This window comes from Elgaria multicarinata, chromosome 3, assembly GCF_023053635.1.
Source record: "Elgaria multicarinata webbii isolate HBS135686 ecotype San Diego chromosome 3, rElgMul1.1.pri, whole genome shotgun sequence".
NCBI classification, from domain to species: domain Eukaryota; kingdom Metazoa; phylum Chordata; class Lepidosauria; order Squamata; family Anguidae; genus Elgaria; species Elgaria multicarinata.
The window spans coordinates 6,255,959-6,382,866 of record NC_086173.1 but is presented as its reverse complement, the minus strand read 5'-3'; the positions used below and the strand labels follow the sequence as shown (position 1 = coordinate 6,382,866).

Genomic DNA, 126,908 nt, shown 5'->3' with positions numbered 1-126,908 from the left:
CCTGCTTCCTATGAGTTCTCAATGCACTGGGTGGAAAGGATCTAAGGATTCTATTGGAAGACCCTTCCTGAGAGTTAGAGCAGGTTCAGGCCACTGCTGCCGTGTGAATGGGGTACAAATTGCATGACTGTAGATTGAGCACTGCAGAGGGGCCTGCATTTTGCCACTGAAGGAAGAACAGCAAGAATCATAGGGGGACAGTTGGGTGGGTACCGTTGTGATAGGTGGAGGACACTAGATCCTAGCTCTCTATAAGAAGGCACCGGGGCACACAGACCAGTTTCATGCTTCCAAGCTGTGTTGGTGTCTCACAGTTAAATGTGGATGGTTGATACGGGATGAACTGCTTCATAGGTTGTTTGCCTTTCACATAACGCTCATCAAGGCTCCTCCCAGACATTTCTTTTCTAGCTGAGCTTTTAGACAGAGTAGGAACTGAGGATCCAGAAATAAAGAAAGAAGAAAATGTAGAGGCAACTGAAGAGACAGTACAAAACCCATCTCTTCGGGATCAGCACAGTCCCTTTGGAAAAACATAATAGCTGGGTTCAGACAACACGATAATCAGTGGTGGTTTAAATAACCAGTGCTGTGCAGAGTCAGCTGTTTGAACCACCATTGGTTATCGTGTTGAGTGGAAGGCACCGTTGGTTATTTCCTCGGCCGCCATTCGTTATTTCATCAGCCACAGAGTCTCAAGGCAAGAGTGGCCAAAGCAGTGGCTGCCACTCTAGTCCACCTGGCAGGATAGATTTTCGGCAGCAATGGCCAATGGGATACTAGTGGGAGGACGGGGGGGGGGAGGGGAGAGGGCAGGGGATGAGTAAGTCAACTCAGCATGAACTAATAGTCAACTCAGTGCTGATCCTAATTTACACCACGGTTGATTATTATCACAGGTGTGGGGAGTACCCCCTAGATAAACTCCTGTCGAGTTGATTATTACCCCACCGTTGACTCTCGTGTTATCTGAACGCAGCCAATGAGATTGTTCAGCCTGCCGCAGGGTGCAGTATGGATCGGAATGCGCCAAATCAGAACAGAACTGCACAGTAGGTACCTAACTTTCCATTGCCATCCAGTGTGAGGAGACATACATCATGGGATGTACAAAAGCTGCTATTCAGATAGGATGGGCCCAAATTAGGCTGAACCTAAGTTTGAGGTAGAACCTGTTGTAATATTCTGTGTTCAAAGGCTGGTTCAGCCAAATCATATTTGTTTAGTTTATAATGCCTAACAAATGTGTGATATGAGGACCAAGTAGCTGCCCTGCAGATCTCCAGCAGAGGAACCATAGCAGAGGAAAAACCATGGAGGCAGCTGCAGCCTTGGTGTAGTGTGCTGTGGTGTGTGTGTGGGTTTAGGGAGATTTATTCTGTTTTTGTTTGTGTACACAGAACAGAAAAACTGGAAAAGGAGAGATAAAGAATAGGAAAAGATAAAAAGATAATAAGAGCCTGAGGAGAGTGTTTGTTGAAAGAAAAACTTGAAGGAGCTCTGTCCTAGGTGGAGGCAAGGAGCAAAATGGCTGGAAGGAGCCAGGACCAAGGCAAAAAAGCCTGATCACATGTTCCTTGCCTATCCTGGGCAGTGGGAGGAGTTAACTCAGGGTGGATGTCTCCTCAGACTGACAATGCATCTTTCACAACTTGGTTGTAAAATTGACCCCGTGCAGTTTACAAGTACGGTTTGCCTGTGCAAGAGAGAACTGATCACAACTCCTGTTACCATATATGTAGAATCATGACTGTACACCTTGTGGACAAAGCAACATGCACACACTTCCTCCTGTTGCTGCTCTTGTGATACTTTGTCATGTTTTGGGATAAGTGGTGGTGACTCCAGATTGCCGACTGCCTCTTAGGCATCTTTTCTATTAGCACACGGAAGAGTATAAACGGTGGATGAAGTGGGAAAGTTCCTCAGTTATATGGGACAGAGTTAAGGTGATATGTAGGTGATGGATTTTGTTTTAGCAACTTCTTAAAGTTTCCTGGCTATTAGGCAGTTGATGGGATTTGTGTTGAATGGTGTGGTAGGGGACTAAATATAAATCATTCTGCCTTAACTTGTGCGAAAAATAAACTTTCCCTTTTTGTTTTCCAATAATTATGGGTTGATCCAGACTTAGTCAAACGTAGAGTAGACCCATTGCAACCAGTTAGTGATGAGTAATAAGTCACATTGATTTCAATGGACCCACCCTAAGCATGCCTAAGTCAGGATCCATCGTATTATTGGGTGCAGTCTTGAGAAAAGTGTGCTTTGGTCCCACTGAGATGAATGGGGAATACTCAGCAGGGTTTCAGACAGTCCAGTTGATTTCATATTAAGAGACAAATGAACACTAGAAGTTGCCAGATTCCATGTCCAACTGCTTCTAGTCTGACACCATTCCCTGCTGAGGAGGACTTCCGTAGCCCTGAAACTGGAGATCCTTCTAAAGCAATAATGCCATGGCTTTAGTTTTCTTTGGGCTCATTGCATTTGCCCTAATGGGATCTAATTCATTCATGGCACCCTTTGCCATTCACTTTATTGGGGGGGGGGGGGGTCAGTTCCACTGTCACATGCTTCCCCCCCTTGCATGCAGAGCTGTCACTGCCATGGAAGTGAAGGGGCGCATCGACATACGCATGATGCAATCAGAGCTCTCGCAGGGTTTGGGGATTGGATTGGAACTTTTGTGTTTTACCACTATAGGATGGTAATTATAAGGGGTGAAACCAGCAATTCTTTGTTAATCTTGTAAACTACTAAAACAGTTGTACAGGTGACCAACATGTGTCCTTTGTTTCATTGTTTTTCTTTGTAATTGAATGTTAAGTTCAAATATTTATTGAAAATATTTTTTTCAAAGAATTTGAATTTTTTTTTGGGGGGGGGGAAGTATTTTATTGTAAAAATCACAGAAGGATACATGTTAGATGTTTAATCCCTTTACAAGAACACTAAGTTGCAAGGTCATTGGGTCTTCTATTATTCTAGTCTCAGCACTGGGCTCTGACAAACCTCTGCTAATAATCAGAATTTACTGCAAAGATTTAAAAATTGAGTTTTATTTCAGAAACCTCATGTCAACACTTAGAAGTCATATGCCAGCTTTTCCAACTTCATAGTCTTCAGATATTTTGGACTGGAGGGCATTATCCCCCCCCCCTCCTCCTCCTCCCTCCCAATCCCCTTTCCTTTTGTGTCATGTCTTTTAGATTGTAAGCCTGTGGGCAGGGACTGTCAAGAAATACTTTTGTAAGCCGCCGTGAGAGCCTTTTTTGGCTGAATGGCGGCATAAAAATCCTTAAATAAAATAAATAAATAAATAAATAAATTATCTCCATCATCTTTAACCATTTGACTATGCTATCTGGGGCTGATGGGAGTTGTAGTTCAAAACATCTGGAGGGTGTCAGGTTTCACCTTCTGCATAAGAACATAAAAACGTAAGAAGTCCCATGCTGGATCAGACAAAGGGTTCATCTAATCCAAGTTTGGGAAGGCTGCTGTACACTGTTGCTCAGTTCTGCCAGTTGGAGCATGCTTGGCTAACAAGAGGGACCAGTGGACCTACTTAGGGTAAGGTAGGGTCATGTTTTCTTATGTGCCCTCTTTTAGATAGCAATACCTTCCTTTGTTTGATGGCATTAAAGTATGGTGGCCTTTGTCTTTATGAGATGGCTACCTAAGTTCTAATACTGTAAACTCCTTTAGTGTATGTAAAAACAAAAAGATGGATACCAGGCTCCTAAATAGCCTTGTTGCCTCTGGCAAGTAAGAATCACCTCTGGGAAACCAAGCAGGAATGCTTTTCTAAAGTTGTTTTATTTTAATTTTATAAATATCTTAACAACACAAGCCTAATGTCTGCTCAGAAGTAAGCTCCATTGAGTTCAATGGGACTTACTCTGAAATAGATTGGTATAGGATTGCAGCCTGAATGTGTGATATATGGCTAGGAAAAAAAATATGTGGGCTTCTAACTTTGGGGACTTATTTTGTAAGACTGTGACACATAGATCTTGTGCAGTGCAATCCTACATGCCTATTTAAAAAGAACAATGCAGACAAAATAGTGCACAAGGCACACAACTACTATAGTATAGTTAAAGTAAAAAACGGGGAGAACAGTTATAACGAAACAAAAGTTTTATAATAAGAATAAAAATTCAACATTAATGTACCAAAAACCATCTTTAGTGGATAACATAAAAGTTATAAACAATTGCAATGTTGTACAACAGCAGTAATAATCAATAGTATTGAGACACGTATAGGTCTCTTCATTATTCCAAAACCTAACAAACAACACAATACAATGAGGTTACAGTAGGAATTTACAGTGTAAAGTCACAAATAAATAAGTTTCTTCAGTGTATATGGGCTTTTTTAACAGGCTATCGGTATATAATTCCTGTTTTCGTGTGTTGCTTCCTCAGAAACACTGAAAAGAAGCAATAATAGATTAAAGTCTTATTATCCCCCATAAACAAATTGAAAATCCAATCATAATATTGTTGGTAGAGAAGTATTCAGTTTGGTGTAAGAAGTGTTTAGCTCACCACCATCTAGCTTAGGGCTAATGCCATGGGGGGGGGGGGAAATGGGGAGCGTTCAAACCTCCATTCCATGTGGAATCTCTGTAAAGAAGTATATATGAATATATATTTAGGAAGAAACCTTTAAACAATGGTATTTTTATCAATAGAGGAATAGAGAAATTCTAACCTTTAAAGCCCAGAGTTTCTTTATTGATTCTGTTTGTATCAACTATTGCCATACACGCTATTTAGAAAGAAGATCCACTGTGTTAAATGGGACATACACTAAGTTTGGTGTATAGGTTTGCAACCTTCAATAAGTTAGGGCACAATCCATTCAAAATAAAGCACTTTTCGATATCAATGCTTTAAATGATAGATTTTAAGTACGTATGTGCTTAAAATGTCTCGCATTGGAATCAATGGACCTTAAAATGCTTCACTTGGGATGGATTGTGCCTTTATTTTCTTAAGAGTTAGTTCCAGATCTGTTGTTCTGCCAACGGAAGCTAACCACTCATGGGCTTTGGTGTCCCCTTCTCAAACCTGCAACTCCCTGCTTGCCTTCCAAATCTGCTCCTTAACCCTCATAGTTGATTTGGAGGGTTCACAGGGGGCCACGGGCCACAGAGGAGATGCAGATGCGCCATTGCACAAGCGGTGCCCTTTTGCTGGTGGAACAAAGGGTTTGGATCCAACCCCCACTATTTACAAATATAATGACACAACTATGCACGACCATGTGTTTACTAAGTCCACATGTCCAGCTGTGGAAACAGATATTAATTGCTTTGTTGCTCCCAGAAATAAAAAGTAGATTGCACCTTACCTTTTATTAGACCAACAGAGTTCTGTGTAACTCAAAAGCTTACTTATGCTTACGATCTGCCAAAGCTGGCCTATTGAAAGGTCCTGATTTGTTTGTTGTTGTTTAAAACTTGTACTGGCAAACTTCAGGCATGCTTATGAAGAAACTTTGGCTGTCAACCCAGTCTAACTCTCAGGCAAGGAAACGGAAAACAGGAGAAATGTCTTAGCACCATTGTGTCTATGGGAGTGGGAGGGTGGTAGTGTTCCCCCAACCTGCACCTCAGCTCTTCCGTGAGTCTGGCAATGTAGTTGCATACAAGAGCGAACCGTGTGGTTCTTTTTGCCTTTGTTTTTTTAGTGTGAGGTAGCTTTAAACCAGGGAAGTTTGAGATTTGACACCATGACTTCCTCCATTTTGTAGAGTGGAAGAAAATGGCTGGGGGAGGGGAGAAGGAAATAGAAGAGAAAAAGAGAAGACGGGGCAGGGCTTGGAAGAGAAAAAGAGAAGATGGGGCAGAGAATTCAGAACGGTGGACAGAAGCAAAATAACAACAAACAACGAAGATTTCAAAAGACAGGAGATAGTACTTCCCCTGCCAGTAGCTTCGCCAGCCAGTACCTTTGACAGCTTCGCCTGCTGGCAAGAAAAGCTGATGGCATGGGAAGCTGATGGCTGGAGAACCTGCTGGCAAGAAGCTTTTCAGTAGCTTTTCCGGCTTCACCTGCTGGCAAGAGAAGCTGCTGGCAGGTGAAACTGCTTCACCGGCTTCACCTGCCAGTTCTTCCCCCGCCAGTAGCTTTGCCAGCCAGTAGCTTTGCCAGTTTCCCCTATAAAACCCGAGCTATCTTGAGTATTATTCTTAATGGAAGGGAAGGTATAAATAAATAACTGCAAAGGGATTTGGAGTATTATTGCTTGCTTTGTACATTTTAAAGCTTCTCAGGGAACTATGACGTAATCACGTAAGGCTCATGTCTGTGGACCTCTGAGCTATGCACCTGGCCTGTACTACGAGGCAGAATGTTACCTGCAATGATATGATTTGTTTAAAGCAGGGGGTGGGCAATGTGACTCTCCAGATGTTTAGGCAATTGTGAGGGATGATGGGAGTTTTAGGTCAAAATACAAACTGCCTGCCCATGACTTAAAGTCATAATGGCATTTTAAAAATGGGCAGTCAATAGTTCTGAAATCAATAAAATGTGACCCAAAACCTATTTGTTACCACTCATCCATTTTTCAATTCTTATTTACTGGATTTGTAAACATTTCAATGACACACCAATCTTAGTTGTTTGGCTTGGCTTGGTTAGGGTGACCCTATGAAAAGGAGGACAGGGCTCCTGCATCTTTAACAGTTGCATAGAAAAGGGAATTTCAGCAGGTGTCATTTATATGCATGTCGCACCTGGTGAAATTTCCTCTTCATCACAACAGTTAAAGCTGCAGGAGCTATACTGCAGCTATACTGTGACTGGACTTAAAAGAGGGCAGGGCACCTGCAGCTTTAACTGTTGTGATGAAGAGGAAATTTCACCAGGTTCTCCATATATACAAATGACACCTGCTGAAATTCCCTTTTCAATACAACTGTTAAAGATACAGGAGCCCTGTCCTCCTTTTCATATGGTCACCCTAGGCTTGGTGCCACACGCTTAGGGTGACCATATGGAAAAGAGGACAGGGCTCCTGTATCTTAACAGTTGCATAGAAAAGGAAATTTCAGCAGATGTCATTTGCAGCACCTAGTGAAATTCCTTCTTCATCACAAGAGTTAAAGCTGCAGGAGCCCTGCCCCCTTTTGGATCTGGTCATGCTAGGCAGGGCTCCTGCAGCTTTCACCAGGTGCTGCATGCATACAAATGACACCTGCTGAAATTCCCTTTTTAAATGCAACTGTTAAAGATTCAGGAGCCCTGTCCTGTTTTCTATATGGTCATCATACATATGCTTCCCTGAATCTGGGTGACCTGAAAATGCATTTTTATAACCCAGGGTTACTTGCGATATTCATCCCTCTAGCATCCAGGAAGCTTCTGCTTCTCTGTAGGAAACCAGCTGTATGTATGTAGAGTAGCCAGATGTGAAAGAGGCTTGGGGTTCTGCATCTTTCATAGCTGTGTAGAAGAGGACATTTCAATACGTGTAGCTTGCCATGCATCTGCTGAAATCCCCTCTATACAACAGTTAAAGAGCCCTGTCCTCTTTTGCATCTGGTCATCCTGTATGTATGATATTTATTTGCATTGTAGTTACTGGGTGCTATAAAAGACCCATCCCTCTTAAGTCGGCAAATATTTACTCGTCACAGGAAGTGGATCAAAGGCAAAAGTACAAAGACATACAGGAATTGCAGCCCCAACCATTTTTCCCTGGCAGATGCTCTGCGGCCAAAACAGCTGTGTGACAGCAAACAGTCATTCAACAGGTGTCAGCCAAGAAATTGAACCTGAACATGAGTCATATACAAGGGATATGTAAGTTAAAACAGAGGTGTCAAAGTTATACTGTCTTAAATTTCTGTACAACATAAGAAAGATGTAGTGCTATCCTATACATGTCTACACAGAAGTAAGTCCCACTGAGTACAATGGGCCTTTTTTTCCATATAGGTGAGTATAAGACTACTTACTTCCGTGGGAGGAGGCCCCATTGTACAAAACAGAATTTCTGAGGAGGCACTGATACAGTTGCACTGTAAGATTATTATTCAATGCCAACTGAAGAAGCAGAGATTGTTGTGATGTACCAGACTTTTGAGGGAAAGAAGTTGGAAAATTTCATTAAAAGATGTTTCAAACCAGGTCTAGAGCGGGAGAGAATAACAGCATCGTCTGTGTAAAGTAAAATAGGAATTTTCCTTGTGCCAAGTTTGGGCAAGTGTCCTTCTTGGTCAGACAGGGCCTCCTCAATATCGTTTATGTATAAGTTAAATAGCGTAGGTGCAAGTCTGATTTGGATTCAGCCAACAAGTCTTCTGTTTTGTTTGGTTTGGTGGGTTTTTTTATTTATTTTTTATTGTCTATTGCCATGGCTAGAGTGACCATATGGAAAGGAGGACAGGGCTCCCGTATCTTTAACAGCTGTATAGAAAAGGGGATTTCAGCAGGTGTCATTTGTATGCGTGCAGCACCTGGTGAAATTCCCTCTTTACCACTGCAGGAGCCCTGCCCTCTTTTGTATCTGGTCACAAGGCAATAAAAATTAAAAATTTTATTAGATTGTAAGCCTGAGGGCAGGGACTGTCTTTTTTGCTAAGTGTAAGCCGCTCCGAGAGCCTTTTTTGGCTGAGGAGCGGGGTATAAGTATGATAAATAAATAAATAAATAAATAAATAAATAAATAAATAAATAAAAATGTAATTGTCTCCTTCCTTTTCCAGACTGGCCATCAACTCTTAACATATATATTTTAATGTCTTTATTGAGCAATTTTCACAATTATGTAACAAAACACAATAAAATTGCTTAACTTTTATGTGAGTGGGGAAAAGCGTGGTAAACCACGTAACTGATGTTATGGCAGCATTGGAACAAAGGATGCTTCCAGATGAGGCTTTTAGCCTGCCACTGGTTTGCCTCAGCCATTGATTATTGGCGGGGTGTGTAGAGGTGGTCCAGACATCCTTGACTTCCCCTCATGACCCTCTGAATTTTTCCTTATGACAGAAAAACACCTTAAGAGAATGTTAAGGGAAGAAAAGAGGGCACAGCAGCGCAATGCCATATAATCACTGTCAGAAAGGCACTGGGCAGCTGTTCTGGTTTTTCTTCCTTAATGGATTTTCTGCCTTAAGGAAAATGAAAGAAGAAGCAACGTTTTTACTTTATTGTTTTAAATTAAAATGTCATACACCACCTTGATGACTTTTTAGCAGATAAGGTGGCATAGAAACGTTAACAAATAAATGAGAAAATACAGGAGGGGCATGATTTGCATAAAACCCATTAAGGAAGAAGTCAGAATAGCTGCCCAGTGCCTCCTGTTAGTGCTACAGCCGCGCTGTCTGTAAGCACCCACCATTGTCCAGACCCCTGGAACTTCCATGAATGAGGCAGGGCCAGAAAGCACCCAAATAAGGCATGAAATAAGGCAAATGACCAGAGCAAATGAGATCGGTTGAAAATGATTTTGTACAGTGGAAAGGACGGTTGAACTGAGGATTCTGATTCTTGGTTGATAAATAAAATGAACGGGGTGGTCCATCATCACCGTTGAGGGGAAATCACACTGCACATGATCGGAGGAACTCTTTCTTCATTTGTATAGGGATGAGCCTTGGCACCGAAATAGCCTATACAATTGAGCCCCCTCTCCCGGCCAGGCCTAACTCCATTGATCACGCCAGGCTCCCATTCTGGCTTTCCTCCCAGTGTCCCTTTCGGAGAGGCTTAAAGCTGGGCCAGGCATTATGTCCCCCAGATGTCACCGGGTTATCTCTAAGCATGACAAAAACCCCAAAAGCAGCCCCTCCCTGGTCAGCATTTTTCAGGTCTGTTTGCATCTATTCCTATCAGGAGAGAGTTTGCAATCTGCCAGCTGATGGGCGCGTCCAGGGGCCGGCCCTCGTAATGTAGGCTGGAGGCACGGCCGCTCCTTAACTTCCCTGAAGAGGCTTTGTGGAGAAGCCGGCAGCCGACTCACCCCTGGGTGAGTTTAACATTGGCTAACTTGCAGGTGTGACCCACACAGTTTGCACTGCAGCCCTGGGGTGATGTTCTCCCAGGACCTGCATGGATTCAGAAGTGGTGCTGACTCTGGGTTGTTCTGCGCAGTGGTCCCTGATCTGAGAGGTAATATGCAATTTACAACCTTTCCTTCTGCTCCCTTGATATGTTGGAACAGTAACAATAGACAGTGGGGCCTATATTGTAAGATCAATAGTCCAGGAAGTTTTGATATGTAACTTGGGGTTTGGGAAAAGTCTACAAATAACCCTAGCTCTGCCCAAAAAAAGCAACTGAAATAAAACTGCAACCAGTGCAAATTATGCAAAGTTAGCAAATATATGGGTTTTTACTTCGCCTGCATATGTTTGATTCTTTAAAAGAATGTATCCTGCTTCTGCTCCACGTGAGGCAGGCCAAATATATCTACCCTCACCATGACCATGATCACCAGAAAATCTGCTCAGCCCTCCCCCATCTGTTCTTCTGAGATTTCAGCAAGCATCACTGGGAGCCGTATAGTTCGCAGGTACAGGAGCTGTGCTTCAGATTGGGACTGTCACGGTGGGCTGAGGGTTAAAGCCCCTCCCCAGGCCCCAGGCCAGGGTCCTGATTCAGATCAGATCCTTAGTTGCATGCGAAGTATACGCATTAAACTTAATGGGGCTTAAGTTTGTGACTAATTTAGCTCCTATTGATTTTAGTGGGTCTACCCTGAATCAAACCCCTGTCCTCTGCAGTTGGTTTAAAAATGACTAATTGCAGTACCTACTTGGCATCATGTCTAGTTTGGTCCTGACTGTCTCCAGTGGGGGCCACAATATGGACAGACCGGCTATTAGCAGGACCTGGCCAGAGCCCAGCATCTGGCTGCCTGAAAGCTGATGTCAGCTGGCGGTTTGGTGAGAGATCAGAAAGCTGATTCAAATTGTGGGCTGGGGGCAGCTTGCATTTAAAATTAAAAGGGGTCACAGTTTGTCAGATCCCATAGGGTGTTCAGGGAAGGGCCCTATGATGCATCTGTTGCCACAGAACAGCCTTCCCCAACTTGATGTCCTCCAGATGTTTTTGGATGTCAACTCACATCAACCCAGCCAGTATGGCCAGTGGTCCAGGATGGTGGGAATTGTAGTCTGAAACATTTGGAGGGCACAGGTTAGGGGAAAACTGATATAGAAAGCTCATAAGCTGCTCTGCCCCCCAACAGGATGTCAGAACTACCCTAGTCCATCTCTGAACATCCAGAAGTTCACCTTCCAAGAGGAGGTCTTGAGTGGGGATGTGTAGCTGTGGAGCAGCAGATGAGGGTTTCTGCAGGCAGGTGAGATCGATCTGTAGTGGTGAACCCACAGGGAATATTAGATTTGAAGGTCCTTGAGCTGAGCTATTATATGGTTATGGGACAAAGAGTGTATTTATGGATGCATGCATGACATTGCTTTTAAGGGCATGCTGGCTGCGGTATGCTGGGAACTGTAGGACTTTTTCCTGTCTAAACATACATAGGATTGTGTCCTAAATTTGTTTACTAGCAGCACAATCCTATGTGTTTTTTTAGCAGAAGAGCATCAATGGAGCTTTCTCCCTCATAAAAGTGTTTACGACCCGCAGCCTACATCTGGGCTACCCATCGACTCCAATTGCAACCACTAAGACGGATTGCAGTTCTTACTTCAGTCATAACCCTGCATGTGTTGGAAGACTGGAGGGAGAGAAACAGCTCTCTGTTCTCTGTTGTTCAGTCCTAGCTTCCAGTTGATCTAAGAGATGTCCCCCTTGGTTGCTATGGAAACTGGTTTGGCAACTGGTAGCTCTCAGTAGCATTTCAGTGCTTGTTGGGGGCAGGCGCTGGGAAGGGGAAACTTTGGGGTGTGTGGCTCCGACCTAGGCTGTCACTAAGCTTTCTCATTCCCCACCCACCCATGACTATAGACTGTTTTGTTCATAGAATCATAGAATAGTCGAGTTGGAAGGGGTCTATAAGGCCATCGAGTCCAACCCCCTGCTCAGTGCAGGAATCCCACCTTAAAGCTTCTCAGTTTCAGTAAAGTATGGCTTCCCCATAGGTTGTTGCTAGGTGTCCCATGAATAGGGCAAGGCGAAGTGGGGCAGAGCAGATCTGACAGTATAGGTGAGGCTTCACAAATGCTGAGATCGTCATGTTGGCTTGGCTCCCTATTTCCCTGCCATAGGACTGACCATGTTTCCTCTAAATCAGGCCCAAATCTGCCCTACCTCTATCCAGCCCTCTGGGATTTCCCAGAAGGCCATGCCCCCTTCCTTCCTTTTCCTCCAAAGACCCATTCTTTGTTGGTTTCCTGGATTTTGTGCAGTTTTCCCCATTCTAAAAGGTTGAAATGCCTCGTGTAATCAGTAACGTAATTTTATTAAGAGTCTTCTGCAAGAAGACCCTTTTACTAGAAGGTCAGTGTTCAAATTGGTATGTAACCGATAAGGACTGTTTATGGAAAGAAACCGTGTCTGTCATACACACCCAAATTGCTGAACAAGCTTTTGCCTGAGATAAGAAGTAGAGAGTAATTAGTGCACCTGTAGTAGTAACCTAGTCTTATCAACATAAGCTGTAACCGGATTTGTTAAAACCATAGAATGTCACTGATGACAGCTGCACTTTTTTCTTCTGGCATGTTGAAGGGCTCCTCTGCAGCGTGTGATCTGTCTTGCTGCTAAGAAATACAGGCCATTTGGGCAAGAAAGCAACCTGAGTCATTTCAGTGTTCTGAAATTCCACCACTGTTCTCGGTTCATTGGCCGGGAATTGGCAAGTTTGGATAGGTGAGTTGGTTAAAAGGGGGACCCTAGAGACACACCTCCATTCACACCTTATGGGGTAAGGGGGTCCCACTTTAAAATCCCAGTTGTACTTTCTCGAGTTCTCCAGTTTTCTGACCCTTTCATAAGCCCGATTCCCAGTTGCGTTCCCAGCAATACAGACCACAAGGAAAAAAGAAAGCGCGCAAAGCCGGCTAGGGAAAGTCCAGCGCAGAAGAGCGAAAAGCCGGCTAGAGAAAGTCAATCGCAGATCTGGGAAGGGAAGGCGAACACAAAATCAAGGGAGTGGGACAAAATAAAATGGTCCCAATGATGATGATGATGGAAGTGATTCTAATCCATGTCCCCTGGACCCCACCAGACCCACTAAATTTAGCCAAAAACTTTCCTGACCAAGGAAAGAGCCAAACAAGTTTCGAGAGGAGCTGCTCAGTACCTTTCATTGTTGCAAACCCAACTGGGCAGACACTAATTATCTCATGAGGTTAATCTAAATCAGTAATAAAGAGACGTCTAAAAGGTATACAAAATCCCGGGAAGGAGTCTCACTGACTCTGAAAAGCAACCAAGCAGACAGTGTTGGGTTTTTATCTATTCCATGTTGCAATTGCCTTTGACTCGAATATTTTAAAAGATTTTTTTTAAAAGGTTTGGAGAAATATCTCCTTGTGGCTCAATGTTACCGGTCAAATTGAGCAGACAGGAATCAGCTCATGCAGTTCGTAGCCCCACTTGATACAGAAAAGGCATGGTGCATAGAAAAGACTGCCAGTTTGAATGTAAATTGGTTATCCTTCCAGTTCAAATGGCTCGTCTTCAGTAAGCAGGAGAAAACTTTGCAGTGGGTCTAGGCTCAGCCTGTTTGAAGTCAATGACAGTTTTTGCTGGGCCCAGTAGAGAAATCACAACATTGACTTGCAAGCCTAAACCATTTAAAGTGAACCTATGGTCTGCAACCCCTTAACTGACCAAAGAACACTCGAGTTAACGTAACAGAGTGTATGACAGATTAGATGTTAAATGAGTAACAGAAGCCAGATGTTGTAGTCCAAGGCATCTGGAGGGCACCAGGTTGGGGGAGGCTGCTTTAGATCATTCCCTGGAATGGGAGAATTCTGAAAACACCATGTAACAGCAGAATGTGTGTGTGTGCGCATGCGTGTGTGTATACATATGTACATTGGTGCTTGGGTATATATAATGTTTATATAATTCTGGCCCACTTGCATTGGCTGCCTATACGTTTCCGAGCCCAATTCAAGGTGCTGGTTTTTATATAAAGCTCTACATGGCTTGGGACCAGAATACCTGATGGATCGCCTCTCCCGACATGAACCTACCCGTACACTGCGCTCAACATCTAAGGTCCTCCTCCGAGTGCCTACTCTGAGGGAAGCTCAGAGGACAACAACAAGGGAGAGGGCCTTTTCGGTGGTGGCCCCTCGACTGTGGAATGATCTCCCCGATGAGGCTTGCCTGGTGCCAACATTGTTATCTTTTCGGCGCCAGGTCAAGACTTTTCTCTTCTCCCAGCCATTTAACACCATTTAACAACGCTAAATTTGTTTTTTAACGGACCTCCAGAACTGTTGTTTTTAAATGGATAATGTTGTTTTTATACTGTTGTTTTTATATTTTTAAATTTTGTATACTTTTAATGTTTACTGTTTTTAACTTTTGTAAACCGTTCAGAGAGCTTCAGCTAAGGGGCAGTATATAAATGTAATAAATAAATAAATAAATAAATAAATTTCAAACAGTTTGCAAACAGCTGATCTGTTTCTATGGTGATAGGTGCAGCTACAACAGATTAACAATTTGTCGCTGGCAGTGCCAGGATAAAACCTCCAACCAAGGTCACTTGCTTTTTTTCTCCTCTCTCCCCACTACAGGCTAGGTGAAGTACACCCGCTCCTGTCTTGCAGCTCTCCACCTCTAGTGGCCAGGTAGCATGGGGTTCCTCGGCTCCAAGAGTTCCTTCTTCGCTTTCCACCTGGGCCTCATTGCTGGCTTTGTCAGCACCTTCTGCCTGGTGGGCAACCTTATGTGGGGAAAATCCTCAAGGCCCCGCACCCAGCCATCACATGGCTCCGAGGATCCTGAGTGGATTGTCAATAGATCAGCCCTCTTCAGAGTGGCACACCCACACCTGGAAGGTAGGGGCTGGAGCAGGGAGGAAGGCAAGGTTCACTCGGGCAGCCTTCCCCAACTTCGTGCCCTCTAGATGTTTTGTACTACAACTCCTAGCATTCCTGATGATTTGGCAATGGTGACTAGGGCTAATACTGGGCTAGATGGACCCAGTGTCTGACTCAGTATAAGGCAGCTTCCTATGTTCCCATGTGTGAAGCATTCGTTGCTGCACTCTACAGCAGGGGTGCAGCAACCCCAGGCCCAGGGACCAAATCTGGCCAAGCTGGGGTCCCCATCTGGCCTTCCAGGATTCCCTAGGTGGCACCAACCCCTTTCCCCTGGCCACCAATCATTTAGGAGTTTCCAGGTTTTTGTGCAGTCGCCCCCCCAATCTAAAAGGCTAAAATGGCTCCCCTGAGGGCTTTGTGATTGGCATGAAGCACGCAAAGCTACAATATGCTGGTCTTCTTCGTATTTTGGCCCCTGCCCATCTGCCTTCAGTCAAGCCCCTGGAATGCAGCCCATGAGCCCTCCTACTAAAAGAGGCCCAACAGCCCTGATCCACATCTTCAGACCGCAGCAGGTCCAGGACTGAGTGTTTGGACCCTCACATGAAAGAAAAGTGAAAACTCCTCACACATTCCAAACTATGTCAGGAGAAATTTCTGTGATACAATAGTATTGAGTAGCTAGGTTTTTCTTTCTTACTTACATTTGAACATTTAATTACCCCCTACCTGGTCTGAAGTGGTACAGTCAAGTGCTGGCTGTCCTGGAAGAGAGCCAAGTTGCACTGGCAGCTGACTTGGGAATGTACTACAGGACCACGTTGGTCCTTCTAGGTAGAAGCGAAATGGAGGCTGTCATCCACTCTAAATACTACACCGTATTTCTGGGTCTGCCAGCAGCAACTTCTCTTTCCAGCTTGTGAATCCCAAGGCTGCTGTAAATAATGTTGATGGATTGGATCCAGATTTAGTTATGCTTATAGTAGGCCGATTGAATTCAACGGGACACTTTAGTCATGACTCATGTAAATATAAGTTCTTTCAATGGGTCTACTCTAAATATGACTAAATCCGGATCAGTCCCAGAATGGTAAAGTTTCTAAGTGGAATGTTTTAGACTTGCAGGTCCATGTGCCAATGTAGTCATTTGCTGGTTTCACACAACACGACAAGCCACACTCAAGGTTGAGTATGGGTTATCATTGAACTATGAGTTGTTGTTAAAAGTTGTTGTAGCGTTGCATGAACCCAGCCATGCCAAGAAACTATGGTTAGTTAAACATGAATAACCCACAAAAAGAACCCATGGTTTGTTGTTGGGTTGTGAACTATGGCTTGTTCATGGTTAATAAATCATGGTTTGTTAGTTCAGCTGGGTTCACACAACACAACAACCTATGACAATCTACATTTGAGTGTGAGGTATTGTATGAACCCAGTCAACTGAAAACTAATTGCCATAGTAAAGAGCAAATGAAGTACATGTTCAATATTTAATAAATACGAGGCACTCGCCCATGGCTGGAGGGGCCTGTTGTGCAAAATGGTAACCCTGTGGATATACCTCTTCTCAGGCGAAGAGAGTGGCGTGGCAGACGACCTGTACAACAAGGTGCGGATCTTGTGCTGGGTGATGACTGGCCCCCAAAACTTGGAGACGAAGGCCCGCCATGTCAAGGCCACCTGGTCCCGTCACTGCAACATGGTCCTTTTCATGAGCTCGGTGCAAGACGAAAACTTCCCCACCATAGGGTTGGACACCAAGGAAGGCCGGGACCAGTTGTACTGGAAGACCATTCGGGCTTTCCATTACGTGCATCAGCACCACTTTGAGCAGGCGGATTGGTTTCTCAAGGCCGACGATGACACCTTTGTGGTTGTGGACAACCTGCGGTGGCTGCTGTCCAACTACACCCCCGACAGGCCCATCTATTTCGGCAAGCGCTTCCGGCCCTTTGCCAAGCAAGGCTACATGAGCGGGGGCGCCGGCTATGTGCTCAGCAAAGAGGCCCTGAAACGCTTTGTGGCTGGCTTTGCCTCCAAGGTGTGCAGCCACACGAGTTCCATTGAGGACCTTGCCCTGGGCCAGTGCATGGAGAAGATGGGGGTGGAGGCCGGGGACTCCCGAGACTCCGAGGGGAGAGAGACTTTCCATCCATTTGTGCCAGAATCTCACTTGACTGCGAAGTTCTCAAAAAGATCCTGGTATTGGAGCTACTGTTTATACCCCATTGTGGAGGTAGGTGACAATGTTTCTGCTGTAGTGAGGATTCTTCGGAAGAGGTGAGGGCAGTGGCTTTCATGGGTTTCAGACCGGAGTTTTTCCCAAACCTACCTGCACTGGTCAGTCTGCTACGGTTGCTGTTCTTTATGTTCCCACTGAGCTGGGGCCTGCCCTACCATTAGGCAGAGCAAAGCATCTGCCTCAGGCAACAGATGCTGGAGGATGGTGGGTGGCAGCAGGATGTTGGAGCTCCTGTGGGAATTAAGCAAAATGCTTACAGAACCCTCATATTTAAAAATAAAGTGATGAAACTTGGCACGGAGATACACCTTAAGGAGGACTTTAGCCTTGCCAAGCTTGAATTAGATTGGTTCATCCCTTATTTTTGAAGGGATTTTTAAATTACCCCCCTTAAACCATTTCCCTGATAATACAACAATGCGAAAGAATTACTTCTGAGTAAACAGAAGACCTCCAATGTAAGCATAGGCCTGCAGAGCACTTCTTCCCAGTTTGCTGTTTTAGACGTTAAAAAAAGCTTCTGAGTGAGCACACTATTAAACGTCAGTTCTATATGTGTTTACTCAGAAGTAAATATCTGTGTTCAATGGGGTTTACTCAAAGGTAAGCATGCATTGGATTTTAATATGACTTGGATGTAAATACAGTTGAAATCAGTGGGATTTACTCTTGAGTAAGGGAACCAAGGGAAATGTTACAGTCTGTATAAATCATGCAAATAGATTTTGTTTTATTTTGTACAATTTATTTTGCAGTTCCACTTTTTAAAATAATGTTGACTTCGCTGCTCTGATGGGCAGGGAGCTGTAAAACTCACGGGAATTCAAGCCCTAGAATCCTGGCACAACCATCCCCTCTGGCTCCTGAGATTTCAGCCTCGCACTTTCAAATACATCTTCATAACCATATGGGCTAGAAATTTGGCTCGTCTTTTAATTTTTTTATTGTTTCACAAGCATACATAACATAAAAACATTACATAAAATACATATGTTCAGGGGGAAAGAAAAAAGAGAGAGAAAAGCAAATAGAAGAAGAAAAAGAAGAAATGAAAAGTAAAGGGAAAAGAACACAAAGGTTAAGGTGTATTTTTGGCTTTCTACACATCATAAATTCGAATTATATTCTCTCGTTACTTATTTACATTTAAAACAATAATCAAATTCTTTTCTTTCTTCTAACTTAACTATATCTCATACACTGAATCTACAGACAAATACATCAAGAAATTTGGCTCTTCTGAAATGCTCCAGAAGCTGAATTCTGTGTCCAGGGCCATTTTCTGTGCCTCTTCCGTACTCTTGCAGAATCTTGCCGTATGCACAGTCCGGCTTTAAGGCTGTAAAAGCCAGGCTTGGAAAGTTATTATTATTACATTTGTATACCGCCCCATAGCTGAGGCTCCCTGGGTGGATTACATAGGACAAAAACACTTAAAAACAATATACAAAAAATTAAAATCACAAAACATACAATTTAAAACATATAATTTAAGTTGTGGAGAAAATACATCTGGAGCAATGTTAGAAGCTGGAGGGTTTCTCTTCTTCCTCCTGTTAATCTTTGCAGACATCCTTTCTTTCTCGTCGCAACCCCGGTTTCTGCACTACACCCCCTTTGCCTTTTGATACTGCATCTAATTACATCACAAGTTTTCAGACCGTTTCTGCAAGTGGCTCTGCCCAATGGCTGTGCAAACTTGCCTGTGGCAAATCCTCCGCTGGCCCACTCTGTAGCATTCGGCTATTGGGCGGTATAAAAATGTATTAAATAAATAAATAAATAAATAAATTCAAGCCAGAGACCATCTTTAGTTTTCTCTGCTGCTGCTTCCTTTCCCCATGGCTCTCTTTGGCTTTCTGTCTCACATTGAAAAGGGATCCATGTTTACCGAACGAAGCCCAGTGCAGGCAATTAGGTCCATGCTGTGTGGCTTCTGCCATTAACCCTGATCTTCCTGTGCTCCCTAGGGCCCTCAGTGCTGCTCTGACCTGGCCGTCTCCTTCCACTACGTGAACTCAGAGCTGATGTACACCCTGGAATATCTGACCTACCACCTCCGTGCCTATGGCTACCACTACCGTTACCGCCCCCCCTTGTCTGAGAATGCTGCTCGCCTCCAGTCCCGGCCTCGGGGGGAGCCCCTGGAGAGGACCAACAGCACCACCTCGGAGACTGAGAAGAAGATGTAGGGGCGGATGACTCTAGAACGAACCAGCCCAGCTGCGATTCGTTGAGACTTACCATTGAATGCACGTGTGCCTTGGTACCACTGGACCCTGTGGTCCTCAGAACATTTCTCAGTAGGGAGGCAGCTCCACAGATCAGCAAGAGCTGAATGGGCCATGAACGTCAACAATTTATTTTATCCCTGTGGAGTTGTGCACACACTTCCTCCTGTTGCTGCTCTTGTGATACTTTGTGTTATGTTTTGGGATAAGTGGTGGTAACTCAAGATTGCCTCTTAGGCATCTTTTCTATTAGCACATGGAAGAGTATAAACGGTGGATGAAGTGGGAAAGTTCCTCAGTTATATGGGATAGAGTTAAGGTGATATGTAGGTGATGGACTTCGGTTTAGCAACTTCTTAAAGTTTCCTGGCTATTAGGCAGTTGATGGGATTTGCGTTGAATGGTGTGGTAGGGGACTAAATATAAATCATTCTACCTTAACTTGTGTGGAAAGTAAACTTTCCCTTTTTGTCTTCCAATAATTATGGGTTGATCCAGACTTAGTCAAACTTAGAGTAGATCCATTGCAATCAGTTAGTGATGAGTAATAAGTCACATTGATTTCAATGGACCCACCCTAAGCCAGGATCCATTGTATTATTGGGTGCAATCTTGAGAAAAGTGTGCTTTGGTCCCAGTGAAATGAATGGGGAATACTCAGCAGGGTTTCAGACAGTCCTGTTGATTTGCATATTTAAAAACAAATGAACACTAGAAGTTGCCAGATTCCATGACCAACTGTTTCTAGTCTGACACCATACCCTACTGAGGACGACTTCCGTAGCCCTGAAACTGGAGATCCTTCTACAGCAAAAATGGCATGGCTTTAGTTTTCTTTGGGCACATTGCATTTGCCCTAATGTCTCGCCAGCTTGTGTGGGGATCCAATGCATTCATAGCACCCTTTGTCATTTACTTTAATGGGGGGGGGGAGTTCCACCGTCACATGCTTCCCCACCCCCCACTTGCATGCAGAGCTGTCACTGCCATGGGCATCGACATACGCATGATGCAATCAGAGCTCTCGCAGGGTTTGGGGATTGGATTGGAACTTTTGTGTTTTACCACTATAGGATGGTAAGTATAAGGGAAAACCCCCAGCAATTCTTTGTTAATCTTGTAAACTACTAAAACAGTTGTACAGGTGATCAACATGTGTCCTTGGTTTCATTGTTTTTCTTTGTAATTGAATGTTAAGTTCAAATATTTATTGAAAATATTTTTTTCAAAGAATTTTGAGTTTTTTGTGGGGGGGAAGTGTTTTATTGTAAAAATCACAGAAGGATACATGTTAGATGTTTAATCCCTTTACAAGAACACTAAGTTGCAAGGTCATTGGGTCTTCTATTATTCTAGTCTCAGCACTGGGCTCTGACAAACCTCTGCTAATGATCAAATTTTACTGCAAAGATTTAAAAATTGAGTTTTATTTCAGAAACCTCATGCCAACACTTAGAAGCCATATGCCAGCTTCATAGTCTTCAGATGTTTTGGACTGGAGGGCATTATCCCCATCATTTTTAACCATTTGACTATGCTATCTGGGGCTGATGGGAGTTGTAGTCTAAAACATCTGGAGGGTGTCAAGTTTCAGCTTCTGCTGCATAAGAACATAAACATGCAAGAAGTCCCATGCTGGATCAGACAAAGAGTTCATCTAGTCCAAGTTTGGGAAGGCTGCTGTACACTGTTGCTCAGTTCTGCCAGTTGGAGCATGCTTGGCTAACAAGAGGGACCAGTGGACCTACTTAGGGTAAGGTAGGGTCATGTTTTCTTATGTGCCCTCTTTTAGGATAGCAATACCTTCCTTTGTTTGATGGCATAAAAGTATGGTGGCCTTTGTCTTTATGAGATGGCTACCTAAGTTCTAATATTGTAAACTTTAGTGTACGCAAAAACAAAAAGATGGATACCAGGCTCCTAAATAGCCATGTTGCCTCTGGCAAGTAAGAATAGCTTCTGGGAAATGTTTTACAAAAGCTTCATTTTTCCTTTATAAATGTCAAACAACACAATCCTAATGTCTGCTCAGAAGTAAGCTCCACTGAGTTCAATAGGACTTACTCTGAAATAGGTTGCAGCCTGAATGTGTGATGTATGGCTAGAAAAAAAGAGGTGTGGGCTACTATCTTTGGAGACTTAATTTGTAAGACTGTGACATGTAGATCTTGTGCAGTACAATCCTACATGTCTACAATGAAAGATGATCCACAGAGTTAAATGGGATATACTCCTAGTTTGGTGCGCATAGGATTGCAAACTTCATTAAGTTAGGGCACAATCCATTCAAAATGAAGCACTTTTCGATATAAATGATATCAATGATAGATTGTAAGTATGGGCTTAAAATTTCTTGCAATGGAATCAATGGAACTTAAAATGCTTCACTTGGGATGGATTGTGCCTTTATTTTCTTAAGAGTTAGTTCCAGATCTGTTGTTCTGCCAACGGAAGCTAACCACTCATGGGCTTTGGTGTCCCCTTCTCAAACCTGCAACTCCCTGCTTGCCTTCCAAATCTGCTCCTTAACCCTCATAGTTGATTTGGAGGGTTCACAGGGGGCCATGGGCCACAGAGGAGATGCAGATGCGCCATTGCACAAGCGGTGCACTTTTGCTGGTGGAACAAAGAGTTTGGATCCAACCCCCACTATTTACCTATTTGAAAAACTAGATTTATTTTATTTTAGTTATTGTTGATAGAGTAAAAGAAAACTACCTCCAATGTTAAGGTGGTCTCACCTGTTTGGAAGAAGAATTCTTTTATTTCACAATCACAAAATAAGAACCACTTATTTTCCTCATTTTTTTTTTTTTTTATTTCTGATGTTTTCATTTCTTCTGTAAAATGTTATCCCAGGGAAGGTAAAACATCATTCAACACCGATTACATTACAGGGTGAAAATTAATACACACAAAGCAAATTCAACAACAGATGTTTTTTATTTGGAATAGGAAAAGCATTCTACCTTGAGTGCAAGGGTGAAGGGAGCAGGGGAAGCAAAAATAAAGAAGAAAATGGCGGATACTGGGACTGGCCAGGACAGAGTACTGAGAAAAAGGGTGTGTGATGTCATGGGATTGACTATGTTTACAAAGGTATTTTACATGTTAAAAATAAGGTATTCTTCAATTTTTAAAACAACCGCCTCACCCTGCACTTCAAAAACTACCTTCATTTCCCTCCTCTTGTTTTACAAATTTTGAAAGTAAAGAAACAGGAACAAAAGAGGGGAGGTAAGATTGTGAGAAAATATAATGACACAAATATGTATTACCATGTGTTTACTTGGTCCACATGTCCAGCTTTGGAAACAGATATTAATTGCTTTGTTGCTCCCAGAAATAAAAAGTAGATAGCACCTTACCCTTTATTAGACCAACAGAGCTCTGTGTAACTCAAAAGCTTACTTATGCTTACGATCAGCCAAAGCTGGCCTATTGAAAGGTCCTGATTTGTTTGTTGTTGTTTAAAACTTGTACTGGCAAACTTCAGGCATGCTTATGAAGAAACTTTGGCTGTCAACCCAGTCTAACTCTCAGGCAAGGAAACTGAAAACAGGAGAAATATCTTAGCACCATTGTGTCTATGGGAGTGGGAGGGTGGTAGCGTTCCCCCAACCTGCACCTCAGCTCTTCCGTGAGTCTGGCAATGTAGTCGCATACAAGAGCGAACCGTGTGGTTCTTTTTGCCTTTGTTTTTTTAGTGTGAGGTAGCTTTAAACCCGGGAAGTTTGAGAGTTGACCCTATGACTTCCTTCATTTTGTAGAGTGGAAGAAAATGGCTGGGGGAGGGGAGAAGGAAATAGAAGAGAAAAAGAGAAGACGGGGCAGGGCTTGGAAGAGAAAAAGAGAAGATGGGGCAGAGAATTCAGAACGGTGGACAGAAGCCAAATAACAACAAACAACGAAGATCAGATCAACTTGTACTTTCCAACGAAGGTTTTTATATCAATTGATGTTAAAAAACACAGACTTGTTTTACAATAATAGCACCATCTTTAGAATTATACACAGTAATCCTGCTTGCGATACACACACCCAGAGTGGGGTGGCGCTGGGAAGGGGGGAAGAATAGGCTACAACCTGTATTTGGGACATCAGCATCTTGGAGGGAAGGCCCCTTTATGCCTGCTAGTTAGCTTCCTGCCTCCACCTGACCCAAGAAAGGCCTTACAGGAAGACAATAAATAAATAATACCATTATTTGTTGTTCCTTTTTTTGCTTTTCTCCTTGGCTTGCTTTGTGGTTTGCCCAAGTGATGGCGGCCGCGGAAATTGACAGAGTCCAATATGTAAGCGTAGGGACGGGTGGGGTTTTGGGGAGGGGAGAGAGTTTGGTTCAACTGTTCAGTGCAGAAAGTCCTACAAGTGATTGGGAAGTCCTTGGGTCTTCGGGTTGTTTTTGTATGGTACTGGACTGGTTGTTGTTGTTGTTTTTTAAAAAATTAAACTTTTTACAAAAAGCAAACTGGGCCAATGTCAACACCAAATTCTTGATCGGCTCCACCAATGTCCATAGGTGCAATGTCAACAATTGGCAGGCGTGAGGTCTTCTGAGATCGGTATTCGATGACTGTCTTTCCCCATTTGCCAGTGTGTTTCTAGAACAGAGAAAAACAGAACAGAAGAAAGGCATCATTTTAAGTGCTGCAAACCTCAGCTGGGATCAAACATGAATGAAACAGATCTAGAAGGCAGGGCGGGATTCACCATGATGCTCAATATGCTAAAGAGCAGTGGGCTTTTATTGCAGTGTCATCTGCTATGAATCTTTGAAGGCTGGAACTAAGTCCACCTTTTCAGTGACGGCCACACATTTGATGACAAAAAACGGGCCACAAGCAGAATCTGAAATTGAGCATGCCACCACTTAACACAGACTGAAGTGCAAAATGTTAGCATGGGCAAGACAGCAGCCGCAGAAACACAAAAACAGCCACAGCAAGTGGGCAAGTCCTCTGCATCTGTTCTGAGATTCTAACAGCTCAGAGCTCAGTAGTGGCTTGTCTCGCTACACAGCAAGAACCCTGTCACCATTTGGGCGTGTGCATAATTTTAAAATGCTCCTAGCTGGTCTATTTTGAGAAACAGGCTCGGATGCATGCTGTACCGTGGCAGATTTTAAATGTGGGGGACAGAGAATTCCTGCATTTGTGTATTTTTGATCACTTCTATGTAACGTGAGGGGCAGAGAGGGGTGATGTAACTGAAGACCTCCCTGCGGGGCTGGATCCTGGATTTTGTGTCCTCTTGCAAACTAATGCCACTCTCGCCCAGCGGTGCTCTTCCCAGTAGTGACTCGGCAGTAGGGCCCTCAAGAGGATCTCAGGGCTACACTTTGAGAAGTTCCTACTAAGGGTGGAGATGCAGCTTTCAACTGATTTCTCAGCTGAAATGGAAGCATGTTCCAGAGTCCATTATACCACAAAGAATGTCAGTGATTTCTGTAGGCCCTTTGCAAGAGCCCAGCTTGCCTGACTTCTAGGGCCATGGTTCCGCGCCCTGTAATTGAGCTGTCATACCACAGAGGGCAGGCGTACCCAACACATACCAACAGCCATTTTGAATATTCAACACCTGGGTGGGTGGGTGGGTGGGTGAGATTTGCCATGGTTTGCTATGTCGTCTAAATCTAGGTGGCAATGCCTTGTTAGAGGAAGAAACAACCCTGCAGTAACTCTACAACAGCTCATGGATTATTGGAGGGCTGTTTCCCCCTCCAACAAGCCATGCCACCCAGGCTGTGGCTTGCATAGATAATTTGGTATCTGCAGGCACCATGGCTCATCATGGCTTAAATAAGCCACAGAGGACTGTGATGATAGGGTGAACCAGGTCAGAGTAAGGAGACCCTGCTGAATGGGGTGAGATCCTAGATCCAAGTCCCTTATACTTTCTTCCCTGGCAGTTTTACTGAAGGGCAGAAACATTTATACAAAAAGCACTAGTGAAGTCCAGAAGTGCTTTTAGAATCAAGTGTGGGAAATGTCCTAAGAGGTTACCCCACACCAGAAATACTTCTGAGATTTCTCCCCATCTTATGCACTCCAGATATAAAACTATACCATCCCAATTACTATTAGCAGCCCCGATAAAACACCATCTTTTCCTAACTACTTACCGTGCAGCCATCCTGCAAGGCACTATATGTAAACCTGCTATTGCCCTCCGCTCTAATCTCCACATCATTGGATCCCTGGATCAGGAGAGCTTTCTTTAGGTTCCCAGAAGACTCGTCCATGTAGGCAATGCTGTTCTTGCAGTGGTAGGTGAGGTTTTGTGAACCTTCAGTTGACAAGAGGCGCAGGAAAGTCATCTGGATGTTGGCAGTGTTAGGAGCCAGGTTGTCATCTCCATAGCTAAACTGGAAAGGGATATGGCAGAGAGTGAGAAATGCCGCTAGAACATGACCCAAGAAAGTGAGAAAAGCAAAAAGCAAAAAAAGTAGCCAAAAAACCCAAAGGTTCTTCTTCGTTGTCGTCTGTGCATTCACACATACTACGGGCTCTGCACCTGTGTGGAGCCTCAATCTGGAACCTTCTATAGCTGAGAATTTTGGGGCGGGAAACTCCCCCCACCATGCAGTCCACCCCGCCTTACCATCCAGTCCGCATATCCCTAAAAGGTTCCCACTTACTCCCTCAGTTCTCTTTCAGGCACTACTGTGGCAGCCCCATAAGGAACTTTCTCCATTAGCCTATTCCTGAGGGGCGTCAGAATTTGGCTAGGGTCAAAACTTTCATTTTTCTTCTTTCTCAGATCGCGAGTTGAATATTGAGGCTATGGGCTGGGTTCTTTACATAAGAGCTGCCTTCCTGGTTTACAACAAGATCTATCTAGCCCAGCATTTTATATATTTGCTTACATATTCATTACACTCATATCCTGGCTTTCCCCCAATGAACTCAAGGCAGTTTCCATGGTTCTCTTCAACATATCCTCACAACAACTCTGTGAAGAAGATTAGGCTGAGAGAGAGTGACTGGCCCAAGGCTACTCAGTGAGGGCCATGGCTAAGAGGGATTTCCTGTTCTTAGCCCAACACTATAACCTCTACCGTGACTGTGCACTGCTCTTTCTTCTGAATTGATTTCCACCCCTAGCACACCCATTATACAGTATCTTGAAGATGTTGTAGTTACTAAGCAATATGTGTGGCTAGGGGAAAACTGCAGTAAGTGGGCTGAATGGCTGGGGTCCTGAATTGGGACCCTCACACAACTAGGTGCATATTTAGTGCTCCATCCAAGGCACCCCAATCCCAAGTGTTGATTCCGACTACTTACGTGGAAGCCTCCATTGATGGTCTCTCCAAACCAGATGTGCTTCTTGTCCTTGCTCTTGCTTGTCCACCAGTTCTTCTTGGGAATGCTGCTAGGCTTGGGGTAGACACAAGTCTCACCAGTCTCCATATTACAGAAAACCTTTATGGCGTCCAAAGTGCAGCCCTGGTTGGGGTCAATCCAATAATCACCTGCAAAATGAAGAAAGCAGCAGTCAGGATCTCTCTTTCTACCCATATTTACATTCATACTCATAACCTTTCTCTAGGTTACGCAAGGCTTCCTGCATGAGGCACCCTCCTATCCTGTAGGGGGGGTGCCTGCACATCAGACGGCTAAGCCGTTATACTATCTACAGGAGAGTAAAATGCATAAGTACCAGATTGTGATTGGAAAATTACAAGAACACTTTATTAAACTGCAGTAACAAATGAAGTCCGAGAAAGTTATACATGAATCCGGCTCTGGAAATTATGAGACATGGATGTGTGATTCTGCTGAAGGCTGATAGCTGAAAAGAAGTATTCAGCCAAAATTCATTCCACATTACTGGTCTAAAAATACATGCTTAGGTTTTATTGACTATATAGGGATAAAATAATATGGATATCTCCACTGTGTGGTTATTACGGTCAGATTTGTATAATAAATGTTCATTTATATTTTGATATATAGTCTAATCTCTTCAAGCCGGGTCCAATAAAAGGTGTTGAATTTGATGCTGAGGAAAGGAGGGTCCCTTCTTCCCCCAGGGCTGTCTGGCTTCCACTGATTTATTGGAGAGGAAATATGTCTCCAGAGTCTGCGGTATGGATTGCCACTCTTGTGCATTCAGCTGTGTGGATCAACCTGAAGTGCCTTGTATGCTTAGCGGCTTGTCTGTACGGCTTGTTTACCCTGACCTAAATGTGCATATTCCGTTTCAGGACACATGACGCAGCCGTATATTCGCTGTAGCGCTGGGTTTTTAACGCGATAATGCGCATATTCACATTTGCGATTTACAGCGACTTTTGGATCACGTCAGAGTTTGCACCGCGTTACGATTATGTGTCGTTGGGGGAGTTAAATCGCATTTTGACATGTGGGCATAACTTTGAGGGCAGGACAAAGTGATTGGCTGATTTCTCGCCTTCTCACCTGTCGCGTCCTCTGGTTGCCTCGTTCCTTCCCGCTGTTTTCATGTTGAATTAAGGTGGAGCTTTTAAAATGAAAACAAAGAGGGGGGAATGGGCAGCGAGAGACAGGAGAGTTCAGTCCCCCTCTCGCATCCTAGTCTGCTGCCTCGTTCCTTTCCCCACTTGCTTTTCCTCGTCTATGAAACTGCAGAACTCCACAGATAGAATTTATAGTTGCCTCGTCTATAATCCATAGCCTCGTTTGTGCGTATGAGCACATATGCACATTAATAACTGCACTGAGGAGATAAATCGCCTGTTGCTGCTGCAGTGTGAGATGTTCTTTACCTAGATTCGAATCAACGAAAATTCGAGTTTATATTCAAGGAGGAGCAATCCTGTTGTCGTATAGACGGGGGCCTGGTGGCAGGAAGTGTGTGCCACTTTACAGGGTTTGAGTAGCAAAACAGTCCTTCCTGCTTAGTTATTATTGGTGCTAAACCCACAAAGCAGATAATGGCGAGTCCCAATGCACTCACCACTCTTCCATTCAGGGTGGCAGAGTTTCAGGTCACGGCAAGTACGTGCTGGGTTCTTCCTACTGCCCTCAGGGCTTCGGATGCTTTCAATCTGGTTGTTGAGTGACTTCAGAGTGGCATCAACCTCAACATCATGCTGCCGCAGGTTGCTGGAAGCCTGATCGGATCGCATGTAACGCATGGGGTCGGGGCCTTTTTCTGTCTGACCCAGGCCAGCGAAGGCTGACATGTCAATACCAGGTCCAGGTGGGCCAGGAGGACCAGGGGGTCCAGGGTTTCCAGGAGGACCCTGCAAGGTTATAAGAAACAAGACAGCCTTGAAATATCTGCAAACAAATGAAAACAATTCAATGCCATGCCATTCTTGCCAGGTCCCGCCCAACATCTTCTCTATGTACTGTCCCATCTGCTGACCCCAAAATGCAACTAAGTTTGCCAGGGAGGGTCTTAAAGTGAACATTCTGGATGGGTTTTGCTCTTGGCCAGGAGAGATTGGATTATAGCTAATCTTTTCATCCTTTCCAATTCTATAGTTCCCATTGGTTCTAAATTATTTTACTGGAAATGCCACATAGTATATTTGGTGACACTCATGGAACCTCAAACTATTTCCCTTAATAGAAACACACAACCCTTTCTCAACAGAGGGGCCAAAACCCATCCTCAAAAGAAAGAAAAACCTGGTCCACTCTGTGACTAATACCCAGGTGAGCTCTCTGGATATTCAAGTCATACAAGTGAAGAGGAAGTGCCTAGGCATGGGATTCAGGGTCCTGTATTTGATTTGCATCTTTCTCCCGTTACTTACAGCAGAGCCAGTTTCTCCACTACGACCACGAGGACCAGGGGGACCGATAGGGCCAGGCATTCCGTTAGAGCCATCTTTGCCAGAGGGGCCAACAGGACCTGGGGGACCCTAGAAGAAGCCAAAAAATATGAGTGAGAACAGGCCGCCCACGAACGCTCACAAGCGTGCTATGAGCTTCTTGACAGAACCAGATAGGAAATGTATAAGCAGATGAATTACAGCGCTGCCGCAAACAAATCTGACAGTTCCCAAGCCCCCTGTCACAACAATGGAGCCCACATCTCTCTAGGCTGTACTTGCCATTTGACACATCATCTAGAGAAAGCCCTCTTCGGCTATTTGCCATCCAGGAACCATGATAATTCCAACAGCATTTCAAATCCTATCAGATCCAAACTAAAAGCCACTAGGTACAAATATATACACTGGGGTTTTCCCCCACTTGCAACATGAAAAGTAGAGTTCCTTCCCTAGATGTCTAGTCACTGAAACCACAAAACATGGTTAGCCATGTTAGTCTGTTGCAGCAAGAACAAACGTCACAAATGTGTATGCCATAAGAAAATGTGTTACAAAGCAATCTACAAAACAGCTGTACCCAAGGGGTTATATTGCATGTGGCAGAGTTCCCTGTCTGCTCGCAGAGAGGAGTTCTGCTGAGAATAGGACAACCCCATCCCTGAGATGGACCAGAAGACTCTGCAGGCATAACTCTACCATGTTAGGTTGGTGTGGGCATTTGGGGAGGGAAATATAACACCAAATCACCAGAGGAAAGGAAAAAACGGTATGCTGACCCCACGACAACTGCCCATCCAACTAGTGCAAACTGGTAAGGCCTTGGGAGCAATGGAAGATCTGCCACTTCACTCTCCCCCAACCCAGACTCCATTTAGGATTATTCCATTAGGCTTCACGGTGCCACAAGCCTCTTTGCTGTTAAAATCCCTTTGAAACAGAAAATGTTGAGAGCTGTTCTCCTCTCTGTTAAAGTTGCATCCCTCTAAATCAGCGGTTCTCAACCTGTGGGTCGGGACCCCTCTGGGGGTCGAACGACCCTTTCACAGGGGTCGCCTAAGACCATCAGAAAACACATATTTCCGATGGTCTTAGGAAACTGTATTGACTGAACTATGTCATGTATCATCTTTTGTATTATTAAAGCTATTGTTATGTATTATTTTCATTAGCAAACCATCCCATGACAATGGATTGTGTAGAGAAGAACGAAAATAATTTTATGGCTGGGGGTCACCACAACATGAGGAACTGTATTAAAGGGTCGCGGCATTAGGAAGGTTGAGAACCACTGCTCTAAATACATTCCCGTTCTCTCAAAACCAACCAGCCTCAAGAATTCAGGATCTAGGAATCTAGGGTTAATAATCCCAAATTCTGCCAACTGAAAAAAAGAAAAAGAAAAATCCCACAGCTCGCTGCACACTTGATGAACAAAAGGATTCATGCAGGAGACCCAAACACTGTTATGCTGTAGCTCTCTCGGCTTTTTCATCAAGGAAATGGACTTTTCTCATTGTATCGTGGAAATTGGACTTACCCTGGGACCAGAAGGACCAGCAGGACCAGCAGCGCCTTGATCTCCAGAAGTACCCTAGAAATGAAGGCACATAATCACATCTCAGTCCTTTCAAGTCTTCTCCACAGAAGGGCCCAAAGTATCCTTATCAAATAGTATATGTGTAGTCGGTAGAGAAAGGCTTCAAGGACACACCTCATCACATTGGTTTTCTACCTTTTCTTCTTCAGGAAGCCCTTTCTGCATCAACTAGTTTGGAATGGTCCCCTCTGAGTCTGCTGTGGAATCTCATTTCATATGTGAAGCCGTCCAGGTTTATTGGGCCTCATGACTGAACTGAGAGTCCCCTCTAGAACAGATCCCTGAAGTGGCATATTCCGGGGGAAGATTGGTAGTGGCGGACAAGCTGTCTCTCAGGGAAGCTTGTCGGTCATCACTGACCTTCTCATTGAGAAACCTCTGGTAAGCTTCCAAAGAACCCAAAGGGTTCTGTGGAACAGCCTTACTGGCTGTTTATTAAAACAAAAAGAGTGGGGAACCATTTTTAGTCTGAGGGACGAAGGCAAAAGGGGTTGGGCCGAAATTACAAAAAATAAATAAAACACCAACACTGGCTTAAAGCTCCACCAGTCACGAAGCCTTAGGAGAGGCATTTCAACATTTTAGAGCAGGTAAAAAACCCTGCGTCAACTGCTAGGAAACCACCAATGATCAGTGGTTGAAGGAAAGGGGTGGGACTAGGGAAAGGGTGTGTGGCCTGATTAGAACCCTAAGCCTGAAGTTCTCCATCCCTGTATTAAGATGTTCCTGAGGTAAAAGGTGATTCTTGTTCCTGCTACAATGGGTAAGGACAAAACTGGGACTCTTCCCAACCCCACGTCAAGCCTAGAAAATAAATTCATGTGCTGTGACATACTGAAACAAAAACTTACAGGAGGCCCAGGGAGACCCTGCAGGCCAGTGAATCCTCTGTGACCCTTCAGACCTCGCTCTCCTGCCTCGCCAGCTTCACCCTTGTCACCACGAGGACCTTGTGGACCCTAGAAGGAGAGAAAAGAAGCTGCACTCAGGACAACAGAAGCCTGGGGAAAGCTTGCCAATACAGTACAAGGTGCCTACAGTACACTGTTAGGGTGCCTGCATATCTGAACACTACTTGAAGAGCCATCTGTACAACAGGACATGGTAGCACCTACACTCACTCCTGCTTGGCCAGCATCTCTTGGCACAGTTGGTTGCTATGTTCTGAGGTCACAAAGGGCTTCTGTTACCCTTGCAAGTGACTCAGCTGCCTGCCCCTAAGCAAGGCCTTCTATGACATCAGAGACTCTGATTGCCTATGACTCAATTGGCCTGACATCTTGCAAGCCTTAGGATAGAGAGTTGACCAGTTATGGGGAGATCGGCACTTTTGCAAGTACAGACTGGTTGAGCTTGGAACCTGACAGAGAGAACACTGGATGCTTATAAGGTAGAGCAGAGGTGCTCTCTCTTCCTTTAAGGGTGAGGTGCTTCATAGAGGTAGCCAAAGGCCTCCCAAAGGCTGTGTCTCTCTCTATTACCCTCTAGAAATGGCATCAAGTTGTGCTGGGGAAGAATTGCTGTTTCACTCACTAGTGGAGGCAGTAAATAGAAGAGAAGTTCTTGAGGCTTTTACCTGACTCATCTAAGATATTTAGGGCCATACCTTCACAACTAGTTACTTCAGTTTTACATACCATTTATTCCTTTCTAATGCCTGTTCTATTAGGGGGAGTTTATGTGAGCAGGAAGCACCAGTAGATAGCAATCTTTAAATAATCCTACGCCACTCCTCAGATTAATTTGTGACAGAGCGGGAGATGCCTCTTATTGTTTCTGAGTATGCCTATGCTAGGGCAACTGCTCCCCTTTCTAGAAGGGAGAAGCAAAGAGGGCACTTGGAAATCTTCACAGTACTGAACTATGATTTTTCTTCCAGAGAAGAAGAGGGCAAAGTACTCCAGATCATGACGCAGGGACAGGCAACCTAATGCTCGCCAGATGTTTCGGACTACCACACCCATAATTTCTGACTGCCAAACATGCTGGCTGGAGCCTATGGCGGTTGTAGTCTGAAACATGTGGAAGGAACCTGGTTCCTGACCACTGAGAAGCAAGTGAGAAGACAACTGTTCTTGGATGACGCCCACATCCACACCCACAGAAGTACTTATTAATGTTTGCCGCTGCTCATGCGAATGTAATATTTTTGTTGAAATGGCAGATGATTATATTTTAAGAGCCAGACCTGCCTTGGGAATGGTCTCTGATACCCAAGGCAGACCCAATGACATGCATTGAAAACAACATTTGGAAACACACTGCCTTCTCTCTCTGGGCTGTACACACCAACGCTACTGGCTCCTGTCTTGGGGATGCGAAACCACACACACACACCCTTGGCTCTCAGTGAATTAAACAGCATCTATGGAAGCTCAGGCAAGATAAAGCTGGACAAAAGAAAAGTACTCACTGGCATGCCACGTGCACCTGCAGGCCCAGCAGGCCCCATTGGACCTTGACCACCCTGGAGAGAAAGACAAAGACAGGTTATCAGCTGACCCGGCACACTTTCCATCCACACTGAGATGACGTCGGAGGCTGTGGTCCTCAGAGCTGATCAACAGGACTTGGAGGTATGTATTCAATTGCACAGAGCTCTCCCCTACAAGGCCTGAATCAAACCACAATGCAGCTTAGGGGTAAATATGTATAGCAGGAAATATTTTTTAAAAAATAAATAAAAGAAAACAAGGACGGAAAGAGTTAAGAAGGGCCTTCCCTGCTCTTCTACTACAGATTACTACTCCTTCAATGGTATTTTATTTTTTAAAAAAATGTTGAGAAGAAAGGAACTTCACGTGACTGAGCATCACATGCAGTCTGGCTGAAACTGCAAAACCTGGAGGATCTAAAACATCTGGAGGAATAAAATTCAACTAATCCAAAGAGAGAAACCCCGCTTAACAATTCAGAGGACAATTCCAGCTTTCTTCCATAGCATTTCATTTAGAATTATGTTGCTGGATCAGACTAAATTCCATCTATTCCAGCTTTCTTTTCTAGCAGTTGCCAATGCCTACAGAATATGATGTATTTCTCCATTACTTCAAGGTCAATGAAACCAAACCTTCTACTATTGTTACTGCTATTCATACAAAAACTGTGATTAACATGTGATGAAATATTGGTGCCTACACTGCTTATTATAGAAGTAGAGAAAAACTATGGCAGACTCATATTGCAGCTCCCAGTAAGAAAAGGATGGCAGAATGATGATGGGATGTCTGAATATATGTGTTGTGTTTAGCATAGCCTTCCTCACACTGGTGCCCTCCAGATGTTTCGGACTACAACTCCAGTCATCCCTGACCAGCGGCTATGCTGGCGGTGGCTGATGAGGGTTGCAGATCAAGACATCTGGAGAGATCCAAGTTGTGGGAAGCTGATTCGGAGCAACATAAATGCAATGCCTAGGGAACACCTCAGAATTTCAGTGCTCTGGGCAATGCTGGAGAAGGAGTTGAAAGAGAGCCTCATTCATGCACATGTGGTGGCCATACAGATCTCTGCAGTCATTGTGGCAGGATCTAGTGAGAATTACAAACTGGAATATCCCTATAGACACACAATTGATCCCGCTTAATGGATAATGGAGGGAGGTAGAGGTCCTTGCATAGAAAGTGCTCATAATTAACTGATTGGTAGATGTGAAAATTGTTTCGCATAAGCAAGTGCCTTGGATCCAGAAGAACTGGGCTATAGAAGTTATGCAAACATTAATAGACCAAATACAGACTGCCCAAGGATGACTGAATAAAAGCAATTTTCTTGAGCAAAGGACTCCCTTCTTTCATGGATATCATTAAAAACAGGACAGGGAAAATACAGACATACACACAAAACACACACGCACGTTGCAAACTATTACTATGAACACACAGAAAACAATTATCACAATATGTAATCAATACTTATGAATGGATAGGCGGAAACTATGAGGGGATGCTATTCTTAGTATTGAATTTGTGGTATCTGCTTAGGTTAAAAACATTTAAGTGCTGCTCTAAAGCGCTCACAACTTCTTTCTTCTCTAAGAGAGAAGATCAAACCGCTGGCTGAGGGGTGGTTCCTGGATACTTACTGCTTCGCCTCTGTCTCCTTGTTTGCCAGTTGGACCAACAGGACCAGGAGAGCCGGGTGGGCCGGGAGCACCAGGACCACCAAGTGGGCCAGTCTCACCACGATCACCCTGTCCGGGGTACAAAGTTGGAAGTCTTAAATACCACATGTGCAAAGGATGGAGTGAGGGACAACAACCCAGTAGGTCTCTCCCCCATACCCTACTCCCCCATCTGGTTCCATGCTGTTACAGCAGATGTTAGAACTGAAGGAGCCATTTGGAAAGTATCCCAGAATAGTTTTGGGAAAGAGGCAGGAGACAACTTTGGTTGCCCAGCACTATCATGAACAAGTGCAGGGGAAACTACCTTTTCCCTGGGAGCCCAGAGATGTTGCCCAGTTCTGTGACACCCCTATCCATATGCTGTGACCATAATCGTTTAAATAGGGCCATTTACCCACATCGAATGTTCACAGTTTATTCTGCAACCTTTTTGTTGCATTGTTCAGATTTAATGGAAAGGGGATGAGGGGTGGAGTGTTAGAAGGGCTGCATGAGAAAATGGGGGTCAAGAGCAGGAAGATAGGGGCACAGAATGCAGACATGGATTATGCACTGAGCTAGATGGCTTTATGATCTCCTTACAGAGGTGACCTACTTAGTGGGCAATGAGGAAGTGGCATCTACTTTAGAAAAGAAACGGACCAAGTAAAAGAGGCATTGGACGGGGCCTGGAGTCCTTGAACCAATCATCTTCAAAGACATCAATGGTTAATGCACCTCTGGGATAGACAATTTACTTACCTTCACTCCAGGGGAACCATCTCTGCCTGGGGGGCCATCTGAACCAGGATTGCCCTGAGAATGAGAAGAATGGGAGGTGGTTATTCGTTAGGATCCAAGAAAGTGCTGGAATGCACCTTTCTGAGCGGGAAATAGCAACAATTTAGGAGTGGATCACACACTGCTCCCAAACCATTCCCAACTCATACTCTTCACTTAATGGCTGCCTCTACCCATGCACTTCTCCCAATCATGTATGTGCCCTGCCAATTTCCTTCTTGATTTGTCCCATTCACCTTCTTGTTTTGCAGGAAATTCACCCTCTGCTCCTAGCCGACTCCCTTGGAGGCCAAACTCTGGGATCAGGTTTGGTAGATGCTGGTTCACTCTTGTCGCTTTTAATCCTATATCAAAGAGCTCTTCAGAAGCTCCTGCTGCGGAACCAACCCTCAGCCCAAGCCCATTTAGTACCAGCTGGCCAAGGTGAGGAGATGATGGAGCTCACAACTGGAACAACTGTTACCCAATTTGCTAAGAAACCAGCCCCAGACTCTCTCCCAGCACTCCATGGTCCATTCCCCCAAATTCACTTCTTTTAAATGTTGCTTTTAAGCTCCTGCAGCTACAGCTATCCTTCACCTTCTTGAAAAATCCCACTCGTAAAAAAGGCCTCCCCACTACTCTGGAAGTCTGCTTTTTATTTATTTATTTAATTACATTTATATACCACCCCACAGCCAAAGCTCTCTGGGCAGGTCACAAAAGCTAAAAACAGTAAACATTAAAAATATACAAAATTTAAAAACCATCAGAGACATAAAAACAACAGTATAAAAACAGCAGCATCCATTTAAAACAACAATTCTGGGATCCATTAAAAAACAAACTTAGCGTCCAATGCCTTTAAATGCATGGGAGAAGAGGAAAGTCTTGACCTGGCGCCTGAAAGTGGCATCTACTTTAGAAAAGAAACGGAAAGTCTTGACCTGGCGCCATATTGGCGCCAGGCGAGCCTCATCGGGGAGATCATTCCACAGTCGGGGGGCCACCACTGAAAAGGCCCTCTCCCTTGCTGCCATCCTCCGAGCTTCCCTCAGAGTAGGCACTCGGAGGAGGACCTTAGATGTTGAGCGCACTGTACGGGTAGGTTCATGTCGGGAGAGGCGTTCCATCAGGTATTGTGATCCCAAGCCATGGCTAGTATGTGACACCATTTCTGGAAATGTTGCCATTATAGAAACAATGGGTTCCTTTTCATTGAGTGGTGAGGTGCAATTTCCAAGAATATAACAGTGATAGTTGCTTTAAAAGCAACTAGTTTTTTTGGAAGGCCACTTGGAGAAGAGTGTATGGGGTGGGGAGTGGGGGGGGGGAAGGTGAGCCAAGGATTTAATTGCACCTGTCCCCTCCAAATGTTCTGCTGACAAATCATGTTGCCACAGATGCTATCGATCCATGACCCTCTTTTCCTTTGAGGTTGGTAATGTGGGGAGAGGGCAGATTTAATTAATTTAATTAATTTACTTGTTACATTTCGATGCTGCCCAATAGACAAAGTTCTTCACAAAAATTAAACAAGCAGCAGGGTAAAGCAGAGGTCACTTGTTGACCTCTAAATTAAACTTTATTTGTGGCTACGCCTTAATCACACTTATGTGGAAAGGATTTCCACTAAAGGTTAAGAAGTAATTGTGTTTAGGGTTTTGGTATGAGAATGATAAATTTATTATACAGAACTCAGGGAGAACTATTTAGGATACATCTCAAAATGTATTTCTAAAATATTGGGCACAGTATGTGGCTGCTGTAAGCATGATGGGCTATAACCAAACCTAGCCATCAAATGATTTGGTATAATGGGAAATGTTATAAATATACTGAAAATGCCATAATGATTTTTCTTATTTATTTCATATCATTATGGGTTTGTTTTTGTTTTTTTAAATACCCTCAGTAATTTAAGTTCATTCCATTCTGGAGCATCAGAAAACATCCCCCCACCCAGTTCTTGTTTTCAGGCCCTTGAAAAAAACATTTAGTTGCTACCAAACTTCAGGCGTATAGATCTAGGCAGCAAGAGGCAACACACTGTATAAGAGATTTCCCCCTTTGCTTTCCAAGTCATGCATCTAACGCATTGTTTGTACTCACCTCACGCCCAGGCTCGCCAGAGGGACCAGTCAGACCTGGTGGACCAACGGGGCCAGGTGGGCCTCTGTCTCCAGGACCACCAGACGCTCCTTGCTTACCAGGCTCACCCTGGGGAACAATAACAAATCAGCTTAGTTTATTTATTTATTTATTTAATTACATTTATATACCGCCCCACAGCCGAAGCTCTCTGGGCGGTTTACGACATTTAAAAATAGTAAACATTAAAAGTATACAATTAAAACACACACACACACACACACACATAAAAAACAGTATAAAAACAGTATCCATTTAAAAACAACAATTGTGGGGTCCATTAAAAACAAACTTAACGTTGTTAAATGCTGTTAAAATGCTGTTAAAAATGCCTGGGAGAAGAGAAAAGTCTTGACCTGGCGCCGAAAAGATAACAATGTTGGCGCCAGGCGAGCCTCATCGGGGAGATCATTCCACAGTCGGGGGGCCACCACTGAAAAGGCCCCTCTCCCTTGTTGCCATCCTCCGAGCTTCCCTTGGAGTAGGCACTCGGAGGAGGGCCTTAGATGTTGAGCGCAGTGTACGGGTAGGTTCATGTCGGGAGAGGCGTTCCATCAGGTATTGTGGTCCCAAGCCATGGGAGAATAAGTTATAAGTTGAGAATAAGCCCTTCTATACAAGGCTGACATGGAGTGATTTTGACAGTTACCTAGGCAAAGTGAAAATGGAAGCCTTTTTTTAAATTGTAAGCACTGAGTGAAAACTATTCTCTGGTTTGCTCCTGTGTCATGATGACTAGAAACCTGTTTATCATCTTTATCATTTTTAAAGCTGCTGTGAATTGATAATGCGTACAATTACACTAGAGAATTCCATGAGGTACCACAATATGCTAAACACCAGAACCCTACCATTTGAGACCAATAAACTATACGGGGAGCTTGTCTTATGCTACTACATTTGCCAATAACCTCCTTAGCCCAGTGCTGCCAACTCTGAACGGCAGTAGTTCTCCATGTTAGGCTTTTTCCTAGTGGGACAAGCTGAATTCTTTTAACTGGAGTTGCCAGTGACTGAACTTCCATATTTGTAAAAACAAAACAAAAAACACTCTACACTGAGCTATGGTGCCTTTAATAAACTCCAATACTGCCACATGGGCCTGTTGAGGTAGAGTTTAAGCTTCGGGCAGATTATTATTATTATTATTATTATTATTATTATTATTATTATTATTATTATTTATTTATTTATATAGCACCATCAATGTACATGGTGCTGTACAGAGTAAAACAGTAAATAGCAAGACTCTGCCGCATAGGCTTACAATCTAATAAAATCATAGTAAAACAATAAGGAGGGGAAGAGAATGCAGGCACAGGGTCGGGTAAGCAGGCACAGGGTAGGGTAAAACTAACAGATCCTCTCTCCTCTGTGGATATCCTATTAGTCAGTTATTAGTGCCGACTATTATTGGAGCTAATTACTACTCGACTGGAATTATATACAGTTTCCTCCCCATTTCTTCCGTGCTACTGACCATTCCCTCAGACAGCAGCATTCCTTTGCCTTTCTCTTCTCTGCCTTGCTTGGGCTGTATCTTCCCATTGTCTCTGGGAGGGTGAAGCATTAATATAGCCCAAATCCTGTCAGAAACAGGCAAGGGGCTGCGCCTCCTTCAGCGAGCCCTGAGTATCCTTCTCATTCCCACCATTTGGTCAGTGGGCCACATCAGACATGCATAACTCATGCATCAGTCCCCATTTGGAGACAGTGGCCTTGTTCAGAAGATGCTTTAAACCATGGCTTTAACCACGGTGGTTAAGACAGAAAGCCAGGCCGTGTTCAGAAGACACCTTAAACTATGGCTTTAACCATGCTCAATGAGGCTTTCTGGCTTAACCACCAGAGTTAAAGCCATGGTTTAAGGTGTCTTCCGAATGGGGCCAATATCATACTTCATGTGGGGGAGCTGCTCATTTGTCAACCATGTGTCAAGTATTACTTAAATCTTCACTCTGGCCTTTTCTGATTGATCTCATGCATCTATTCTCTCCCATCGCCTTCCCTTATACGTTTCACTGTAGTTAGATTGTAAGCCTGGGAACAGGGCTTGTGTCCATTTTGTTTTATCTAATGTGCCTAGTTTTCAGGCAATCTTATATATAAATAAAAATGTTAATGTTCGTTTGTTCAAAATCTTAACTCTCCGAAAGTTCTTCACCGATTGCTTTGAAATTTTGACACAACGTTGCATTCGAATACGCGCGCGTTTTTATATACCTATATTATATAGATGTCACACGTGTGACAGGTAAAAACATGCTTTTTTAAAAAAAACAGCGTCATCTGTTGGACGTAAAAGGAACACATGCTGGTCAGGCTGGAAGATACATAAGCAGCAATGAAGCTGTATGGCGAATTCTTTCATTTCCCATACATGAACGAAGTCCAGCTGTTGTTCACTTAGCAGTACATCTAGAAAATGGACAACGCATTTATTTCACAGCTGCAAATGTGCAACAAATAGCCCTGAATCCACTGGCTACAATGTTAACTGCTTTCTTCACATTATGTCAAAATGATGCGTGCTTCGTTCCATGTAGAATTGCGTCGTGAACAAAATTACAACACGGGTGATCTTTTGTCATATGTGCAATCAAATATTCCTAAGCTAACGCTTGAGCAAAATGGCATTTACGATCAAATAATGCAAACTGTCAATAACGGGGTTGGAGAAATCTTCTTCTTAGATGCGCCAGGAGGAACTGGTAAAACGTTCCTAATTACATTGATTCTGGCAGCAATTCAATCCCAAAATGACATAGCCTTAGCTCTTGCATCGTCCGGAATAGCTGCGACATTGCTACCAGGTGGAAGAACTGCTCATTCCGCTTTGAAATTGCCATTGAACATGCAATTCATTGAAACTCCCACGTGCAACATTTCCAAAGCATCCGGCATGGGAAAAGTATTGCAAAAATGCAAACTTATTGTTTGGGATGAATGCACAATGGCGCACAAAAAATCGCTCGAGGCTCTTGATCGATCATTGCAAGATTTGCGTGGAAACATCAGACCATTTTGGAACGCATTAATATTGCTTGCAGGAGATTTCAGGCAAACATTACCTGTAATTCCTCGATCGACACCAGCGGACGAAATAAATGCTTCCCTGAAATACTCTACTTTGTGGCGACACGTAAAGACGTTAAAATTAACTACAAATATGCGTGTCCAGCTGCAAAACGATCGATCAGCTGAGATATTCTCACGTCAATTGCTGGAAATTGGGAACGGAAAGGTGCCGGTTGATCTGACCTCAGGACGAATTTCATTGCCTCATAACTTCTGCAATTTAGCGACGTCAAAAGAAGAATTGGTTCAAAAAGTATTTCCCAATATTCAAACCAATTATAAGAATCATGACTGGCTGAGTGAACGAGCTATTATGGCGGCCAAGAACAAAGACGTCTACGAACTTAACAATATTATTCAGTCTAACATTCAAAGCGAGGCAGTCACATACAAGTCCGTCGACACTGTTGTGGAAGCAGATGAAGCGGTTAATTATCCAACAGAATTTTTGAATTCACTCGATCTGCCAGGGATGCCACCGCACGTACTGCAATTGAAAATCGCCGTGCCAATTATCATGTTGCGAAATATCAACCAGCCGAAGCTTTGCAACGGCACGCGGCTTGTAGTAAAAAAAATACTAAGCAACGTCGTAGAAGCAACAATCTTGACAGGACCTTTCAAAGGTGAAGATGTCCTCATTCCTCACATTCCTATGATTCCAACGGATATGCCATTTCAATTTAAGAGATTGCAATTCGATTGGCGTTTGCAATCACCATCAACAAAGCTCAGGGCCAATCTTTAGAATTGTGCGGTTTAGATCTAGACACGGATTGGTTCTCACATGGACAATTCTATGTTGCGTGTTCTAGAGTCGGCAAACCAGACAATCTCTATATCTACACAGACAATGGAACAACTAAAAATATTGTATATCCACAAGCATTGTGAAATTAAACATATTAGAAACATCCACTTTGTCTTTTCTTTCTTTTCAATTTAACCAGACTGAGCCACAGCAACACGTGGCAGGGTACAGCTAGTTTAGAATATAGCCAGATTCTGCATCTTGGCTGGGATGGAATAACCCCACAAGGCCACAAACATCTTGCAAACAAGGCCTGTGTGATGTAACGGTTTGAGTGTTAGACTATGGCCCAGCAACGCGTGGCCGGGTACAGCTAGTTATATAATAAATAATAACAGCAGCAGCAACAAGAGGAGGAGGTTAAATCAAGACTTCTCTCTGATATATACATTTTTCATGCTGGGCTCAATATTCAAATGAAAGTGCTTTGAAACAAACAATTCCCTATGTTAATGAACCTTAAGGAGCAGCAGTCACTGCATTCAGTTATGCAGATGGGAAATAGGCCTCACTCTCTGCTGGTCTAGATCTTTTTACTACTTGATGCCCAAACATGGCAGCTCTTGTCAAAACATTTCCCTTTCCATACTTAGTAAGCGAAGAAGAACCAGTCATGCCATAAACTGCTCAAATTTTCCAATTCTCCTTGCATATTCAGTGTTACAAAATGTGACACTTTTTTGATACAGAATTCACAAAAGCCTCAATATACTGAATGTGGTAAATGAAGGTCCTACAGCTTTCAGCAGACAGTGATTTAAATACAAAAAGTTTTTAAAAATTAACTTGAAAGTGCTGAGCCTCCTGCAAAGTCAGCAAACCTTTCAGCGTTTAAAACATTGGCAGAAAACTCCAGGCACCTTGCAAATGCAAATCTTTGGGCAGCAGGGTGCCCTTGAACTTGGCTATGCATCTGCATGTCAACATTTTTTTCTGACTTTAACTCCCAAAATCACTTACAGAAGGACCAGGCAGACCAGGGAAGCCTCTCTCACCACGCTGACCAGGAAGACCAACAATGCCTCTCTGTCCAGCCAAACCTTGAGGTCCAGGTGGGCCATCAGCACCCTGCAGGGGGGAAAAGCGGAAGAGACGGGAGTTAATTTACAAAAGAAATAGCAGTCAGTCACAGTTCAATTGTGTATGCAAAAAGTCAGGGGGTATACATACAGGAGGGCCATCTTCTCCAGATTCTCCCTTCTCGCCTGGGGCACCAGCAGGGCCTTGCAAACCAGGATCACCAGCACGTCCAGTTGGGCCTCCATCACCACGAGCACCCTTGGGGCCATCTTTACCTGAAGCACCTGGTGCACCTGGGGGACCAGGATTGCCCTAGGAGGAAAACACAAAGACTAGATGACGGAAAGGATGTGTGACTTGAGTCGACGCTGGTTTGAAAATGGGAACGTGAAGATCTAACAAGACCCCAAAGATGGATACTCTGCATGAAAGCTAATACTGTTGTAAGGGAACACTAATCCATCTTGTCCAGAGAAGAATTGCTAACTGCTGTTTTGTGGGACATGATCGAATTCATTTGGCTGTAAGGTGAATTGGAATTGTTTTTTAAAAAAGAAAAGATAGTTTATCTGCACCATAAGTGGGGCTAAGCAAATCATGAGCATATTGAGGTTCTTCAAGTTCCTGAAGGAACACCTCTCCCCATATGCAATCCTGTGAAATGTAATCAAGAAAAGCCCTTCTCTGAGGCACCACACCACCTGAGATTAGGCAGGTGGCTTACAAGGAACAGGGCCTTGTTAGTGGTGTCCTGCTTGTTGAACTCCTTGCCTCAGCAGGCCTGCCAGACCTTCTCACTTCATTCATTCATTCAATATAGGTATCACCCAATAGCCAAAGCTCTCTGGGCAGTTCACAAAAATTAAATCCTGAAATAAATATGATATGCTGTTTCGGATTCTATATTGGCAGGCTGACCGCTGTGCTGTTTTAGAACCACTGGATTTGTTTCGATCTGGATACAGTTTTAGATTCTATTTTATTTGTATTGTGTCACTTCAAAAATGCCTGTGCCTATATTTTCCATGACTCCAGTATAACGGTTTTAGCAAGGCAAGCCATTTGATGTTTCCCCTCAACAGAATCTTAAGTAGAAAGTTTCCCTATACTGAGTCAGACCCTTGGTCCATCTAACCCAGTATTGTTAACACTGACTGGCAGCAACTCTCCAGGATTTCAGGCAGGATTCTTTTCTAACACTCCCTGGAGAAACCAGGGATTGAACCTGGAACCTTCTGAAGGCAAAGCAGTTGCTCAACTACTGAGTTACGGCCCCTCCCAAGTCTTATATTCACAACACAATCCTATACATGTCCATTTAATGGGGCTTACTTTCAGATAAATAAGTAAAGTATTGCAGTCAGTTACTCATCTTCTACCACGTCTAGATCCCTTTCCTCTGGAATGCTATCAAGTCAGTTATCTCTTATTATTTTTATGCATTTAGGGTGTTTCCCCCCTTTCTTCTTGAAGCACTTGGAATTTTCCTTTATCACATTTAAGCTGATTGATCGCAGCATAAGTGCCTGTTCCCCCCGCCAAATAATTTTGTATTGCAATCTTATCCCCTAAAAGTGAGTCCAATTATTCCCTGTTTTTGTTTCATGTACAAATGCACTTGTTATACGCTTATATACTTCAGGCCTTTACCCCCTCCTCTTCGATACATTAAAGCCAAGAAAGAGCCCTGCCTGTTTCCCACTTAATACCTCTTACCAAGTTGCTGATACTCCTAATTTTTTTTAAAAATCTGTGCTTATTGATGAAGAACTTACGTTGGGGCCTGGTGGTCCAACTCTTCCTGCTGCACCAGGGAATCCAGTTGCACCCTAGGAAGGAAGAATAAAGAAGAGTTATGAGCAGAGCGCTGGAGAGGCTGCAGTGGGTGGGTTGAGAAAAGGCACGTCCAGCTTCTTGGTGTGTTTTCATTCTGTTTCACTGAAGGCTAAACAAGGTTTCAAGATCTTGCTGAAACTTCACCCTGCTTGGAAAGTATCAGAAAAACTCTCAGGTAGGCTGATTATGGGAGTCCTTCTATTTCTTCCACATGCCTTGTGTCAATGTCCTGCTGGCAATTGGTACATGAATAGAGGGAAAGCGCAAATATGGTTTCCAATATGGGTGGTTTGGGTATTAGGATAGGGAACCCATCACCAACCTACTGTTTGCTTGTTGATTGCTGAGTCCATCAACAGACCACGATCTTAAATCTGAATTCTTAACTCATCATGCAACTATCACTCAGGCCAATGTTGCTCTAATTTGTGGTTCACCACAGCAGCCAGGAAATCCAAGTTTGTTAAAAGCATCAAGCGAGGCACTTGGCCCATAGTTGTGCAGGAGATTAGGCTGCAGGTAGCTAATCTCTAGCAGGCAATGCAAAACTTGCTGGTTCCCAGGAGAAATCAAGTAAGAAAGAGCCTTCCCTTATTTATTTATTTATTTATTTATTTATTTATTCATTCATTTATTTGTTTAATTTCCTGCCTTTTGCTCAATGCTGGGCCTTTTAAGCCACTCCACTTCAAACTGATTTGTATCTTCTAGGCCAAGGGTGGGGAACTCTAGCTCAGGGGGCCAAATCTGGCCCTCCTGGGGTCCCCAGAGTGCCCACACCCTGGTGGTTTCCTGACTTTTGTGCAATTCCCCCCCCACACACACACTTCTAATAGGTTGAAATGCCTCTCCTAAGGCTTTACTTTCTGGCAGTAAGAACTTTAAGCTACAAACTTCTGGTATTGTTTTGTATTTTTGGCCCCCACTCCTTTTGCCTTCAGCCTCGCCTACATCTGGAATGTGGCCCCTGCAAGCTTCACTGAAATTCAATCTGGCCCTGTTCTAGGCTGGTGTTCAAGGATGATGTAGTTAAGAAAACCTTCTGAAGACAAGAACTGATTACCAGCTTGACCTAAACTGTGATCCTATTCCCTTAGGAGGAGTTATAAGATACTGCCTTACAGTGAGTTAGCAGAGTACAATCTACACAAACTGGCAGAAACTTACAGCACAAGGCAGAGATCTTTCCCAACTATTCTATCTAAGAGCTTTTTAAGTTAAGGATGGGCCTGTTGAGGGCTACATTTCCCCGGGGGTAACCTGTCAGGGGCCAAATGTTGGCAGAGAGCAGGGCCAAAGTCAGTGGTGGGGAGGGCCAAAGCCAAACATGAGGCATCACCCCCTTTTCTCACTTTTGGTCACCCCCTTTTCTCTCCCCCACTCTTTCTACCCAAGCAGTGGACTGCCAGGGAAGGAGAGGTTCTGAACTGATCACATGCAGAGGGCGCTTGAAATTAGGCCAAGGGCTGCAAGTAGTTAAAAGGCCACAGGTTGCCCACCCCTGCTTTAAGTCGAGATATCAAGGGCTGGATCTGTGATCTTGTATAGGCAAAGCATGTGGTCTGTCACTGAGCAACAGCTCTTCCTCGTGTATATGGGAGACAACAGCCAGCTGGAGTATCTACAGCGGGGTGTAGAAACTTTTTTGTCTTGCGTCCACCTTACCAGTTTTAAATTGGCCAATTGGCCAGAGTGACTCCAAAGAGGGATTATTATTATTATTATTATTATTATTATTATTATTATTATTATTTGTATCCCGCCTTTATGGGGAGCTGAAAAGCAGGTATAAACCATCCTTTTAAGCTAATGAACGCTGCCCATATCTCTCACAAAACCCCACCTGCTTGACATAACCCCCAAAACATTAGAGTGAGACCAAATGTATACAAACGATGGGGTAGTTTTAAAGTTATCAGATTAAAAAGGGTGGAGGAGCAGGCTGAGGTTCCCTGCCACTAGTCTTCAAATAGAAGTGTACAGCCAAGTGAAGTTCTTATAGACTTCCACTCTCCAAGGTGCTGAAAAGTACAAGTCACCCTGGTCGAATCTGGTGCCCTCCCGATGCACTCCCATGCTGGCTGCAAATGACAGGATTTGCAGTCCAACACATCTGGAGGACACCGGGTTGGGGAAGGCTGGTTCAAAACATCACTTAAACCAAATTATCTTTTAACCATTGTGTCCTATCACACAGTTATCAGTAAGGATAGAAAAACCTAAGACCAGAGGTGCCTGTAAGGGAAGGACATCGCCCAAGATAACACCATGTCCCTGGCTGCAAGAAGAATGCAAATTATTCACAAAATACTTACTGGGGGTCCCTGTGCACCACGTGCTCCCTTTGGACCATTCACACCAGTTGGACCCTGCAGAGAGAGAGAGACAATAAAAACGGGTTGGATGGAGGTAAGGATGAATCTTCTCAATGTGCATCTGTCAATGTAGTACAGATTTAAGAGAAGCAGCCAGAGTGCCTCCAGCCCCAGCATCCTTCCTGCTCTCTTTCAGTGTCTACTGCTTGCCATTCCTTTGCATGATGCTAACCTGGCCAATTTTGTGTGTATGGGTGCATTGTGCATAGTAAAAGGCAGTAAAAGTTGTCGTAAGGCACTTTGTACACTGAAAAGTGCGACCTCCTACCTATTCTCATGCAGTGCATGAAAAGCCCAGCAACTAGTCCTTAGAATTACACTTCCTTTGTACCCTTGCTCATAGAAGTTAAGAGATCTGCCTTCCATGACTTTGCCTAGTCCAACTTGACTAATGACTAAGGGGGAGAAAGCCAATTCCATATGAATGAGAATCTGCTCCAATATCTTCCCTCTGTAAGGTTTAGCCTCAACACAGATTCCAAGCATGGTGCCCACCCCTTGTTTCAAAGAGGCAGCATCTCCCCTCCAGCATCTACAAGAATCCTCACCTAGATGTTGCTAGTCATTGGCTTCCAGCCTAAGATGAGGAATTAAGATTTACTGACCTGTGGGCCAGGAGCACCAGATGGACCTTGTGGGCCTGGGGCCCCAGCGTCTCCTTTCTGGCCAGATTCGCCTTGCTCTCCTTTAGTACCAGGTTGGCCATCAGCACCCTGCATTGAGGAGGAAAGCAAAAGAGTCCACAATGAGAGGAATCCAGGGTTATGAGAGCATGTCACAAAGGAAAAGGGGTGTAAGGATCTGGAAATATCAGGCAGTACTCACAGGAGGGCCAGCAAATCCAGCAGGGCCTGGAGCACCAGGTTCACCACGGTCACCCTGAAACAGAAACAGCCATTAGCCACAGCAAGGAAGAGAGAACTAAAGAGATCCCACCTACCCAGTCCTCTGCCAGGAATGTCCAATTTCTGCATTGTCAGGGTCAGTTCTGTTCTCTAGACATCATTAGTTCAGGGGCTAGAACTCCCCACCACTCCCAGATATAGTTGGATCTATAATAAAGTCCTTCTGCTCAGTGTGAGGTCATTGACTGGGAACCCTAGGAATAAAGGTGCTTCCCAAGATACCCTCAAGAGAAAGACTGCTAGTGGTACTTTGCCCTTGCAGGAAGGTTCATGGGGCAGCATTGCAATAAACTGTATATTAAATATTCATGGGTATCCATTGCTTCTTTTCCTTACAAGATAACTTGAGGTAGGGGCACTATGAGAAAGACAAAGTTACTTCAGCAGCCTGATTCAGCCTGCAGACCACGAAGTGCCATTCCCTGCCCTATGTGAAAAGTGCCACAACCTTACAATGTATAGCATAGTAAGGCCCAGTCCTTCCAGTAATGAGAACTGCCTTCTCATGCCAGTTAGCAATAATAGAAGGTCAAAGATTCATAAATATCAAATAGTACTCATTTATTAGAAAGAATGAGACTCCAGCTAAACCAGATAAATCTCCAATGGCCTTTGCTAGATGCCAGTCAAAGCACTAAGGTGATCTCTACACAACCAGAGCAGCACACGTCCCCCACCAGTGTGAAAACAATCCCCAGGAAGGTGTGTGCCTGATTCCCCCTATGTTATTCACAGAAGTTCCATGATTTCCTTGTTAAGATTCCAAAGATTCTACAGGCCAAGCTGGAACTCTCCCCTCCCCTGAATTCCAAAGTACTTCTTCAGAAGAATTCATACTTATATCAAACTTACGGGGGCACCACGAGTACCAGCAGCACCAGATGGGCCGGGAAGGCCAGATTCACCCTGGAGGAAGAGAAAGGAGAAAAGTGAGGCAGTCAGGTCTCTGGTTCATAATTTGGAGCTGAGGTAAAGGGGCAGAGATTTGACTGAAATGAAGTCTCCTGGAGATGGAGGATACCCTCCGCTATTGCTAGTGGAACTAGCTTAGAATAACAGGTGGGATTAATATGTTGGTGGGATGAAGTGTTCTGGTACTACATGGAAGATGAGACTGCACAATTACTATTTTACTATTATATATAAAGCACCTAAACAGTCTAAACAGTCTAAACAGTCTAAACAGTCTAAACAGTCTAAACATTGAAAAACAAGCACTTAGCAAGGAGCTGGACTTGATGGCCTTTTAGGCCCCTTCCAACTCTACTATTCTATGATTCTAAGACAGTCCCTGCCCTCAGACTTATAGTAAAATATTTGGGGTACCAGGTTATGAAGCCCTGGGTGAAACATATATTATCTTATTCATTTTAACACTTCAAAACCCTTCCCACTGTGCTACAGCTCCTCCAGCATTCCCAAGCGTCTCCAATCTGCCCTTTTCCAATAAACATGAGCATAGGACATATCTGTACTCTAAATGTATACTGGTTTATATATACACCAGTTTAACTGACATCTTTGGAATTGAAGGTTAAAGGAAGTGCTGATAATTCTGTTAGACTCCTATTACAGAACTACAATCCCCAGGTTTACCTTGGGCAGGGGTGGCCTGAAGATAGATCAGGAGGTACTGATAGACCTCTGAGTGATTTGCAGTAGATCAGCAATGATTCCCCATTAGCTAACAACAACAATGGCTGAAAAGCCTTTCCCTCCTAAAGAATGCTTAGGGGGAAGCAGGTGTGGATTTTTGTATGAAAGGACTTGCAAGCTTCGATCTGGTATTGATCAGAAATTCCTGAGCTGAGCATGTGCTCAAGGGCACCCTGTTCCTTAGTTCTCAGCATATGTCTGCCCATCTGAGCCACTATTTTGCACCTGAAACTAGTTGGTTGATCCCAGCATTCTAGTAAGAAACAAAGTAGATCCCATCCCTGCCCTAGGGAGAAGAAGTTCCTATTAGATCAGTAAAAAAATATTCACAGGACTTACATGCTGAGTCTGCCTGTCACACGACTCAAACAAATATAACCAACATAAAACAGGCTTTCTTACCTTCTCTCCATTGGCACCACCAGGACCAGGAGGACCAATGGGACCAGTCAAACCCTGGCAAAAGGAAAGATAAGGCGTAGGTGTGCTGGTGAAAAACACGTGTTTCCCATTTGTATGCTTTGTTGGAAGTTACAGAATAAGGCATAGTGTTTCCGAAACTTTCTATACTTGGGGTACAAGTGTTTTCCCCGCCTCTAGATTAAAATTGGAAGATTTATATATGTTTTCTTGGTCAGCTGTCAGAACAATGGCCAGGCATTCTCATTGCAACTGCAAGATAGCCCAGTTAGTATTCCCCGTTGGTGTCCTAACCTGCCCTTTGCCAGTTCAGTCAGGGCTAAGGAATGCAGGGGGGGATGTTTATTCCATAGGGTGTAGAGGGAGGGGGGTTGATCCCGGACCTACCTGTTTCCAAGATCGTCCCTGGCCATCTAAAAGGAAGTGTGATGTCCTATCAGGAAAAAGGGCCGTTGCATTGTTGCGGCCATTTTTTTTTAAAAAAAAAGGCAGGAGCTGCAGCACACTTGCACTCCAATGAAAAAGTAAAAACAAAAAATAAAAAAACCCACTCCCCCCGCCCCGATGTCCGTGGACTCCTCCCAGCCCAGCTCCTTCTCTCTGCTGACCTCCACTACTCGCAGGAAGGAGGGAAGAAGCTGGGATGGGCACCACACCACCCGCGATCCTCGGGATCATCCCAGGATTGTGGGAAAAACTGGGGGGAAAGTGGTCCCAGAAATCCCAGGGAAATGGAGGGATCATCCCTCCCTGCTCCTAGGATCCCCTGTGTGTCACGTGGATGCCCAGGGACAATCCAGATATGAGGCATGGTGTAGACATGCCCAGGGTCATGCTTTCTCAGCAATGGTGATGCGTTTGGAATTCTACTGTGCTTGCCTCCTCTTGCAGAGGCAGTATTAGGGAACGCTGGTGCATCCTTACTCCCTCTCTCAGGATGATGTAACTGCCCATATACTGGCAGAGTGGGCACATCCTTGGTTTAAGGAGCACAAAGTGGTGGTTGCATCCAGCATGGTAGCTTCATTTTAAAGGCATAATTCAGCTCTTTTTACAGCATACAGTCTGGAGACCACTGAATTATCAGCACGAGAAACTTCGCCTGTAATGGCCTTTCCATTAGTTAGTTCAGAGAGGAACAAGCATTTTGAGATATAAAATGTTAAGTAAAAAAAATACTGTGGTTTGTTCCTCCACCATGAATACCAGGTATCTACATACATGCAATGCAGATGTCTGTAATTAACCATAGTTTCCCATTTCAGCCAAACTAGGAAACTATGGTCAACTGCTTCAGAACAAGCCAGGATCCTAAACCAAGTTCAAACCAAGGTTTAGGATCCTGGCCTATTTTGAAGCTGACACCCATGGAAAACTATAGATATTTCTGCATTATATTCAGGCACACCATAAAGAGAGGAATAAAGTGTGTGTGTGTGTGTGTGTGTGTGTGTGTGTAGCGGGGACGTTTCAGCCATTTCTTGGCTTATGAAGCCATCCAAACCCAGCTAATAGCCCCCTCCTACCTGTCCACTTCAGAAATCTCCCTTGTGCCCTGCAACAATGCTTTGCTGCCTGCAGCAATTTCCTGACAGCCATTTTATCACAAAGTTCATCATGCCAATAAATAACATTTGAATGAAGTTATATTTACCACTATAAACCTGGTCTTTTTCTGCCTAACAGCTGTGGGTCACTAGTAGTTATTACTTAAAGGTTTTCATTGGCATAAATCCAAGCAGAGCTATGCATGTATAAGCATATTGATTTCAATGAACTTAAACATGCCTAACTATGTAGGAATTATAACCCCTTTTTTTTCTAGCTGATTGTGCCCAGATTGACTCAAGGGCCATCTTTTTCTTTGAGGATGCGCATTTCTGCTGGCATTTCTACATCAAGAATGCTGGAAAAATCTGATCACACTCAGTTCAGAGGTGCAGTAGGATTACTTGCCTCCAGTAAAGATTGATTGGAAGGAGACAAGGCCAGAGCAGTCCATCATGTAGAGATGCAGCAGACAGACTCCTCTGTGGGTGGGTACTTCAGACTTACAGGAACCATTCATGATTTGATCAATTCATTTCTCATAGCACACTTGCAGTTCACTTATAGATCTGGCACAAAGTCTGGAATGATGAACTTAAGTGGGACCTGCAACAAAATGCTGCAGCGTTGAAGAGCAGTGCTCCAATTCAAGGCTCCATTGTGGAGTAGGAGGCATATAGTCCTGCTCAGGCCTCATGGGGTTAGGGTTAAAAGAGGTTTCAGGAGAAGGAAAGGGGAAAAGGACACCTTTTTCTTTCTTTCCTGCTTTCCTGAAGCCTTTTCTTGCTGTGCTACATAAGTGTCTGCCAACCTGGAATCCCAGCATTTTTTATCTATATAACGGGAATAGGGGAAGGAGGATTCTGGAGAATGGGAAAAGGCAAAGGTGTTCTTTTACGTTTCCATCCTCCTGTATTCCCTGAAGCTAATCCTCCCTTCCAGGATATTTAATATAAGCCAACCTTCCCTTCTAGGTTGTTGCCAGGATGTTTGGTTTTTTTTTAAAAAAAACTTTTTCATTTAATTTACAAATGTTTATACTTCTGCATATAACTCCCCTGGGTATGTAGGAACTAATTTATTTTTAGATGACCCTGTTTCACTGCAAAACAGATAAGCAAACTGATTGTTTGCTCTTAGTGGGAAGATTAATTAGCTCACTATATCATCAGTGAATATTCATATAATTATCTGATCATTTATTTGACTTTCCTCTTACATTTTAATACCCAACCACAATAATATTAATACAGGAGTTGGCATCTAACAGTCATCTATTCTCACTCAAACCATATCACTTCAGTTCATAAACTATTTGATATGCACTGGACAGGACAATCCTAAAAGACGTCCCTGCTCTTTCTGAAGCTCATACAAGATGTGACAGGATGTCTCAACTTAAGACGTGTCTCAGTAAGAGGCTGGAACATCTGGCACTTCTTTATCAGTCCCTGGAAGTTTCTCTCTTTTAATAGTTTGAGAATATTCTGTAATTAAGCCGTTTTGGCTAAATCTCTCTTAGATTAATAGGTTTCAAGGTCTGGCTCCAACCAAAGTCCTATCTTGCCTTGATCATAGTTGTCCTATACTCCAGTCATTTTCTTCTCTTTTTAAAGAGAAGAAAAAACAAAGCAGGTAGGTAGGCAAGCAGCATATTCTCCCAGTGGAGGTGTGTTTCCCATAGTCCTCTGCTTGTTTCACTAAATAGGCTGTTTGCTGCCCTATGAGAGGAACAGTAAGGCTTCACTGCTAACTTACTCTGCCGCCATCTTTGCCAGGAGCGCCTTCTGGACCCTTCTCACCAATATCACCCTGTTGAAGGATAACAAAGAAAGAGGTTGATAATAAGTAGCCAATATTAACTGGTAATTCTGAGACCCCCCACCCTCTTAATTTACGATAACTACCCCAGCGAGGAGGAAATGGCAAAAAGTAAACAACACAGTTTTCAATTGCACTTGGCTGTTTTATGCAACGCCCAACCCTTTACAAAACAACCCTATGAGATTCCGTGTAAGGGCGTCACTTACCCTGTCTCCCTTTGGTCCGGAAATACCTGCAGCTCCTCTCTCACCAGGCATTCCTTGTAGACCTGGGGGACCTTGGGCTCCAACGGCACCAGCAGGACCAGTCGCACCCTGGAAAAGAAAAACAAAGGTCACAATCACAATGTTACTGCTTGGGTGTGGCTCACACTGGATTTTCAGGACTAGAGATGGCTCCTCAGTGGATAGACTGTCACCATTATTCATTAACATGAGACTAATCATTTAGACTTCCAGACAAACATCAGAGGCTGCAGAAATTAGGGAAATATCCTCTGTATTTAGCTGCCCTTTCACAATGAATCCAATTCTTACTGCACTGACCAAGACCTCCTCATAGAAGGAGCTTCCTAACATCGCACAAACACCTCTCAGATGATTTCCCTAATAGCTTCGGCTAGTTGGTGGTATAAAAATGTAATAAATAAATAAATGTGTCTGGGAGATTGAGATGCCATGAACTCTTTGGTATATTGAAAGCAAAGAATATATGTCACATTTAGTTATATTGAAGAAGGACCGAGGGGACAGGAGCAGGCAGAAGTAACATCGGGGCCTGCTCCTGCTGGACTCTCCCCCACCCCCCAGGGCAAACTGCCATCTTGGCCCTGTGGGGAAGAAGAAGGACCGAGGGGACAGGAGCAGGCAGAAGTAACATCGGGGCCTGCTCCTGCTGGACTCTCCCCCCCCACAGGGCAAACTGCCATCTTGGCCCTGTGGGGAAGAAGAAGGACCGAGGGGACAGGAGCAGGCAGAAGTAACATCGGGGCCTGCTCCTGCTGGACTCTTCCCCCCCACAGGGCAAACTGCCATCTTGGCCCTGTGGGGAAGAAGAAGGACCGAGGGGACAGGAGCAGGCAGAAGTAACATCGGGGCCTGCTCCTGCTGGACTCTCCCCCCCCCCAGGGCAAACTGCCATCTTGGCCCTGTGGGGAAGAAGAAGGACCGAGGGGACAGGAGCAGGCAGAAGTAACATCGGGGCCTGCTCCTGCTGGACTCTTCCCCCCCACAGGGCAAACTGCCATCTTGGCCCTGTGGGGAAGAAGAAGGACCAAGGGGACAGGAGCAGGCAGAAGTAACATCGGGGCCTGCTCCTGCTGGACGCTTCCCACCCCACAGGGCAAACTGCCATCTTGGCCCTGTGGGGAAGAAGAAGGACCGAGGGGACAGGAGCAGGCAGAAGTAACATCGGGGCCTGCTCCTGCTGGACTCTTCCCCCCCCCCACAGGGCAAACTGCCATCTTGGCCCTGTGGGGAAGAAGAAGGACCGAGGGTACAGGAGCAGGCAGAAGTAACATTGGGGCCTGCTCCTGCTGGACTCTCTCTCTTTCTCTCTCTCTTTCTTTCTCTCTCCTCCCTCCCTCCCTCCTTGACTCCTTTTCCTAGTGTGTCATGTCTTTATTAGATTGTAAGCCTGAGGGCAGGGACTGTCTTTTTTGCTAAGTGTAAGCCGCTCCGAGAGCCTTTTTTGGCTGAGGAGCGGGGTATAAGTATGATAAATAAATAAATAAATAAATAAATAAATAAATATATTGCAGCAACCAGAGGGGGGAAGTGAATAGTCTGCACCCCAGGACAAGAAGTAATGCAAAGATGCAACCTACCTTGGGTCCATCAGTACCAGGAGTGCCAGGAAGCCCACGGGAACCCTGCAATCCTTGGGAACCTGGAGATCCACGTTCACCTGGGAAGCCACGTTCACCCTAAACAGGAAAGAGAGCTTATTACTGCTGGGGAGAGAGCTCAGGATGAGTGGAAAGCCAAGCTGTTTCTTAAACATGCTCCATCCAAGAGCTGTATGATTATATTGCTAGATTTTAATTGTATGCTACTTACTCTGGGACCAACAAGACCAGCAGCACCAGCCTCTCCCGGAACACCCTGAAAACAAAAAAGAATATTTAGAAGAAAGGAGAGAGGTTAGCTAATCTATAGTCCTAACAACGACAAAAGACAGAGTTAAGAAGAAGGATCCATAGATCAAAGCAAAGAATATATGTCACATTCAGATTACCCTTGGATTAAATAATTTTTAACTCTTTCATTTGTAAATATGTTTTTAAACTCATACATATTGACCCTCCATACAAATTTAGTTATCAAACATTTCTGATTAGCAAGAGCAGGCTTTTTCAGCCACCTTGTTTGGCTGATTTACTTCTCATATACAAAAATCTGTATACTGGATGTAGGTAGCTTTGCAAAGGACAGGCTTAGCTTAAAGAGTCAACACTCTGCTGAGCTCTTGTTCTGTCCAAATTATTGCGAGGAAGATCTTCACTCCTCCATCCAAATTATTGTGAGGGAGATCTTCACTCCTCATCACTCACCTCCAAATCCCTGGACTGGGAGATTCATGTATCAAACAAATATTTTAATTCCTAGCACAACATGCAAAACCTGCCACTCATTGCTGGTAGATAAAACGTATTAATATTCTACCAACCAAGTCAATAATTGCATTCTGGATTTACAGCAAAGTCTCTTTGGGCACATCTACACTATACAGTTCTACACTGCATATTTATGACAGTTTTATACCAGTTTAACTATTAACTATCATGACTTCCTCCAAATAATAGCTTGGTGGAGACCCTCAGAATTCATCGTTATAGATCCCTCCCAACCAGAATAACCATCATCATCATCGAGGCGGGGAATGAAATTAATGAAATTAATACAACAATACAATATAAATAAAATGTATAAAACTAATTAAAAGAGCATATCAAACCAATACGATATTAAAATAACAATCAATTAAACTTAAAATTCTTAAGTTTAAAATTCATCTGGGTAGGCCTACAGAAGAGACAAGTCTGAATAGCTATTTTAAACTCGGAAAGAATGTTAAGCTGACGAATCTCCTCCAGCCCGCCATTCCAGAGTCTGGGTGACAGACGAAAAAGTCCTCTGGGTAACAGTTGTCAGCCTAGTTTCACAGTTCCTAGGTTTTGCTAGGGAAAGGGGTATATGTGAGTCTGCATGTGTGTGTTGTCTGTTTATATGTTTGTACGTAAATGGTTTTTTATTCTATTTATAATGTATTTTAGTTAGGGATGTCTGGAGATTTTGTGTCTTTCATGGATTGTGCAATGTTGCTCATTATTATTATTATTTATTTATTTATATAGCACCATCAATGTACATGGTGCTGTACAGAGTAAAACAGTAAATAGCAAGGCCCTGCCGCACAGGCTTACAATCTAATAAAATCATAGTAAAACAATAAGGAGGGGAAGAGAATGCCAACAGGTACAGGGTAGGGTACAGGTACAGGGTAGGGTAAGCAGGCACAGGGTAGGGTAAAACTAACAGTATAAGGTTAGTTCATTCCAGCGTTCGTTCACAGACAAGATTGGATTTTCCCCCATTATGCAGAAAAATACGCAAATAATTCCACAAGAATTTTTGCAACAATTTATGAAATTTATGTTAGTACATAACATTTAGTGCATTATCCCCCATTCCATTTGACTTTTGCCCGCGTATATTTTCCAGCATGACATATGTCTCAGCAGAGACTTGTGTATTTTTCTATGAATGAATTTGCATAAATTTCGGAAAAGTAAAAAATAAATAAACCTGGAAGTCCTCGGACTCTGTGCGGCTTGGGGAGCCCAGTCCACAGCAGATTCCACAGGTTGGATTCTTAGAAATCCGAACTCATTTTTGTCAGCATCCCTAATTTCAATGGCTTTTAATCTTTGTAAACCATCCAAAATGCTTCAGCTATTGGACACTATAGAAATGTAATGAATGAAGGGAATGGCTTTTAAACCAGTTAACAGTACAACTCTTACCATGCCTACTCAGAAGTTAGTCCTATTTAGTTTGATGGGGTTTACTCCCAAGTAAATGAGTATAAGATTGCAGCATTAGTCTATGATATAGACATGCTCTTAGAAAGTAAGATTTCAGTCTTCAAGTTGCATGGACAGTATTGCTACAATGTAACACAGAATTAAATGTGCTAAAACCCATGAAACTCAATGGACTTAAACACACTTAATGAGGTGTTGCTTGTCCCATATGACAATAGCAGAACATGAGTTCTGCAGCACTATAGCTTTGGTAAGCTCATTTTGGGCCTGTTCAGACAACACGCTAAGCCATGGTTAGGTCACTAACTCTTTTGCAGCAAGTGGTTAATGAGCATGTATAAACTGTGGTTATGTAGCCACCATGGTTAGGAATGGTTCACACGATATGCTAAGTCATGGTTCACAGAACACGCTAAGCCATAATGTTAGCTCAAAACACTTAAGCATCATGATTTAGCATGTTGTCTGAGCAAGGCCTTTGAATAACGGATAATCCATCTTTCTCTGGCCAGTCAATGGTTTGCCCACAGTTAATTTCTCTTTCAGAAGGCTTATTTAAGATGTAAGACATTTCAGCAATGCATACAACTTCCCTCTCAATGATTAGATAGCATTTAGCTCAGAGGTGGACAATTTATGACCCTCCAGAGATTTTAGCTTACAACTCCCATCAGCCCTAACCAGCACTGCCAACAGTGAGGGATCATGGGAGCTGAAGGCCAAAACAGCTTTAGGGCTACAACACAAGTTGCCCAACCCTGCTTTAGCTGGTGTGTCGGAAAGATGTATGTGTCTCTAGAATGAAGTTCCCGCAGGTCCAGGCTACCTGCAGGATCGCCTTCTCCCATACAATCTGCCCTGCACACTCAAGTCCTCTGGGAAGAATCTACTTTAGTCTGCCAAAACTAGTCTGATGGGGATTACCCAGAGGACCTTCTATTCTGCTGCTCCCAGACTGTAGAATGGCCTGCCGGAGGAGATTCGTCAACTTGACAGTCTTTTAGCATTTAAAAAAGCAATAAAGACTGATCTATAGGCAGGCCTATCCAGTGGAATTTTAGAATTTTAGGATGTTTTAAGGATGTTTTAATCATGTATAATATGTTTTTAATCTGTTTTTATGTGTTTTATAATCGCTGTTGTTCCCTGCCTCGATCCAAGTGGAGAGGCGGGTAAGAAATATATTATTATTATTATTATTATTATTATTATTATTATTATTATTATTATTATTATAGGACACACCTCCTCATTTAGGAGCTGTTTGAGAGCCATATGCCACAGAGAATGCTCCAGTTCAGAGTGGGATTACCTATGTACCAAACGGAACAGGAAGTACTTTACTTTACTTACCTGGTCACCTGGTTTTCCACCTTCACCTGGAGCACCTGGGGGCCCTGGAAGTCCCTGAAAGCAAGAAATATCTCAACATTAGCATGGTTCAGTGGACCCCTCATAGGGAACTAGTCTCCTACAAAAGTCAAAAGTAACCAGGGCAGAAAAAAGAAAGTCTCACAGCCAAATGGAGAGTCATTAAGACTGGTACATGGCCCTGGGAAAGCAAGTTCCACTGCTCAGATAATGGAGTAACTGAAGACAAATAACTGGAAGGGATTAACCTGCCCCACAGACATTCGCAACACCTGAGCACCTCTGTTTAATACACAATGCCAGCAAACCTGTATTATCCCCACAAATTTCAGTTGAGTCATTCTCTCTCTCAGGGTATCCTACATTGAGGAATGTAACCCCTTGGATGTGTTAGGAACCTAACAGAGTATGAGGCATAAGGGCTTAGAACAGTCTCAAGAACAAACACAGTTTCCTGGATCTCTCTGCAATGCCAGTTAAGATAAGAGCATCTCGTGCGGCAGGTAGTTATCACAGAGAGATGCAACACCAGAGAACATGAATATATCCTTGTTGGGTGGTCAGAATTATGCTGATTTCATATCCTTCCAGAAGAAATGCATAGTCATTCCAGGGATTGGGGGTCTCATCCTAATGCCACTGTCCATTTTAAACTCTGCAGCGCAGACCAATTCCATTGCTAGGACTGGAGATGCTCTGTGAAGGTCTAAATACGTAAAATCATCCTTAATGGGGCATAAGAGAATTGCTTCGCTTACCTGGAATCCAGATGGTCCTGGGGAACCTTGCTCACCTCTCTCACCTACTGCCCCCTGAGAAGAAAAGAGAGGGTCAATACAGGCCCTAGCAGAGGGACGTGGTATCTGGGGACATATACCCTCTTCTAAGTAAAATCCCAAAGTGAGCCACTTTCTAACATTACCTGGATATATACTTTCTCCTGTTTTATTAGACAGCAAACAGACTATGCCCTTAAAAAGAACCCCCTTCCGTTTATCATCTCCGCCTGGGAAGGTGGTACATTCCAACATGTTCACATGATTCCATGATGGTCTCAACTAAGAAGTACTGCAGAGTAGCAAGTCAGGGCTGATTCACACATTACACTTTTAGATGCACACATATAATGTGTAAACAGGAAAACCATGTTTGTAAACGTATGTATCATGGAGGTACAGTAATCAAAGACCCAAAATTGGCTGCAGATCTCTGTCTAGTGCATATTCACTCAGACATGGTTTTCTGCCATGTAACGTGTGAAAAGGTCCTCAATGGGACCAGTCTCTCCATGGGGTGGTGGGGACTAGGAAAACTGTTGGTCTATATAAGTAGGTCAGAGTGGAGGTTTATGACAGGAATTGTTAAGACATACTAGGCCAAACACAGAGTGAAGCAGTAGTTACAGTGGGAGACAGCACCCCCATCATAAATGTATTTACTGGAAGTATATTTCACAGATATCACTTCAGGATAGGAAAAAGCATGGACATCACAAGGACATTGTCAAGTGCAAAGAAATACACACAAGTCAATCTAGCCACATGGACACACAAATTATCTCTGCACAGGAAATGTACAATGCTGAAATAGCCCTGTACATTAAAAAAAAAAGGCCACCATTATCTTATATAAGAATATAGTAGGGTAACGCTTATTACGAGATCTACCAGATCGATCTTGCTAATTTTTGTTTTAAGCTTGAGCAGTGTAGATGCGCAGAAAATTTTAGAAGCTCAAAAAGGTTCAATGCTGAAGTTTTAATAGCAATTAATTTCCTCCATGCCAAACAGGCAGGGCAGCCCCTCCACCAGCAGGAGGACGGACAGTCCTGCTTGGCCAATCAGTGTGGCCCAAGGGTGGGCCCAGGCCACAGCCGCGCAATTAGGCTGCCTCCACCAGCATGGAGGGGGAAGGGGATGGAGGAGTACAATCAGGATGTGTGAAGGAGGGGAGGGGCTGTGCCACATGCAAATTTCGGAGGAGCGGTTCACTATGCATGAGCCACATCTGTATTATTCATGCGCCCTTAGTGGTGAAAGGACTGAGAGGCAAAAAAGCAGGAAAGGGGCAGGAGTACTAGAGCCATGTTGACATGGGCTTTCACTAGTTTAAAAGGTTCTATAAAAAGCTATAGATTTCCCAGTCCTGCCGCTACACTTTACAAAAGACAGCAAAAGCATATAAAATCATCCCACCCTACAGAAAGGTGTGCTGTGCAGAATTCATGGCTATAAGGAACGATCCAATTGTGTACTACCACTAACAGAATTGACGTTGTGCTAGCGGAAACCAATGGCTGCACAATGTAAATAGCATTTGCTAGCATAACAAGTTTCCTAGAAAACCCATCACGCTATTTGTGTTGCACACGTATCGTTTTCCCCGCTAGCGGAACATCAACTGTGTTAGTGGTAGTGCACCATTGGATCCTTCCCTAGGTTGGGCAATAGAATGACAATAGTTTTTGAGATAGCTTAAGGTGGTATATCAGAAGCACGGTGACCTGTGGAATGCACACGCTCATTTCTTTTGTCCTATTGTCTTCTTGGGTCAAGCAGGTTTCGCAGGGCTTTGAAGCACTACAAAACCTGCAAAAAACTCTGAACAACTTTAAGAATGGGATGAGTGCATCCATGATGGGCTAGCGTGCCCTTTTATTATACTCATACTAACTATCTGAAAAACAACCACCACACTGTCTTCACCCTCTGCCTCATTCACTAACAGTAGAATGGGTTAACATTCTGTCCATTTTCCAGAGCTCTTCCCAACAAGATTGTGGCAAAGTATAAAAGCAAAGGTGTGGAAGATTATGGCAAGAATCACAAGGTTGGCTGGGAAAACTCACAATTCACAAGGATGAGCTAATATAACTTGATGTCCTGGTGCTGAGGATTCAACAAGGAGCCAGTGTGGTGTTGTGGTTTGAGTGTTGGACTAGAACTGGGGAGAACTGAGTTTAAATCCCCAATTAGCTACGATGCTCACTGGGTGAACTTGGAGCCTAACCTACCCCACGGAGTTTATGTGGGGATAAAAACGGGGTGGAGGGAGAGAACCAAGGAGAAAAAGTGAGCTACAACTATAATAAATGAGCTCCTTCAAGAAAATTAATGAATAAATAGATTGATCGATAAATAAGTGAACAAATACATAAATAAAATGTTGTTAGTAGAGTCTTCTCCGTGTAAGCAATGGAGAAATGAGCACAAATGAGATCCTGTTACCCAAACAACTGTCTGCACTGAGATAGAGACCTTCTATTTACAAGTAAACTCCCATTTATTGAACTTGTGGTCAACAGAACAGCCAAAAGCAAGTCCTTCTGACCCTTTTGTCACTATGCTTAGGAAAATGCAGGATTTGGGGGTACAGCCTCCTGCCTGCAATGTTTTCATCTACTCAGCCTGCAGATCTCAGTAAACCAAAAGAGACAACAAATACTCACAGCAGGTCCTGGTGGCCCAGCTGCTCCAGTCTCACCATCTTTGCCAGGAAGACCCTTAAAGAGAAAAAGAGGTGTGAACACTGGATCTGAAAGAGTTGATTAACGATGTCATCCCCACCGCCTGCAATGTCTCAAAAGCAAAGGGAGAGGGCAGGAGGAAAGGTTTCACTTTAATTCCCTGCTCTGCTGATGAGTTTGTAGTAAAAAAGCTTAACTGCTTAGACCACTGATGATGAAGGAAAATACTGAAATCTCTCAGTATTTTAACACTGAATTTTAACTTAAATTTAAATTTTACTGTTTTAATTCTGTATTTTAATTTTATATCAATTTTGCTGCGTGGTTTTTATCCTGGTTGTGCATTTTATACCGTATTTTGTATTTGTGCTTTTAACCTGTTGGTTGTTTTATTATGGTTTTAATTTTTGTGAACCGCCCAGAGAGCTTCGGCTATTGGGCGGTATAAAAATGGAATAAATAAATAAATACTGTAATGGTTATTACAATGCTGCTTTTGCCCCTGATGAGAGACTGTGCTCATACCAGTGGCCAGAGAGATCCTCTGGATTTCAGTCTGTTTATTACATCCATCTTTAGAGCTCTCTGCTTGCTGCCCTTCTGTAGCCTTCAGAAATAGCACAAAATTCCTCTTTTGAGCAGCCAATACATTGCCTAAATTGAATGGAAATTTCAGAGCTTGCTGTTCTAGGACTGCTAGCTCCGTGATTCTAGTCAGTAGGCACCTCGAGTGTGCGCTCCCTGCCCTAGTGATTACGGAAGAGCTATGGGAATGCACAGATTAATTTCAAAATCCCATGTGCAGGTATTAAATGCTCTATGCTTGTGCGAAATTTTCAAGAGAAGAACGGGGACCCAGGGGCTGCCTATAAAACGGTGGGTTGTTGCCACGATAACGTGTTGCACTTTTTCTGCTTTGGGGTGGTGGCAGCGAATTCCAACACTGCAGCAAAAGTATGGGGTTTCCGGCAGCTGGGCTCACCCCGTGCCCGGGCAGACAGCGACCAAACAGGGATCACCATCCACCCAGCCATGCTTCCACACCAAGGATGAAGTGAGATTAGATGGCCAAACGGCAGTGTACAGCTCGCTCTATCCTGAAAAGTTGGGCTAAATCCCCAACTTTGAAAAAGCAGGGCTTCTCTGGAAAGCCCCGAAATGGTTTTGAGGTGTCTGCTGCATTGTATAATCGATGCAGAGCCCCCTCAGGGCTTCCAGAACGTTCAGACAGCCCCCCAGATGATTCATGACAGTGCTGAGGCTTCCAATGTGCATGCACAAAACTATGTTTTGCCCTCTGCCATTCTGGATGGATTCCAGAAAATTGTCCTCTAAATGGTTCATGGTACTGCATCCTTCTCCAAATATTTCTAACAATCTAATTATTTTATGAGTATAATAGATTGGATGGAAATTAGGTGAGAAGTTAGGTCAGGGTTGTCTGACATGAGCATTTATTAAGAAAGGCAAATACCAGAATTTAATCTCTTTTATTTAGATTGAGCTGATAAGTGACAGTCATTTACAAGGCTCTTGTTTGGGGATAAATACCACATTGTACTTTATGGTTGTGTTGAAGAATACATCCACACTGTCATTTTTTGCATGGCTAGTTGTGAGTATTCTGTTTTCGAAAGCACCATCTCTCCCCCTATCTCACCTACGCTGCACCTGAGCTACGTAAACTATGCTCCAATAACTGGGTGGAGGGAAGGAGCGGAAGGCATCTTCTCCGAGTGGGCAGGATGGATGTGATAATGAAAGCAGGAGGAAGAAGCTATATTCAAACCCACTTACTCTTAGACCAGGAGCACCAGGAAGACCCTTCTCACCAGCTTTACCAGCTTCGCCCTAGATGGAAAGAAAAACAAGAGATGGCAACTGATGTGCTTTTGGCAAAACCTGAACTTTCCTTCTGCTAAGGAGTGCAAGTCAATGCTGCCCGTTATCCAGACTCGGCTTCTCCCACCCTGCTCTTTCGCTCTTTCTCTTATATGGTTTCACAGGACCAACTTGCCCAGGTTGGAAGAACAGTGCTTGAGCAGAGCAAACAAGGTAAGTGGCAATGAAGATCAGCAGCACACTTCAGGCTGGAAAATGTCCCGGAGACCTTTCAGCGGCGCCAATTACCAAAGGATAGCTGTTCCAAGTCATAACTATTTCCTGTTTGCCTTCTCAGTTTCTCTGGTAGCCCTGCCTGGGTCGTCCTGTCAATGGCTGTGGAGTGCAGCTATACTTACGTTAGCACCTTTCGGGCCTGGGAAACCCATGACACCGGGCTGACCACGGGCACCTTGTGGACCAGGTGGGCCAGGTCGTCCATCTTCACCAGGGGTTCCCTGTAGAGAGATACAGAAACAGGCATGTCTTGTTAAAAATGTCAGAAAGCCCAGGAAATTATCCAAGGCAGTGTGTACCTTTGCGTGCTGGAAGTGCTAGTTTGGCCCAAACAAGGTGCTCTCTAGCTTGGTTAGACTACTTTTAAAACTTATTTGCTCCTCTGTGGCAAAACCAGCACAAGCTTGGTGCATACTGAGATTTTTATTCAGCCTTTGGACCCTTCACTGTCTGGTGATGGGATCCAATTCCTAGAGATGGTTTTGAAAAGCCATAACACACTTGCCAGGCAATGCTGCTGCTCATGTAAATACCCGTTTCTAAACCTCCATTCACAATATTCCAGGTTCCCATTAGCATCACCTAAAATTCCACATCAACTACTCTTTCACAGATTCTGTATTCACACATTGCCCTCACAACCCAGCACCCACCTATTTCTGCCAGCTCCTTAATCATCTATCATTTCACATTCTGTACTTACATCAGGGGTGCAGAACTTCAGGCCACGGGGCCCAATCTGACTCTCTTGGGGTCCTAATCTGACCTCCGGGGGTCTCCACAATGCCACACACATACCCCACTTCCCCTGGCCCCACCCCATTTCCTCCAACCACTGATTGTTTGGTTCCCCGGCTTTTGTGCAGTGTTTTCTCCATTCTGAAAGGTTGAAATGCCTCTCTCAAAGCTTAAGTGACTGGTAGGAAGAGCTCTAAGCTCAAACATGCTGGTATTTTGTCCCCACCCATTTTGCCTTTGTCCCCACCCACTACTGAAATGCAGCTTCTCTGAAATGGATTTCGGCCTTCGGGCTGAAAGAGGTTCAATACCCCTGGACTTATCTATTAACCATCTCCTCAAAGCAAGCAACCTAGTTCCTTTCCTCTACGTGGTATCCATTTGCTACTCCTTTCTCCAAAATTAGTACCTCTGTAATTTTAGATGACAACTGAGGAAAATAATAGAGTTTCACTTACAGAGGGACCAAGTTTGCCTTGAGGGCCGGCATCACCAGGGCGACCAGTGAGACCCTAGATGTAAGAAAAATAAGGCAGACAGTTAAGATGTTTTCGCCAATCCTCTTTCTTTGAACTGTTGCCAATACATTTCTACAAATTTTCCCCCATGTTCCTTCTGCACGAATCTTTATTCGCAGAACCTGAAGAAATGGAAAAGGTCCCTCAGATAAAAGATGGGTTGAAAGCAAATGAACAGTGTGTGACAATATAACATCCGTAGCATTTAAAATAATGAAGTAAGTGATTTGATTGATTTAAGTTAAATAGTAATGAATGAACAAATAAATACATTTCTGAATGAAAGTTTAGAAATTATTAAAAAGAACGAGGCAGGATCGAAAATGTTTCAGACAATATCTTTTGCTGCTGGTTCAATAGTCAGCGCTGCTGTTGATTCTGTAGAAAATATTGGCCAAATACACTGTAGATCCTACCTGATTTTCTTTGGGGACAATCTTGACAATGTCTTTCACATATGATTAGAAAACCCTGATGTATGAATTAGTTCATATCACTCATTGGTTGTTTGCAACAGACAATGAAGAAGCCATACATTTGGTAGGGCCAATGGCCTGATCCTGGCCAGAATAACTAAAGAGGCTTGAAACCTGATAAAAGATCTGAATTTAACAAATCCACAACCTGCCATCTTAAACTGAACCGGAAGTGCCCATAATGGGTCCCAGCAAATGCCCTGAAGCAAATGATGCAGTACTACTGCAGAAGTTTATCTGCTCTAGTCCTGCAACCCATCTGGATGGGAAGCTAAATATAACCCTCTCTGAGCTTTCAAAGAGAGCAGGGTATAAGAAGAATACATAAAAGTTTAAAATAAGTTATCACTATATACTGCAGTATATAGTAGTACAGCCTTCCCTACCTGGTGCCCCTCAGGTGTTTTGGACTACAATTCCCAGCATTCCTGGGGTTTATGACAGTTGAAGTCTAAAACGTCTGGAGAGCAGCAGGTTGAGGGAGGCTGCTGCCTGTAGTGGTTTGGGAAACAGAGGGAACTAAAATGCTGCTACAAGTTAGCTGCCCATTCTGCTTTTCCCATCCACTGAAGAGCCCAACAAAATTCCAGTTCACTCCACAAGATGGGAATGGAGGAAATGTAGCAGGTGGAAAGTCTGCAGAAGAAGCGCCACCTGTAACGGTTCTCCCAGACTCAGAGCTGTCCAAAGAACAACACCGTTCTGGCACTGTTCTGGCACCAAAAGTGGCAGATGCAGGAAGAGAAGGGAAACCCCGTGAGGGAGTGAAAAAACAAGCCAAAGGCAGGGGCGGAACCAAGGATAATCTTGCAAAAATGTTTATGTAGAAAAGGGTTTAATGAAGGATGCCTACGCGTTTCGGACAAAAAATGTCCTTCCTCAGGGCTTATTTAACAAGGTTTTTGCAGTTCTCTGCTCAATGAAATCATAGGCAATTAAATCATAACCCTATGATTTCATTGAGCAGACAACTGCAAAAACCTTGTGGAATAAGCCCTGAGGAAGGACGTTTTTTGTCCAAAACACATAGGCATCTTGCATTAAACCATTTTCCATATAAACATTTTGCAAGATTATCCTTGGTTCCGCCCCTGCCTAAAGGTGGCAGACCTAATCAAAGGATGGATGATAGAGAGGAACCCTTCATTATTCCTTAACAAATAAAGTGCTGAAGTTTGTAAACGTGGGGAGAAGACTGTTGTTCCCCATAAAAAGATTCTCTGCTTTTGCAGATAACAGAAAAATTGGCCACATTATCTTAGAAGAAAGGAGCAAGGAATGTTAGATGCGATGCTTCCCTTCCAATCCTATGGCACAGAGGTGAGACTCGCAAAGGTACATGGGTTGTAGTTGTCACTGCCATCTGCTGCTGTGTAGGGCAAACTGCAGGCAGAATTTTTTTTGATGTGGAAGCTTTGAAAGTTAGGGCTAAATTAGATGTTACTCTAAAACCATGGCTCCTGCTAAAACTACAGCCATGTACCTAGCTCCCTCTCCCCAAAATCTAGCAGAACTTACACATGGCCCAATGCCATGGTGATCCATGTCTCCCACCCATCACTAGCAGCAATGTTGTAGGGACAAAGATGGGAAACACAGAATGTCATGATGTCACGTCACGCTAGACTTTATGGAAGGGGAGGGAAGTCGTTTTGTTGTTAGCCATGGCTATGAATTCTGGGTGACAATTACAGGCCCTCTTGTTCTTTGCAGTGCTGAGATCAACCATGAGAGATGGCCCACTTTTTTTTTTTTTTTTGGTCTAGAGGCTGCTTTTAAGGACAAACAGAAAACAAGGCTTGGAGGCAGAAAGATGCCAAACCTTCCAGAATCTGATGCCAAAACAGCCAGCTTCACAGTGAGGACAGCACTCTTCTCCAAGCTACTTCTGTTATAAGGTCCAACATGCAAGTGTAGTAGTTTGAGGGCTCTTTTGCTATCTGCACAAAGGGAGGCACTTACATTACCTGACATAGGGCTTTTCTACTTTTAACCTGCCACTTTCCCCAGGCGTTTGCTTTATTCTTTGTGGAATAAAGATTCGATCCTCTACAAATTTCTCCTACCCTGGAGTTTTCCCTTCTCTGCCTTTCTATGTGTTCCATTACATAACCTCTAGGTGGTGCTATGGTATAGCGGAATTGCTCAACTGGGTTTCATTCCACCTTTCCTGGGTATGCCAGACTTTGATATCGTATAAAGCACCAGCAAATAACCATGAGTGACAAATCACAAGCACACAATAAATGCCTCATGTTCATAGACCATGTGTCAGATGTACTGGTGCAGTATACATTTTACAACCTAGTTTGGTGCAATGATATAAAGAGTGTCAATGCATATGAAGGTAGAGCCTCTTGGGATGAGTCAGATTCCCCCACCTTGGAATGGGGACCTCTAGGTTTGCCATTGCTCCTTAAATTTCTTAGGCACTATCCATGCCACTTGCTCAGTTCCATTTTGTATCTTACCCTCGCACCAGGCAAGCCAGGTTCTCCGGGACGTCCAGGATCTCCACCTGCTCCTTTAGGACCTCCAAGGCCAGGAGGTCCACGTTCCCCAGGAGCACCCTGTTCAAGGAAAGGAAAAAATACATTCAGCAAAGATTCTTCAAGGAGTGTCAGCAAAACCAGGCCCTGCTGTGTTTGGGCCAACTGATTATCATCCAATGGGCAAATCTACACTATGCACTTGAACCACTTTCAAAGCTGTTTAACTGTCATGGCACCCTAAAGAACTTTGCTGCTATGCTTCTATGAAGGGTCCAAGGACATTTTTCAAAAAAAAATAATAACTGATTGCAAAACTAATTTAAATTTGTAGTGTGTGCTGGTGTACTAAAACTACAGAGTTAGACATTTTCATTATAGGTCAATGGATGCTAGTATTGTAACTGGCTTAAGGTGCAGTCCTATGTATGTTTAGACAGAAAAAAAAGTCCTACAATTCCCAGCATTCCACAGCCAAGCATGGCTGGCTGGGGGATGCTGGGAATTGTAGGAACTTTTTTCTGTCTAAACATGCATAGGACTGCACACTAAGATTCATTCTACTAAGAAATGTACTAACTTTGGGTGCCCTGACTATTAATGGATCATTCACATTAATTTTTGTGAGACACAGGCTATTTAGGACTCCACTCTGACTTTGGTGAAAAAGTGTCTGAGATAGGAAACCTAAAAACAGAGGAAGAAGTAGTAGTAGTATCCTCAGTATCTCAGAATTCCATTTGTTCTAGAGCACAGCTGGGCGACTCACAGCCTATATGCAGCCTACTGGAGGCCCAGTGAACCCTACCAATTTCCCCCTGCAGCCCAGCACTGGGATTAATATCTGGATCGGGAATTGGGGTGTGTGCTTTAATCTCTTCCCTCCCCCATGGTCCTGATCCAGTCAATCAGGATCACTGGGGTGGGTGGGTAGAGGCTATAACCTCACTACCCTGTCAGTGATCCCGATGTAGAGATTCCTATTAGCAGCAGCAAAACTCCACCCCTTCCTCCATGTGATCCTATCCCTTGATCTCACAAGCAAGGATGAGAGGTTTAAACCTCCACATCTCTGTGTGCTGGGATGTGGGTGGGTTAAGGTGTGTGTGTATATATATATGTATATGCACATGTGTGACCCCCCAACCCACCACCCAATACCACATGTGACCCTCGAGATCAAAAAGGCTGCCCACCCCATTCTAGAGGAAAGCAGGCAGGGAATTATAATTTCTTTAGGGCATCTGTCAAAGCAATACAGGCAACATAGAAGCAAAAGGAATTTAAATTTACTCCCCTTCAAATTTGTCCTTTCATTCAGGTGGGAGGGAAGCAGGCTCAAACACTTACCTTGGGACCAGCTAAGCCATCCTGTCCTGGGAAGCCACGATTTCCGGGAGAACCCTAAAAACAAGAACATAATGAGAACATAATCCAAAAAGTTAGGGAGTACAATAGTTCAGGGAGTTGAGAATAGGACAGCATTATCATTAGCAAGGAGTGAACCAGGAATTTTGGACATCTTCCATTAAAAGAACATGGTTCATTTAGCACAAGGAAGCAGCAAGATTAAGAACCTACCATGAGGGGCGCTACAACCACTGAGTAATACCTCCAGTAGACAGAGGACATACAGCGCTTGCTAAGCTTCTGCAAAGGTTTACCCTCCATCTAAATAACATCACCTGTTCTAGATCAAGAGCCTCGTATTACATGAAGAGCAAGACCCTAAATTGCCCAAAGGGTACTTCATATAATATGTTACTTAAATGTACATCTATGGTGTTTTAAATGTACTTCCTCTATGAATACAAAGACTGAACACAACAAACATGTGTTTGCAAATAGGAGCACCATCCAGGTACACTTGTCAAGCAGCTGCGATGGGCTGGAGGTTACTGTTGAGTGCAAATTCTGTGGCAAAATGTGTCAAATGGTCCTAAGATCTGTCAACTTGTATTGCAAAATGTGGAATCTCGAAAGATACAAAATACGTATTATGTCCTAGGCTGTGTACTGTAGTGGCTGCTATATTACAGGACTCATTGCCCTCAATAATTTTGATGCCCTAAACCATAGCACGCACACACACACTCACACCAGGTTGCTTTGCCCTTCAATCTTCTAATGCTTTCAACTACTCTCTGTCTCGTCGCAGATGTTCACCTCGCATTTCCGGATCTAGCTGTCTCTCACCCTCCTCTTCTTGGCTGTACTGTTACTGACTCGCTCACTGCCTGTCCTCTCTGACTCATGTACCTTGCCTCTATATTAAAATGACTTTCTGGCACACTTTCCAGCTCCTCTTTCAATGCCTCCTTGTTTCCTGGGTCCAGATCATTGTAGCTCTACACCCCACCACAACATCCACTTGCCTTCTTGCCCCACCACACCTGCTCAGCCTGAGCTTAGGCAGCAGTTTGTGCATGATATACCACAGAGGTGCCAGCAAAGCAATTCTCTTCCATTGGGTTCTGCCAAAAAGGCCACCCATTGTGAAGCGCTGGCTGAGGCATTCTCCAATGTGAGCCTAACAGCAAGGCTTGCTTGATACACATGAATGCCATAAGGCTCAATGGCTCCCCCACCACAACCGCATGCACAAAGATTGCTCCCCTGAATGATGACACTTACCCTCTCTCCAGGTGGTCCAATGGGCCCTGCACCTCCCGGCTCACCACGGGCGCCTCTCTTGCCTTCTTCACCAGCTGGTCCAGGACCTCCTTGTGGGCCTGCAGGACCCTGAGGAGAAAACACAATACAGGGACTTAGTTGCCTTTCACACCCCTGTATCTTTTTATTCCCTAGCAATAATCACTATTTTTGAATCACCAGGAAGTGCACGGATAGTTCAGTGAGAGCACCTATGTAGACAGGCAACAGTGGGAGTGGCAAGAGTTTGGCTTGGGAGAGGAAAAAAACAAATTCCCATCCTTGTCTTGTCTTTCCTCCGTCTTTTTTGCCTTAACGATTTAAACTGTGAGCTCTTTGCAGTGCCCAATACATTGAGATCCTAAATATATTAATGGTGGAACTGTTCAAATAGAAGAGATCCTGACATGGTTTTAAGTCCAGATAGGAATTAAATTCCATCCTTGAGGCCCTGCTGGGTCCCAAGGCAGGACAGCTAAATAATTTCACACTAAGGTATACATCATGTAGCAGTAAAATGCAGACATTCCCGTAAGCCCCAACTGGAATATCCTTGGAAGCTGATAGGCCAGATAACTGATTAACAAGTTTAACTGTTTTAATAGTTTTACTGCTTTTAAATTATATATTGTTTTAACTTGGTTTATGATTTAATTGGTTTTTAGCTGTGTATATTTACTGTTTTATACTGTATGCTTTTATCTGTACGCCACCCTGAGATCTTATTGATATAGGGCGGGATATAAATGTTTTAAATAAATAAATAATAAATAAATATAAACTGGCACAGCATTGTGGAAATCAATGGGTCTTTTGCTGGTGAAGAGCCACAAATATAAAGAACTTTCTGAAGGCCATTTACGCCAACCTGATGAACTCTGTTATCTTATATTTACGTTTGGTTAATGAAGCACTGTTTGGCACAGAGAGACATTAGTGTCCAAGCATAAGAAGAGGAGTCCAGATACAACAGGGTAGTCATTGTCTGCCATGGCACAGACTTTGCAGCCAAAAGGATTGGCAGAATGGATGGCTAAGACCTGTTTCTGTCTGAAAAAAGAGATTATTCTAGAAGAAATTACAAGGCTCGGAAACTCACAGCACAACTTTACTTTAAGGTAAAGGGGAAGAGGGGCAACGATCTCTTATTTTGTTCAAGTTTTGTTTTTCACAATACACAATTCCTGCATAGTCTCAGCCCCACTCTTTCCCCGTAATCTGCCTGTCCTTGGGATGTGTTCAGGATAAAAAATGGAGCTCCTTGATGCTCATTATGACAGGATAATTCACCTCTACGCCAACACGGGCAGTTCTTTTCAGGGGCCGGACTAAGGATAGACAGTGCAGACACCACAGTGGCTGGACCTATGGATGCAGGGCTCTCCCACATCGTATCACAACTAGAACCAAGGGAGCTAGGAATTCTGGACTTCTGCTTCCTCCTGCAGTGGTGAAGGAGAAGCAATGGAAGTCCAGACGGGCCCTTTTATGAAAGCATAATAGTCTAGTGTATGTACATACTGCTCTCTGTTGGATAATGTATGTCAACAGCCCATCTAATGGAATTAGTAGCTGTTAAGAGTCATTGAATTTTAAGCATGGTAGAGGCTGAACTTTAACAAAGGTCATCCAAAGAAGAGCTTGTGTTCCAGACTAGCATAAGGTCACATCATCAGGTACTTACAGGTTCGCCCTTGGGGCCTTGTTCACCTTTGAAACCTGCAATTCCAGGCTCTCCCTAGAGAGAAAGAAAGAGAAATGTATTAGAGTAGCAAAGTTGCTGTATCACTTCAAACTGCTTGCTGATCTGGTCAGAAGAACATCATTTGTGGGTCTGATCCAAAGGATATTTCAGCAATAGAGGAGCTGCTCATTTTCTTGAGTGACAGGGTAAACAGCAAAGGCCAGGACACATAACAGGTAAAAGGCTGAGGATTATATGAAGTATGAGAAGGAAAGCATGAAGTGGGTTGAACTGGAGGCACTGGAGAGAGGAATTACATTTAAACCCTGAAAGAGCCATCCTTTAGGCAAAGTGATCCTAGACACCTCCAGATGTACATCTGGAAGGGGTGGATGTAGCATCTGCCAGTGGTACGCTGAATCCACCATGGAGAACCCATACACCCATGGAAATTTCCACAGGTGTTAAAACTACTACAGGCAGTGTATCTGCTGGCAGTAGGCCCACAAATCGGTTGTTCCGGGATGGGGAAGTTGGCCCTGGATCCACTGGATTCAAAGCACCTCAGTACCCAGAGGAGCCTGTATTGCACTCTTCAGCTATGCTATCCTGGAGTTGACATAGATAATTTCCCCCATGTATTGCTTTCAACGAGGTTCTTTTAATTTTAAAAAGCCTGCCAGGCTGAAAACTCCAGCAAAACCATGCTCCTACACCAATTCACTAGCCAGGGCAAGCCAGCTGGGCTTTGGGATCAAAGGCGAATCCCAACTTCACTTCAATTCCACTTTCAATTGCTCTGTAAACCCTCCTACAGCTGGTAGACTGCTGCCTTTCTTAATTATATAATAGCATTATGATATTGGCCATTTTATTTCAATCCCTTCCCTAATGTGCCCTAATTTGCCTTTTATCATTGCCACTGCATATTGTTGATGGATAGCTGAATGAAAATATCATGACTTCAAAATCTCTTTCCTGGAGAGTCATAGACAGGTCAGATCCATTCAGTGTATATATGAAGATGGGAACTTTTTTGTGTCAGTTTATACTTACACTGAATCTCATTTATCATTTTGTTTCTGATTCAACCAGTTTGGAGATATGCTTTTGGAGCTCCTCAAAGTCTACCTGGATTTTGAATACTGTGAATAATTTGGTGTCATCTGCAAACCTGACTACATCACTGACTCTGGATCAGTGAACGCTAGTAAAATGTTTGAAGAACCTATTGCATACTTCCCTCTGTTGCAAAAATTCTCTACTTATTCCTCACCAATGTTTGCTATTTTTTAATTACTCACTGAAGTGTAAGACTACTAGTCCTCTTCTCCCCATAGCTACATGTTAGCTATTTAACAATTTAATAATACTTAATTTTCTAGGATAGAAGTTAGGCTAACGAGCTTATAATTTCCTAGCTCCTCTTGGAACTTTATAAAAATTTACATTAGCTGCCTTCCAGTCCTCTGGTAAAGAGGATGATTTTAGTGACAAGTTGTATACTTGTTAGAAGATCAACATTTTCACATTTGAGAACTCTTTAAGAACACTTGGGTACTTCCATTTAGGCCCCAATGACTAATTCATGTTTAATTTGTTTATAGAACATCATTTCTTGTAATTCTATTTGACTTACCGTGCAACCCTCAACATGATTATTCAGAACAACGTTCCTCTGAGTTAAATAGGACTTACTTTCTAACAAACGTGTTTAAGTTTGCAAACTTAAGCCAGCAGGGAGGCGGGGCGACGGCGCGTTAACTTTAGCGCGCGCCGCCCCGCCTCCTAGACAGCCGACGCGCAGGGACTGCGGAAGCCCTGTAGCGTCGGCCATTTTTTTGTTGTTGTTAAAGGGGCCACGTGTGGTCCGAAGACTCCGGAGAAGGTAAGGTTTTTTTTTACTTAGGCCCCCCACCCTTTTTTTACTTAAGCCCCCTGCTCACTCTTTCCCCGCCCTCCCTCCCTGTCCCCATCCCCCGTGTCGCCCTCCGCCATCCCTCCCCATCTCCCTCCGCCATCCCCCTCTCCTGCCGGTCCGGCCTTCCCCCCCATGTCCCCCCTCAGCCCGATGGGCACAGCGCTCATTTTCCCAGCACAGCTGGGAAAAGTCCATGGCTTTTCCCAGCTACTCGCGAGTAAGTGAGTAGCCGCAAAAAGCCACGGACCCTGCTAGACATTCCGCAGTCCCGGCCACAGGCCGGGACTGCGGAAAACGCACGCCATAAGCGACTTCGCTTATGGCGCGTTAAGGGAGGCTTCAGAACCAGCAAAAGAGTTTTTCACCACTTTCAAGCGTCACTGAAGCCCAGTGTGTAGTGGAAGACAGACCAGCCCCCAGTTCTGAGTCCTTGCCACATGTCAGTGGATTATGGGGAGCAGTGAGGTTAGTGGACCCCATAAATAATAACCCAGACCTCTAGATTCCTGCCCTTGCCCTCTAATCATCCAATTATCCAAATCTTTGTTAAAATGGGAATGTCCAAAAACAATTTAGGATGGGACACTTAGGGTACAGGATAGAAGGCAGAGCCCTGAATAATCAGTATGGAGAGTCAAACACCATAAAATTTCACATTAGCCCCACTTTTGCCCAGGTTTCTTACCGATTGACCTTTGGGACCCAAAGGCCCAGTTGCACCTTGAGGCCCAGGTGGTCCACGTGGGCCAGGAAAACCAGGAGCACCAGCAATGCCAGCACCACCCTACCGACAGAATCGAGAAAACAAAAGGGTTAGACTGGAGAAATGCAGGTAGACTGAGACATAGCAGATTGCTCGGAAAACTCACTGTCTAGCATAGATCCATGCTCAAAACTTTCAAGTGGTGGGTAGCTGCAACCAGAGATAATGAAACGTTCCCCAGGCTTCTGGAGACAAGATCAGTTCCGCCTATGAAATTCTTCACTATCTTCATGCCAAAGTAATGTAGTACTCACCGCTGATCCTTTGGCACCAGGGATCCCATCAGTTCCAGGGTTGCCCTAAAAGCAAGGAGAAGTCATTGAGCCACACTCAGTTTAAGATAAATGATTTCCTTGCCAGATCCTTATGCTGCTTCCTTCCCAGAAGGCGATCCATGTTGTTCAAGGACAGCGTATTATAAAGGAAAGATCTTGGAGCAAATGCCATTTTTTCAGCAAAGAAACAAGGAATTCTGGGAGTTGTAGTGCAAAACAGCTAGCAGGTACCAGGTTGGGGAAGGCTGGTCTGGACAACTCCCTTCAGCCTTAGCCAGCATGGCCAATGGTCAGGAATTATGGTAGTCCAAAACATGTGGACGGCACCAGGTTGCTAACCCTTGTTCTAGATGTTCCCAATGTGAAAAATGTGGCCCCCAGCTTCCAGTCCTGAATTTCTTTAAGATGCTTGCCGGTCATGACATCTTGGGTGATCCCTTAGCAAAAGACAAGGAAGAGAGGCGATTTCTCTAGTTGTAGTCAAATTTTATTTTCTAATAATCTGACCAACAGAGAATGTAGGTGATTCTCTGCAGGTGTGTAAGTGACTGTGTGCATTTATGTGAGTAGATGTACCGACCTTTGTATGTGCATGTTAGCAGATCAGCCATGGAACATGTGTGTTAAGGAGCCTCAGAATATGGCCAGCATAATGCTTGCCAGTTCCTTTATTTTGCGTGTGATTCTGGTTGCTGGTAAATAGTCCAGATTTTTATTTTTTATTTTAAAAAGGAACTTGTCTTGTATTGAAGTTTTGCAAAGCCTGATTTGACACTGCCACCTACTGGTAGTTTATGTACCTACACTTAGTTATATTTCCATTGCTTATGACCTAGCTGGATGTCTCTTGTAACAGAAGCAGTTGAGAAAGCAGGGAGTATTTCTGTATATATTTTTTACTGGAGATAGAGAGAGAGCAATTATGATGGCCCTATTACAGGAGAAAGTATTTTCCATTAAGGAACCAGGGTGATTTCTCCCACAAACCATGCCTGAAAGTACTTTGATAAACTTTTATTTAGGTGGGGTAGACAATTCAGGTGGAGTGATTCCCTCCACCTACTAGGCCAGCCACAAAGAAAATTCCAATTATAATCCTACCCTGTGTGGATTACAATTATTCTACATACTCTGCAGAACAGGGGCCAGCCATACGGATGGCCTGCTGTGATCTGCTTGTACAGGTTTCATTTCATTGCAAATAAGCATGCCCATCTTTGGAAAATGTGGCAAATAGGTTAAAGGATCTCAGAATAAATCTCAGTAGTCACTCACAAATTATTTAATCTTGCCCCAATAAAGCTAAACAATCTTCATGCTGCCCCCCACCCCCCGGAAAAAAGATTCTGGTTCCAATTCTCATTTTAAGAACTGGGTACTTACTGGAGCTCCTGCAGGCCCAGGGGAGCCGGGGGTTCCAGATTCACCTCGGGAGCCTTGCGCACCCTCAGGGCCACGAGCACCAGTGGGCCCAGCTTCACCCTGCATAGAGATGAGTAGAGGAACATCAGGAAACCAAAGAAAATATGACAGAAGCATCCACTATGATGCTCAAATAGTTTCCTGCTACAATCAACCAGAGACTGAATATCATGCAGAAAGTGCAACTAAATTCTTCACAAGCTATAGTAGCAATCAAATACTAGGTTAAGATCCAAGTTAGGTTAATACCCTTTGTGTAACCTTGAGCTAGTGGGTTTCCTTTCCATTTTTCTGCATTTCCAGATGTGACAATATTGGCCCAGGTTTGTCATGCCCTTGTAGGGTGACCCTATGAGAAGGAGGACAGGGCTCGTGCATCTTTAACAGTTGCATAGAAAAGGGAATTTCAGCAGGTGTCGTTTGTATGCATGCAGCACCTGGTGAAATTCCCTCTTTATCACAACAGTTAAAGCTGCAGGAGCCCTGCCCTCCTGACCAGATCACGTTTCAACGGGAGTAGTGAAAAGACCAATTGAGATGATGATGATGATGATGATGATACAGGCACTACTGTACAACTAGCATTTCTTTTATCAGATCTAAAAACAGCACACAGTATAAACATAAAGGTGCAGGACCACAAAAGCTCTCATTTTTATAACCACATTACTGATGAGGTGTGATGTGGGTTGAGTAAATCTGTACTGATTCCGGGTGTGTTACGAAGTGACCATGTGATTATGTCACAATGCACCAGATCCAGATCTCTCACCTCCTTCAGCCGTTTTGCTCTTGCAGGGTCCTAAATTAAAGGGCTCGTGTGTATAGAACAGGCTCCCGGCTTCAGAATTTCAACCCCAATGCATGGAAGGGGGCAGAGGGCAGCAATGATACAGAGCCAGCAGGTGTGGCCCCACTCTTGAGAATGACTGAATGGGGCTTGTATCCACATTTTACCCCAACACCCAAAGTTAGCTCACTTCCCCCCAGAAAGCTATATACACTTTTAAATTGTATATCTTTCTTCAAAAACCCTCCCCACACCTATTTATATTAGGGTTGGTTTCAACATTTCTAAACCAACAGACACTCTCCAGCAAAGTGCTGTGAAGTTCTGAAATTGTACTCTATAGAGACACTATATTTTGGAATAAAGGACATTCATTTCAAAGTCAAATGCACCGAGGAACTGCAGGGCTTTTCTATACAAGTATATAAAGTGGCTTGTCTGTCACGGCTTCCTTCCGCACAACTCTGGGAATTATAGTTCATTAAAGAGGGCAAAGAATTTCTAAAACAGTTCTCAGCAGCTCAGGAAAAAAAAATGTACTTCATGATTCCTTTTGTTTCTTCAGTTGCTACCTGGTGCTATTACTGCTACATGATCTTAAAACACACAATGAAGAGTTTGTTGGACTGTACAGAATGTGGACAGCTCCACTGTGCCTCTTTTAGTTTTAGTTTCAGAATGAATTATTTATTTTTATTTTGTTCAACCCCTGCTTTATCAGTCCACAAAAGTGCCTCAGTGAAAATGTTATTTTTCATCTCCTTTCTTTTGCTTGCCTCAGTAAGACCCTGCCCCACCCGATCTCACCACTGCGTGACACTCCCCTTCACCTCAGAAGGCTCCCCTCTCCATCTTTTATAATGAGGACACTGATTGATATTGAAGACCCATTGTCAATTACTGTCAGACATTCCACAAAAAGGCCTCATTTCCTAGCCCACCGCCCACCCACCCCCACTGCCTCCTCACTGTCTGGTAACAGTAGAAACCAGTCCTCAGGGAGATTAGTAACCTGAAGCCCTAACAACCATGTGGCATTGGGAATTCTCAGAGGAAGGTCTCTCTCTTTCTCTCTGCTTTTCCTTGCTCTAACAGGCCTCACATTAAGGAGACCTGATATGCTGAGCTGTGTTTAATTTGAGGGGAGGGGGGCATGCCTTAGAAAAAGAATTGTGCCGGGCCCCTGGCAGGCTGATTACCTGATTTTCCTAAACCTTTGAACAAAAATCTGAGCTCCATTCAAGCCCATGGCAAAATGCCCGCTGCCCTAAATAGAGTCAGAATTTGACCGCCATCGATTCTACTGCCTGAGTGACATTTTAACCCAGAAGGCCTTCAGACATTACTGAAAAGCATCGCTAGCTTAGGGTGACCATATGAAAAGGAGGACAGGGCTCCTGTGTCTTTAACAGTTGCATAGAAAAAGGAATTTCAGCAGGTGTCATTTGTATATATGGGGAACCTGGGGAAATTTCCTCTTCATCACAAAAGTTAAAGCTGCAGGAGTCCTGCCCTTTTTAAATCTGGTCACTCTAGTATAGATCCTGCACCTTTAACTATTGTGATGAAGAGGGAATTTCACCAGGTTCTCCATATATACAAATGACACCTGCTGAAATTCCCTTTTCTATGCAACTGTTAAAGATACAGGAGCCCTGTCCTCCTTTTCATATGGTCACCCTAGCTTCAAGCTGAATGCCCAATCGCTGCTACAATCAGCTGGCAGTGTTTCTGGTAACATTTCAAGAGGAAAATGCACGAGACTCAATAACAGAACAAGCTCCCCCTTCATTATTAGAAGAAGCAGGGTCAGCTGAATGTGGGAGTGACTAGGCATTTGGTTGCCATCCATGAACACGGATTTCTAGGTTTCTCATATGTTCTACAGTTATGTGAGGCGGTTGCCCAGCTGACAACCATCTGTCAGGGATGCTTTAGGGTGGATTCCTGCACTGAGCAGGGGGTTGGACTAGATGGCCTTGTAGGCCCTTCCAACTCTGTTATTCGTTGATTCTATGATTTAGAGAGGGACATGGGGAGTTTCTTTCCCGTCATGATTCCCAGGCCACATATGACTATTCCTCAGGAGCCCCTGGACTGGCTATTTTTGTAATAGAGACCATTCAACAGTCCTATGTACAAAGAATGTATATAAACAGAAATCCATTTGCTATAAAAAAGGGACCTTTTTAAAACACACTGCTTTAAGCTATATAGACAAGAACGGACCCCTTTAAGCCATGCTAAGAATCCTGACCCCTATGATCATAATCTCTTTCCTGTACCCTGTCAAAATCTCTGAAATGGCACACCCCTGGCCACAGCTTAGTGCGTTGTTTTTCAAGGGACATTCACAAACCTTATAGTAGCCCCCATCTCAAGTGTTTTCACTAAGAGCAGAGCCTTTAAAATTACATCGTTCTCTGGGTATAAAGCACATACCACAGCAGCTCTTTCTCTCCCCTTATAATGGTTTTATGACTGGGTTACCAGGTTTTCCCTATTCTCATCGCACTAAAAGATAATGTGCCTGGAAAAGCAGATAAAGGTGCAGGGAAGGTTGTACCAGAAGACGGAAGTCCAAACTGATTCACAGTGTAATTCCATTTTCCTCTCGCGAGGAGAAGCAATAAATTAAAGTGCTCTAAAGACTAACTCACACAGACTACATGCTATTTTCCAAAGTGGTCTACCAATAATTAATGGTTTTTATAGACAAGACGTACAAGAGCAGAGCAAATAAAAGTTTTTTTTTAAGGATTTAACGTTCTCAAACCCTTACTTTCTAATCTTGTGCTTCTCTCCATACATCCAGCTTTCTTTCGCTTTAAGAGTTTTTTCACTCATGCTGTAATCTTTGTCTAATCCTTTTCCAGTCCTTCTAAACTTCTTTTTCTATTCCCCTTCCTTCCTTCCTTCCTTCCTTCCTTCCTTCCTTCCTTCCTTCACACACACACACACACACACACACACACACACGTGTCTGTGCAGGCTGCTTCTTCATGGCTGTCAATCTTTCCACCTCGCTTTCAGGCAAGTAAGCCTGATTAAACGCTTCAGGTCTTCCTGCAGTGGTAAAAAGAGGGGAGGGGGTGCCACAATGCTTCGGAAAAGCAGGCTGGGGAGGGGGGTGATATATGACAAACCAGCCAGTTGCAAAAACTCTAATTCAGCCTTGAAGCACTACTTACCTTTGAACCTGGTGCACCTGGAAAACCTGGGGCTCCAGCAGGGCCAACAGGTCCCTGAAGAAAGAAAGAAAAAAATGTTTCAATAAGAATGAGAAAACCAGAACAGTATTCTTTTAATTATTTAGAATCTCACAATCTTATGACTCAACCACTGGATTATTGCACTTGTTAGAAGGATGAGCTGAGACCTGAATTTGGTTTCTCTTGTCCAAGTCAACTTTTCTGGGCCTTCTTTGAACATTCTGGGCCTTCTTTCCCACAAGACACAATGCTGGTTATGTTCTTGAATTAATTTTATATGGAATAAAGAGAGTGTGCCCTAACATCCCCTTAGTGCCCCAGTGCCCCATCCATTCAGCAAGATAAAATTCGTTTCTTCCTATTTGGAAGTTCGATCAGGACAAAACCATTTAACAACTATGGAGAGGTCCATGGTTGACATCTGTCACAAAGCAAGACTGATAAAAGGGATAAAGAACGACAACAGTCTAGGATTTAGCACAGGCTGAAGATCTGATATCTCTATTGCTCCTGCTTTCTGACCAGCAAGATAGTTCAATAAAGATCTGCCTCCAAAGAGGTGGTTCCATCTGAAACCATCTCATCACCTTCTCAAAAATGAACTGCTTGTTTTACCTCCCAAGCCCTGCTCCCCTCAATTACTCTCTGTATTCATCAATAACATCGCTGTCCATCCTGCCAACCAGGCAGGAAGCCTCCCCATGCTCACTCTATTGCCAAGTCATGCTGCTTCTCCCTATAAAACATGATGAAAATCAGCCTATTCAATTCAGTCCCTTTGATTACAACTCGGGTTCATGCTCTGGTCATCTCCCTCCTTTTGCCACTGCAACCTTATTCTCTTGCACCTTCCCTTGCCAGACTTCGGACCTCTTGCCTCTATCGAGAACTGAGCTGCCCAAATCATTTACCTCTCATATCACTCCAAACACGTGATATCTTTCCTCAAATCCCTACACTGGCTTCCCATCCTCTCAGATTCCTACACCAGCATAAACACCTTGCTTTGCATAGCTCATCCCAGGATTGCTCCACCTCTATTTTCTATCATTATTTCCCATAATATCCCATCTTGAATCCTTCCAGTCCTCCAACTCTACCATCCTAAACTGTGTGAAAGCCTCCTGCTCTCGCTCTTTCTCTCTTTTATTTCAAATTCTTTACTATACAAGTTAACATCATAAAGCTGCAGTATAATTCAATGACAGAGCAACAAAAGAGATTGATTACTTATACGAAATAAAAACATGTTTAGAAAGACAATATTTATTTTTAAAGAGAATTTACTTACAGGTGGACCAGCTGGACCAGGGAGACCATCGTTACCACGAGCACCCTGTGTAAACAAGAGATCACAAGTAAGAAAACTAAACTTCATCAAATAGTGGTGTAGCTGTGTTCCCAGTTATGCCAACAAATGAACTTGGAACCCTGGGTAAATCTATGGGGGAAATCCAATGATGTCCGTTCAATGGCAAAACAAATACCATTGGCTTTGGGGGAGCCTCCAGAAGAGATTTGAGGGACGTGTAGAGGGAAGGAGAAGGAGGGAAGTCCTGTTGCATGAGTGGAAATCCGCTTGTGTGATGTTGGATGTCAACCCATATCTTTGAGCAGATTGACATATATTGAAGAATAATTTGGCATAGCCAAAGACGGTAGTGCATGCGCTGGTAATTTCAAGGCTCGACTTCTGCAATGCGCTCTACATAGGGCTACCTTTGTGCATAGTTTGGAAACTTCAACTAGTTCAAAATATGGCAGCCAGGCTGGTCACCGGTACACCTAGGGGTGACCATATTACACCAGTTTTAAAATCTCTTCATTGGCTGCCAATTAGTTTCCGAGCAAAGTATAAAGTGTTGGTTATCACCTTTAAAACCCTACATGGTTTGGGTCCAGGCTACCTGCGGGATTGCGTTCTCCCATACAATCCGCCCCACACACTTAGGTCCTCTGGGAAAAATCTACTTCAGCCAGCAAAAACTAGATTAACAACTGTTACCCAGAGGGCCTTCTCTTCTGCTGCTCCCAGACTGTGGAATGGCCTGCCGGAGGAGACTCATCAACTTAACAGTCTACTAGCATTCAAGAAAGCTATAAAGACTGATCTCTTCCGGGAGGCCTATCCAGGGGAATTTTAAGATGTTTTTAAAATGTTTTACCGATGTTTTTAACAATGTATATTAAGTTTTAATTGAGTATTATGTATTTTAGCGTTTATTAAATGGAGAGGCGGGTAAGAAATAAATTTATTATTATTAGCCAGATGGAATTGTGTCGTGTGTGTATATGGGATTACACACAACAGAACGCTCCCTGATGTTAACATGCACAAAAGACACGAGCACAATTCACGTACTTGCAGAACATCTGCAGCAGTCTAGGCTAGCTTTCGCCTCGTCTCAATTCTGATGTGGTACAGCCCCACACAATTCTTCTGAACATGTAGATACCCTCCTGGATTCCCCTATTGTCTACAATGGTTATATTTCCTCTATTCCTCTATTCCATGAGAACCTGCAATCCAGGATAATGGTACTTATTCCTGGATAATCCAAGCAGGAGGAAACATTGTTTGTTTGAACTTGGCCTTAATTTAAAGAAAGCTTTAAACTATTTTGTTATTAGACAAGAAAGAGGTAAAATCAAAGATATAGATTCAACAACCTGAATATACTTTTCAGAGAAGGTTAATATATATGTAAGCAAATGTCATATTCTGAGTATTTTCCTTCTTTAAAAAAGCCAGAAGGTTAGGGACTTGGTGAGTTTAATTTAAAAAGGAACAGACCAGGTAACAGCATCTCTGCACTGCAAAGTTATATCAGTTTTAATGTCATGTCTCTGGGAACTTTAGTTTGATGAGGGTGCTGTGAAATCTGTTAGCCCTCTTCACAGAACTACACTTCCTAGGTCTTACTAGGGAGAAGAAAGGATTGTTAAACTGATTTAAGTCTACTAAGTAGATATACCCACGAATTTGGTTTCTAGCTCTTTTGTTTAGGTCCATTATTATTATTATTATTTATTTATTTATATAGCACCATCAATGTACATGGTGCTGTACAGAATAAAACAGTAAATAGCAAGGCCCTGCCGCATAGGCTTACATTCTGATAAAATCATAATAAAACAATAAGGAGGGGAAGAGAATGCACCAAACAGGCACAGGGTAGAGTAAAACTAGCAGTCTAAAAGTCAGAACAAAATCAAGTTTTAAAAGCTTTACGAAAAGAAAGGTTTTTAGCTGAGCTTTAAAAGCTGCGATTGAACTTGTGGATCTCAGATGTTCTGGAAGAGCGTTCCAGGCGTAAGGGGCAGCGGAAGAAAATGGACGGAGCCGAGCAAGGGAAGTAGAGACTCTTGGGCAGGTGAGAAACATGGCATCAGAGGAGCAAAGAGCACGAGCGGGGCAATAGTGAGAGATGAGAGAGGAGAGATACAAAATAATAATTCAGTGGAGGTTAATATTTACTTGGGCAGAAAATACCAGTTTCCTCCAATGGCAAAGACTGGGCAGGGATAAATCTGGGGTTTGTCTTGAAGGGTATATTTAGCTATAAAATGTTTGTACCATTCATTTACAATGGCTTGGATCTTAATTATCTTACTTATCAGCTCATGGAATGGGGAAATTATTCCTCTACCTTCCTGCTAGAGCCCCCGTGCCCCTGATAATCTGGAAGCATATGGAAGGTGGCATGGGAAACTGTAGCAGGAAGGCAGATATTTTTTTTAACAAAAGTGTCATCGTCCCCCACCCTTGCACAGATGGAATTGCCTTTCTGCTCAAACAGGAAAGATTGGATCCAAGCCAAAAACATTAAAAAAAGGAAAGACAGCTTAAAATACAACAACAATACAAAGCAACAAACCAGGGAGGGGGAAATAAGGAACAGAATGCAAAAATCAAAATACAAAAGACTGGCAAAACCCAGCAATAAAATACAGGGGTAAAGGCGGCCCTACTACTAGTCACCAAAAACCTGGCCAAAATTATAGGTCTTTAGATGGTATTTAAACACATTTGAGAATGAGGTCTGTGGGCATCTATGAGGAATGAGTTCTAGAGAAAGCTTTGCTTTGCGAATCTCCAGTTCTAATCTCAGATAAATGCGGGGCTCTAAACAGGGCCTCCTGTGAGGAATTATGTGATAAAATGCCTCAGCAGCTAATGGTTTGACACTCCTGCCCTCATGTAACTAAAGACTAATTGCCTGGCAGAACTCACTCATGTCCCAGGCAACGGGCCAGGAAGATCAGTGGAGAAGTGAGACGGCAAGGCCATATGAACAGCGTCAACATGATCAAAGGCCTTTAAGAGAATGCCAGTCATCAACAAAGAGAGAGAGAAGTCATAGTTCCATGGAGAGTGCATGCTTTGCATGCATATAGTCCTAAATTCAATCTCTAGCTAAAAAGACACCGAGTAGCAGGACTAGGTAAGTGTTTCTCCTCTTGAGGCCATAGAGAGCAGCTGGGCTAATGGTCTGACTTGGTATAATAAGGTGGCTTGAAAAGGTTCAAATTCCTATATAAAAATGGCAAACTGGTCTTCATTAGTCTCCTGCATCATCTTTCAGTGCAAGCAGGATGGCCCATAGCTCTGCTAAGGAAGTGGAGCAAAGCAAGCTATTTCAATGCTTCAAGGCACATGCAGAATTTGGATGGGCACAGGCTCAAGGAGAAGGTTATGGTCCCCCTACTAAGACTTGCCTCACACTTTCAGAGCCCCAGTTCTAGAGGGAAGATTAGGGCATGATCTGTGCATTCAAACCTCCCACAGGGTAGGCATGGTCGGGCACTTGCCGAAGGCCCACTCCCCAGCAGGGGTCACAAGCGCTCCCTAGAGTTTCTCCTCTTCACCATTGCAACCTGCTTGTTCCACTGTTTTTCACTCTGGTCCAGAAAATGGTGGTGGTGAGAAAGAGGAAAAGCAGATGCTGCTGCCAACTTGCTCACTGGCTCTCTGCCTGTCAAGCAAGCAAGTGGTAGCAATAAGAAGAACAAGGATGGAGAACAGGAGCAGCTGGTGGCAATGGCAGTGAGAAAGTGGGCTCCTTGAGAGAGGGGACCAACTGAGGATGTCTTGCCCAAGGGCCCTCCAAAACCTGAAGTTGTCACTGCTCCCAAACATCTCCTATTATCAGAATCAGGACTAGGAGTTCCTAATTCACCAGGAATGTCTGCAGCTTTCCATTGCAAGGATTAACCAGGTGGGTTCATTCCCCACCCCTGCTCTGTTGCTGCACTATGATTCCCGCTGCCTTTTCCCAGTACAGTAGAACAAATGGAGGAAGAGAACCACTGCAGAATAGAAGGATAAGGGAGACAAACCTGCCTACTAGCTCCCTGCCCATTGCATTTTTTACAAGACAGAGGCCTGAGGAGGACGTTGCAGAAGGGTTTCCTGCCATGTGTGTGCCTGTGATAACTGTCAAGAAAAGCCTGCAAGTTGAGGGTCATAGGACAGATTTCTTTTGAAACGATCTTACATGATAGCCAATATATATGTCTTCATATATGAAAGCTCTACAAAACTAATACAGTTATTCACAGAAATTAAATCTATACACTGTGAGCAAAGAGCCTATTCAGATGTGCACAAGAATTTGTCTGTGCGCTGAGATTTTTCCCTCGGGTTTCCCCTGTCCCAAGAGACGCTCTTTCAACTGCATTAGAAACCACTTTTGAAACTCAACTAAGTTTTTGTTTTTAAAGGCTTGTCAAATGGCATGAGGCTGCTGTTAGGACAGAAGGAGGGAGGGGGGAAGTCTCACTGAATATAGAAAGTTCATTGTGCGGCCCTCTGGGGGCACAGGGGGTTCAGAAAAAAAAGGAATGATATTGGCACAAATAGAGGTTTTTATTTATTTCTTAAGCCCCAGTGCGGGGTGGGGGGTGTTTAAAAGGGGGAAAGTGTCTAAATGCGAAGATTTAACCCCCCTACCCAGCACACTTACACAAAAGTAAAAGAAAAGACTATGTTCACCTAAACACTATGCATTTAACATAGCATGTAGTTTAGCCCTGAATTATGCCTTTGGTCTGTAATAGTAATATACTTCATTATAGTTGCAGCTGCATTTAAAACACTTCCCAAATCCAAATTGCCCTTTGGCAATTTCTTCATCAATACCATTTGTCTGGCTGCCCATGAGAGCTGGCCTCTAGACACACTCAAAGTGACGCAGGTGTTGTATTTCAAGACAATCTATCCGGGTGAATTGGATGGAATTCTAAATAGTCGGGTGACCTGATTCTGATCCCAATCTAAATCTGCAAGAAGTTAAAGGAGGTGGTGGGTTTACTTTTGTACCTGTACACTTCCCAAATCTGCAGCAGTGAAAACATAGTCATTAGGAAAACTGTTCTCCGCTAATTAGAAATTGGCTTAAATTAGAAACAGCCAGGAGTATTGATCCATACCTCTGGGTGCTAACTTAACAAGCTTGGAGTTACCAAGGTTCACTGTCTTGGTTACTTTATCTCCTTAATTCCGTCCACATTTTTAATTTGTGCAAGGCGCTTTGGGCCGCAATCTCCTGCTGAGCTTCACAGACATCCCTTGGAAGAATTGGCCATGTGTTCAACAAAAGGCCAGAGGGAATTTCACGCTACATTTATTACAGTATCAAGTGAAGGCTGAAATCTTTGGAGATAAAGAATGGAATGCTGGAAAGGGCCCCGGGCATGATGTGTTCAGCTTACAGCTCTGCTAAACTCTGCGTAGTTGCACCTATAAACTCAGTGTCTTTTTACAACAGAGCCATGTTTAAATAACCTGCTCAGTTGCAAAGTTTACTGACTGACATTGAGTTAGCCACTATCTCTCAGTCTAATCTACCTCTCAAGGTTGTTGTGAGGATAAAATGTCAAGGAGACAGAATTCCATGTACACTACCTTGCGCTTCTTGCAGGAAGGGCAAGATAAAAACAGATGAGCCATACATATGGACAAATCTGTCCATGTAGGTTTGCTAAGTAGGATGCCACATTTCTAAGCATCTGCATCTTTCCTATGCTCCAAGCAATGCACTAGCCCCTACAGTTTTACCAAACACTGGTCCATCCAAGCTTGCAACGGTGAAAAACACTTTCCTAACACAGCTTTTAGTGTTGTTCCTCTCTTGCCCCAGACTTGGTACTTTAAATTCCCAGTGGAAGTGGGAGAAAAGGCAAGCACAATTCTCCGACAGTCCTAATGTCTGCCTCCTCCCCAATCCTGCAGACCTTGGGGAGGCTGTGTGTGACGCAAACATGGAACGTATGGGCAGGAGCATATGACCTCAAGGGCTACACCTTGCAAGATGGAAACCCTGATTGCCTCCTATACCCCCACCTGCTTTTTCCAAAACATTAGCACTATTCTTGTGCAACTAAACTACAACAATGCTGTTCACTACATCAGCCATCCTCAACCTGGTGCCCTCCAGGTGTTTTGGGCTACAACTACAACTATCCCCAGCCATCATGGCCAATGTTCAGTGAAGATGGGAGTTGTCATCCAAAACATCTGCAGGGCACCAGGTTGGGGAAGGCTGCATTACACTGTGGGGTTCGCTATCTGTATGCCAAGAATTGCAGTCAGCAGCATTATTTATACTTTTATTGCATCCTGCACAGGTGCACCTAAAACACTTTCTTGAATATTGATAGCTTTCCCAGAGCTACATCAGGGTTCCTGCCACCTCAGTACAGATAAAAACAACGGCTCTATTCCGCGTAAGTAGGTGTATGCATTTGCCTCAGTCAGTTTATAGATGAAAAAGTTAGTGTGCTCTCTCAGATCAGTGATTTACTGTAGAGAGCACCTTTCCAATGCAGAAAACATGAGTGCAATAAGTTCTACTTAAACTAGACGTTAGTTCCATTAGGTGCTAGGAAGCAGAGGATGCTTTCTGCTTCTTCTCCATGATCAACTTAACAAGGCAAGCCATGTCTACCACTTTTAGGCAGACACTCAGTACCATAAAAATTTGCAGAACGCCATTGTCTTAGGGTACAACAACTTCTCTTCTGCTCACCTGCACATGGCAACTGTTTCCTCTGCCCCTTCTTGCTGTCCATTGGCTCCACTACTAGCCCTTTTGAGGCTGGGAGAGAGAACCCGAACCACAGGTGTGATTGACGTAGTCAAGAAAAGGCAGTGCCGTGCCAGCTGTATGCACGACTTTGTTTCTCTCTCTTGTCACCTTAAAGGCTGGGGGTGGGGGAGCAGGGGGGAAAGCATGCTGCACATACAGCAACCATAATGCTGCATGGACTCTGCTCAACTTTCCATACTGGAAGAGCAAGGATCTCATTTCACCAGGAGATGGGTTGCACCATGATGAATGGGGTGGAGATTGCTAGTGGGGGAGGTGGGGATTTTCCACTGAAGGCATGGGTATGTGTATTTATTCTGTAGTAGCAACAAAGACTAAAACAATATTTCCAGGTGAAAGGACTTGCAACGTTCAAGCAATGCTGATACTTACAGCAGCACCGGATCCACCAGGACGTCCTCTCTCACCTGGAAGACCACGGGGACCCTGGGAAATAACATAAGACAAAAGTTAGAAAGGCATAATGTTCTTACAGTCCCCTGGAATGCTGTTGTTGGTGTGATAAAGTACCCCACTTCTCTACATCAGGAGTGGGGAACACAGCCCGTATGCTGCATGAAGTTCACCACAACCGTTTTTGTGGTTAGCCCCACCCACCCCAATCCCTGCCACAGCCATACCCCAAATCAGAATTGCTGGGATTCTGGCACTGCAGCCACATCCAGTATTGGGGGTACAGCCCCCACAGGGCCCTGGAGTGACCAATGCAGCCCCCAACCCTCCAAAGTTGCTTTGCATTATGGTAAACTAATTAAATTTATTTAATTATTTATTACATATTTATACTGCCCAACAGCCTAAGCTCTCTGGGCAATTTACAGATGGGCAGGAGGATGTGTACAGGGAGGACCTGTATGTTGCAGGGACCCCATTGGTTTGCGCGTGTGCACTGTTCACAGAGAAGCATTGTACTTATGCAAGCACTGGCTGCTACTAAGCACCTCTGGGTCTGGTCAGTGCCTGGATGGGAGGACAATTGAGAATCCTACATATGTCACTTTGGCTTCCATGGAAGACAAGATATAAATGCATGAACTCTTGAGAGGCCAGGACGGGATGTTTTCTTCAACTGCTTATGGACAGTGCCCATCCCACAGTGATAGAAGTGTTGTTTATTACACATTAAAAGAAGTTGAGCAGTGCATACTCACCATAGGACCAGGAGAACCATTTTCACCTGGAGACCCAGCTTCACCCTAGAGTAAAAGAGACAATGGTAACTAAACTCCTATTATGCCTTTTGCTACCAAACACCATGACACTACACTTGGAATGTTGCAAAAATGATCATTGCCATTCTCACGGACTGAACACTAGAGGGCACTCCACTAGCATGCAAGAAAGACCTACATCAATGGCCGACAGATGATGGCTTTGCATCACAGCTGGTGACACCTTTTCTGGCAGAGATGCAGAAATGGAGATGGTAGGATGGATTGTTACTATCAATGGGTAAAAAAAAAAAAAAGTATACCCTACAGTTATCGGTTTCTGTAAGGGTCCTGGGTAGGATCTACACTACTGATTTAAAATGGTTTATAACAGTATTGACAACTGTTCGGGCCCAGGATACACTCCATATACAGTTTTTAAACTGTTTTCAATGTGTTAAATCCTGCCTGGTGTAGATCTGGCTCTGGTCAGTTTCAGCTCCCAGGCAACCACTGAGTCATCATCCAAGATACTGTGACGCTTGAGCAACCACTTTCCAGACACTTTCCAAGATGCAATGGATTTGATAGGTGCAGAAAGAAACCCATTTTTCAAGCAACATTATATTCCTGCATGAGTGCTGGGAAAATGAGTTGAAGTGTGCTTCCTTGATGGAAGGCATCTGGATCCCACACAACGAAATGAGCATCAACTGTCCACTTGTCACACTATAAACTGCTATATAAATAATAATAATAATAATAATAATAATAATAATAATAATAATAATAATAATAATAATAATAATCTGAAAAGGCCATTGGTTGCCCTGGGGAATCCTTATACCAGGACTTCTTCCTTCCTTCTCATTTTAGGCTCCTAGGTGTGCTGGGGAATTTTCAGGCTGACTAGGATGGTTACACCTTATGCAGACAATATACATATTGTCACAACAGCTGTTAGCAAACGACACACCAATTGATAGCAATAAGGACAATGCAAATCTAGAATATGGATGTTCACTGCTTTTAAATGTGGTGTGCTTACAGTAATTCATCCATCCCCAATTTGGTGCCCCCCCCCGAATTTTGTACTTCAAATCCCATCAGCCCCAGCCAGGATGACCAATGGTTAGAAACGCTGGGAGTTATCATCCAAAACATCTGGAGGACACCAGGTTCAGGAAGACTGATGTACACATTGCAGAAAAACAGTAATTTACTTAGAGTGTCAGAAGAACATGTTCATTTTCACCCTTGTTGATGCTGAAAATCAAAAAAGGGCTTCTGCTTTGAAAATCTTGCTGTTTTCAGTTGGTACCTCCTCTTTCCCTGGAATACTAAATTCTAACAGCAAGTAACTTGGGGCCCAGCTTAACATTGAAGAATATATTTGTTTTCCTGCCGCATCAAAACCAATTGCCCCCGACCTCATGACTTCCTTCAAAAAGAGCATTTTTTGTCCTTGAAAAGAAATCTCTATAATTCTCTTTTGAAGTTGTATACTGTCCTGAGTACACTAGTGGGAGGATAGGTGATAATTGTTTTGATGTATAGATTGTCACTTAAGAATTATTAATTTCACTCTTCTAAGCTTTCAGGCATAATCCTATGCATGTTTAGAGAGAAAAACTTCCTACAACTCCCAATACGGCTGGCTGGGGAATGCTGGAAGTTGTAGTAGGACTTTTTTCTGTCTAAATATGCAAAGGATTGTGCCTTTGTTATTGGCTTCTGTTTAAAAATAACGAGCTAATATGATACAATTTTATAGTTGAGGGGAGCATTTATTGGAAGGGACTAATAAAATTCACAAAGGAGTTTGATTTTGACAATATCCTAAAAAAAGCATGAATTTCCCAATTCACAGCTTCGGATAGGAAGAGGAACGTTCCCTACCTTAGCACCTGCAGCACCTGCTTCTCCTTTAGAACCATCTAATCCAGGGTATCCCTAGGAAAAAGGAGAAAAACATCAGAGTCACACCGGATCTCCGGGTACAGTCATGCAGAGAAAGCTTTAAAAGAAAAACCAAAAAACCAACCCAGCCTATATAATTCTTGCAGACTTACTCTGTGACCTTTTACACCAGGAAGACCTGGGGTCCCAGGGAAACCTCGAGCACCCTAAAAGTAAATGAAAGATCAGTTCAGTAACAGTTTCTCAAACACAAGCAGTTAATTTTTTAAAAAAAATCTGAAATACAGAAAATTAGCTGCGGAGGCTAAGGGGCCAGGGTTCTGTCCTATTCAACCAATAGAAATAGGTCTCTACAAAAGCATATAGCACAGAAACAGAAAAAACACACATCCTGACTATGTTACACAGTGGCCTCCAGCTCTTTATTCAGTCTCTGCTGATAGCACTAAATATACAAGACACAATGTAGTCATTCACTTCCTCTTTTCTGCAGCCTATGATTCAGCAACATTCTTAACGTATCAAGGCAGGCAGAATTATGATGTAAGACACTGACATCATAACACCAATTCATGGCACCCAGGTTGATTGGCAAGGCTCTAAACATTTCTTCCCCTTCCCTTCAAATCAAGACCAGCTGCCACTGAGAGGTTTGTGTATACTCTGCAATGCCACATAAGTGCCAACAGCCACGGAATGTGGAACTGACTACAGAATTTAGCATTTTGAGACTCTTAGCTTTCTTTCTATTTTCCTTTTAAAGCAAGTTTGTTTTGGTGACAGGGGTACTTTTATCATGCAATTGCCCTGCCTCATTCACAGAACTTTATGGGAGTGCCTGAAGGTACAGATGATGTCATTTTCAACTCCTGTGCTTTCCCCCTGCATTTTTCCTCTCTTCCCTTACTTCAGAAAAACCATTAAGGGAAAATGGAATAGCTGTACTATGGCTTCTCAATGGTAGCACTAGGAGCTCTCCATCAGGAAGCACCCCAGGATTTCTAATGATCAGAGAACAGGATTTATTGCCCCGTGCCACGACGGGGGAGTGGAATGGAATAATACTTCACAAGAAGAAGAATTTATTCTACTTCTGATAGCAGAAGCAGAGTAAATTTCACAAGAACCCACTGCAGATGTATTTAACTTGCATCATGTAAACAGGTTGCAGAATTTAGTTTTTCTTGGCATGCAGAAATTGGGTTGCCTTGGGACAGAATTTTGATTTTTGTCTAAAACAGTATACCCGGCATTGGCTACTGAGAATCCTGTTTTCATTCTGTTTCTGAACACATTAAAAATACTGGCCATCTTGAGGAAATGGTTTGCATAAGTTAGTTATACTCTGGATTTCTTAATAACACTGAGTGCTAATGTGGTTTATCAAAGTCAAACTCAGCAGAGACTTTCACAGATCTTCAGTAACCCAAAGATCCACCAGCTTCTCACCACCCACAACCACACTTTTTAAAATCAAGGTTTAGATCAGATGGGAAAACTTGCAGTTCTAAGTTTGTCACCAGGAAGAGTTAGGAAGCTGCTTTGGCCAAAATCACAGAAAATTTCCTCCAAAACTATGCCTGTTTGCATCAACAAAATGTACTATCAGAATACTCTGGCTTCTTCAGTGTTTCTGAATATAGCTTTGCTGTGTACTAATATTGGCAATTTGCTGGACACATCCATACCTGAGGTCCAGGTGATCCACGCTCTCCTGATTTGCCAGGTTTTCCTGATTCACCCTAAAAAGAGACAAAGTGGATAAAAAAAATTTACTTTATTAAAAAGAAGGACTATATACATAATGTGAAGACAGAAAAGAACACTACAATCATCAAAGAACTTGATGTGCTCTGCTGAGTTATTCCCATAGTCATGTATAGCTTGACCTAGTGCCGTGAAACAAAACAATGAGCTTTTCCACATGGGGCATTTACTGTATGCTCATCATTCCCTTCTCACAGTTGTTTATGGGTTCTTTAGATGGCATCATGACCCTCCAGTTTCGCTTCTGTTTTTAAACAGCACTACTTTTAGAGCAGGGGAAATGCAGTACTGTTTTTTAAAAAGCAAAAGAAACTGCCTTTTCCACATGTGTATTTCTGCTATTTCACCATACAACAGTGCCACCTAGAGGATATATAGTGGAAAAGCAGCTAAGGAAGAACTTGCTTCCCTCAGAGACAAAACAGGCCCTTTCCCTGAATTTTCAGTTTAAATTTCTTTTTCTTTCCTTTTTTTTTAACTTAAAGACATATAAGGGGAAAATATGTTGACAGTATTCTATCTATTGCTTCATATGGAACTAAGGACCAAGTTACACAATACACATACTGCATTGGCAGCTTGGGTTTTTGATAAATTAATAATCACTCCCTCTTGCACAGCTTGGAGGTTTAGGAGCTTTTGGCACCATTGGGAATTTTTTTCCTGAGCCTCCAACAGACGTCCAAACACACTGCAAGTGTACCTTGTAAGTGTACATAGGGTGGACAAGTAGGACAAGTAGGAACTGGAACAAACTGTTGCAGTGTGTGGAGTGCTCCTGTTCAGGGATCCAGCCAGCCAGCCATGTCCTTTTTCCAGAACATTCCATTTCCCCTCATATACATACCACCCTGGTCTGTTCCCCGCCCCCAAACTGTCTGTCCACATTCCATGCCCACTGGGTTGTTTTTGGGTTCCCTATTTAATGTTTCTCCCTCTAAAGATTTTGTTGTACTTCTGCAAACTTTGGAGTTCCCCCAAGCCTGAAGATACCTAACCGCTTATGTGTGGATGGTGCCATTTTGGCTACATTAGTACCCATGTCCATGCTAACATCCAAACATTTACTGTTAGAATATAGGATAAGAAATATAAACACCCAATGTTTTAAACCTTCAAATAGTTAAAGTGACACACAAGAGTAACAGCCTTCCCCAACCTGGTGCCCTCCAGATAATTTGGACTACAAATCCCATCACCCCAGCCAACATGGCTGGCTGGGGGATGCTGGGAGTTCAACATATCTGGAGAACACCAGGCTGGAGAAGGCTGTGTTGAAGTGACTTTTACAACAGTCCCCTCCCTCACCTGTTTATAGCCAAAGCTACTCAAGTCCATTATTGTGATACCATTTTGTCAAGGGGTAGAATACTCACATCATCACCAGGTTTTCCAGGTGGCCCAGGTGGCCCACGGGGACCCATTGGACCCTAGGGTGAAAAGAAACAAATATATATGAAAACCATGAAATATGGCCTTGTATGGGTACTGGGCTCTGGTGACTACCTGCTAATGTCATTATGATTTGCTAGAGGACGAGTCATAATGAAGTGGATATAGCCTGGTTGTATGCGGAGGCCAGTATATGCTGGGTTTAAGCCATTACTCAACTGTAGGCTCCCCAAGACATTCTGGTGCTTCACATATTTCCCACTTGCAGATTTATGCACTGGCTTTCATAAGAACCCATCTTTCTATACTGTAGAAATTAACTAGGAGATTTCCATGTTATATAGTTGCTAACAGACCACCTTATGGTTAGGGAAAGGCATGACAGAGGAGTCTAAAATTATGTATAGCGTGAAGGAAGTGGATAGCACTCATAATACTGGAGCCCAGGGTCATCCAATGAAGCTGAAGACTCAAGACAAATAAAATGTTCTTCACACAGCACATAGTTTAAATTTAAAGGATGCAGTAGTAGCCACCAACCTGGACAGCTTTAAAAGGGGACTAGACAGATTAATGTATGATACGGCCATCAATGGCTTACAGAAATGATGGCTACATATTATCTCCAGCATCAGAGGCAGTATGCCTCTTACCGGTTTCTGGAAAATACAAATGAGAGGGTGCTATTCCACGCATATCCTGGTTGCTAGACTCCCCGTTGGGGCATGTGGTTGGCCACTGTGGGAAAAATAATGCTGGACAAAGCAGGCCTTTTTGATCTGTTACGGTGTGGCTCTTCTTTCCTCCTTATAGCCAGCTCCAGTGAGCAGCAAGATAGGCAGACACTGGAGCCCTGACATCAGCAGGAGAATGGAAAACACTGGACAAAAGATTTGAACAAAGGCTGCACATGGTCTTTGCATCCCCCTCACTCTTAATTAGGTTCTCTGTTAATAACTGTGCATTCGCAATGAGGATGACAGAAGGGTCCACACTCCCACTGTCGCACTGCTGAAATTTGGCAGCGCAGGAACAAAAAATCCCTATTGGTTTGCCACTGCGTTTCAGTGGTAAGCTGCTATGGGTCCTTAAAAAGGACAAATTTAGCTTGAAAACCAACTAAAGTTGTCCTTTTAAAAGAAGGCAAACTAAGGGACACAGAGGAGGCTGCAAAACACACAGCTCTCTTCTTGAACACCTTGCTGCTGCCTCCTAGCATCTGCCGCCTGAGGCAACTGTCTCACCCTGCCTAGTGGTAGAGCCGGCCCTGCTGGCCAGGATGGGATGGGAGAGGGGTGGCTTTACCAGGCGTTTTAGACTAAGGGATCTTTTTCTCCATTGAAACCAGTGGCTGGGGGGTGGGGATGAATTAGTTACATTAGTTCCAAGCTGGCATAGGTGAAGGGCCTGAACCTGGGACCCCTCAGGGAAAGAGAAGGGCTTTGGGTCCAGCAGATCCAACACTGCCTCAATCTACATGTACCTACTTCAGGGCCTATCGCTGGCAGGAATACCTCAAATAATAGATTTATACCTACAGAGCCTATGATTTCATTGAGCAAATGACTGTAAAACCTTGTTGAATAAGCCCTGAGGAAGGGCGTTTTTTGTCCGAAACGCGTAGGCACCTTCATTAAACCTTTTTCAAACCAATAATATTTTGCAAAGATTATCCTTGATTCCGCCCCTGCCTTCGGCTTGTTTTTTCACTTGCCTCACTCCTGCCAGCCAGTGGATCTGGGAGTTAGGATTGCTCTGCCCAGTATCCAATTCACATCCAGACTGGCATAGCAGAGCTTCTGTGTCAATGAGGGCTGCTTGACACTTCACTTGCAATGACACAAGTGTTTGACCTGCCTTTGAGATGGTCCATCTATCATCACCCAGAAAACACCATCCTGATAACCATGGATATAGATGCCCCAATATACCAACAACATCCCATGCAAAGGGCAACACAGGAACACAGAAATCGCTCATACGCAATTTCACTTTGACCAACAATTTCCACCCCAACATTAACCTGAGCCTGAACGAACCCATGCAAGAAAATCACTGTGGTCACCACGGTTCAACTATGTAAGGGACACGTAAGTACACATAAGCTTCTGGCTACTATCCTGAGCTCAGGTGAAGCAGCAGAAGCAGCTGAGCCCTGGGATACAATCATGCTTGCTACAGACCTTCAGACAGAGACTCTCATCTGCTGGATTTATTCAGGCATTCTTTAAACAATAAGATCCATCTGATGTGTTTGATACACTGATACAAAAAAAGCCAGACTGGTACCCAGACATTAACTACTACAAGAGCAGCCCAGAATGGATAGTGACAGACCAGCATATTAGGGAGTTAATCAGCAGAGGCCAATTTTAATCAGTGGGGGATGTTAAAGGAATAGGGTACAACTGTTTATCGCTTTAAATACACTGGTTCTGCTGTGTTTATTTATTTGATAAGCTGCCTTTCTGGATCACCTATGGAAGTATAAAATTAAACATATAGTATCTTGTATAAGAATGTGGCAGTCTTAAACTTATTATCAGAGATCTGCCAGATCAATTCTGCTCATTTTTGTTTTAAACTGAAGCTTGAGCAGCGTAGATGTGCAGGAAATGTTGAAACTTCAAAAAAGTTCGAAGTTCGAGCTTTGGGCAGCTACAGAAGGGAGAAGGATGAGGCAAAGGGGAGGTTAATGCAGATGCCCCACACTGTGCATACAGTGACACAGTGTGTGTGTGTGCCTGCATGGTGTCATAATGCTTCCTCCTGTGAGCCAATGAAAGGACAGGCACAGAATGTTGGGAAAAGGGCTGAAGAAAAGTCAGTTGGTGATAGGAGGAAGAGAAGCTGAGCAGGAAGAGCTGAATGGACACCAGAGAAAAACGTGACTTCAAACTTCAAGAAATGGTAAACGATCTTTTTAAAAAGTATAACCAGGGAAGCCCTCCCCAGCAAGATAACGGATAGCCCAGCTTGGCCAATCAGTGTGACGCAAATGTGGGCCTGGGAATTTCGGAGTGGGGATTCATTAGTGGGGATTCAGCAGGTCTACTAGTGCTGATGGCAACATGGTCTTTGCAGTAATATATAATAATACCGTAGTATAAAGCTCATTACTCAAGATCTACCAGACTGTTTTTTTCTCATTTATGTTTTAAACTCAAGCTTGAGCTGTGGAGACTGACAGAAAATTTTGAAACTTAAAAAAAGTTCAAAGCTCGAGTTTTGGGCAGCTCGAAAAGGGATGAGGCAAAGGGGAGGTTAATGTATATGCCTCAGACTGTACATGTATTGTAATATGTGACACAGTATGTGTCTACACGTGTAATAATGCCTGATTCCTGCGAGCTCTTAGAGTGCTAGGCCAAGGAAAGGGCAGACACAGAATGTTGGGAAAGTGGAGGAGAAAGAGAAGCTGAGGAGGAAGAGCTGAAAGGATACCAGAGAGCAAAACGTGTTTTCAATCTCAAACTTCAAGGAATGGTTAAACAATATTTTTAAAAAGAACATCTTTTTTTCATCTTTGCCAGTTTGTTGTATATTTATTTTAAAACTGTAAAATTGTTCCAGTTGCAAAGGAAATGGACAATCATATTTTTATCCAATCATTCTTGGACTACTAGCCCCGTGGCGACACAGGATTTGTACTAGTAGTATAACAAAACCTTAAAATGCAAAAAGTACAATTTTAAAACTGCAATTAAGGGAGCCAACCTCACATCTCATAGGAGGGCATTCGATAAGCTAGGGGCCACTACCATGAAGACTGTGTCCCAATGCCTGCCATCCTAAAAGGTGTTGGAGGACAGGACCCCAATGAATAGGGCCCCCAACACTGATCTTAAAGCAAGAGCATACTCATATAGGTGCAGGTGGTCCTTCAAATAACCTGGCCCAAAATTGTGTAGTGTTTTAAGGCCACTAGCCAGCACTTTTATTTGGGCCCAGATATGCACCAATTACAAGTGCAACTGGTACAGAATCAACATCGTATACTTTGACCATTTGGACTCAACCATCACCTTGTATTCTGTAGCAGCTGAAGTTTCCAGAGCATCTTCAAAAGCAGTACTACATAAAGCACTTTACAATGGTCTAGTCTAGATGCAACTAAGGAATGCATGCCAAGGTTAGATCTGCTTTCTCTAGGTAGCGTCACAGCTGTCAATACCAGCTTAAGCTGTTTAACAGACTCCTAGCCACCACCTGTGCTTCCACAGATACTGCTGAGTCCAGAAGAACTTGTAGTGGTGGGTGCAACCCAATCCAGAAAGAGCTGCATCCCTCCATCCAGATCAGCCAATTTTCCTATCCACAGCAGTTCCATTTTCAATGGATTCAATGGATTAATATGATCAAATTACACCAGTGCTAGCTTCCAGTCCATTCCCAGGCCTAATTCAAAGTGCTGGTATTAACTTTTAAAACCATACATTGTTTGGGTCCAAGTTACCTGTAAGTTTGCCTCCTCCCATATATACCTGCCCAGAATTTAAAATAATCTTCAGTGCCTGGACCCTAAGATCATCCTCAGGGGGACTTCTCTAGGTGCCCCCACCAAATGAGTTGAGTTGGGAGGCTACTAAAGACAGGGCCTTTTTAGTGGTGGTACCTTGTTTATGGAATGGACTCCCCAAAGAGGCTCACCTGGCACCTACATTGTGATTTTTTCAGCACTAAGTTAAGACCTTTTCATTCACCCAGGTATTTTACCTGGTCTAGAAAAGGCCAAAGACTGTTTCCATCTCAAAACTGGGGCCGAGACCAGACTGGAACAGATCCAAACAATGTTTCCTCCAAGAGGCCACTACCTGTTGCAGCATTTTGCTCAAAAATGGTAGACTGGATATTGGACAGTAATTGTCCTTTATCTTAGCTTTGATCAAGATTTGTTTTCTTTTGTTTTTTCAAAAAGGGCTCTCACTACTATTTCCTGAAGAGCATCAGCAACTACCCCCTCTCTCAGTACCTCTGAGGTCCATAATCCCAGCACAGCTCTGGCAGATTTCAGCATCCAGAGTGGGCAAGGCTCCAAAGCACATGTGGTAGGCCTCAGTCCTCCATGTACTGTAGCTTGTCCACAGGTTGCCATAACTATGGGAGGCAAACATGGGGTTCCATTGCCACGTTTGCTTCATAACGTTAATGCAGAGACAAGGAATTTGCAAGGGAGACTGTGTTTGTAAGAGGGGGTGCTTAACCCTAATTCTGCCCTGCACCATCTCTGGCTATTTCTCCTCCTTTGTCTCCCAGCTGGCTCCAAGACTGAAATTAGCTAGCTGGAGGGGTGGGGGGAGGGGGAAAGAGGGGGAGAACCAATGAGAGGGGAAAGGGTTAAAAACTCCACACACCAAATATCTTTGTGCCTCTGCACCACCATTAATGCAGCAGTGGATCTTGTGTTGTGTGATCTTTTGTCTTTCTTAAACCTACTGGCAATCGATTTCATTCAGAGACCCTGAGTTCTACTGTTGAAAGAGGAAGAAGAGTTTCCACCCACTCAACCTCCGTCACGTTAGTCAACGTTCTCCATCTTGTAATTGTAACACAAAGGCCAGGGTTTAGTTACAAAGCTCCAAACATCTTTTGTACTTTGCCTTAGGTATAGTCAAACCTTTTAAGAACCCCTAGGCTATTGATTCAACGGCCAGTCCTTCCCTGCGCTTGAGGTACCCAAAACCCAATCAGAGATTTACAAGCAGGAAGATGGAGCATGTGAGTGAGTCAACTGTATCTCAAATGTGTGCGCGCGCCCAGTCTTTGAAGAAGGCGCTTCCGCGATACTCACGCCAGCACCAGGTTCTCCAGGTTCACCAGGGCTGCCTTGAAATCCTTGAGGGCCCTGAAAGAAGATGTAACAGAGACAACCTTAATAGTTTTCTTGGGAAAGGACAATCTTTCCTTTTGTATTATTTTTCAAACATGAGTGCTTATCCAATGAGAGTGTAAGATTTGGATACTTACAGGAGATCCTGTTGGTCCCGGAGGGCCTCGTGGTCCCATAGGTCCCTAAATGGGGAAATTTAAAAAAAAGTAGATAAAAGGACTAATTCCAGCAGAAGAAGGGAGACCCTTGGCCTCAGTTGCAAGGATATTAAGAACCAGAGGAAGGCTAATACCATAGCTGCTGCCTTTGACAAAGCTCCTTTAATTCTCCTTTTCTCTCTATGAAGCATCCAGGACTATTTTTATTTATAGAAATCATTCTGAGGCGAAAAAATACACACACACATACGCATTCGCTTTCTTTTGGAAACGGTCCATGTTTACTAAGCCTGAATTTCATTTACAGCTTGCCAAGAAATGCTAGAGAGCAGAAATTTGCTGCCGTAAGTCTTGTGGGATCTTGAAGAACAGTAGCTGCTGTCTGTCTTGGCATACTTCAGCCCTTGATCCAAGTGCAACAGCGACCCAGCTCCTTAAACAAATCTCTCTATTACTTCCCTGACCATAATCATCTGTTTCAGCTATTTTGGCACATAGCTCAGGAAGTTCTGGCAAGGGATGTAACGGCCCAAAGCCGTTTTTAAAAGTCAGCTTTCACTTTAACACAGCCTGCTTGAACGGCCTGAGCAGTCTCAGAATGGCAAACTTAAAAAAAAGAGAGTTTGAATTGAGACATTAACATGAATTAATTTATACTGAAACATGATTTGCTGGGCCTTGGGTACCAGGAAAGAGTTGTTGATGATGTGGCTTTAATGGAGTCACTTTGGCGTAGTTTTGATGGAGTCGCTTTGGTGTAACTAGGGTGACCATATGAAAAGGAGGACAGGGCTCCTGTATCTTTAACAGTTGCCTAGAGAAGGGAATTTCATTAGGTGTCATTTGTATATATGGGGAACCTGGTGAAATTCCCTCTTCATCACAACAGTTAAAGCTGAAGGTGCCCTGCCCTCTTATAAATCTCTAGTATAGCTCCTACAGCTTTAACTGTTGTGATGAGGAGGAAATTTCACCAGATTCTCCATATTATATTATGGTTTTACACTGTTGTTTTAGACTTTGAATGGTTTTAATTTTTGTGAACCGCCCAGAGAGCTCCAGCTATTGGGCGGCATAGAAATGCAATAAATAAATACATACATACATACAAATGACACCTGCTGAAATTCCCTTTTCTAGGCAACTGTTAAAGATACAGGAGCCCTGTCCTCCTTTTCATATGGTCACCCTTGTGTAACTATTGGCTTCAAAGGAATTCTGCTGGTCAACAGGCCATAATTTACACAACCTAGGGACATGGCTACCTATCAGTCAAATGACACTAAGATGGCTAATCAACTAGCCCACAGTGAAGGGGGTAGAAGCATTCCCAGAGTTACTGTAGTGTGTTCTCTTATGTAAGCTATTTTCAAGACCTTTCCAGATCAAAAGTCAGGATACAAATAAATAAAACAATATAGTAGCTGTGTAACTCTGGAGCATTTTCATGCAGGAGGTTTCAAGCAGTTTTTGATTCATTTGGTTAGTAACACAAATATAAATCCTACAGGGGCAAGACTGTCTCATGTAGGAAAATGCACTTTGGGTTCATTCAGGTTTAGTTTTGAGCAGCTTCATACATGATTTTACCCTGCACAGAGAAACGTCTGAACATGCGATACTAAAAAATAGTCACGTGTGAGTTTTCACACAGCCATGTAAACAGGAGTACTCCTCCCCTTCCCCTGCCCCACATTAGAAATATGATCTCCATGTAGGAAAAAATATGTGTGAACAGATGAGCAGAAGTACCACGCAATGTATTGCATTGTTGGACTGTACCATTTCAAACTGCAGGTGCGTGGCAGGATTGAATGTTCCCACATATAAAATAGTGAGAAGGTTCTAATCTACAAAAAATATGTACGCATACAAGTTTTGAATATGTAGGCATTCTTGTATGTGGGGAAGCCCTAATGGTACAGTCCACTGGGCTTCTGTTTTCCTGTTCTAGCTCTCAGTCATAGGACCCAGCATGGACTAAAGAAATCTGCATACTTGGAGCAGGGGTGAGGAATCAGAGGTATATAACAGCACACCTAATCTCCAAATTTAGGATCATTTGAAATAGATCAAATACCATAATCCTGTAACATTTACTTAATTCAGTGCAATTGAATTAAGACCTTCCTCTTCTCCCAGGCATTTAACAACATTTAACAACATATGCTGAGTTTACTTGTTTTTAACGGACCCCAGAATAGCTGTTTTTATAAGGATACTGTGTTTTTATGCTTTTTATGGTTTTTAAACTTTGTATATTTGTTTTAATGATTATTGTTTTTAACTTTTGTAAACCGCCCAGAGAGCTTCGGCTATGGGGTGGTATATAAATGCAATAAATAAATAAATAAATAAATAAATAAATAAATTTACCTCCAAAGAAAATGTGCCTTAAGGATTATGGCTCTTTCATACCTAGAGCCCAGTTTTCAAGACAGATGAACCATCACAGCATCTATAGGGATTGTTGGTTTTGCCAATTTATCTGTTTGTTTTTTGAAAATGTACTGTTACCAAAAGGTTTTTAATGCAAAAGAAGCCACTTGGCATGCCAGATGGTTCAGGGTCAATATTTATTTCCTCTCCCCAAGATGGGCGAGCTCCAGAGGTAGCAAAGGGAGGCAAGGGCTGCAAGAATAGTCAATGATCCACCATCCCAACAGCACAGCCATTCTCGTTTTGTGTGGAGCATACAGGAAGTGTAAGAGAATTCTTGCATTGTATAGCCCGCCACTTCCAGGTTAAGGCCCAATGAGACTTGCCTCAGGGCCCTCAAAATCTTGCAGCCAGCACTGTCCCCAGGTAACCTCGGGAACTACAGTTCTCAACACCATTAAACTAAGGCCTCAGTGAGACCTACCTGGTATTGCGTGACGGAGGGGTGAAGATCTCGCGATATTTTTATCACGAGATCCCCCTGTTTAAACATGGCATGTGACGACCTTGGAGGGAGAGGATGTCACAGCTGCCATTTTCTTTTTAAAAAAAAACCAGAAGATGCGCACAAGCGCTCTTGCGCTCAAAGGTAGGGTTGTTGTTGTTTTAAAATAATCCCCATTCACCCCACCCCACCCCACCTCCGATGCACACAGAGCTCCTGAGGAGCTCTGCGGCCTGTGCGTGGATTCCAGCTCTTCACGAGTAACCGCGAGGAGCCGGGACAAACCGCAACGCCCAGCCACACGTTCCGCAGTCTTGGGATCAGCCTGGGACTGCGGAAAAACCAGGCTCAAAGGGCAAGGCAAGATACCAGGGCAAGGGAGGGATCATCCCTCCCTGCTCCTGGAATCCCCTGTGCGTCATGTGACTGCAAAGGGACGATCCTGGGGATTGCCCCGGGATATCACCCCATGTAGCTATGGCCTAAGATTCCCAAGATTATTTGGGGAAATGCCATGCCAGTTAAACTAGGGTAAAAATAATATACATTTGTAGTGTACATATGATCTCAAGAGACTCTCCCAGCCCTTACCATCGGTCCTTGCATCACTCCCATCTGAGCACCGCCTGCTTTCTCGTCAAATCCTCCAGCCATCTGAGCAGCAAAGTTCTGCAAAGATAAAGCACAGAAAGAACACGCCTCGTTTCAGCGCGATGTGGAATGTGATGTGATCAGATGGAGGACATTCGTACAATGAGGAACATGAGAAGTCTTTTCAAAAACCCAGACTATCTGATGGGCAACCGTACCCCACGACACAGAGGAAGAAATTAGGGCAAGCTGATTCTCTTTTTACATTTTTACTCTCTTTGAGGCTCTTGCCTCCACGTAAATGTTTTATCGGGTGATATACTTATGAAAAGAATTTCATTGCGGGGGAGAAAAACACAGTTCTAAATAGCAATTTGCATTTGACCGTCCTACTGTAAAGCTATTGCTTCAACATTTGCCAAAACAGAAAACGAGAAGGTGTACCGTGATAGAAATCAATTTAATGATACACAAACTCTTCAACAGCTGTTCGCAAATACAAAAAGTTATTCAGTGTACTGGGAGACAGGGTGACTGTAACACACAGGTACATCAGTGAATCTAAAGGTACTGAAGGGCATTTGTAACAATTAAGAAATGTGGCTTAAAAATGGACACTGTCAAGTCTAACTCCCTGCCCCCACCACACACTAAAAGTATATATACTTGAATGCATTTGGAGGAATGCATTTGGAGGGGAGCAGGAAGATTCCACCAGGTTTCTCTCTTAATTTTGTGTGGAACCTGAAAAGCACCCACATACATGGGCCCATGTCCAAAGGTTCAACTTCAAGGTTGGTTACTCCTTAACACATTTTAACTGCCCTCCTTGTATGCACATAAGCATAGTTTAAAAAATGGCGTGGGCATTAGTCACTCTTTTCCTTGCATGATTTTTTTTTTAAATGTAGAATTGCAATTCTAATATTTATCAATAACTGTAACTAAAGTCTGGAGATTCATCTAAAGGAATAAGACCTTGCGAATTAACACATCCAAATTAGTGTAAGTTACCATACACATAGAACAGTATTCTGTTCAGTATTCTGTTTCCAAGCTAGTCCGATGCCTCTGGGAAGCTCACAAGCAGGTCAAGAAAGGGGTGGCCTTTTTCTGCTGTGTATCCCCAATATCTATTCTTCAGAGTTATGATGCTTCTGCTGCTGGAGGATCCATTTAGCTATTACAGCTAGTTAATCATCCTTGTTCATGGAGCTATTCTCCATGGTTGTGCCTATTGGGGAACCTTTTTTCTGCCGATTGGGAGTTGCATGCCAACATAGTAGTTGCATGCTACTGTTACTTTCTACTGTTAGTTTTTCCCTACCCTGTGCCTGCTTACCCTACCCTGTACCTGTTTGCATTCTCTTCCCCTCCTTATTGTTTTACTATGATTCTATTAGATTGTAAGCCTATGGGGCAGGGTCTTGCTATTTACTGTTTTACTCTGTACAGCACCATGTACATTGATGGTGCTATATAAATAAATAAATAAATAATAATAATAATAATAATAACAAAAGGGTGGGACATGTTCTACAGTAAATACAGTTTAATAGGCACATCTCTGGTATTGTTTATGTGCTGCAAGTAGCAATCCTACATGAGTCACAAAATGACTAATGACAGCAAAGAAAGTATGTTAGTGATTCTACATTTTATCATCTTAAGAATATCCCATCTGTCAGGGATGCTTTAGGGTGGATTCCTGCATTGAGCAGGGTGTTGGACTCGATGGTCTTGTAGGCCCCTTCCAACTCTGCTATTCTATGATTCTATCCACCAATAGAACATATGCCTTTGTCCAGACTTGCCACTCACCTGGTTTTTCCAAAACCTGCCCCAGAATTAAAATCTGCTTAGGCCTTATTCTATTGGTCATTGCTTGCTGTTGGGCCTGGGATTCCACGCATAGTGTAGGCATCAGAAAATTAATGTTTAAGATCTGGTATGTGCATCCATTCATTACTCTCTTACTATGAGCGAAGACTCCAATGTTCACAAAAGTAGAGTTCCCTAGACCAGTTGGGTGTAATAAACTAGGTGTGAATTTAAAGTGATCTGCGCAGGAGTTTACAAACATACTGTGGAGCCAAAATGCAGCACAGAGAGAGGGACACTTAAGCGAAATGAAATCAATTGGTTCATTATGTATATCTAATTCTATGTTGGATTCTTAGTCCAAGGCTGCATCCACTGGCAGACCCTACTGATCCTCAATTGGTCTATCACACAGTGGTGTTCTACCTCAAGGGAACTCTTTCCACATCAACCAGTGGATCCCCTGCATACCTGCTATGGAACCCCTTGTGTTACAGAGGAGTCTGGGGCACAGGGCACACACCAAGTTTACACGGGGCAATGACCCAGCCTGTTGTGCCCAACTCTCAACCCTGTGTACCCATGGCTGTCCATTGCAAAGTAACCTTAGAAGTGATGTCAGCTATGTTTTGAGGAATTTTGTCCACCATTACTGATTTTTGTGTTCTAGTACCCCTATTATGGTTCTTTTTACAAACTGCAAAGTTCTCTAACGGAGTGCAACTTTGCAGCTAGCAAAACACCAGAGAAGGGCAAAGGCAATTTAAACTGATCACAAGCATTTTTTTTTACACTCTGAATAGTTGACATTTTTAGGTAGCACGTTATACATGCTGAAATGAATTAAGTTTTTTGTTGAGTTAGAACACTGGGAATTCTTGATAGATAGCACAGTGAAAGAGCTCTTTTCATCATTTTCTGTAACCACACTTTTTGGTATGAAGAAACCATGGGGAGGGGGGAATCATGTTGAGGATACTCACTCCACCAAGGCCAGGGGGACCTGGAGATCCTGGGAGTCCAGGAGGCCCAGGATTGCCAGGTGTACCAGGTTCGCCATCTCTGCCACGTGGACCAGCAGTACCCTAAAAAAACAGGGAAGGAAAATGTTCCAAGGAAGTTAGATGGTGGACCAGTATATTCTCACTCCCAACATTATACTGGGAAACTATTTTTTCCTTAAATGCACAATTTCAATAAATTCCATGTTAATTATTATGCATATTTTCCAGTCCATCTCTACACGTGTTTATTCAGAATTAAGTCCTATTCAGTTCAATGTAAACTTGCATAGGATTGCAGCCTCTGTTAGTCTGTTGTTAAGTCTTCCCTACTAACTTGAGTCGAGTATTAATGCCCCACTGCAAAGAACAGTTTTACCAGCACACACAAAATGCTCTGTGATGTACCAGCTGCTTACACCAGTACAATGTAATACATGATGTTACAGTGATGTAACTATCTGTAGCCTGTATAGTTACTATGACACGGCAGTCAAATATATCAGGAAAAAAATGTTTAGATATTGAGGGGGCGGAAAAATCATAGAACTGGGTGTTGTAGGACATTTAGTCCAACCCAGGAAATCCAGAGCGAGAGCATCTGAAACTTCTTGAAGACCTCTGCTTAAAGACAGCCCATCATACTCCTGAGTAATTTGCAGGTCTCCAGTAAGAGAGAGCCTGGCCTCATGTAGATTAATTGATTAATTAATTGGGCGGAATAGAAATGTAATAAATAAATAGGCTCCGTTTTCTAACTGCTGATACCGTTAACATGTTTCGATTAATGCGCCAATGAAATCTGCCCCCTATAACTTAAATCGATTAGCACTAGTCCTACCCTATGAGGCAGCAGAGAACAAATCAAGGCCTAGCGCCAGATTACAGTGGGCCCGTAGCGTAGTGCTGCCAATGGGTCCCCCACTCACGCAGCACACTTCAATGTTTTCCCCCATCCATCCACCAGCCATACTTTGATGTCCCATACTGCTGCTGCTGTTGCCCCTAATACCATTCCCCACCACAGCTAGTCACTTATCTCCTCACTTACCTCCCGACAAATCTTCCCAGTGGGCAGTGGTGGCACCACTTCTGAATGGGAGCCAAGCCAGGCCAGTCCTCAACTCAGGTCCATGCTGGCCACCCACCATGTTAGATGACCCAAAATGCAATGCCCAACCTGACGTTGACAGCTCTCACTCAGAAGTACCACGGCTGCCCACAAGGGAAACTTTGGCAGGGGGAAGGTGTGGTAAAGTCAGTGGCTGCTGTGGCTGTGACAGCAGCAGCAGGTTTAATGTTGGCAGGGTCAGGGATGGGCCCTTCTTAGCCCCTGGACCCTTGGCAGCTGCCTCACTATGCCAATTCCTGATGCTGGGCCTGAACAAACATTGGCCCTCTTTTGTGTGACACCCCTGCAGATATTTGGAGAGAGTTATCATGTGTCCCCTCAATCTTCTCTTCTCCAGGCTAAACATACCCAACTTCCTTCAACCTTTCATTGTAGGACTTGATTTCCATAGCCTTGGTCATCTTCACTGCTCTCCTCTGAACCTGTTCCAATTTGTCTACCTGTATCTTTTTGGACACAGTATTCCAGATGAAGTCTGATAAGTGCAGAATAAAGTTTGACTTTTTGTGACTTGGAAATTATCATTCTATTAGGGCAGCCTAAACTCATAGGTTCTACAGTAAAAAATATGCTCTCCAACCCAGAAATGTGATGCATATAGGGACTTCCTGCACATGCAATTCCATCCAATGGAGGCAGCAAAACCATCTGTGCAAAAGAATGCAAACAAAGATCTACGTCTTCCATAGAAATACATAAGGAATGCACTTTGTGCATTCCAGAATCCAAGCGATCAAAAGAGATTACTGGACTGGGAAGCCTCAGGCTTATATATATTCCCTAATCTAGTCACCTGCGGTGAGCCAGCATTGTTTCCAGGTGACCTTACAGAAAAGCGTCAATAAATTCAGAACCAAGTTGTAGTTTTCTTTCAGGCTTTCACTGTTTCACAAACAGCTTCCACAGACATATGTGGCAAGTGAACTAGTAAACCAATTCTATGGATTTGCTACTTTTGCGGATTTATTTACCAGACTGCACACAAAAATATGTTTTAATCTCATATGACCACAAACTGCTAGTAATCTGTTTTTTTAATACGCAGAGTACACTGCTGCTTAAGGTATTTGTTTTAATGAGATGATACAGTTCCAGTGCTTTGTGCATTTCAATACTAAATATTGAGTATTTTTTTTTTATTTATGACATTTTTATTCTACCCTTTTCTGAGCAGCTTGGAATAGTGCATATGGTTCTCTTCCACCCCCCTCTCCATCCCATCCCACCCACACATTTTATCATTACAAAAGCAGCAACTGGCCAACCAGTAAATTTCATGGGTGAACAGGAATTTGAATCCAGGTCTTCCTAATCCTAACCCATAGTAAAATGGTCCTAACCCAACGCTAACCACTTCATTGCACTGGCCCTCAGTTGAAAAAATATATATATCAAAAGCTTATGCCCTTACTCAGCTAAGGGCAAAAGCCACGGAGTAAGTCACATTATTAAGCATGGATATCTTCTGTGCTTGTTGAACCGACCTTCCAAAATGCTTGCGACGAATGTAATATTTCAATGTGAATTTTGCACATGTGTCGATCAGCTAGATGCATCTGCCTTGAGGATAGCAAATTAATCTGACAGGGGAATGTTAGACTGATGCTTTTAGCATTTCGTACAGTGCAACTCTATTCATGTTCACTCGGAAATAAACCCCACTGTGTTCAACAGTGCTTAGTCCCAGGTAAATGCATAGAACTGCAGCCCTAACCCCTTAAACGTGTGTGTGTTTGTGTGTGTGTGTGTGTGTGTGTGTGTGTGTGTGTGTGTATAGAAGGTCCTACCTTTTCTCCTTTCTCTCCACGGTCTCCCCTTGGTCCTTGTTCACCTGAAGGTCCCTGCAGCAGGTAATGACAGGGATCTCAGTTAAAGATTCACAAAGGTGTTTCCCCCCCCCTAATCCTTCTTCTCCAAAAGATTTAAACAATGTAGCAGAAAAAAATTAGTTCCCTACCTGTGGTCCAGAGGGGCCTCTTGGTCCTACAACCTGGACAAGAAAGAGAAAAAGAAAAACAGACAAAGCAGGTTAAGTTAGAAGCACACTCTGTACTGTCAAGGATTGTATGTGATGGAGGATGCAGCAAACTTGAGACTTACATTTTTAATATCACCGGGTTCTCCTTTTTGTCCCTGCAAAATACAAAGTGTGTACACAGTTTGAAAAACAATACATACCAAAATACCAAAGCCAAGGAGGCAACACACAAACAATGCATTGTTATGGGTCAAACCTTGCACAATGTTGACTTCTATTTACAATCACTGCTTAAACCCTTAAACTCTGATTGCAGGCAGGCCTTTGGGGCCTGTATATGGGAAAGGGGTGGAGAGCATTTGGGCCCAATTTCATAAAAAATAGGTATGTGTAACCTTAAGCTAAGTATGAATAGTCTTATTGAAATCAATGGAAGCATTTGTTGCTTTTTAGTTAAGCAAATCTTTCAGCTTTTTCACTAGGTCAGGCTATGAGAACACCATTCACATTTCATCCCAGGAGACCACTTGATTCTACAATAATTTGCAATAATACTCTGTTGAAGTAGCTCCATTAACTTCTGAAGATTTAGTCCTTGTCCTGTCCTGACCTTCACAAGGGATTGGGAATGAGGTACGATATAAGTGTAAGTAGCAGAGGGCCAAAAAGGCTGCCAACTATCCTGCTTCTGGCCTGCTCCTGTACCTTTTACAAGCATCTTGATCTGCAGAAATCAGCAGGTGAAGCTTTTGGGGACATAGTGATAAGCATTAATAGCCTGCAAATTTAAATTGGTATTTGTACCCTGCCTTTTTTAAGACAGAAAGGAAAAGCTGGGATCATAAACTCTAAATAAATAAGTAAATCTGCAGGACAAGCTGCTGTTAAAAGCACAGACCTTGAGCCTCAAATAAAGCTGGCAACTGTAGAGAGCAATAACATAAAATCGTGGTTATTAACAGCTTTCAGTGGTCTCACCTTGGGGCCAGGTTTCCCTGTTAAGAAGAAGGGATGGGGGGGAAAGAAAGAAAACGTCAGAATCATGTTGCAGTAAATTATATTAGCATTTTAGTATATAAACAAATATCTTCACCTTATCACACCAGAAGCTCACAAGACAAGGGAACAAGAAGATAAGGAAGAAACTGTGACTAGATGGTGGCAATGGGGAAGAGTGTTTGATTTTCTAAGCCCGTCTCGGAGATAATGCTGCCCCAAGAAAAATTATATGCAGGGGATTCTTACACCTGGAGTGCAAGGCCCCAGGCAAAGTGACAAAGCAAGAAAGCATAGAGAGAATAATAGGATTCCCAATCAATCATTGCAAGTTCAAAGCCATTCTGCAGCAGGCTTGTTCAGTTTAATTCCATTTGGGGTTGTGATCCTGCGTAGAATGACATATGCCTAAAGTTACAATCCTATGCACAGATGCTTGGAGTAAGTCCTATAGAACTTAATAGGCCTTATTTCTAAATTAACATGCATAGGATGGGAGTGCAACTGGGTTTAGTAGGATGGATTGCAAACCTAAGCCTAGTAAGCTAGACCCCAATGAAATCAATAATCAGTTGGACTTGCTGCTAATCAAACAGGGTTAGGTCAATCTGTTATGCGCTGTAACTGTGCAGAGAACATCTTTAGGATATATAGATATATATTAAAGCAAGCATCACACAAAACGCAGAGGTTAAAAGCCACATTCAGCTTAACTGTAAATAAACGTGCACAGGCGAGAGACGATTAACTTTGCAAGTCTCAACCCTTTACTCGTTCTGGGAGCCTCGCAAGGCAGCCAGAAAAGGTAAAAGGGTTTTAAAAGGCCACTTCAAATTGTAACAAAACTCCTGAGCTAGAACTGAGAAAGTTGTTTTTAAAAGGCAGTTTTGGAACCTGAAAGAATGTTAGATGCTTTCCTTGCACCCTTGGCCTGAAATTTTCAGTCACCTTGCAAAGCATGCCCCCCTGGGCAGCACTTTAAGAGATTTTTTTTTTAAAAAAAGCATTATTAACAATTCCCAGTATCTTGGGCGTGACTGACATTTTCTCACAAGGCTAAATCTTGACCTCTTGGCTCTGACCTATTTTTTTTAATAAATTCAGAGTCATTAGCACAAGAGGGGCTTAAAAGGTAGAGGAGCCAAACATGTTTTCTGCCAGCATCTGAGACCATTTTATTATGCTCTCTACTAGCTCCGCAGCCTATACCAGGGATGGAAAACCTGTGACATCTCAGATGTTGTTGGACTACAACTCCCATTATCCCTGATCATTGCCCATACTGCCTGGGGTTGATGGGAGCTGGAGTCTAAAAATATCTGGAGGGTCACACATTCCGCACCCCTGGCCCCTACAACTTGTGAATTTCCCCCCCTATACCTCTGATCCACAATCCAGAAAAACTAGGTGTGCCTAAATCGCTTAGACTTCAAGGGATTAATTGTTGCATTAATCCCATTGACTTTAGTGGAGCACAGATGCACGATTACTAAAATAATGTACCCGAAGCACTTTGAAAACTTAAAAGCCCTAAGTAAATACAAATTTAGGGTCAACTAGGGTGACCATATGGGAAGGAGGACAGGGCTCCTGTATCTTTAACAGCTGGATTGAAAGGGGAATTTCAGCAGGTGTCATTTGTATGCATGCAGCACCTGGTGAAATTCCTTCTTTATCACAACAGTTAAAACTGCAGAAGCCCTGCCCTCTTTTGTATCTGGTCAAGAGGGCAAGGCTCCTGCAGCTTTAACTGTTGTGATGAAGAGGGAATTTCACCAGGTTCTGCTGTAATTTTCTTTGCAACTGTTAAAAGATACAGGAGCCCTGTCCTCCTTTTCATATGGTCACCCTAGAGTCAACTTCGTTGTAATCACCACTAAACTTTCTCTGGATTCCAGCCACAGGGTAGGATCCTGAACACCATAAAATTTGGGAATGTCCCATTGGTTTTAATCACGCTTTATAGTCACCTTTTGAGACTATAAAGCATGGGGCAGCCCATACTAAAAAAATCCCACAAAGGAAAAGGTTTTTGGCATTTGATGATTATTTAATTACACCTTTTCTGCCTCAATAGAACGGTAAAGGAACTGTCCTCATCCAGATCACCCTACAATTTCTAACACAGAAATCACAGTTAAACACTGTGTAGGAAGGAAAACCACTGCAACATATATTTAGCACTGTGAAGCTTTTTCTCATTTCCTTACTGCTTAAAAAGACTCTAGTAAGCAATGGCACACTGGTGGCACGTGGGGCACAGAAAAACTGGCTTCAGGGCTTCATTGCTGAGCCTGGGAATGTGGTAATTTACCAGAGAGCAAATTTCTAAATGGTCACTAGCTAAATTGTGATGAGTAAAAAAAAATCCTTCCTACAAACAAAACACAATAAAGCTTTTGTATATCTAGAGAGAATTTTCCTTTCAGGCCATCGCTGTGCCACAAATGGCTAAGACAAACATGTTTGGCTAGTAAAAATAATAATAATTGTGAGCTACACATTTTATGGACTTGTTTGCAAGGCTGTTTTACACAAAATAATTTGATAACGATTCCATCCAGCCCGTTCCCTCACATATCTATGCCTCAATTAAGCTGTCAATTCATATTTTCTACACCTTGATTAATCATGAGAAGTAGCCTTTCCTAGCAGTTGCCTTCCATGGATGCCACAGAGCTTGGGATTTGCATCCATGGCTTTATTAATCTTTCCTTTTTTGCTACTATCTCTCAAGTAATTTATTTATATGGAATGGAAATAAATAAATTACGACCACTGGTGGTGGGCTCGTCAGTTCGACAGAGGGGGCAACATTCTCCGAAGGGTATCACAGGGTTGGGACAGTCTCTCAATTCGTCGCAGAGTATATCGTCGCAGAGGACAGTCCCAGTGTCACAGACACAGATCCGGCAGTTTTCGGGCTTCCACACATCTTTATCACTATACCTCTGCCCATTCTGTATACAGCTGCCTGCCTCCTCTGTGCCGGAAGGGAAAGGAAAGGGCAGGGTGAGGGACAAAGGAAGCAAAAACCAGAAGAGAGGGAGAGAGAAAGAAACAGGGTCATAATATCAGTATTGGTTACAGCAATCCTGTATAATGAGAACACAGGTGATGTCACGCAGGCTCCATTCAAGAACTTCTCTTCATCTTCCCCAAAGGTGTGAGGATATTAACTGTTACCCACAAGCAGAACAACAAAGGCCTTTCGTTAGCTGCTCCCACCATTCCACAGAGAGAGAAAACCTCTCTCAGCTCTCCTCCTGGACGGCTTGAGATTCTTTGCAAGCTCAACTAAGGTTGAAGGGGATATTGCAGAAGTCCTTAGACTTCCTTTGCACCAGATTTTTGGGGCTCAGGACAAGCAATGCTATTATCCTCACAACTAACCCTATGAGGTCAAGGCTAGGGTAATAGGGCAATGTGAGGTAAAGGCTAGTTACTTGCCCAAGACTGTCACTGAGTGAGGTTTATTGCTGAACAGCATTTTTAACCCAGGTCTGCCACATCAAAACACAACTCTGCCCATTGTACCACTCTTACTGGGACACAGTGAAGGAGATGCCATTTTCAGAGAGGGCAACTGGCAATTTTAGGCCCAGAACAAAGGATTTTAAGCCTGCTTCTGTCTTGGTGTTAGCTTTCTTAAACACTTGCAAGGCACACTGCTATCCGCTAAAGTAAGAATGTTGACCTGGTTTAAGCTTGTGGGGGAACGAAGTACCCCCAAACAATCTACTCAGCAAACCTCTCAGTTTGGCAAACCTCTCTACTGTTTAAGTACCTCATGAGGGCCTACATGCTCAGAAGGACCTGCATCTGGTCTGACGTTAGTTTCGCATGTCACTTGGCTGAATTGGAAGCACTTCTGGTGTGAGAGATTCAATCCCATCAGCCATTTCTTGAAGATGCCAGTCAGAACAGTATTATACCAAGGCCACACTGTTGATTCATTTTGCAATCTCTGACCAATGACCACTACCACCACCTGGGAATAATGGGGAACTGAGATGTTACAGATTCTTTTAAAATACTCCCGCTTCCATTTCTGTATGCAGCACAGTGAAACCTGCTCTTGACAAACAGCACTGATCCTAGCTAACTCTGTAAGTGTGGGAGGCGAAAGAAGTTTTTTAAAAACCCATTTTTTTAAAAAAGCAGCAGCAGCAGACCAGGCCAGTATCAGATCAGTGGCAATGCTTGCCGCAGGTCAAGGCGGGGAGAAGTTGGAACTGGAAGGCAGAGAAAGTAATGGATTTTGGAGCTCTAATCAGGACTGAGGACAATGTCTATTCCCCATTATGACAGTTAAATAGAAATGATTCTTGATGGAGAAGGGGTCAACAGAAACCCATTGAAAACGTGCCCCTCTGGCACATGGGTTTTTTTTCCTTTTCAAAAAAGAAAAGGGGGGAAAAGCATCCCGGTGAAGGCTTGACAGCATCAGCAAGATGACAGGGGGCTATTGTGCACAGGGTAGGGGAGCCTGCAGGAGCCCAAGGGACCCATCCACATCATGAATGGGCCCTTTCTCGAGTGCACACAGAGCACGATTCACATGGCTCTGTTAGGGACTAGTTTAAATAAATATGGGCAGCATTTCAGCATCTGGAAGCTATTGCTGCCAAATGCAAACAAACCTTCACAGAGCAGGAATTGAGCTCCCTCCCTGACCTGGGAGAACATGTTAAAAAAAACACCACCACACATAAAAGGCAAGACTCCCCAAAGATGCACTAAGATTCAAAAATAAGATGCAAACTCTGTCTCTCTCCTCAGCTAATCAGAATATAACAATATGCCTTTTAAAAACAAACTAAGGTATTGTGATAATAAATTCTACCTCTTTGCACACCTCTGAACTTCAAAGACACGTGGTTTAGCCTAAATCACGAAAGACAATGATGCGAAAAAGTGTGCTAAGCTTAGGAATGATGTATGGACTACCGTGCAGTTGATTACAATCATTTAACGGCAGAAAAAAGCACCTGACTGTGAACAGGCACTGCAAAACACCTCCAAAGACTTATTTTACGAGGGTTCAGATAATGTCGTCTTCCATTTGTAACCCTCCCATGCAACCCCGGACCTCACTTTTCCGTCTTTTTTCTTAGCACAGAAAATTCATTAAGGAGGGGGAAATGGAATAGCTGAACAATGTCTTTTGACTACGACTGTAAGGAGTTCTCTACCTGGTAGCACCCACTGCAATAAGTCCCTCTGGGAGCCACCCAGAGTCACACTGAACGCAAGGCCCTTTCTGTTATTAACTCAGAAGACTCAGCCGCAGAGATTCCTGCACATGAGTGAAAGGAATTCAAGACCTTTTTTCTCTGGAATCTTTTGCTGAGAAAAAGAACTATGGCCTGCAATCAGGAGCTAAGAGATTCCGCACCCCCACCCCGTTTTTCAAGCTGTATTCCATGCAATTGATTTACAGTCTGGAGCATATATGGAAGGAGGGATGGAATTCCCGCAATAGGAAACCTGTCCAAAGAAGCAGGCAAAAAAAGTTCTTTCTACCTAATATAGTTTCCATCTTCCATCCTTGAATAATATCCCAGACAACAAAAGCTTTCTAGGTTGAGCGAAGGGACAGTCGCCTTTCATATCAAAATTTGTCTTTATTGGTAAGAACACTCATTGGGTGTTCACTTTTTTTGGGGGGGGGTGTTCAACATTTTCATACAAAATAAATTAATGTATCTTCTACCACCAGATTTGTAGGGATTCCCCCCACTTGGTTTAAATGTATGTGCATGCATGCGTGCACATACGGGATGAAGAGAGTAATAGAACAAATGGACTGATGTGCCTCTGGAATGTTTTGCACCCTTCAGGTGGCCTCTTGAGTTGAGGAAAATTTCCCTTCTGCTCCTTCAGCAACAACAAAAAATCTGTTAGCTATCAAATTCCCCAGGACCTCCATCTGCACCTTATTCCACATCCCTGAGTGAATTGGGGGAGGGAGAGACAAGGAGGCCGGATTTTGTGCACAAAGATCTTCCTTTGTAAAAAAAAAAAAAATTAAAAGTGAAAGAGTCTTGCTTGTCTGCCCCGGAATGTTCTCTTTTGTCTAGATCCCCCTTTGAACCCCCCACACCACCATTGAGTTAACTCTTTCGCTGCTGCTACCACAAGCAGTGAGTATTATTTTCATCCTTCATTCCCCTCAGATGGATTCAGAATCTTTTCTACATTTGTTGGGGAGAGGAAAGAATCTTGGATGGAAGAATACAGTGGCCCCAAAAGACCCCATCTCCACCTCGCCCCCCCCCCCCACTCCCAGAAGGCCAAGGGAAGAAGAAACGCTGGGAATGAGAAAAGTGCAGCCCTCTCTTCTCAAGCAACCAAGCATTACAAAGGAGAGAAATAAGCTTTCCCTCATCAGTAGTTCATCCTAATCGAGATGATGGTGAGCAGCAACTTTTATGGGAAGGAAGTAATCTTGTGTGAGCTGAAAGAAGAGAAATGAAGCACAGGAAGGAGTCTGAGGCCAACTCCAAGCAGAAAGTTTTTAGTTCTGCAAACTCTCAAGCGCCAAAAGAATATTGATAGTTACTCCTGAACTTCTAGTTTTCCTCCCTCCCTTACATTCATCATACCCGTGGATTTTCTTTTCACCTTCTTTCAGGAGGAGGAGAAGAAGAAGAAGAAAAGTGCAACTTACGTATATCATCCTGACATTTGACAACTGCTAATAAAATGACTTGAGTGGCTGCTAGGAGCACTAGAGTCCTTGAATCCACAAAGCTGAACATGTCTAAATGTTAGACATGCAGGACCTTTGTGTGGATGAGGAAGGAGGAGAGGAGGAGGTGGTGGTAGTTTCTCCAGTGGCTACCGAGCCTTCATGCAGCCGATCCTCCCGTATTCTTTGGAAACAGCAGGAGAATCCAAAGTCCCAAAGGCCCAGCAGAAATTCGGCTGCTGGGTGTTCTGGGCTGAAGCACGGTGGCTTTATGCTCCCCTCTGGCTTCTAGCTGCCTGTGTATATGCCCAGGTCTCAGTCCTCCCCTGCCCCCCAGCTGTGCTGTAACCTGAGCCCAGCGTCTGGTCCCCGAAGTTAGAGACCCCTCCCTCCTGGCAGATCTTCTCAAGTGCAAGCCCTGCAGCCGAAACCGGTGGCAACCAGGCGACAAGGAGGGGGAGGGGTCTTTTGCCCTATTCCGCCTCCTCTTTCCCCGCTCCACCCCCCCACAACCCCTCCCGCTTCGATAACTCGACGGCTGGCGGACTCCATGTGAATCTAGCCATCCCTCTTCAAGTGGCAGAGAGCTCGTGGTCCGCTCCGCTTGTCCAGCCGCGAGCCGGGCTTCCCCTCTACAGCATCCTAAGCCGCCTTTGGAAAGAGGAAAGGCTGAGCGCCCCGGGAGAAGTATCCAGGAGGCAGAGGCGCGCATGATGCCACTGAGCCGGGATCAAGAGGGCACTGGCAAGCACTGGTGGGGGCTTGCGCTTCCGCACCTGCTCCAGAGCCTGGAGCCAATCCGGTGTCACTTCGATTTCTCTATCCGCTAGCTTATAACCGACTTTTTTGCCAACCCATTCGCTGCTTCATGGTCTGGATATTATCTCGAACCTCCACATACTCCCACCCTCCGCTTTCCCCATTTTTTCTCGCCCCGAGAATCTCCGCTTGCACAATTCCACCCCCCAAAAAAACCTTCCGTTCGATTTCTTTATCCCCTCAACAAGACTCTTCCTTTTCTCTTCTTTGCAAACTATACGCATTCAACTCTGCACTTTCCTTTTCCCGACTTTTTTTCTCCCCAATTTAGCTTAGCCTTAGGGAAAGCCCGGCCTCACCCTACTTTTCTCGGGGCGTTTTCCACCCCTCCCCTATGCACCATGTGTACCGGGGAGGAGGGGGGCTTTCCGACCGAAGGTCGTGAGCGATCTGCAAGAACGGGGGACGAGCAAGGATCCCGTCGATTGACTCCATCAAAATTTAGCTCGAGGACAGCAGCCTATTCTTCCCCTGGGGCTACCTCGCGGCGACGGATGGGGGCGTGGTGCTGCGGCCGGCACAGAAGTGACGCGCCCAGGGCCAAACATAGGGGTCTGTTCCCCTTGCAATTGCAGGATCCGGGGCTGTTTCATTCCCTCGCCGCCCTCCGTTTTCTCTCTCTGTCTCTAAGGGATGCCAGAGTGAGATTACAGATTCGCGTCCTGATTCTTGTGTGGTCGATCCCCCAACTTTTCCCCTTCCCCTCGCCCCGGTATTGGACTCCCCTGGGGCTAGGAAAGAGGACTGACTTCTCCCCGAAAGCCGCAATCCTGGGAGAGCTGTAAGAGTGTAGGGATCACCATCCAAGAAGGGAGTCAAGCCGCTCACAAAGCGAGTTGCAGACCCCTGTCCTCAGAAGTGCGTCTCGCAGAGATCAACGGGGGCTTACTCTCCAGTTAGCGTGCACAAACTGTATTGCAGCCCCAGAAGCCGTTACTGTTGACACGATCGACCTCGTGTTGAGGGTCTCGCACATCCAGGGAATCACGGGCCTCAGCCACGGTGTCTTGACGATGGTAGCGCGCCAAATTCCCTGCACGGCGACGCTGCCGTGATAGGGAAGCGTGTATATCGACTAGCGCTTCATAGATTCCCGGTGCGCGCCCGCCCGCCCGCGCGCGCGCAACTCGGCTGCCTGGGCTCCCGGCGCACGTGGCTGAAGCCGCCTGGCGTCCTGCGAGGATGCTGAGGCCAGCCCAGAGCGCTTCAAAAAAGGGCCTGCCTTCGTGCGTTTGCCTTTGCGGGTGGAGGGGGAAAATACAGTCCTGTGGACTTTCTTGTTAGGAGGAGATGGAAAGGCACGTTTCTTTAAAAGGACGGAAAGGGGTGGCTAAAAACAGAGCCGGTGTGGTGCAGTGATTTGAACGTTGGATTGGGGCTCAGGAGACCCGGGTTTCTAGTCCCCACTTGGCCCTGAAGTTTACTGGGTGACTTGGGACTAGGGTGACCATATGAAAAGGAGGACAGGGCTCCTGTATTTTTAACAGTTGCATAGAAAAGGGAATTTCAGCAAGTATCATTTGTATATATAGAGAACCTGGTGAAATCCCCTCTTCATCACAGCAGTTAAAGGTGCAGAAGCTATACTAGAGTGACCAGATTTAAAAGAGGGCAGGGCACCTGCAACTTTAACTGTTGTGATGAAGAATAAATTTCACCAGGTTTCCCATATATACAAATGAGATCTGTTGAAATTTCCTTTTCAATAAACTGTAAAAGATACAGGATCCCTGTCCTCCTTTTCATATGGTCACCCTACTTGGGACCAGTCACTGACTCTCAACCAAGCCTACCTCAAATAGGTGTTGTGAGGATAAAATGGGCTCCTTACAAGAAGGGAAAAGGCAGGATAGAAATGTAATACATAATAAATAAAATAAAACCAACAGCAGCCTCCTTTGGCTAATATGTTCCTTATATAGTTATAATATTTATATACCGCTTAATACAGCCTTCCACCAACCTGGTGCCCCCCAAAAGCTGGGGGATGCTGGGAGTTGTGGTTGAACACATCTGGAGAACACCAGGTAGAAATAATATGGCTGTTTTCCACATTGCAATGCTTTAAGGATGAACAATAGATTTGAGCTTGGGTTGTAAAAATAATGAGAAAAGTATCTGTGGCCATGGCTAGACCAGGCCTATAAGATCATCTTCCTGGCCCGCCGCTCTGACCATGTCACTCCGCTTCTCAAATCTCTTCATTGGCTTCCAATTCACTCCAGAATCCAATATAAACTTCTCCTGTTGACCTTCAAAGCTTTTCACGGTCTAGCTCCTGCCTATCTCTCCTCTCTCATCTCACACTATTGTCCCGCTCGTGCTCTTCGCTCCTCTGATGCCATGCTTCTCGCCTGCCCAAGGACCTCCACTTCCCTTACTCGGCTTCGTCCTTTTTCCTCTGCTGTCCCTCATGCCTGGAACGCTCTTCCAGAACACTTGAGAACTACCAACTCAATCACAGCTTTTAAAACTCAGCTAAAAACTTTTCTTTTCCCTATAGCTTTTAAACTTTGAGTTTGTTCTGACTCTATACTGTTAGCTTCACCCTACCCGGTGCCTGTTTACACTTCCCTGTGCCTGTTTGCATTCTCTTTCCCTCCTTATTGTTTACTACAACTTTATTAGATTGTAAGCCTATGCGGCAGGGTCTTGCTATTTACTGTGTGGTCTGTGCAGCACCATGTACATCGATGGTGCTATATAAATAAATAATAATAATAATAATATCCTGGGATCGTCCCTAGATCGTTCCTGTGCATCCAAATGACACACAGGGGATCCCGGGAGCAGGCAGGGACGACCCCTCCATTTGCCTGGGATAATCCTTGGGTCTAGCTAAGGCCTGAGTGTAGGAAGAGTATTCCCAGTTCCACAATGTTAACTTGCCAAGCTGCAAGCCATTTATATTTCATCTGCATGGTGAAAAATATGGATCTTTAAATCCTGGAAATGAATATCTTTGAATGACAAGAATTAGGGACAGCTGGCATGTAATGCTTCCCATAAGGTTGTCACAGGCTCCTGCCAGAGAGTGATTCTCCAGCTGCCAGTGACTCTCACCAGTGATCCTCTACCATATAGTATATAGTAATAGGCAACTCATTCTCTGTGTAGATCCTTACATAGCCAAAACAGCACCATCCATGAACAAGGAGGAGGTACTAGCTGGGCTGGGGAAGGTTTGCAGAACCACCAAAAAATAAATAAATAGGGGGAAATCACATATTGGGTGAAAACACACACACACAGAGAAGTGAGGATTGAGCATGCTCAGTAGCCACAGAATGCTGGCTGAAGAGAGGGGAGTACCTTGAAAGAGGGTATGGCTGGCTGGAATCCTGAACAGGAACATTCCACACTACAACAATTTGTTGCAGGTCCCACTTATTCTTACTATAGTGAGCAGTTCTAAAGCTGCATTCCTAAGCATATTTACATGGGAGTAAGCCCCACATTGAATTAAGTGAGGTTTACTTCTGAGTAAGCAGGCATAGCATTAGTTTTTGGACATCTTACGCCCCAGGGAATGGATGCTTTGCCATGGGATGGAGTGTTCTTTTCAGTGGAATCTCTGGCCAAATCTACACCAAGCAGGATATAGCACTATGAAAGTACTATAAAAGAGTCAGGAGCCACACCAAGCAGGGCATAGCACTATGAAAGCGGCATATGGTATGTGTCATGGGCCCCAACAGTTGTCAGTGCATTTCGATACAGCTATAAAGCAGTAGTGTGGCTCCTGCCTCTTTCATGGTGCTATATCCTGCTTGATGCCTCTGTGGCAAGTGTAAAGTACACTGAATTTTAAAAAATACATTGCGTTTTTTCATATGTTTTTGTCAAACTTGTATCATTTGACTGTATTTTATTGCTTATACACTGCTTTAGGATTATTTTATAATGAAAAGCACATAAGTTTCTTAAATAAATAAATGAATGAATAAAATATACACCAATGCAACAGTTTCTGCCTAGAACAAAAATCAGTTTTTCTCGCCTAGCATCACCATAGCCACAATAGTGTGTAAGTAACTCCTCATACAATAATGGACAGTCCACTTATGAATGAAAGCTATGCCATCTGAACAAAGTCCAGTTTTTTGCAGCATGGAGATCAGGATTGCCACCTGCCTGTTAATAACTGCAGATCAAGCTTCGCTTAAAGGCAAAGGAGCAAGCTGTTAGTTAGCAAACTGGCAATCCTTCTTTTAGGGCACACTGGGATTTTATCAAGGTTTAAATAATATTCATTTCTTTGTTAACATAAGATGGATTTAAACAAACACACTCTTCCACAACCTCTTGTAATTGTTGTGACAATGCAAGTTTTTCAAAAAGAAGTATTTCACTCAGTCAGATCTGCAATATAGAGACAAAGGTATAACTTTGTTCCTTGCCTAATATATTGGAAGTATATTTGAGGTAGGCTTTGCAATGGCAAAAAGCTCATGAAAAGCTGAAGTGTCTACCTGTGGTAAACACTGCTGTGGAGTGGTGTGAACCATCACCAAAAATAACCCACAGGGCTTGTCAGAAAAAGGGACAGTGTACTTTGCCCATGTTTGGGCGTGGATGCTAAAAATGTCTCCTATCAATAAACCATCAGCAAAGCCATCCCATTCTTTTGCACAGAACTAAATGGATTCTCAATCTCACCCCACTGAGTTTAAACAGGGAAGCTATTCTGCCAAGGCGTAGAAATAACTGCAAAGCTTGCCAAAAGTGCAGCAGGCTTTTATAGGACGTCGACTCCATTGTGGTTTGTGCCTCCTATTTTTATTTTTCAGCCTGTCATTAGGACATTCTCATATTATCCATTATGTTCTTCTGGCAGGGAGATGTCTAGCTCCAAATTCTGGAATGAGGAAATTTCTCAATCCATCTGCCTTGAACACTTCCTTATCTGTGCTGCAAAAGAGAAGGGCTAAAATAAAATCCCTTCATAATTTGGTTTGTGGAAACATAAAATCTTCTGAAAATGTCTGTAAGGACTGGATTTTTTTTTAGAGTTGCCACTACCAGGGCAATTCTTATTACAGAGGATAACCTGGAAGAACTGCAAAGAGACATAACATCATACAGCAGTGGGAGTGGTTTGGAAGTACCCTAGAACAGTGGTTCTCAACCTTCCTAATGCCGCGACCCTTTAATACAGTTCCTCATGTTGTGGTGACCCCCAACCATAAAATTATTTTCATTCTTCTCTACACGATCCATTGTCATGGGATGGTTTGCTAATGAAAATAATACATAACAATAGCTTTAATACAAAAGATGATACATGACATAGTTCAGTCAATACAGTTTCCTAAGACCATCGAAATATGTGTTTTCCGATGGTCTTAGGCGACCCCTGTGAAAGGGTCATTCGACCCCCAAAGGGGTCCCGACCCACAGGTTGAGAACCGCTGCCCTAGAAGAAGGAGGAGGAGGTGGTGGCAACCATACAAAGGCACTTTCTAGGTACTCAAACCATGATTGTTATGCTTCTATTTTCCTTTCCTAGCAAGATTAAAATATCAGCTGTTCGAAATATGTTATGGGCACTGCTGAAAAATAAGGTTGTCTAAGGTGACCATATGAAAAGGAGGACAAGGCTCCTGTGTCTTTAATAGTTGTATAGAAAAGGGAATTTCAGCAGGTGTCATTGGTATGCATGCAGCCCCTGGTGAAATTCCCTCTTCATCACAACATTTAAAGCTACAGGAGCCCTGCCCTCTTTCGTATCTAGTCACTCTAGTATAGCTAGAAGGGCTGCTGCAGCTTTAACTGTTGTGATGAAGAGGGAATTTCACCAGGTGCTACATGTATACAAATGACACCTGCTGAAAATCCCTTTTCAGTACAACTGTTAAAGATACAGGAGCCCTGTCCTCCTTTCCACATGGTCACCCTAAGGTTGTCAACTTTTCAACTCGACACTATAGTTGTGTCTTTAACAGGTGCTGTTAACTATGACCCCACCCCACAAACTTGAATCTCCTTCAAACATATGCCAATGTGTTGTGCCTGTTTTGTACCATGAATATCTCAAATATAATAACCTCCTTTCCCTCAACCAGCAGCAACAGAAGCAGCAATAGAGCAAGGCTGACTGTAAGGAGATTTTATTATTATTATTATTATTATTATTATTATTATTATTATTATTATTATTGTGCCTAAAGTTAGAGGAATATAGGGTGACCATATGAAAAGGAGGACAGGGCTCCTGTATCTTCAGCAGTTGTATTGAAAAGGAAATTTCAGTAGATGTCATTTGTATATATGGGGAATCTAGTGAAATTTCCTCTTCATCCCAGCAGTTAAAGCTGCAGGTGACCTGCCCTCTTTTAAATCTGGTCACTCTAGTATAGCTCCTGCAGCTTTAACTGTTGTGATGAAGAGGAAATTTCACCCTGGTTCTCCATATATACAAATGACACCTGCTGAAATTCCCTTCTCTAGGCAACTGTTAAAGATACAGGAGCCTTGTCCTCCTTTTCATATGGTCACCCTAGACGAATAATTCAGTTTACCAATTTCCTTCATTGTTTCTTACCTCATCATTTATTACCACATTATTACCATGAGGCGGTGTGGTGATGGGCGCCAAGTGAAGACAGGGACAAAGTGAGCATGAAAAGTCATATAATAGGTCATAATTAAGGGCACAATCCTATGCATGCTGGCTTGGGAATGCAGGGAGTTGTAGGACTTTTTTCTGTCTAAACATGCATCCTAAATCTTTCAATACCGCTGGCACTTGAGGAGAAAAATCGGGAACATGAGACTTTGGTCAGCTGCTGTTGACTGGACATCAGATTGTTTGGCTGATACAAAAGTTCCTGAGATGATATACTATAGAAGAGCACGATCAGTCTATTTGGGCAGTCAGGAGTGTATTTGAACAGCAGTTTCCTTGAAGCTCTACAACTATTCTTAATTCTCTCCAGATGTTACCAATTGTTCCCTGTAGGGGTCAGTCCAGGGTAACCTCTATTTGTACTTTCACTGGGCTCCATCACATCTACTTTTTCCCTTGGTTTGCTTCCACAATTTCTAGCTCTTTTTCATTAGTGCGTCAAGCTAATGGCCCCTTTCATGTGGGTTTGTGGTATCATGCTATACCGATGAAACTTCCCTTTCACTTGTTTGCTCTTCCACTCCATCCCGCCCCACCCCTTCTCCTTCTGCCTCCACTTCATTGGTTGTAACATTGTGATGGGCATGGTGTCCTTTCCCCCCCTCGCTCTAGCTTTGTTGTCTAGTGATTTACTGATTTAGCATTTCATCAGCTGGGCTCCATTCCTGCAGGCAATGAGAGTGGGGTTGGAGCAGCAAAAGTCCATTCAACCCACTCAGCACATGTCCATTGGTTCAACACGGTGCTGAGGGAGAAGAACCACCCCTTTCATCAGCAAGCTCTCCCTTCAA

The 126,908-nt window shown here is 43.6% G+C and overlaps 2 protein-coding genes across 2 annotated transcripts; one reads left to right on the top strand and one right to left on the bottom strand.

Moving 5' to 3' along the window:
- The first annotated feature begins 14,760 nt into the window (after nucleotides 1-14,760).
- Nucleotides 14,761-19,387, top strand: LOC134396523 (glycoprotein-N-acetylgalactosamine 3-beta-galactosyltransferase 1-B-like). The gene is made up of 3 exons (XM_063123035.1): nucleotides 14,761-14,965; nucleotides 16,525-17,189; nucleotides 19,166-19,387. The coding sequence occupies exons 1-3, from the start codon at nucleotides 14,761-14,763 to the stop codon at nucleotides 19,385-19,387; spliced, it is 1,092 nt and encodes a 363-aa protein (XP_062979105.1).
- Nucleotides 19,388-23,870: 4,483 nt separating this feature from the next.
- On the bottom strand, nucleotides 23,871-118,957 carry COL2A1 (collagen type II alpha 1 chain). Its single transcript, XM_063119189.1, has 54 exons — nucleotides 118,650-118,957; nucleotides 114,753-114,959; nucleotides 113,800-113,808; nucleotides 111,103-111,146; nucleotides 110,960-110,992; nucleotides 110,790-110,843; nucleotides 107,853-107,954; nucleotides 105,049-105,126; nucleotides 101,553-101,597; nucleotides 101,377-101,430; nucleotides 95,570-95,623; nucleotides 94,115-94,168; nucleotides 92,579-92,632; nucleotides 92,406-92,459; nucleotides 90,507-90,551; nucleotides 89,728-89,781; nucleotides 82,536-82,580; nucleotides 81,224-81,277; nucleotides 77,204-77,302; nucleotides 75,800-75,844; nucleotides 75,468-75,566; nucleotides 72,862-72,915; nucleotides 71,160-71,267; nucleotides 69,876-69,929; nucleotides 68,508-68,606; nucleotides 65,501-65,554; nucleotides 64,427-64,525; nucleotides 63,984-64,037; nucleotides 62,169-62,222; nucleotides 59,479-59,532; nucleotides 58,703-58,756; nucleotides 55,362-55,406; nucleotides 55,130-55,228; nucleotides 53,511-53,618; nucleotides 53,239-53,292; nucleotides 49,915-49,968; nucleotides 48,709-48,762; nucleotides 47,777-47,830; nucleotides 47,557-47,664; nucleotides 46,892-46,945; nucleotides 44,516-44,569; nucleotides 42,891-43,052; nucleotides 42,681-42,788; nucleotides 37,793-37,900; nucleotides 35,663-35,716; nucleotides 34,880-34,987; nucleotides 33,209-33,262; nucleotides 31,647-31,754; nucleotides 30,736-30,789; nucleotides 29,178-29,285; nucleotides 28,370-28,658; nucleotides 26,716-26,903; nucleotides 25,551-25,793; nucleotides 23,871-24,030 (listed from the first exon to the last, which is right to left on the bottom strand). The coding sequence occupies exons 1-54, from the start codon at nucleotides 118,738-118,740 to the stop codon at nucleotides 23,884-23,886; spliced, it is 4,473 nt and encodes a 1,490-aa protein (XP_062975259.1). The 5' UTR covers nucleotides 118,741-118,957; the 3' UTR covers nucleotides 23,871-23,883.
- Nucleotides 118,958-126,908: the final 7,951 nt, after the last annotated feature.

Coding starts and splice junctions, on each gene's coding strand:
- LOC134396523 (XM_063123035.1), top strand. CDS start 14,761: ATGGGGTTCCTCGGCTCCAAGAGTTCCTTCTTCGCTTTCCACCTGGGC. Junction 14,966..16,524: donor GGCACACCCACACCTGGAAG/GTAGGGGCTGGA, acceptor ACCTCTTCTCAG/GCGAAGAGAGTGGCGTGGCA. Junction 17,190..19,165: donor GTTTATACCCCATTGTGGAG/GTAGGTGACAAT, acceptor TGTGCTCCCTAG/GGCCCTCAGTGCTGCTCTGA.
- COL2A1 (XM_063119189.1), bottom strand. CDS start 118,740: ATGTTCAGCTTTGTGGATTCAAGGACTCTAGTGCTCCTAGCAGCCACT. Junction 92,460..92,578: donor CTGGTGTAAAAGGTCACAGA/GTAAGTCTGCAA, acceptor CCTTTTTCCTAG/GGATACCCTGGATTAGATGG. Junction 72,916..75,467: donor TGGGTCCCAAAGGTCAATCG/GTAAGAAACCTG, acceptor CTTTCTCTCTAG/GGAGAGCCTGGAATTGCAGG.